This window comes from Rissa tridactyla, chromosome 3, assembly GCF_028500815.1.
Source record: "Rissa tridactyla isolate bRisTri1 chromosome 3, bRisTri1.patW.cur.20221130, whole genome shotgun sequence".
Taxonomy (NCBI): Eukaryota; Metazoa; Chordata; class Aves; order Charadriiformes; family Laridae; genus Rissa; species Rissa tridactyla.
The window spans coordinates 35,549,308-35,653,843 of NC_071468.1; the positions used below are offsets into that span (position 1 = coordinate 35,549,308).

The window sequence follows — 104,536 nt, forward strand, 5'->3', positions numbered from 1 at the left end:
GATGAGGTTTCTCATTTCCATCGGGCCTTGCTGCCTTGGAGCCTTCACAGTTGTGGTCTGTTCAGGTTTCCGTGGGTGCGCACTGATGGCAGCAATGATTGGAGTCCTTTGCTTTCTTTTGGTGACCTTTCAGAGTAGGATCTCCAAGCTTTTTGCAAGTCTAGGTGAAATAAGCCCTGCACAAAGGAGAGAGCTTGGTTTTCAGATGGTCTTGGCATTTACTGCTGCCATTAAACTTAACTCTTCTCAAAATCAGATCCCAAGGTCAGACAGCCAAAGGGAGACAGGAACTGATCTCGGGATGCCTGAATACCAGTCACCTGCTCTGAGCACCGAAAAACACTCTTTCCTCAGATCCCAAGGGCCTTGATCCCCAATCCCCCTCCCTCTTTCTCCACACACATCCACCCTGCCTTTTCCCGTATCCAGTATGCTTGTGAGCTGGACTCACCACTGCCCTGAGCCCAGAGATGTGACATGATGCGGAAGCATGACGTTAGGTTACATTATATTCATTTATATAACACCATTAATACCAAAGTGCTGCTCCCTGCTAGAGCCAGTTGCTTGCTAAAGCCTCTGAAGTTCAATTAACAAGCACCAGGTAATATAACACTTGACTCCCAATAATCCTTTTATTTTAAGGGGCCTCTGGCGGATGTAAAGCCCTCAGCAAACAGTCCTGGAAGTACATTTGAGATTCTCTCAAATACCAGCTGAATTTATGACCCTTAGTGAAGAGCAGGGAGGAATCTCTTCAACATACTTTCCAGCTGGCAGCACTTTATATAGACCCCTGTAACTGTATAAAAGGAACCCCTGGAGGGGCAGGTGCCACCCTGTGGAGGGACAAATCCCTCTGAAGTGCCTACAGTCTTGGCTGGTGAAGAAGTCGACAGCAGAAGTAACGTCTCCCACCAGAAGAAGGCAATGCAGGCTTGGCCCTCTCAAGTTCTGCACCAACCCAGGTCAAGCTGGGAAAATGGTGGGTGCCGGACCACCCTTTGGTGGCTGGTTCGGAGGCTATTACCTGCCTAAGAGCTGCATGAAGTCACATTTCTTCCTGTTTGGATGACGCAGTCCTGGAGGGACTCTTAGGAAACACGCACTGCCCCTGCTACTTCTCTGACTCCAGCTGCCTGAAGAGGCTGCACAGGGGATTCCCCACTAGGGGCTCAGATGGGAAACCCTCAAAGGCAGAAGGCGTTTCATGGATGGGTTGAGCTGACCAAAAACAAAAAAACCCCAAGCCATATTTTGAGCAGAGCTTGCACTCTGGGATATGCCAGTACAAGAGGAGCCCAGCACCCAAACCCAACAGCATCTTGGGAACAGTAGGAACAGCAAAGCACAGCCAGCCTCGGCCAGCCAAACAAGTCTATGGATACAGAATTGGATGGCCAAACACACCCTGCCAGTATACCTTGAGCATGCACCTATCAGAAAAATACAACCCACCAGTAAAAGAGTTGCTAACAACAGCCGTGTGTATAATTCAGTCCATTCCGCTCTATAAGAGTGAGGGTTGCAGCTCAATTTTAACATGAAGATACAACCCTCAAAAAACTCCTGGAATTTTTTCACAGGCAAACACTTCGCTGTCAGGATCCCCAGCAACAACGTCTGAAGAACAGAACTGTGCTGACCCATCCTGGGCCAAAGTGCTGTTTGTCTTATGGGACTGTCTAAAAGCACCCATCATGGTTGGGATGTAATTGTGCTGGACACTGCACAGAAAGACAAGCGGACAATCCTACCACTGAGGCTTGAATCTCTGGATCTCTTGAATCTCTCTCAAATCATCTCTGCCAACACAGGATCGAGGATGAAGGCAGAACTGGAGAATGATGACAGAAAACCACGATCACAGTACCCTGGCATTTGGTAGAGCTCAGTGGTTTCATGCCGTCATGGAGTTTGAGCAGAGAGGGATGCACAGCTCACAATGGTATTTCAAGCGTACGTAGGGGCACTTTCCCACAACTGGTATACCTGATGAATACATTGCACATCAACACTTCCCCATTACAATTGCTGTCTATGCATGTTTCGTGCATTTATAAATGCGTATGTATAAAAATAAAATAAATAAAATAGATATCAGTGACCCCTACTGGCCATTTCTAACTAGCCATAAAACAGTGCAGCAACAGCTGGCTCTCGCCTCTTGCCCTGTCCCTAGTGCAGGCGTTCATCGTGGGGCAGGGAGCACAGAGCCTGGCAGCGGTGGGTTTGTACTCTCTGCACTTGCCTTGTGCCAGTTGCATCACTCCCGGGGGCAGGCAGCAGAAATGGGGGTCTTCTGGTCTCAAGTAGTTGGTTGTGGCATCCCCCAAATCCCTCTGCTCCCTGCCAGCTCCATGCCACGTTCACACGCTGAATGAGTCCTGGCTCTTGCACTGGGCCCTGCATGGGTGGCTCTAACTTTTATCCAGGGCTCTGCAAGGGACCAGGTACTGGGCTGTGACCTTATATTCTACCAGAAAAAGCCTGTTCCCAGCCGGGACCCATGCCACGGTTACCACTGCTCCTTGGGGTGAGCTCCCCGCCAGAGGAGCTGCCCCAGCATTGCACAGTTTCTCCTCCCGCAGCCTCGCCCGAGCCCCGCCAACGCTCCCTGCAACGCCTTTGCCCCAACGGGTGCTAAATCCAGCACGGATCCATCCCCGTGCAGCAGAGGCTGAAGGGCAGTCATCCTCCCCACGCCAGCAATTCCGCCTGGTGAAGGAGTGGAGGGAAACGGCACGTGTGGGCGAGGGGCAGGATGGCTGCTCTAGTGCACGGCAAAACCCCAGGGGAAGCAAAGGCTGGAGTCACGGTGTCAGCCTCAGACCGAGACTCAACTCGAGGGGCTCTGCCTCCCTTCCCCTTTGTCAAAACTTGTTTAGCTTGTCATGCTAATAAAGTGTTTGAAATGAACCGAGTTAAAAGTATGTGGAGAGGAAGGGCGGTGGGGGAAGGAGGCGTCTCTCTCACCAGAGCGCGCGGGGAGGTGGTGGAGGGGTTAGGCGTGATGATGGCTTCTCCCCGGCCTGCACGGGCAGAGGGGGCTTCGTCCCAGCCTGGGGCTGAGCGCTTGCCTGTCTGCAAGGGGAGGTCGCTGCACGCCGGGTGTCGGGGATGGCACTTCACGAGGGTGCACAAACTGGCGGGGGAAGGAGCTGATCCCCCAAGTCCTCCCAGGGCAGAGCAGGGACTCACAGGCTCTTTCAGGCAGAGGCACATGGCTGTGTGTCGTCGCCTGAGGAGCCCTTCTGTGTGCCTAGCGTGCGTCTACAACTCACAGAGACCTTTTTTTTTTCGTTAAATCGGCAGCACTGCTCTCCCCACGCAGCTCTTGTTGTTTATAGGGACGGGTCCAGGCAGGCCGGGGAGGAATTACCTTTCCCTAGGACACGCTTGGTGCTTGGCTGAGCACACAGCTTCCCTGCTTCACGGGAGCTGCTGAAGGCCAAGGAGCCAGTCAGTCTGCAATTAGCCTCCCCCCCAACACTCGTCCACATCCCTTGGGCCTGCTAATTACGGACTCCCCTCCTCTGCACCCAGGGTTCAAGGCTTTCTAAGCATGGGCCGAAGTTTCGTGAAATGACCTTGAAATTCACTGCAACAGGCTCTCCTGCTAGGTTTTCCTGCAAATGCCAAGATATGCCAACCTCTGTAAATACCCAGGAGCAAGCTCGGAGGCAAGCACCGAGGAAGCTCAAAACATTTGCTTCAAGAGACTCCTGTTAAATGCTTGCACGCTCCTGGTGAGATTAAGAGGTTTCATTGCTAGAGCTGCCAGCTGGAAAGGGAGAGGGAGAGGGCTTGGCTGGAGGTGGGCTTCGAGGCACCCGCAGGTGTGTGCCAGCAAAGGGAAAGCCTGGCAGATATCTCCTTCATGCTCCAGTCCTTCCAGACCTCCTCCCGGCAGCGGGAGGCAGGCAGGGGGGAATGGGTACACCCCCTGAAGTCTGTGCCCTTAGGAGAGCCCTGACATTAGCTGTCACGCACACATGCAGAGGGAAGCCAGAAATCACAGGGCAAAACAAGATCCTACACCTTCTCAATGAACTCATGGGGGTTTTTTGAAGGGGGATGACTCAGTCTTCAGAGCTGTGGGTGCTCAAGATAAGACATCTTTTCTGTAGATGCCCTCCGTATAGACATCCGCCTCTTTCCCTCCCTCTTCAAGTCAAACTGCTTTTGCCGTTTTTCTTTTTTTCTTTTTTTTTTTTTTTCTGGTGGATCTATCTTGTCTTGGATAGAAGTCCTGAGGGTGGACTCGGGGAATCTGTATCTCAAAATAACGTGTGACTTAAGCTCACTTTTCCAGCTCCTTGCAGCAGGTTTGGAGGCTGCCGGGTACTGAGCTCAAGTCCATTACAATGTCACATGGGCTCTCCTAGACTCAAAAGATCTGTTTCAGAGGAGCAGCCCAGCAGACAGTCGGATATTAGCTGGTCCCAACAGAGTAGCTGCCTGGAGGCCAGCGCAGGCTTCAGATCCCCCTCAGGAAGGAGCAGCCCTTATGATGAGGGACTCCCCACAGCTGGCTCAAAGCAGAGGAGACGCGAGCTGGTGCTCAGAGGCTTGGAGGGAGGCTGACACTTTGCTCTGAATACCCAGGAATCACCTCTCCAGGACATCTCACAGGCACCACCAGAGCATCCATACAGTTCATTGCCCCTTGGCCTTGGTGATGGGAAAGGTAGGCTGGGCCACCCCTCTGTCCAGTGGATATGTATGGATAGTGCCTCCTCACGCCCAGCATCCTTCCTTTCCCAGGACCAGGTCCGCATGGCTCAGGGGAAGGTACAAGCGTTGCTCGGCACAAAATTACTGAAGAACCTGCCCTTGTGGAAAGCTGCTCCTTACTCCATGGACTAGAGGTCATCTTCAGTAAGAGGGTTTACAGCTCTTTGGAGTTCATTCCTTTTTATCCTCGCTATCTATATAAATGTTTAGTCATTTTTTAAATGAATGCCTTTTCTTGTTACCCAGTGGCAATTAGTTCCCCAGATCATCAGCATTTAGGATAAAGCCCATCCTTCCTGTCGTTCATTTTGACTGCACTTATGTCTGCTTTTGCCTTGTGTCCTGTCAGGCTGCAAAGGATGCAAATAAAAGAGGCTCATGATGAGCCTAGGCAGTGTTCCCAGGGACTCCAGGGTCACAGGGAATGTGACATTGGGCTTGGACGGCATTCCTGGAGGCTTTGGGAAATCACAAAATACATCCCAGGATAGCCCAGGGTGGCTACCCTTAATGCAGTACTGAAACGGGGGAGAGTGAATCCCAGGGCAGCTCCCATACGCTGAGGCTCCCCTTGCAGAGCCACCAGGCTAAGGGAATTAGATACTTCCCTCCCCTGTGACATTTCTGGTGGCCTCAGCCACGAGACCTAGGAAGGTTTGAAGGGCTTTTGGAGACTGAATTGCAATTTTTCCACCAGAGAGCAAAACTTAGGGCAGGGTGACACAGGACGCATTCAACAACACCACAGCTTGGCCTTTTCTCCATTGTTCCCCAGATCTGCCACCAGCCCTGCTGTTGAGTGTATGCGTCATTGTCTGTCAACAGCGGCCACGCTCTGCAGGGCAGCAGATCATCAAGATGGTGCAATTGGGAGGGAAGAGCCAGGAGGTTTTCCACCTTCGACCTTCACCCTCTCCCTGCTTCTCTTTTGCCCGCCCCCTCCACTTCCCCGCTGCAGGCACAAACACCTACTGCCCATGGAAGCTATTTCTAAGCAATCCCGAGCATCTGGGGAATGAGGCTCTGAACAAATATCGGAGCGTGCGTGTGCAGTGAGTGCACACGCACACACACACATACGCACAGCCACGGTGCTGCCGCAGAGTCAAATATAGACCTTGGGGAAGGGGGAACAATGGCCGGGGTTGGGTTACATGGCTGCAGGGCCAGCGAGCTGCTGATGTTTGTTGTGGGCTGGGGTGGAATGGGAAAAGCAAGGGGGGTGGGATGGGGGAGAACATTTGTTTTAACCCAGACACCCTGGGCTGGTGCCGTGCGTAAGGCGGAGAGGGTGACTCGGAGCGAGAGCTGCAGGAGAGGATGATCATTTGAGTTGGCAGCTCGGAGGTGTTTGCGGTCTTTCTCCAGCTGGTTTGTGCCGCTCCTCTGCCTCCCTCAAGGGATTAGAGTGGACAAGAAGGGCTGAGTTTCTCTGGGCTTCTGCACAGGGAAGAGTTTTTTTCTCTCCTTGCTCCGATAAAGGCTCCTTGGTGGAAGAGAAGAAGCGACATCACCTGTTCCCTCAGCCCAGCATCCGCTCTTCACCCCTGATGTCCGGCTGCCTCCAAGGTGCAGGTTCCAGACACCGGAAGAAAGGGAAAGAACTCCAGCTGGTTTTGACAGGTAATTCCTCCTTGTGGCTGGGAGTGGTGGTGGTGTGTTGGAAGGACGGCTGGGGAGGGAGCCTGCAGCTGCCACACATTGGTGGAGGGGAGACCATGGAGACAGGTCATTCCTGTTCTGACTCCAGGTCCCTGCTTTGTGGGATTTACTTCACCGGAGGGAAAAGCAGTGGAGGGACTCTTATGGCTAGGAAAAAATCCTTCCTAATTCTGACCCAGCAGCTGTTCCATCTGAGACGCCTCTAGGGATGGCATGGCAGGGATCAGAGCCCAGCAGAGCAGGGTCTAAGCCAAGCGCAGGAATCCCCTCCTCAGTGCCCATTTCTTGGGTTTGCAAATAGGGCTGCTCTGCTTGAATCATGCTGGGCAGCCCAGGGACTTCCAGAGCAAGGCTGGGACTAAGGAGTGTGCCCAGGGACAGGACAGGAGCCCTTCAGTGCTGAGGAAGAAGCGCACCCAAGGTCCACAGTGCTTCGGATTCCCTTCTGGTCTCTTCTCCTTCCTCTGTACACACCTTTTTTGCTCCCACCCATCCCTGCCTGCTTCTGTCTGTGATACTCGCACACAAAACCAAACCTCAAACCCCAAACCCCATTTCCTCAAATATGCCCATTTCACTCCCTGTGAAATCCCACCCTGGTTTCTGTTCCCCATTCCCCTGCCATGGCGTTCAGATCTTCTGCAACCAACTTTACCTCCTCAGCCCAGGTGGTCCTCGCTCCGCGCCACAGCTCTCACCTCCGAGAGAAGCGGCACGGGGAGAGCCATGTGTCCCGCTCCACTGACTGCAACCTAATCCCATCTCCCTCTCCCGCAGTGCTCCCGTTGTGGATGCAGATACTTACAGATATCAACATGTGCAGGGACCCCTCCACAAGCACCCTCCTACCTGCCCATTCAAATGCACATACAGCATCCAGAGGGTTTTTCTTTGGCGCGTTTAACCAAGTGAGGTTTAAAAGCGCCCAGGCACGGTTGTGCAATGGCGTTGCAGCACAGCGCGGTCAGGACTGGGGCAGATCCCAGCAGAGGAGTGCAAGAGCAGGTGAGGATGTTACGGGAGGTGGTGTTGCATCTGAGACAGTCAGTGTAGGCAGTAGGATTTCAAGGAGGAGGTGAGGGTGAGGCTGAGCAGCCTACACTCAATGTTGGAGGTGCCGCCAGTAAAAACTTGGCCTCCAACCATGACTGGCAGAGCAAAAAGTGCAAGGCAGGGTGTTGTGGGGGTCAGAGGAGAAAGGTGGATCCTCCCAGGTCCTAGAGCAGCAGTGACTGAAGGAGAGACTGGTTTTTCAGCGAGTACCAGGAGCTGTGATTTGCTCTCAGCCTCACTCTCTCCATTTTGCTGTAAGCCCCAGGTATGGCATGAACCAGGACTCAGAAGCAGGCTGAGCTGGATGGGAAGGATCAGGGGATAAGAATGGCTGGAGAACCACAGGAAGCATCTCAGAACAGAGCTGGTGCACACCCATCCCATGTATACCCGAGGAGCTGATGGAGCGGCCTGAGCAGCAGGAGGTTTGGACCTCTCTGGCCCTCGGGAACCTTGAAGCAGTTAGGTGGGGTGACAGAGACAGGAGGAGGCAGGCAAGGAAAGGAACAATGCTCCTGGCCGACAGGAGATTAGGAAAGAGACAGGAAGGATGCAGCTTCTGCAGCGGTGGGCAGGGTGGGAGGCTCCCACGTTATTGCTCAGTAGGGTTGTGCTGTCCAGACCTGCAGAGGATGGAGCAAGCAGGGGTCTGCAGTCAGAGCCGGCAGAGAGCTGGGCTTTGATGGGACTGCTGGCTGTTGGGCTGTCCCAGGGTGCTGGAGCCCGCAATGCCACCCACGGCTGCCGCAGGGTGTGTGGTGCTGCTGGGGCTGTCAGGAACTGCAGACGGCTGGGAGCACTGGAGAAGGTGAGAGCAGGGATGGGGTGAACTTTGCCTGGTGAGGTGAGGAGATGGGATGTGGAAGCATCCACCTAAGTGCCAGGAGCATGTGGTTCTTTTTCCCTCCTGCTGGGAAACAGCAAACCTCGTGCGGCGCCGGGGTAGAAGGCGGCTGGCTGAGGGGAATTTGTAATCTAATTAAGGATTGCTAGGACCTTTGAAGGTGACAGATACGATCTCGTTAAGTAGCAGAAAGGCCATGCAAGGTGAGGAGGAGAGTGGGCAGCTGTTCCTCCTGAAAACATGAGGGCCCAGCCCCTCTCCCAGGGTTGTCTTATTGTTCACCAAGGCGCTGGTATCCACGGCTTGTGAGCAGCAGCGAGCGAAGTGCTGGGGACTGCAGCTTGGCCAGATGGCTACTTTCTTGTGGGGTGACTACTCCATGCTGCACCTCTACTTTAAGGATGGGGCTTCTTAACCCTACAGTTTGCCAGTGGAGGTGTGTTAGTGGCCCCTGAAGCCGGCAGGGAGGGGCTGCAGGAGGCGTTTTCACTTATGTCGGATAATCTGAGCGAAATGAAGGCTCGGATCATCCCGCACCGATTTCTGAGAACGGGACCAGGCTGCGAGGCGGCGATGGCCGGCGGCCGCAGCCCCTACCCAAGCATGTGTGTGCAATCGGGAGGGGGGCGAGCGCTGCAGCCCCCCCCGAGCCCCGGGTGGGGTCTCCCTGGCAGAGCCGAGCCCCGGGGGGGCACCCCCAGCCCGGGGCACCCTTCCATCCTCTGCGGGTCGGTCCTGGGGTACGGGCCCGGTGACCCCTCGCAGACACAGCCGCACACACCCGCCTCGGGGCGGGCGGGCCCGCGATGTGGCCGTGCCGGGCCCCCCCCCGTCCCCGGCGGCGGGAGCAGGGCAGGGGTGAGCGGGCAGGGCGGGCCGGGCCGGGGGCTGCCTGCGGTTTGGGGCGGCGGGGAGGCGGGATGTCCCGGGGAGGGAGCGGGGATGTGCAGGCACACGCAGCCGCTGGCAGGCGGCCGGGGCTGCACGGCGGCGGCGGCTGCGGCGGCGGCGGCGGCGGGCGGGCGGGCGGAGCGGGGCGGCGCGGCGCGGCGCGGCACACGCGGCGGCAGCTCCCTCCGCAGCCCCGCGCCTCCCCAGCCCCGCCGCCGCCGCCGCCGCCGCCGCCGTGCCGGGCCGGGCATGGCCGCCCCCCGCCGCCGCGCCCCGCGGTAGCCCCACGACCCGCCGCGTCGCCGAGGTGAGCAAGGGGAAAGGGGAGAAGGAGGGAGCAGAGCGCGGCGGGGACCGGCAGACAACCCCCCCACCCCCCGCCCCGGGAGCCCCCCACCGCCACCGCCGCCCCGGCAGCTGGGGGACCGGCGGGGCCGGGGCGGTGCGGGGCTACGCGGAGCGTCCCCTCCGGCCAGCCCGGGGATGGGGGGCGAGAAGGTGGGCACCCCCGTGGCCCTGGGGATTCGGGGTGCTCCCAAAGTCGCAGCGCGGGGGGCGGGGGGACGACAGGAGGGGCGAGCCGCAGCGGCGCAGCATCCTCTGGGTTCCCCCCCGGACCACGAGCCTAGAGGGGTCCCTGATAGCCCCCAGTTTAGGGAGAAGTGCCTGCTAGCTCCCCTCCTGGGGTTGTCCTTGGTAGCCCCCAACCATTTGAAGGACCCTAATACCCCCGAGGGGCAGGTTAATAGCTCCGGGGGTGTCCCTAACAGCCCCTGGGGGGCGGGTAGACCTCAACCCAGCAGGGCTGTAGCGGACGAGTGGGACGGAGGGAGCTTCCTCCCCTGTGACCCAAAGCCGGGCCTGCCCTGGTGCTGGTCACGCCACCCTTGGGCACCGGCTGTCCCCCAGGATGCCCCCAGTGCCTTGCCGGGGTCCGGGGCAGCCCCTGGGTGGGTGCTGGGAGCAGTGCCTGTTGGGTGACTGCATAAGGAGGTCTGGGAGGCAGCACCTCAAGTGAGGAGGCTGAGGGGAGCTGGGTGGGAAACGAGCTTTGCGATGACATGTGGTCAGAGGTTGAGCTCCTCACAGCCCTGAAGGAACAGGATACCAACCATTCAGCCCTAAATTATTCTGTAAGTTCAGTAGGAATTGCTTCACCCTCCCATGAAATGCAGCAGCTGTTCGCCACTGCCCAGTATTTTGGGGCAGGAGGCAAAGGAGGGTCCTGCGAGCATGGTGACAAGGGGGCCATGGGGAGGGAGGATACATCGGTCCGTGCTGGGATTTGGCTGGGGCAGTGATGATAACATCCTGTAGCCCCTCTGAAAATGCTGCATCCTTCGTAGGTGATGGTTTCTTTGCTGGAGAGATGCTTTGAGCAACATCATTGCTTTTTGTGGGCTATTTTGTCTGGTCCAGGCAGGTGAAGCCCTTAGCAGGGTCCCCCAAACCTCTTCCTGCAATGCATGTGTACGTGTGGGGGGGTGAGAGGACTTCTACTCCCATCTGAGAAATCTTTCATGCAACTCTCAACCCAACACAACCTTCCTGAGCTAAAGAGTCGAGCTGAAAGTGGAATGGCCCCTGTCCATCACACCCACGCAGCTGGATGGAGCCTGCTCCATACCTTCACTACTCTTCTAGCAAAAATGTTTAACCCCTCCCATCTCATTATAGTAATATATTTATGATATCACCCTCGAATTTCCTGCCCTTAACAACCCCAGAAGGCTGGGAGGGAATGAAGCATTTTTGGAAAGTATTTAATGTTACTTCAAGAGGGCAGGAGGCAGTTGGAAAATAGATGAGGGCAGGAACCCTGGGCGGACAGGGCTCTCTGCAGGACAGCCGAGGAAAAGGACTGCACCTAGCGGGAGATGCATGTTTGCCTTTCCTAGCTGGGGCTGCAGCCTGGGTCTAGTGCCTCTCGCTTCACTCCCTTGCTTGGAAAATAAAACAGGGCTGTTGTTTACCCCCTGCTCATCTGCTAGATCTACTCGACTCCTTGCCCTCCTGAAGGGCTTGAAAAGCAGCTTGGGTGCTGTAAAAAGACTCAGCCATCTATTCATTTGAACGTGCACTACATGGACTTTGCATAGCATGAAGCTGAAGCCCCCCCAGATCTAGAGAGGAAAGATTAAGGTCTTCACAGCTGAGCTGGTATTTCTGGAGGCTTCTGCTCTCTTGACAGCAGCTAGAAGGGGCAGGTGCTCCAAGGTGCAAAGTAACAGCCTGAGCTATTACATGGTCAGGATTGAGTGTGTGCGCTCAGTTCTTCCATATGTGCATTTTAAAAGGCTTTTTGATTCCTAGTGCTCCAACGTTGCCTTAGAGGAAGGAGCCTGGAAGGACAGAGAGGAGTGCGGTGACAAGTCTGTACAAAACTGGATGTTTCAACTCAAAACTGCCAGGTAGCGGAGAGGAAGGGATGTGTGAAGTGAAGCTGTGGTGTCAGCCAGGGGATTTTCCTGAGCTTGCTCTTTTTCTCTCTGTAGGTGTTCATCTCGGTTGGGCCACACTGACCATGCTCAGGGGCTTCTGTCTCCAGCTCATGTCCTTGGTTTGGATCCTCTTGGCCCATCACCAGCTTGCCCAAGGTGAGTCTCTGTAGGCATGGGACCTTCTTTCTTATATCCATCTTTCCAAACCTGTCCTTGGCATTGCTGAAGTCTCCTCAGTTCTCCATGCAAAATAGAGTTGGCCTGATCTGGAAGACCAGAAAATGCTGCTCAGTCATCCAGCACCTGGGGGAAGGTGACTGGTGGCAACTGTAGAGACCTTCACTTTGGTGCCCATGGGGCTGGCAGTGGCTGAGCAGACCAGCAGTGAGAGGTCCCACTGCTCTGTTTCTCACAGTTTGGGTGAATGGGTCCCTGAAGTGATGAGCCTGCTGGGAGAGGAAGGGCAAGTGGGAAAGAAGATCCCAAAACTGAATGGCTAATCCTGCATCCCATGAGACAAAATCCCTTCCCAAAGATGAGTTTGCTCTCCCCGTGTTCTGGATAAGTGATGAATTCCCAAAGCCATCTGCCAGGAGAGATGGTTACAAATAGGAAAGGCGACAATACCCAGGCTTGGGCTGAGCATTCCCAGGATGCTGCTCCAGCTCTGTGGTGGCTTGTTTTGGGAGGCTCTTATCCTGAGCGGTGGGACCTCCCGCCTCACTGCAGCAAAAATGCGTGCATGTGGATGGGGGATTTCTCCCCCTGCTCGCTTCCTAGGCAGCACATTGTGTGGCTTGAGGAAAGCCTGAGTGTGCATCTTGGTGTGGGGGCTTTAACCTGCTCCAGTCCAGGATGGAGGGGCTCAGTCAGGTGAGGGCGTTCATCTCCTGGGCCTGACCTGGGATCATGCTGGGCTCTCCTGGAGAACCCCCTGCCTCCTGACATTTGTTCTAGCTCTACTGCCCATGGAGCCAGAGCAAGCCAGCTCCCCGTGAGCCTAAAATACACGCCGGTGATGGGGGAGAGGGGAAGGTGGAGATGAAAGGGGACACCTAGCTGGAGAAAACAGGCCAGCAGTGGATGAGAAGTGGCACAGCGAGGCCACGGCTCAGTTACAGCTTCTGTGGCCTTTAAATAAATAAACAGAACTGGATACCTGGCCCCTTGCAATGCCCAGTCCTGCCTCCCCATGACAGAGGGGGAGCGCTAGCAGCTGGGTCCCGGTGGAGGGCATGAGCCCTGAGCAGACTGCTCCGTGCCAATAGCTGTCCCTGGGGGTGAGGATGTCCTGGGAGACAAAGAGGATCCATGCGCGGTCCCTTTGTGCCCTTTACGGTACCTGGTCCTGAGCTTTCCCACCATGCTTGTCACATGACCATGGGACCAAAGTCCCAGGTGGGTCAGGCCCTATTACACAGGTTGCCTTAATGCACAGGCTACCCCAGATTTTGCCCAGGAGAGCCTGAAGTCTAAGGGAGGCAACAGAGAGAGGGTGGGGGGGATGATCAGAGACCAGGTAGTTTTGAAGCAGGGTCCCATTTCTCAGTAAAGGCAGTGTTATCGCTGCTTGGGTGACTGTAAAATCCTCATCTCTCATGTGGCATCCAGCCGTTGAAAGGAAGGTCCCCCACCTTACAGTTCTGAGAAAGTGCAGGCTGAGTACTTAGGAAAGAAAAAGAAGCTGTGAGCCAGCAGGGCCACCGGCAGATCCGGAGTCATCTGCGGTCTCTGCTTAACCTAACTCGCCCCCATCTCCTGCCTTGTAGGTGATGACTGCAGCGAGCGCTGTAATCTCGCCCATGGCTGCTGTGACCAGGATGGGAAGTGCAGGTATGGCTTGTCCTTGGCTCCCCACTCCTGCTGCCCCCGACCATAACTGCCCTCACTCCCTCCTTTGATGCTGCATCTCCGTTGCCTGCACCCCTGCCACAAGCTGAGGCACCTGGAATCAGCGGCTCTGCTATCTTTTTACCTGATGCCCTCTGGAGCGGGAGATTTTGATCCCTCATCCCCTTGCTGGTCTCCTCCAGCCTTTGCTCAGTGCTTCCAGGGTCCCCCCCACAACGCACTGATGGACATTGTTCTGCTGAGCACTTTTTGTCTAGACAGGAGCATGGGACAGCCCAGTCATGCCTGAGTGATGGGAGGGAGCCATCAGGCTCAGATATAATGAGGAAAGTCATCAGGCAGCAGTGCAGGCTTGGGGGGCAGCCAGCTTGCTTGGCCTCCTTGCTGTTTGAGTTGGGATGCTCTCCCTGGGGGCATGGAAAAGAAGAGCTGCTGGTGTGCATGTAGATGTCTGAGGGCATCAGCATCTCCTCTCTGAAGCCTGGGCTGCAGTGGGCATCTCTGGGTGTTTTCATAAAGGGCTTAGCAGCAAGTTGGAGCCACTTGTGTCCCACAGCAGAAGTGCGTGCGTGATCCCTGGTATCCTGGCTCCTGCTCCTGCCTCCTGCAGAGGCAAAGCTCAGAGCCTGACCACATACTTCAGCCCAAGAAGCAGCTGCGTGGCTGCCCTGGGCTGCCACAGCCCTGGACACTGCGTTTTGTCCCACCATAGGGCTGCCCAAGCTCCAGTCCCTCAGGGCAGCCCTGGGAGGAGCTACCTGAATGCCACAAGGGGATGAACTGCCTGTTCTCCTCCCTGGCGCACACTCAACCCCCTTTCACAGCACGGCACCCAGCGTCACACCATGCCTGGACCATTCGTTCTTGCCAGATGGAGCAGATGTGGCCCAGTGTGGCCATAACTGCACTGACTGCTGCATCAGGGAGTATCCAGCTCTGTTTTTGCTGGGTCCCCGGTTGCAGCTGCAAAGAGCTCACTCCTCCCTGAGCCCCTTCAGTGGCTGTGACTGGACGGGGAAGCTCAGTGCTGCGAAGCCCCGGCCACAGACGCTGCACTTCTCCGTGTGGCAGGCAGCCCAGCTGCAGGTTTTTCCAGTGGAGGCACGTGTGAGTTGTTGCTCCAGAGTTCAGGCCTTTATCAGCTTGGCAGCACCCCGTTGGAATCACCCCCAGCTCGGGGAGTCTTGGCTTTTTTAGGCTGGCCATCTCCCTTTTAGAGACGGGGGAGAGTTGATGGCACCTGCTGCCTTACCGCAGCCTGTGGGTACTGGGGTGTAGGGGTGCCCTCAGCCCTCTGTCTGCTCATGGCTGTCCAGGTGTGAATGCATTTCCCCAGACTCTATCAGGTACATGGTATTGACTCCATTCCCATCAAAAAGCTTCTAATTAACATATATATTTCTTTTTTTTAACCTTTTCCCTCATCTCTTTGGAACAACCTGCAGCGACAATAGCCAGTCCAGGTGTGAAAGTGCAGCCTCCGACCGGCCTGGCGAAGCTGCAGTCACAGTACCACGCGCTGAAATGAGCCCCAGCCGTGAAAATGAGCCCCCTTGCTTACTTTAGAGACCACCTTGGTTTTGTTACATTTAATTTTGTACTATTTTGAGTATAGTTTTTGGGGTGTGTGTGTGTGTGCCACCTCCACGCAGCTCTCATCTTGTTATCGCTTGCTTTCCCCCTTGGAGCTGGCAGGGCCGAGGGAAGCCACAGGAGCAACACAGCTTGGCTTTACTTAGCCATCAGCACTGACCCACTCTTCTGGGGCCAAAAGGCTCGATGTCTGCTGCGGGTTTTCCCATCGCACTGGCCATCTCAGCTGGTTGACAAGTCTACTCCATATGCCAGCCACGACAAGCAAGACTTCACAGCTGGATTATGGTGCATTTCAGGCGAAAAATGACACACATTGTAATGCAAAGGGGTGCAATGAGACACACAGGCCTCAGAGGCTTCTTGTCCCTTTCCTTAGAGAGTTCAGGGTGAGGAATGAGGCTTTTCTCTGCCCGTCGGAGTGGCTGTGTGAAGGGGAAGGCGCAGGAATTGCAGAGCTAACGCCGTGGTGTGTACAGAGCGGTTGGCTGGAGGAGGGCAGTGGGACGTGGGCAGGAAAAGTGAAGCTGCTGAGCTCTGTTTCTGACCCCCTTTACCCTCCCTGGCTGCTCCTGCTCTGTCTGCTCGCTTCCTTGGAAAGATGAGATGCCAGTACTGATCTCCTCTGGAGGCGGGAGCTGGCGTGTTCCTGGGGGGCTTTGGGAGGGTTTCACTGTGCCGCCATATCTGCGGCAAGCCTGCACAGCAAGCAGCGAGCTTTTCCGCAGCCTCTGCTTGGTCTTTATCACGCTGCCATGCCCTGTCCTCCTGCAGGTGTGATCCAGGCTGGGAGGGCGAGTACTGCGAGGAGTGCGTGCGTATGCCGGGGTGTCTCCATGGGACATGCCACCAGCCTTGGCAGTGTATCTGTCACACCGGCTGGGCCGGCAAGTTCTGTGACAAAGGTGAGTCGAGGGCTGGGACATCCCAGCGTCCGGTGCTGAGGCCAGAAGCCCAGCACACCCTGCATGGCTGGGTGAGCTGGCATACCCATAAGCCACCCAGGTGATGCCGCCTGGGCTGCTCAGGAGATGGGATGTTGCCTGGCTGCTGAAGCTGGGACCATCTCCTTCCTGCAGAAGAGGTCAGGCTGCCGGCACCCGCTCCCCGACTGCACAGCAAAAGCTGCTGTGACACTGGCTGGCCTCAGAAAATGGAGCAGATGAACTCATTGCCTTTCTCCCACCGTTCCTGGGCTCCAGGCAGCACCTCCTGCTTCCCCTGGGGCTTCCTGCCTTTGGCCGGTGGACTCCCCTCCTCTGGCCTCAGGGGTTCCTCTGTGCCATAGAGAGGTCTGCACTGGCCAGCCAGATGGCACGCACAGCATCTTCACATCATGCAGACTGGCAGAACAATTTGCTTTCTCTGCACCCCCAAAATGCCCCTCTGTGCATTTTGCAGACCATAGCTGGGAGGCACCACGTAGGCGCTGCACTTCTATTGCTGCAGGCGCCTGTTGGAGGAGATGCAGGAAAAGCTCCTGCCATTTCTCTGTCCCCCCTGGGTTTGACAGGCTGTGCTGGAACTGAATTGGCCACATCTCACCTCTTTTCTTGCTAATTCCCACCTTTTTCTTTCCCCTCAGACATCCACATCTGCGAACACCAGTCCCCATGCCAGAACGGGGCTCAGTGCATTTACGACCGAGACGGGGAATATTCCTGCCTATGTACAGAAGGCTTCCACGGGAAGGACTGTGAGATGAAGACAGGGCCATGTGAGAAGGCAGGGTGAGACACGGCAGCGGGGGCAGCGAGATTATGGACAGCATTAGCTTCAGGTCACGCACTGCCAAGCTGCGGCCCAGCTTGGCTCGTTATGTGTGGATTTCCATGTGCTAACAGAGTTATGCCAAAACCATCTTTGCCTTTGGTTTAGCTGCGTGCAGCGCACAGTCCCGCTATGTTGTGAACTGAACAGATTCCTGTCCCTCACCACTGTGGGTGTGATGAGCTGACATGTGTCGTACCTTTGGGGAGCATCAGGAGAGTATGTTTCCCCTTCAGATTGTTTGGTTGAAGACCATCCCTGGCGGGCGGTGGGCCCATGCACAGCCACAGCCTTTGGGGAGGTTCCACCACCTGTCACGTGGGGAGGCAGAAACTCCAGCCCACTTCTTGAGAGGGACTGGGAGAGCCTCAGTGCTGGGGGGCTGGCCCCCCATTGGCCACACAAGCAGCTATGTGTGTTTTCCTCCCTGGGGTGAGGAAAGCTGCTTGCTTTCCATGGCCATGACCCGTCCTTGCTCTTTCCACACAGGTCTCCATGCAAGAATGGGGGGCAGTGTCAAGACGAAAATGGCTTTGCCAGCAACTTCACCTGCCGGTGCCTCGCTGGCTTTGTGGGCGATCTTTGTGAGAACGATGTGGATGATTGCCTGATGCGTCCCTGTGCCAATGGTGCCACCTGCCATGATGGGATCAACCGCTTCTCCTGCCAGTGCCAGGTGGGCTTCGAAGGGCGTTTCTGCACCATCAACATCAACGACTGCGCCAGCCAGCCATGCAAAAATGGGGCAAAGTGCTACGACCGAATCAACGACTATGACTGCTTGTGTCCTGACCATTTCACTGGCAAAACCTGCGAGATCTCCATCCCCGAGCCCACCTGGGCTCCCCCCTACCACCCTGTGAACCATGAGAACAGCGGGGGTATGAAAAGCACAACCAGCGAGATGCCGGGGGTGACGCAGCCAGAGCCTGTCAGGACCGTGGTCACAGGGCGGCGCGTGGCCAACCACAGCGAGAAAGAGCCGGGGGGAGGGTTGTTGAAAATCTCTGTGAAGGAGGTGGTGACCCAAAGGGAGTCAGGGCTGAGCGAAGCCCAGCTGGTGACAGTGCTGGTGTTCGGGGTGCTGACGGCGGTGCTGGTCCTCGTCACCGTCCTGCTAATGCTGAGGAACTGGCAGAGGGGCCGTCAGAGGTCGAACTGGTGCCAAAGCCCTTCGCAGGCTGCAAGGAAGCTCCAAGACCAGGAGTGTCAGGTGGGCATGCTCAACACCGTCCTGATCGAGCCCAGGAAGACGACAGAGCTGTGAGCTGCGAGGACTCTGAGCCGAGCCCTGGCAGGTCATTGTGCTGGCAAACCCCTCGAACTGCACCCTGGGGAGCCGCGCCGGCACAAGCCGGGCAGCGGGGAAGGGCTCCCAGGGCAGCGAACGCGTCATGGAAACCCCTGGGCATCGAGTTCTGGTGTGATGGCCCTGCCTGGGTCTGAGCTGTCTCCCGCCCGGCCGCCGGCACCCATGAGCATCTGAAAGCAGGGCTGTGTTGGGGCAGCCCTGCAGGGGAGCGGCAACGTGCCGCTTGTGGCAGCTCACACCGGTATCATCCGACGTGAGCGCTCAGAAACAGGACGGGTAGTGCTGAGGAGGGCACAGCCTTTTTGCAAGCCCAGATTCTGCCAGGCCCTTTGTAACTCCTCTCTGTGACTACTGGAAGGGGCTTTGTCCTCGTTTGTGCTGGTGTTGGGATGTTTCTTCTGGGGCCTTCGGGACGGTCGTGGCTGCATGGGCCTCCTTGCCCCAGTACAGGATGGGGTGGCTCCTGGCTGTTTCTGTAGGCCTGTCGTTCCAGATGCCACGTCCCTAGGGAGCAAGCAAACACCCTTGCTCCCTGGCCTTGTGGTTCTGTGAGCCAGTTCAAAGAGACTCTGGAGATCATTTTGGGGTCTCCTCATGCCCTTCCTCTGCCCTGAGTGATGCCCCCTCCTCTTGCTGTCAGACTGGGGTTACAAACATGTTCTGTACTTTCCTCCTGATGATCCAGGGGTCTTCTCCCCCTGCTTACCAAGCCGTCCTTTCTGGTCTGGCCACAAACGACCAAGCTCCTTCCCCTCTCCAGCGAACACTTCTGCCTCACTATTTACTGACAAGGAGGGGCATGGCCTGTTCCCCTCTGGGCCTGAGCTGGTCCTTCTCATATGCGCTCACAGGTGAAACTGGAGATGGACAAGGCTGGCAATCTGCTGTGGCTGGTTCAGAAGCAATACAAGATCCGTATCCTCCTTTCCTCTCTCAGTCACTGCGAGGCAGGCAGCTGGCGCTAACCTCAAATCAGCCAGTGTAGCGTTTCTTGATACAACAAAGGCTAAGCTCCCCGCAGTGGATGTGAGGACAGGCTACTGAGCCTGGGATGACCACAGGAAGCAGATAACGATACTGCCTTCTCCACCATTGCTAAAGCATGGCTAAGAGGCAGTAGATCACTTAGCCTTTGTACTAGGTCTGTTCCTGCCCATGCCGGTTTGGTGTGCAGCAATCAGCATCTGTCTGCCAGGGCCAGGGTTTTCCATGCCTCCTCATGGGCATGGAGGGCTAAGCAGGGGGGTAAAAAAATCCCATAACCCAAACCCTGCTACTGGCCTGTAGGGTTGCAGAGCTGGGTTCAAGATGACGTGAAGAGAGCAGACAGAGGAGTGAGCACTCAGCCAGGAGGAAGACCTGGGAGAGGGGACTGGGGTGTCATCAGAAAGATTATTTTTTTAATACATGGATGGATGATGTACCTTTATCAAATAAAACGAATACAAGCCCAGAAACAGTGTATCAGAGAATCATAAAATAATTTAGGTTGGAAGGGACCTCTGGACACCAGCCTCCTAATCTCAGCAGATCCAGTTAGATCAGGTTGCTCAGCTACTTGTTCAGGACGAGTATCTCCATCACTTCCCTCAAGAATGCAAATCCAGGTGATGGCACAGGAGTTGTCTTGCCCCATGCCCTCACCCCATGCTGCAGGGGTGGAGATGGCTCCTGCATCCTCAGGGAAAGGAAAGGGACCTGCTGCCTCAGGACAGCATAGCAAAGGTGTGTATCAGCTAGGTGTTGCCTCAGTGCTGGGGAGGAGGGGAAAACCCAAGACTGAGTCCAAGGGTGCCCATGGGAAGAGCAAGCTGATCCTATAACTGAACACAGCTGGGGGGTTTGTGCAGCTGGGAGCAGGGCAGGAGGGATAGGGATTTTCCCTTGGAAAAGCGGTCTTGAGATAAACTAGCTTTAGAGGCCTTTAATGTAATCCCATTCTGGCCCTTCAGGGGAAGGCCTTCTCCAATGTAAGCTGGAGGGAGAGAAGCAAGGTCTCAGGGTGCAACCTTTTGGGCTGTTTGGAGAGGTCGGTGTCCCCTGAAAAAAGCAGGGAGGAGGTAGGGTTGTCTTTGTGCAGAAAGGGAACCACTCCTGTATCTCACAAAGAAGTCTGTGTCTGAGGAGAAAAGGAGATGGGGACTTGAATAACAGAGCTTCACAAGGATGTTTCCACTTTATTTTAAATTGCACATGTGAGACTAAATCTCAGACTAGGAGTCAGTGATTCTTCAGTGAGCAAAAAATCCCTCTGTAATCTCAAAGGGGAGCCTTGCAGGGGAGCAGTATCCCACCAGCCAGGCTTGCACGGCCCTAAACACCAGTTCCCGTCTTCCCTACCAAAGGAAATGCCACAGTGCCATGCTCCTGTCCCTGAGGACACACAATCACTGTCTGCAAGCAAGAATAACCCCTTCCATCACCTCAGCAGCTCCTGGCCCTGCAGGGACAGGGCCAGTGGCTGAGGCGAGAGGAAAGCCAAACACAGAGCCAAGAAGGCTGCCTGGGCTCAGGCCAGGAGGGAGGTCACTGCTGCCCACTGTGCAGGAGGCGCTGGAACAAGGAACCATCCTTCTTACTTAGGCGGGTGGGTGAATCCAGCTCTGCCACTCTCCCAGCTTGCATCACCAGCACGCGGTCACAGTCCATGATGGTGTTCAGCCTGTGGACAGCAAACACCAGGACACACACTGATGAATCTGAGGAGAAACCTTGGCTACTGCTTACCCTGCTGTTAAGGGGTGGCCCAAAACATGCCCAGCACCAGGATCTGCAGAGCTTCTCCCTGTGCACTCAGGGACACGCTGCAGTCCAGCTCCCCAGAGAGCCTCTGCATACTGCTGAAACGCATCACCTCTTAGGAGAGCACAGTGATGCCTTCCAGATACTGGGCACGGCAGGGCACCAGGAGCGCAGAGGGAAGCTCTGTGAAGGGAAAGCTCAGGGCATGCCCCATTGTGGGGTTGCACAACATGTCTCTGTCCCCCCAGGAAAGTTATTGAGTTGCTTCTGTTTGGCCCCACATTTCCTCACCTGCCACGTCCTGAGGGCAGCAGAAATGGACCTGTGCATCAGCTGCCATTCCCCAGCAGTCTGCCATCTTTGCTTATGCTGCCACCACCAGTGGATTTGTAGTTGCCAGACTACCAACCACAGCACCCGCAGCACACGTATGCGCCCAGGTCTGCCCAGATTGCTAGCAGGGCAGCAACCTCTGGCCCTGGGGAGGGAAGACAGGGCAGCAGGAATGCCTTTGCACAGTCATGCACTGTTCGGTGCCAAACTACAGCCCTACAAAGCTGCAAGTCACAGGGAAGACACTGCACAGGATTTAAGCAGGTAAAAAGCATTATGGAGTTCAGGACTCTGGTTACACATCCATCCCCAAAAGAGTGCCAGGCTGTAGCACTGGAAGTGACCCGGACAAGTACTGAGAGTCCCTTCCAGTCCTAGATTTCACCCATCCAATTAATGGTTCACCCAAAGCTGAATGGCATGGAAGAACCATGGGTACAAAACAACCCCATCACCACATTTCCCTTCTTACTGCTCGTCCCCATCTCCCTTCATCACAGTGGAAGAGGGGCTGGGGCCATCTTCAACCCAGTCTTGCTGCCTTGTCTAATGCCACTCCTTCCTCTGACGGTTCTCCTCTCTAATTACTCCTCCACCAGAGGTGGCCTCTCTCCACCCAACCCAAACACACACCTCAGCCCACAATGCCTTTACCTTTCTACTCTATTTATGCATAATATCCCTAATGTAGGAACCGCATTCCCTTCAAAACCCTCCTCCCTCCCTCTTATCTGATGTATTTAACAAGACCCACTTGATTAACTTGCCAGGCCCAGCCCACCCTGCCTGTCATCCATCACTCCCACTTCTGTGCAGCAGGACACCAGCCCCTGCCACCTGCTCATTTGATTTTTATTTTTGTGGTAACCTTTGTGTTTTGAAAACACCCTCCATACAACTGCATAATCCTCCTCCAAATTGTCCTCCAGTTGGCAAGTGTGGGAGCACTGACTAATGCTAACCCATCCCTTCTCAGTATCCACAGTATTCATGTTTTGCCCTCTTCCCTCCGCCTGAAACCATCTACTGCCCCTACTCTCACACTATATCTCCCAGCTGTGGGACAAACACTGCTGCCCTGTCCTGCCTGGGCATTGCCCTGCCTACTGGCACTGGGTACAGGCTGGAACCAAAACTCACAGGTTTGGAAAACAGAACTAGCCAGCATTCAGCCTCCCTGGCCAGGAGCTGGCTACAGCCCTTCACCACCGGCTGTCCTGCAGTGCCCTCTACTGAGCCAAAGACACCTTCTCTTCTCGGGTTTCCCATGCTGCACCTGTCTGTAGGATAGTCTTCCATTGCTCCTTGACCTAATTTGGCAGAACCACAAGGTCCGATTCACTGCCCCGGTCCCAGTAGGCAGTGCCATCTGCCATATGATGCGGCATTTTGGCCTTTGCTGTCCCCCGATTTCTGGGTACAGCATTTTCACATCCAGTTGTTCCCAGAATCCAGGTGCTAATAAAGCAGAAAAGGCAAATAGGCAAGGTGCAGCATTTTGCACTTAAAAAGCCTCATCATGGAGACCTCCCTGTTCAACTCAAGGCCCAGGCATGGCAGGTGCAGCCACCACTTCCCTGCAAGTGGGGTAGGATGAATTTAGGCACAGAGTGCTGCTTCCTCCATACCTGTGAGCAATTGTCAAAACAGTTTTGTCAGCAAAGCGCTGGCGGATGGTCTGCTGCAGCAGTTGGTCTGTCTTCTGATCCACGCTGGCTGTGGCCTCATCGATGCACAGCACCTGCCAGGGACAGAGAGTGAAGGGAGCTCCCAAGCACCACAGAGGAGACCCCAATCCCTGCCTAGGAACAGCTCAAGAAGGTAGCACAGGACATCTGTTCCCATCACACCCCCAACTCTGGAGCGCTCTGCTGTGCTGTCCTCACACAGTCATCAGCAGCTTCCCTCCCCCTCGCTCCGATGGAAGCGGGGCACTCACCTTGGCCTGCGTCAGGAGGGCTCTTGCCAGACACACCAGCTGCCTCTGTCCCACGGACAGACTCTTTCCCCTCTCTCCCACCTCGCTGTCCAGTCCGCCTGCAGGGGTCAAGCTCAGCAGTCAATCCACCAGGCTCTGTGCCAGGTCCCAGACACCTCCCCAAGTCTGGGGTTTTCCCAGTAGCACTCAAAACCCAGATCCTGCTCAGGCCCAAGCCTTGGGAACTGGAGCCTTTACGCTTGGACAGAAGCGACACCTGGTACGGAGACGCCACAGTCCCCTAGAACTAGGGGCTGGCTTATCTCTCAGATTCTTCTCTAACATCCACCAGGGCCTAGACTCATCAGCAAGATCCCACCACCCGATACATCTCCCACCAGTTCCTTGCCATTAAATCTCAGGGAATGCCACTGAGTCACACTGACCTGTTCCCATCCTGGTCCTAGCATGGCCTCACCTAATCAGTTCCCTACTGCATCCACCTGGCCCCTTTTCCTCAGCTCCCTGACTGAGCTGAGGCCTTCTCCCCTCTCCCAGTACCAGGGCTCACCAGTTGCTTCTTGCTGGGTTCAGACTCACCCATCTGAGTAATGGCATCCCGCAGGTGACACTGCTCTAGCACCTCGTGGAGCTCAGCATCTGTCCGTTTTCCTTGAGGGTCCAGGTTCTCTCGGATTGAGCCACTGAACAAAAACGGATCCTGGGGGATGATGGCCAGCCTAGATCTGCAAGCAAACGAGAGCTGAGGGCTCATGGGATGGCTTCTGCAGAAAAGCAAAGGCCTCTCATTTTTTTTTTTTTTCTTTCCTGGGGTGGGCTGTCTTGGCTTGCTGCATATCTTAGAGGCGCAGAGACATGGGTCACATATTCAGCCTGGTTTCCTTAGCACAGCTGTTCATAAACAACAGAGCAACTCATAAGAATCTGCCACAATCAGACAAGAGGATGCCATGAGAGGACGCCCTTTACTCCTTACTCTTCCCTTTGGCATCCAACCACTGACAGCTCTCAGCCTCTGGGTTCCCCCGGCTGCCCTCCACTCCGCTCAGCCTTCCGTACCTCAGCTCCTCCAAGCCCACCAGCTGGCTGTCAACACCATCCAGGAGAATCCGGCCTGATTTCGGTTCCAGCATGCGAAAAAGGGCCAAGAAAAGGGTGGATTTTCCAGATCCTGTGCGACCCACAATCCCCACCTTCTCTCCAGGGTAAACTGTGAAGCTCACACCATCAAGTGCATTGGGCAAGCCTGCTCGGTAGGCCAGGACCACTTGCTGGAACTCCACAAGCCCCTGGCTTGGCCAGTCAGCAGCAACCTAAGAGGGGTACACAGGTGAGACAGGGTATGACTGTGACTTGCTGTCATCTTCAGCCCCACGTCCTCACAGGCCAAGCCCCATTCATCCCTTTGGATATTTGCTTGGCTTCTGACCAGACCTAAACACACAGACCAACTCCAACTTCAGCCCCCTCCTAGACTTTTCTCTCTAGCTTGGACCTATCACCCATTCTGCTCTCCTACCCCTTCCCATCATTCCAGCCTTCAACAACTCCTGCCAGAGATTCATTCAGGGAATGAACAGGTAAAGGATGAACAATCAAGGTGGTTTCTGTGAGTTCGGGCCTTCCACCCATTCACTGGAACCCTGTGATCTCCCCAGGAGGCAAGCGCAGGCCACAGAGCCAGAAGATGGGCCGGTTCCTGAGAACATATTTGAGCTTTTACCTGGACAAGTTTATCCTGGGGCTCCATGGGGATGTCTGTGGTGTATTCCTCTGTCCGCTCCACACTCACCATCATGGTCTCTGTCAGAGTGAAGCTGGAAATGAGGCCTGAGAGCAGGTTTGTGACAGACAGGGCGTATGAGAGCGCCAGGCCCACAAGTCCTGCGAGGACAAAAGCATAAGCAAGAACATTACTGGCAGGGAAGGAGCTGGAATCTTGGTAACACAACAAAGAAACAAGGGAGTCTGGGATCCCACTCGAGGATGGGGACACATGGGAGGAGGGACAGAAACTGAAGCACTACACTGTGGGTGTCTTGTAGAGAGACATGGAGTATGAGCTCTGGGTCTTACTCCAGTGTAAGAAGATGTGCACCTCTGGGCTAGGAGAGGAGGAATCCCTAGGCCACAGCCTAGGGGTGGGCACAGAACAATCCCTGGCAGCCTACCTGGATTTCCCAGTTGCTTCTGGTGCTGGATGATGGCAATTCCTGCAATAGCGGTAACCACAGTGACCCCAATCATCTGCAGGCGGATGTCCAGCCACTGCATCGCAGTGTTGCTGGCAAAGAGGCAGCGCTGGTTCTCCTCCAGGCGCAGCTGATTCTCCAACTCAAACCTGGCAGGCGCACAACAGAGGATCGCACCACTCAACCTCCATTCCTTCTGCCCTAGACCAGGGGCATTCCTGCCATCCTATAACCAGCCCCACATCAGGAAGGCCCTAGTCTATAAAGCCAGAGCTCTGGCTCTCTGGGTGTTCTTTCTTTCCACTCACCTCTGGGTTGCCCGCATGGCTCTGATGCTGCTCAGTCCTGAGAGGGTCTCTGAGAAGTGAGTGTAAATAGGAGACAGGGTGACACTGTAAAGACGCTTGAGCTCCCGGGATGTGCGCCGGTAATAGCGCTGGATGGAGAAGTAGAGGGCAGCCAGGGGGAGTAAGACCAGACCAATCCAAGGGAGGCCATAGGTGATTATCACCAGCATGCCCAGGAGCCCGTACATGTTGGCCAGGAAGATGTTGAGAATAAATGGCAGGCTATCATCCACGCAGTACAAGTCTGAGGAGAAGCGGTTCAGGATCCGTCCAGTTGGTGTGGTGTCAAAGAAGGTGACTGTGGCCTGGCAACAAGGGAACCAGAAAGTAAGTCAGTCAGCTGCAGCAAGATCCAGCCACAGAACAGCACCCAGGAGAGCTGCACCAAGGGAAGGAGATAAGGCCACAAAGGGCTGGCCACCACAGCCCCCTTCCTTTCCTCAGCTGGAGAAGAAATCCAGCATCTACCCACAGCCAAACAACTCATGCTGTTCACGTGGAAAAAGGAAAGAGCCCTTCTGTGGCAAATGGCGCTACCAAGATCGCAGTCACTCAGCTCCTATACTGGCCCACCAGTAGCCAGTGAGACAATCCTCTAATCCTAGCCTCTAATCCTATCTTCCAATCCTCTAATCCTAATTCTAGCCTGAGGAATCAAGGAAGCCCATATTCTAAAGAAAGTTAACCGGCACACGCCAGCATCAGCCCTAAATCTTGCTTAATGACTCCTTCCAATCTCATCTGAATCTGAGCTCATGATCCTGCAAAAGCTACTTTGATTCAATTGGCCCTCATCTGGGCTATACATCTAAGGCTAATGAGTGAATAGATGCATGTGGCAGACATAAAACACCCCTCCATGGAATGGAATGAGCTTTACAAGACTCATTCTGCAATCCAGCTCATTGGTCCCTTGTGCTGGCTGTGGTGCAGCCCTTTTTGGATATAGTCCTTACAGGGAGCTCATCAGCTAGTACAAGTAAAAACCCTAATCCACCCCCCAAACCCTTACTCCCAACTATGAAAAGAACATCATGGCAGAGTGACTTGCAGGAGCCCCAGCCTGTCCTGGGCTTTCTGACTATTACCTTTAGAGCCCTCTGGAGCAGTCGGTTGTGAATGACAGTGGCAGCACGGATAGTGCCATAAGCGAAGAGGAAGGCCCGAAGAATGGTGAAGAGGGAGTTGGCCCCTGCAATACTTCCATAAACTATCAGGTAGAAATTCACATCCAGCGAACCATTGGAAGGGACTGAGGTGGTGTCCAGAGCTTGAATGGGGGAGCTGGAACACAAAAGGATGAAGATTATGAATCTGCCAAGGTCTCCATGACAGTAAACTCACAGACAGGGTATGAGAGCCCAGGGGCATACTCAAGGGGAAACCAGGATACTTCAACCTGATACTCCTGTGAGAGACCACCCCTTTGGCATGCTGGGACAAACACTCCAATTACTATGCAGCTAGAGGTCATCCATCAGCCCCAGGAATAAGCCCTTTGAGCACCTCATCAGGTCAGAGATCTTGATTCTCTTTCTTTGTCAAAGCAGACACACAGATCCTTTGCAGTGGGGTGGTCAGTTTATCCCTGCTATCAACAAGGATCTTCAGAGGAAATGCACTTAAGGGCAAAATGGGAGTGCGTTTCCAGTTTCCTTTGGCATCTCCTGACCAGCATTCACTTACACAAGCCCAACAATGGAGAAGAGAAGCAGCTCTGGAGAAGGTGGGGAAGCTGAGCAGACCATCACAGAGGTATTTGCTGTCTGGGATATGCTGGAAATCCAGTGTGACAGCCACCAATCTGAGATATTTCTGGATGCTACAGAGAAAGACAGACAGCATAAAGAGGGATCCAACCTTCAAATATGCAAAAATGAAGCAGAAAAGCTGGAGGGGAAGCTGCTGGACAACTTTTGTTATTGTCTCACTGCCAAGTCTAGTCCTCCCCTGCCTTCATTCTACACCGGGAACAGCCTTGAGCTGCAGCAGCGACAGGACAGTGCTAGAGGAGCAGACATGCAACTGCAGCAGTGAGACTGTCAGATCCTGTTCCCACATGTGCCCCCTCCCAACTGTGCTACTTGTTTGGCGAAAAGGGGTCTTCCTGCTGCAGGGAGACTGATTAAACCCCTGGCCTCTTTTCTTCCCTAGACTCCACACAACCAGGGAACGAGGGGAATGTCTAAACAGAGACGTGCTGGTGAGCCACTGCCTCACCTTGCATCAGGAGCAGTGAGAAGAGGATGGACAATGCCAAGCAGCTGCCCACTGCCAGCCAATATGCCTTGTACACCTGAAAAGCCACTGCCCCTTCTTTCTTCTCTTCCTCCTTGTGGATGAGATGATTGTTTTGGGTTGATTCTTCTGCCTTTGTCTCTACAGTCTCTTCTTGGCTCTGTTCCTCAGGGGCTGTGGGAATGGAGGCAAAAGCAAAGGTCAGTGCAACATAAGTTCCTCCCACAGCTGCTCCTGGCTGTGAACAGAGCAAGTCTAGGCTATGAGGGAGACTTTTCTTCCCTCCTCTCTCCCCTTTCAAGACAGGTGCCCCAATCCTGGCAGACCTTCATCCAAACCTGGACCACAAGTGGAACAACAGATTCAAATATTACTCCAGACCAATCCCCAACAATATGTGGGCCTCTTCTCCCTCTATGTACACACTACCCCACAGATCAGCACTGCCACAGCAGAGCAAGGTGGTGGGAGCTCTGCTCTAAGGCCAGCAGCCATCAGGTACAGGTTCTGTCTGAGTGCTTAGCTGAGCTGTGCTGCCCCAGCCACCCTCAAGCTCACCAGGTACAGACCTTTATCCTTCTGCCTCTTGTCCGTATCCTTGAACTTGGGGAAGGCTTCCACAAGTGGCAGGATATCAGCTGGTGTGCCTGAGAAGAGAGATGCGCAAATGCTTCAGAGTCTCTGAGGAACAGATGCCAGCTACTCACTGCCTCTTGCTATGAAATGGCCCAGTTTTGTTCTCTCATAACTTTCCCTATTTTCTCTCACAGAACCTGCACCCTTGAAGGCCCCGCTCCATGGAACTTGCTGTGGCCTTCTGCCTTATCAGCTCCCCACCTCTAGGATTGTCCCGTTTATTTGTGCATCTGCACGTTTCCTTCCATCCCGTCTTTCCTCACATGCACTGTCCTCAAGCTCCTTATCATTGTGTTCCACGCTAGTTAATCCTACTCCTTTATGTCTGTCTTTGCTCAAGCCATTCCAAGACTAGCACAGAGGCACAAAAGAATGCCTAAGAAGACAGCCAGTGTACCTGTCTTAACTATCCTGCCGTTGTCTATCAACAACAAGGCATCGGCCTTCTCCAAAAACTCCGTCCTGTGAGTGCAAAGGATCCTGGTCTTGTGTTTGAGTACTCCAAGAATGCATTTCCACATAAGATGGTTGGCTACGTCTGCATCAACAGCAGCCAGGGGATCATCAAGGAGGTAAATCTCTTTATCCTGAGAGGGAGACAAAACACAAGGATACAGCTGCTGGCCCTGATGGAGCAGGCAGTGCTGTAGAGAAAAGTGCAAGTGCCTGTGTGGCACACTGCCAGCACCTTTAGGCCAGCACAATGCAGTTTAAGATGTGCTGCCAGAGCACATTGTACAGCTGGGTGCTTCCAGCTTCTTTACATCTGACTTGGCACTGGGCACAGTCTGCCACAGCATGACTGCTTTGCCATTTACCTGGTAAACAGCTCTGGCAAGGGCTATTCGAGCCTTCTGTCCCCCACTGAGTGTCACACCATTTTCACCAACCTCTGTCTGGTCACCGGCTGGTAAAGTCTGAAACATTCCAGAAAAAACATTTAGAAGGGACAGAAAACTACTGGGAACTCAAAACCAGAACACTGGGATCCCTCTCCTGCCTCTGGCAGTAATTCCTTAGGGTGACACTTTACCAGAAATTATACAATGCAACAGTCTATACTGCAGACAAGTGGCAAACTTGGCATTTATGCAATTAAACTCTCTTATACTCCAGAAGAGGGTATCCAGAATGTGCATCTGAACCGCACATTGAGAGCAACTTTTGGTCTGAGATAACCCTGAAATTGCGCCTGGGAATTTTCTGGGAAAGCAAGAGCTGTGCCTGCACCAAAATCATGCCAGGACCCATCCAAATAGTTTAGCAGTAAAAACTACAGAGTTTCAGTAGCTGGAAACAGTTTCCTCTTGATTTTGTAGCATATGCATAGTCTATTACCTCTCAAATAAAAACCTTGCTTTACAGAGTATTCACAGCTCCTGCCAAAGCAAACAGGAGCTCCTAATGCTTGGCACTTCAGAAAATCAGGCATCAGGTTATAAACTGGGAGGAGAAGGCTAGCTTTCTACCATATACAACAACCAAGTTTACTGGATAATATAGCCATAAGCCTCAAACCTAGAATATCTGTATTACTGACGGACCACAGAGTCAGCCCTTCCAGTTCCATGGGAAGTTTCCTCTGATCAAAAAAAGCATCAGCTACTTATATGTTCTGCCTGAAAAACCCAGCAGTCATCAGCTCTGCAAGAACATCTCTTTTTCCCAGGATCAAGAGCTTTTGTCTCAGCAGCAGAAACCATACAAAGTGCTACCAGAGTGACTTCACGAGAAAAAGAAAAAGGGACCAAGTATGGCCTGGGATTGGTAATGAGAGTAACCCTGTGTGACTGGGACATTGGAAAAGCAGTCTATTAGCTGAAAAAGTGAGAACTGCTCCCAGTGAGACTCAGGCTGGATGCAAAAGCTGGCCAAGAACCCCCAGACAGGTTTACAATTTAGGTACTCACATTCAGGTCCTCAGAGAGGGCACAGGCCTCCACCACTTCCTCATACAGCCTGGCATCATATTCCCGCCCAAAAAGAATGTTCTCACGGACAGTGGTAAACTGTATCCAAGGCTCCTGCGTGGCCAGACCAAATCCTTGCTCCAGGTCACAAACATACACTCGTCCACCTTGTCTGCAAGCACAGAAGTGGGTGGAAAGGGCAACAAAGGAGAACTGCTGGCAGATCAAAATGTCCAACAAATAGGGATAGCACTGGATCGTCCCTGCCTGCCGTGGCATGGAGGGACCAGACAAGGAAGAGTCTTTAGGCTACTTACTTAATGAGCTCTCCAGTGATGGCTGCAAGCAGAGAGCTTTTGCCAGCGCCGACCTTCCCAACAACCCCCAGGAGCATTCCCTGCAAAGGGAAATGAAAAGGAACAACCTGATGCGCTAATACAGGGTGGTTTGTCCAGATTCTTGAGCCACAAGTAGCCTGTAAGAAAGCTGACTGTTGTCTTAAACTAGGATTATCTCACAGGTTCAGCAGCAGAGCTGGGTACAGTTGCTGGGTTAACCAGACTGCTGATATGGCAGGACACAAGTCTGCAAGGAGAGTTAACTGTGGAGCCTAGCTGTGTTCCCTGCCTAGTCCTCTTCTGCAGCAGTGGTGGAAAGCAGAGGGAGCTGGTTCATCTCTTGTCTGTAAGCCATGCCTGGATCTCCTTCAGTACCCTTCGGCTCTGAGAGATGTGACATGTGTCCTGTGCCTCTTGACCAAGAGAAGAGGCACACATATATACATGGCTCATAAGACCACAAAAACATGAAAACATGTCACCCCTGCTCCATTATTTGGCTTCTCTAGTGCCATTCTTCTCCATTACCCCGTGCATCCTTGCTCACCTTTCTCACTGACAGGTTCTCAATGTGCAGTTGCAGAGTGCCTGTGGATAAGGGCTCTCTGGTGCTCTCCTCCTCAACTGGTGCCCATGAGAAGGCTGCACATCGCATCTCCACTGCAGTAGCAGTACCTGAAGGGCTATCTGCAAGAGAAAAGCAGAACAGCATTGCACTACTATGAGAAGGCCAGAAAATTAAAGGCACCTGGTGTAAAAAATACTATCAGCTTTGTTCCCAAATGGATGAGACCACAGACAGGGCACCGCCATGATCCCCTTGACCCAGCCACAAAATTAGACACTTGCCTACTGACTTGCCCTTAAACCCTTCCTCCAGCCCTCCCGTCTCCAGCTCCTGCTAGACACACATGGTGACCTGCTGGCTGCCAGAGAGACCCTGTAAGGATAACCCGATTTTATTATTCATAGAATCATAGAATTGCCTAGGTTGGAAGGGACCTTTCAGATCATCTAGTCCAACCATCAACATAACTCTGACAAAAAAAACATCACTAAACCATAACTCTATGCACTATGTCTACCCATCTTTTAAATACCTCCAGGGATGGTGCCTCAACCACTTCCCTGGGCAGTCTGTTCCAATGTTTAATAACCCTTTCTGTGTAAAAATTTTTCCTAATATCCAGTCTAAACCTCCCCTGGCGCAACTTGAGGCCGTTTCCTCTTGTCCTATCACCTGTTACTTGGGAGAAGAGATTAATCCTCACCTTGCTACAACCTCCTCTCAGGTAGTTATAGAGAGCAAGAAGGTCTCCCCTCAGGCTCCTTTTCTCTAGGACAAACAATCCCAGCTCCCTCAGCTGCTCCTCATAAGACTCGTGCTCCAGACCCCTCACCAGCTTCGATGCCCTTCTCTGGACATGCTCCAGCACCTCAATGTCCCTCCTGTAGTGAGGGGCCCAAAACTGAACACAGCACTCAAGGCGCAGCCCCACCAGTGCTGAGTACAGAGGTACAATCACTTCCCTAGTCCTACAGTCCACACTACTCCTGATACAAGCCAGGATGCTGTTGGCCACCTGGGCACACTGCTGGCTCATATTCAGCCTGCCGTCGACCAACACGTCCAGGTCCTTTTCCACCAGGCAGCTTTCCAGCCACTCTTCCCCAAGTCTGTAGCACTGCATGGGGTGGTTGTGACCCAAGTGCAGGACCTGGCACTTGGCCTTGTTGAACCTCATACCATTGGTCTCGGCTCATTGATCCAGCCTGTCCAGATCCCTCTGCAAAGCCATCCTACCCTCAAGCAGGTTGAAACTCCCACCTAACTTGGTGTTGTCTGCAAACTTACTGAGGGTGCACTCCATCCCCTTATCCAGTTCACTGATAAAGATATTGAAGAGAACTGGCCCCAATACCGAGCCCTGGGGAACACCACTCATGAGTGGCCACCAACTCCATTTAAATCCATTCACCACCACTCTCTGGGCCCGGCCCTCCAGCCAGTTTTTAACCCAGTGAAGAGTACTCCCATCCAAGCCATGTGCAGCCAGTTTCTCCAGGAGGATGCTGTGGGAAACCGTATCAAAGGCCTTACTAAAGTCCAGGTAAACAACATCCACAGCCTTTCCCTCATCCACCAAGCAGGTCACTTTGTCATAGAAGGAGATCAGGTTTGTCAAGCAGGACCTGCCTTTCATGAACCCATGCTGACTGGGCCTGATTGCCTGGTTGTTGAAGGCAAAAGAATGGCAGGGACCTCGCCAAAGGCAAGGAAGGAGAGGAAGAGAGCTAAGATGGCTCAGGAGAGGAGCACCCACTCAAGCCTTTCTGACAGGCAAAGCCAAGGTTGTTGATGACTTCAATGTCAGAGGAGCTTTGGACAGAGGAGAGAGCAGCAGCTTCTAAAGGGACACTAAGCAGGGCTCCATGGGGACAAGCAATGACCTACAGTTGGTAAAGGTGAATGTTATAGTCTTGTCTCCCATTTTCTACAGAAATTAAGTGCCTTCACTCTGCCTTTGACAATAGAACATCTTGAATCATGGAGTGACAGACAGTTGCCCTCCAGTACTGCCCCTGGGCCTCACATCTCAGCTCTCTACTCCGAATGCTCCCTGCCCAGGGTCCCAAGCCCAGGAGCATCCTTCACCATTACCTAGGGCATAATAAGCTTCCAGGTCCTGGTCCACGAGTTCAAGGAAACGCTGGATTCGATCTAGAGAAACTTTGGCTTCCAAGGTCCCATTCAACACCCACGGGAAGCTGTTGAGGGGCAGAATGAGCATCCCAACGAGGGCCAATGCTGTGAACACCTGCATGGGTAAGGAAACAGCCATGAGTTGGAGGCAGCACCTCCCTTGCTTCTTGTATTCTCCAAACAGCTTCACCAGCAAGAGCCTGAAGAGCTGTGGGGAGACACAGGCTGGGTTTATTTCCCAAAAAAGATGCCTCAGGACTGCAGCCCCACTGTAGACTGTCCTCTGCACAAGACAAGGTTGAAGTTCTTCCTACTACTTTCTCACCTTTGTGGCAGTGAGCTGGTGACCCAACAGGACATAGGTGATGAAGATGGCAATGGAGACAACAACAGGCAGTGCTGCCCACAGATACACGCACACAGCATCCAAGTACTTGATGGCTCGTAACTTCTGCAGCTCTTTAGCCCGGCAGGCATTTATCCTGGTGCGGAAGTGCTTCTCCCAGGTGTAAAACTTGATCACACGAATGCCACATAGGAACTCTGCCATTAGCTGCAGGTAAAAAGGAAAAGCACATAGAGCAACCAGTGCCTGCCTAATGCACCAAATGCCAGCTAGGCACCTGGACTGGGGCCAGTTTTGCAGTTGCCTCCTGCGAAGTGCCAGGCTAGAGATACCGGGAACCATTTATTGTTAACAAAGTCATAAACTCAAGTGGAAGCTACTGGGAACTTTGCTCTCACTCATTTCACCAGCTTCCTCAGCTACCTGTGCTGTGTACGGCTCAGGAAAAGGTAAAATATTACACTAATTCCCAACTGAACGATGTGCAACACAGGTGAAGGGATGAGCGGAATCACTAGCTCCAGCCTGGATGCCATTTACCTACTTTGGCCTGACAGCACCCTGAGATCACAACACCTGACTCTCAGGCCTGGTGCTGCCATGACACAGCTAGTCTGTACCCAGAGCCTGACTGGCCTACATCCAGGAGCTCGGGTGTCCCTGTGGCATGCTGTCCTCTCATTCCTGCTCTGAGCTCAGCACGTGCAGAGCAAGCTGAGATGTGTCTTTTTACCTGGCATTAAAGAAAGCTAGAAAGCGAGAGTTCACTCAGCAAACCAATCTTAGAATAGTTGGAAAAGGTCCAGCATACCCCATACAACTAGATGCACCTTCTGTTGGGAAAAGAAATATTTTTAAAGCTCTGACATGGAGCTGATTTGCTTCATGCTTCCAAAGCATGATGGAAATGGTGAGTGAAAGTGCTGCTCCCTCACTTTAGAGATACAAGGCTAAAAGGTGGGAATCGAATGTTTGACATGTGGCAAGAAGAAAGATGGCACTGCAAACATACAGAACAGTGGAAAAGATGACAGAGGGTGCTAAACTGCAGTGATATAAAACCACTACGTCCGTTATCATTGCCTTTGTCCAGACTGCAAGCCACCTCACCACCGATAGCATTACTGGAGTAGTAGGATGGAAGCATCTCTAGAGGAAGCAATCAGGAGTCCTATCTTAACTTTTACACACAGAAAAGAAACCTGCAAGGGAATCTGAATTAGCCCAGGGGGCAAGAAAAGCATTAGAGGTTTGCTATCTTGTGGCTGGCAAAACTGCATCACCTTGAAACACTTTTGAACCAAGTGTGTGTGTGGGCGCATGCCCCCTTTAGCATTTTTCCCAGCAGTTGTGATTCAATTAATCTGCTTGGGATCATGGCAGGTGGCCAAAAAGCCAATGTTCCAGAGACAAACAGGAAGAAAACATAGTAACAAACTCAGAGAGCCACCGGCTGCTCCTCACCTTGACCCGCATGTCTTTGTGTTTCAACATCCCCTTGTTGTTCATCATGATGCGGTTGGCTATGACCTTGTTAATGGGCACGAGCAGCAGTGCCAAGGCCAGGCCTGTCAGAAAGGCGACTCCCACTTGCTGGTAGAGGAGGTAGAGGGTAATGGAAAACTGGACAGGGAGGCTCCACACCTCGTGGAAGCTGAGGCAGAAGTTGACCAACCTACTGGTGTCCGTGCTCATGAAGTTGACAATTTCACCCACGGTGAAGAGGGTAAGGCTAGTGCTGCCAACACGCAGGGCTTTGCGATAGATGGCAGAGATGATGGCAGCCCGCACCATCAGCATCAGTTTGTTCACCTCATAGCTGAACTGGTTCCGCAAAAGAGCACCCAGGAAGGAGCCGGCAAAGAGCCCGAGGGCATAGAGCACCCCATGGCTCAGGGGCTCCTGCCGTGACTCCATGAAGTTCACTAGCAGGTTCAGAAGCAGAGGACCTGAGAAACCCAGCAGACCACTGGCCAGCTTGAGAAGTCCAAGGGAGTAGAAACGAAGCCCAAAGGCTGCATGAAGAACTGAGAGGAGTCGCACAGCTTCCTGGGCATGGTGAGAGTCATCTGGGGCATTGCTACTCCCATCATTTCCAGCAATGATTGGGCTAGTAAGAGACACCGTCTCCGCCTCTACTTGGTGCAGAGCTGCCTTCTTCTGCCAGCAGGAGTAGAACCGATCACAGACCCTAGCAGCCTGGAGCTGGTGAGGAAGCACATAGACATCCTGTGGCTGGTTCAGCTTCCACTGATAGCCACGTTTCATAAGAGGGTTCATCCAAACATAAAAGAAGCGTGAGAGCCAGCTCTCACCATCTTCTGCCACTCTCTGCTGATCAGGCACTGGGATCCCTGGCTCTGAGATGAGCTGCTCTTGTTGCCAGGAGCGATTGATGGAGAGGAAGTCTTGCCTGCCAGTGGTGGGTAAGAGGTAACCGATCACATACACAAGCAGAGAGGCCAGCTGCAGACAGAGAATGGCGAACCTGGAGGAGGCACCAGGGTGGGCAGGGGACCAAGCTGTCCTGCTTTGGTAGTACCACACCAGTGTGATGATGAAGGAAGGTAAGGGTAAGAGGGTGAGGAGAGCCAGGACCACAGGGCCCCTGGTAGAGCCATGAATAGACCTGCAGAGGATGAGAAGAGCAAGGCTGTGGGTGAGCCATGCAAGAGCAGCAGTGCCATTGGCCAGCACTTCCAGGTACACAGGGCCCAGCTCCTGCTGAGAAATGGTGGCTGGGACGGTATCAGCAAGGAATAGGCCAGCAAGTACGAAGGAGGCGGCAATTTTGCATCCCCAGCCTGGCCTGCAAGGCGCCCCAGAGCCAGATCTAGAGGAGGAAAGAGTAGAAAAAAAAAATTACAATTGAAATTCTATCACCTCTCAGTCAGTACTCTCCTTCCTTCCTCTCCTCTTCCTCTATTTATCAGTTCACCCTTACTTAACCTCCTGGATTCACCTCCCTAGATTTGTAACTTTTTCAGACTGCAGGCACCACTAAACTGCAACAGATCAATATAGCTCAGTATCTGATCAAAACCAGAGATTCAGATGCTACTGATACAGTAGCTGGTGATACAGTAGCCTTGAACAGCACAAAACACTGGGGTGGAAGGCCGCTCAGGCCTTACTGATACTGAGTTAAAAAGAACATATGGTTCCCTCCTTACTGGAATAACATAGCTAAGTTTGAAATGCTTTATAAGCGGATGTAAACATCTGCTAGGTTTAGTTTGACAAAAGGAAGCCTTGAGGCATTCTATCTTTGAGTAGAATAGATAGGGAGAGATGCTAGAATAAGCTAGTTTTGTGAAAACAAGTGTTGCAAACTAGGTCAAAAGATGAACTGAGTATGCACAAAGACCGAATTCAATCAGCGGACACGGTGACGAAGACTATCGACGACCACCAGAGGACCCTGAAAGACTACCAATGGACACAGATGCGCATGCATCAAGGACATTTACGTATATTAATGAGTTCTAGGTGATAATATGAATATGTTAATAATTTCTGGGCAATGTAACGAATATGTATATTCTGAGTGCTTATAATCTTTGTAGTTGATTAACTCGGCGTGCACACTAGATGGAATGATCCCCTGTACGCCCAGCGCTGCAATAAAGAATGCCTGCTTTCTAACACTCCAAAATGGAGTCTTAGAGAGTCCTTAATTGCAGGCTTATGGTATCACTACCAAAGAACAGCATTTCTCTACAGAAATTTCTTTTCAAACTATGATATTTTGTGGTCAAATCAGACTCCAGTTCTTGAGGATTAACAAAAAACAAAAAAAAAGATAGATATCTAATCTCTTTAACACAAATTCTGGATGATCAAATTCTGTGTCATCTGTGTCATGTCTCTGATCCTTGATTTTTCTTGTCTTTGTGGTATTTTCACTAGAAACATTATTTTTATCTCTGTTGTTTTCAGTGATGCTGTGTATGTCCATAATCTATTGCTCAACAAAAGATTTCATTATCACTTGATTCATTACTTGTGGCCTTTCAATATCAATGAACATTGCCATGTTTATGTATTTCAGAAGAGTATAAACAGAAAAATAATTGTTGATTTCCCGGAACGCTTTATTACCTTAAATACATCTTCCATGCAACCTTGGATTTATATCCTCTCCCAGGATTTACATCCTTTCCCAGAGAATTGGGAAAACTGGGAATTTCATCCACTGAAATTCTTTTGAACTATTTTCTGTAATTTTATGCTCACTACCCTCTCTATTCTTTCTGGATCCCTTCTGCAATGGAGGGACCAAAGCTATACACAGTACTCTGAATTAGGATGGATGCTGACACATATAATAGCACTATAATATCGTGTCCTTCTCTAATTACATATTCAGCACATTATAGGGAGATCTAATTTTCAGCCTTTCCACCCCACCTCCAGTCCTGCATCACAATCAAGAGCTAGACAAGTTAGTTGTCATACCTTGGAGTGCCAAGGAAGCAGGCACTGACCACTGCAAGGAGCACATGAGGAATCACATTTAACGTCAGCTGATTAAAGCAATGACCAACGCTGCCATGAACCCACACAGGGAGTGGATCTTCTGGGCTGGTCCCACACAAACCAGCCAGGATGTTCTCCATCCTTTGCTGGGAACCAAATGTGAGAGACCGGAGCTCCTAGGGTAGAAAAGAAAAAAACAAACAGCGAGGTACAAAATTAAGAAAGTACAGCCCCAGTCCGAGGCGGACTGTGATAAGAGATGAACATAGGACAAGAAGCAACTTCCTGGGTCACGCAGTCCAGGACCTGCTACTGCACACTTGCTATTGTATCATCTACTTTACAAAATGACCAAGCACCAGCTTAAAATAAATTATGTTGTTTGTCCCCTTAAGTCACCCTAGGACCTCAACACTGCGGGAATGCAAAGCTTTCTGTTTATTTCCAGGGCGATTTTTTTCCCATGGCCAGTTTATCCTTTGAAACTAACATCAGGAAGCATTTGCCTTTCCCTTGATCACTCTGAAAAAATATTTTCAGCTGCTTAAACAATAATCTATCAATTACATTTCCATCTTCAAAACAATTCCCATGATTCCTTAAGGCAGTGTGTAACATTAAACGCCATCCAGACGGCAGAGGAGAATGCCGGGGCCCATCCAGATTAGCAGCCGGTACCTCCAGGGTAGCCAGGGCCGAGGAACCCCCCCGGGCTTCCTCCTGGCCCGGGCAGGCCTCGGCTTTACAGCGGCCTCTGTTCCCGCCAGCCGGTCCCACCTCCAGCCTGGGGCGGCTGAGGGCCGCAGGCTCGACAGGCAGGAAGGGGGCACTGCAGCACCGTAGCCGGGGCACCGGGCCCTGTCATGGCAGACCCCCCCGCCGGCCTGCGCCGGTACAGCCCCGGCAGCGGAAAACCCCTGGCCGAGGCCCAGCCTGGCAACAGCCAACCCCTCGCCGCCCTCCCGCCGCACGACGAACTTTGACCCCCGCCCCCCGCCGTACCTCGGCTCGTCCCTTCCCCGCTCTCACCGCATGGGGAGGAGAGGGCGCAGGGACACGCCCAGCGCCCCCTGGAGGGCGGGAGGACGCGCGGCAGCGGGCGGGCGGTGCGGCTGCCCGGGGACGGAGGACACCGCAGGGCCGGGACGGGGCCGAAACGAGGGCGAGAGTCAAACCGGGCGATGTGGGCCAGGGACGCCGCTGGGAGGCGGGAACGCCAGGCCCCGGCGGCGGCCCAGGCCCGAGGCTCCGGCCGCAGGGTGCCGGGGAGGCGGCGCACAGGGGCCCTACGGTTGGGAACACTTGTCGTCCCTTCCCATGGGAGCGACTGGCATCCCTTCCCAAGCAGCTCCAGCTCAGCCGCCTTCAACGTGCCCGCCGGGAGGTAGATGGCAAAGCCAGGGAAGGTCAGGGACTCAGCCCAAAGGACGAGGCTGAGATAAGGAGAAGCAAACGGCTTAAACACACGCTGCCCCTGCTCCTCAACAAATGTGATTTTCCCCAAAATTCCTCTGGTTCCTTTCTGGAGACCTTATTTATCCCTCCCCTCTTTCTCCTATCAATTTTGGCCCACAGTGCCTGGTGCTCTGTGAGCGCTTCCGACGCGCACCCAGCGCAGGTGACAGCCTGGCAGCATGACAGTGGCAGCCGGCGCAGGAACACCGATGCACCACTGTGCTTCCAGAAGGCAGCACTGGCAGGTACTGCCCAAGCAGTACTTGTGTGGGTATAAATGCGTGTTTTATGCCTACAGCATTCTTTGCCAATGATATCTCTGTTTACCCACAGTGGCAGAGCTCTCCTAGGGCAGTAACAGCCGTGTAAAGCCAGATCATTACATCAACCTAGCACAATTATCTGAATAACACAAGCTAAATAAATCCACTCAGTTTTACCTATATTGTGCTTGGTGACTATATTTGTCCAAAGCATAAACGCACCCATGCAAGCAGCATCCCCAAAGGTGACATTCAGTCTTTACTACAAGAGCACATTGCACTGGGGGTGGTGGTGAGTAAACACTCAAACTTCCCAGCCAGGAGAAAACAAACCTGAGAGGACATCCAGCCATCATCCCCTCCAGCCTGTTCTGCAATAACAGGAGCGTGCAGCAAACGTCACCACACCATCTGGCAATTTTAGCTGATACTGGTGATTTTATAGCAGATGCTCTGGATACTTCACTTTCCTAAACCCTCCCCTCAGTACTCTCTCTCTTGCCAGGGAAAATTAGCGTATCCCTGTAAATAATTCATCACAGGTAGAAAACTTTACTTCCAACACGCAGCTCATCAGAGGTACACTAAAGCTTAGAAGCGTTACCAGTGGGGTGCTGAGGATGGAAAATACCAGTAACATTCCTGTCTGAGAAAACAGCGATCTGGCTGCAGGAGTGAGAAACAGCAGAGATAAGAGCACGAGCTCAGAGGCCACAGTACCCTCTAATCATAGTTTCCTTGAAAGGAGCACAAGGACAGCGCAGTATTCCTAAACCTCTATCTGTATCTCCTTGTTTAATTCTTGTCTCTGAGGATTCTGATTTCTCACAGCCCTGAAAGTAATCTTTGCCTGTGCGTCAGAGTTGCAAGGCTGCCTTTTCATGACCAATCTGGCTACTGATACTCTCCACTGTGTGTATTTGGCCACTCTGCTCTTTCTCTCACAGGTCATACAAAGGTTTCTAGAACAAACTTTCCTATAGAGGCCTTGATAATAAGTTTTATGTCCTCCTTGCTCAAGGAAGCTTCCCTTAAAAAAAAAGAAAAAAAAAAAAGTGCTGCGAAAGCAGCAAACTCTCAAGACAGCAAACAGGGGATGTGTGAGGCTGGAGCATGAGCTGCACACAATTGAAACTTTCAGATCTCGTGGTTCTGATGTCTTATTTATTCCCAAATGAAAAAAAAAAAATCCCCAACCAACCACTTTCCCTGACCTAATAAGATACCAGAGAAGCTCTCAGATACCAGGACAAAGACCATCCTCTCTCTCTCTCACTAATCACCCTCAGAGCTTTTCCATTTCAGCCACATTGCATTCTAGCGTTCTCCTTTCTCACGTGCTGCATTCTGCTTGCTCATCTCTCCTAACCTCTTCATGTTCAAAACCATGAACTTTTCCACTTCAGCTGAAAGACAGACAACTCTCAGATGCCAGGGATCCCTTTTTGCTTCAGACAGCATTATCGGAGATCGCTCATATGGGAAAACAACCATAAAGGGTATTAAAAAAAACAAGGAACCTTAGGAGAATACCAAACCACCCTAACTGATCTGAAAGCACTGATGCCTGTTTTGCATAAGTACATTTGAACAGGAGCACGGCAAGAATCTAAATCTTTTTGTGCTTCCTTTTGGCTATTTCCCCTCTTCCTGAATATTGCTGCCTATGACATTTACTGCTATATATTGGACAGATTTAAGATGTGCGCCACAGAGTACAGGCTTGTGGGTATATTGCTTACAAAGTACCTTGCGCACTATAAATAATCATACACCTGACATTTATCACAAAATCAGAGCATTTAAAATGGAAAAAACCTGCCAGCATCAGAGTTAATTTAATCCACCCCCACAGGCCAATGCAGGACAGATTTTATTCATTGTCTATTATCTGGAGTTTTTGAACACTCTAGACTGATACACTCAGAGTGAGGAAGAGCTATCTGGCACAGGGAGACTGCCCCCCCTTCTCTTACAAGTTTATTTTGTAACAGATTACTTAATACCTCTCCCAGGACTCGGAGTCAGGGAATGAGTGTAGGCTGCATGCCCATTCCACTTCCCAGCTAAAAGTAAATATTGAGCTGAAACAGAAGCCAGCCTAGACAAGCCTTAAATTCAGAAATATCAACCTTGCAATTATAAATCTAAAAATCTCTGAAAGCAGTTGTCTGTTTGGACGCATTTTCTGCGCTCTCAGCCAGGGCTCTGCTATCAGCTGAACCATCCTCAAATTCCATGACGTCAAGGGCAAGGAAGGCTTGATTACTTGGCTCAGTCCAGAATTTTTCATGAACAGGCTGCTTTGCTTGGACCTGAAGACGCAACACACATGTTTTCCCCTGTTTTACAGGGGAAAAGATTAATGCACAGTTCAGAAAACAGAGGAGTACCTTCCTCAGCACCTTCTCACGAGAGCACTCATTTTGTCATAAAAAACCACAACTTGTCTGTGTTCTTACTAGTAGCCCAGCCACTTAACATTAGAGGGAATGCTGCATGGTTGTCTCACACCCCTGGATCTAGTTTTGACTCAGACGTAAGAAGGTAAAAAATTTTAATCAAGGTCTTACGGCTGTCTCTGTTACTGTACTGCTTTTTAACCTAACGGTCCAGCCCAAATTAACTTCAATTCTGATTTCTGTTTACTTGCTCATACTGAGCTACTGCTTACTTTTTCGCATTCTGTTCTTTTCTTTCTCAACGTTCTTTGCTCCTGTGACTTCAGAGACACCCTATTACCCCAACATTGCCCTCAGCATCCAATTAGCTAAAAATCTCTTCAAGCAGCATGTAATTGCAAGTTCAAAGATGAGCTTTGGAATTCCAAAGAGGAGTTTGGGAGCTGAACTTGTAGCAGAGCAGACTGACTGGCACCTCCTTTGTCCAGTAAGAGTCTGGAGCACCAGGCACAGGCATATTACAAAAAACTCTGCAAAGCAAATAAGGACTTTGCCTGACATTTTCAGTCCTCCAGACAAATTGCAGTGCTTGCTCTTGCAAAGACGTGAAAACTCTCAATTTACTCTGCACCATCGGGCCCAAATTTCGGTACTCATTTTAGGAATAATTTAACTGAATCCCACTATGTCCCTTTAAAAACTTAACTCAGTAAGGCACGTGATTGAAAGACGACAGTACAACTACTACAGAATGTGCTCATAAACTGTAATTGTAAAGCCATGATCAGTAAGATGACAGGGTGCTACAAAATGCTAATGAGCACTAGTCAGTCAAGTGTTTTTCTCCAACAAATGGATTTTTTCCTCTTATGAACCCTTTCAACACCACAATACATCTACTGTTTGCTTCCTTTTTACCATTCCTGAGCAATGTACTTACTGGTGTGCACATACACATTTTAATGAACTTTCAGATTAGTTACTGATATCTGGATTCCTTTACCAGCCAAGTGCTGCTGAAATCTATCACCAGAAACCACCAGGACATCTCCTGTGGACCTCTTTTAGATACAAGGCAAAAAGAATTTAGAAAATATTTTCATGTTCTGGTATTTTGCAAAGCTTTTAGATATTATATGCACAACTTTACATAAAACTGTCAGAAAAAAAATAAAGAATTTGCTGGGTTTCTTGGGTTTGTGGCTTTTTACTCTTGACTTTTGAAACCAAACTGTGGTTTAAAACCATTTTTTAAAACTGATGTAAAGAAAACAACAGCATGGAAGAAGTGTACAAAACCTAACAAGTCCATTTTCTCCCTCTTGCTAGGCTGTTTTTACTTATTTCAGCTGGTGAAACTGAGCGCTTGACGCAGATGCCTGACACTAATAATGCATGAAAACATGTTTTTCCTTTTAATGAAGAAACAGAACACATTTGGGATAATAGTATATTCCTCTTAGCGATAAACTACTTGGACGTGATCTACAATACAAAACTAGAGAGGGAATTCCTATGTAACTAAAAACATCAGGTTTTCTTTTCAGTTATCATAAAGCACAACTCTGTGCCTCTCCGAGCATCACCAAATCTGCTGCTTTGGGTAGTTAGTTGGAACAGGTTGAGCACCCATTGCCTCCACCATCATTGTGTTTTGCTCTCACCAGAAGCAGATCACCAGTCTGCTGGGCATCTTCAAAGATGAAATTCTTATCCCAGGATACTTAAAATTGAATTAAGGTCACTGACAAACATTATCAACCTTAGGAGAGAAGGGGGAGGAGTGGACAGCGGTAACGGAAAATAAGATAGTCTTTATATAGCTCGTGCTTATTTTGATGATTGGCATAACTGAGCATATTTCCTGAGCCTGCGTAGTGGTGCACTCACTCGGAAAATGTCAAGGTGGGGCAGCTGGTTTTAATACAGAATTGGACCCAACCGCTCCCAGCAGAAATACCTTATTATAGTATCAGACAGACCCCCACCCATCAGACTGCTGCCCTTTGTTGCCACTGCTGTAAGTACTATGCTTCAAATTATGTGTTATGCTCTAGCAAGTATATTCCAAAAAAAGCCAAACACACAGGAAAAATTTCACCCAAGTCTGCAAAAATTGTCTGGGTCTTCAAATGCAGGCCCTCACATGGCATCTAGCTAATAACAAAATACAATCTAATGCACGTAACTTCTCCCAGTTTCTAAACAAGATATAAAGGTTCAGGAATTTGGGAAAGAATTTTATCAGAACCTTAATTTCTCTGCATTCATTTCTTTCTCCTGCTAGCCCTTTTCAGTTAATTGAAAACACCCTTACTCCTCCTCACCACAGAGAGCCCCCAGCATGAAATAAGAGAAGTGTTTTCATGCTTCACTTATGAGAATCAAAACCATCATACTCACTTGCCTGCAGTAAGCATGGTCGGTAGCGGGTGCTCAGGTGAGGAGGGAAGCAATTCCTCTCCTACCATGGCATCCCAGCTCCCGGCAGGCACAGCAAGGAAATTTGTTCAGAACTTTTCTGAGCAGGAGGCTCAGGCTCAGCATCCCCTCATCAAGCAGCCAAGGTTTGCTCCTGAACACACGTCTGCTTAGGGACGCCACCAGTTCCAACAAGCTCCAAGGCACAGTGTGGGGTAAAAAACCAAACACAAACCAAAAACCAAACCAAAGCCCTTTTGCTTTTGGCTTCAACCTAGAGGTTGTGGTCACCACAGGCACGCTAAGCTGTGGCAAGGCCTGGCCCAGGCCCACAGGGCCCCGCGGCATCTCCCCTCAGCCTCCGTGAGCGGGAAGCCCCCCACGGCCTCCCGGCCCTCCCCGGCGAAGCTCCCTCTCTCCCTCCCCACCACCGCCTTCAGTCCCAAACCGTGAGGGCTGAGAGGGGCAGCGCGGGGAGAATCCCCGGAGGGGAGGCAAACAGGACGGAGCAGCCGAGCGCATCCCCCTCGCGGGCCACCGGGGACCAGAAGCGGGGAGGGAGGAAAGGAAGGAAACGGCGCCTCGCTCCGCCGAGCACGGCGACAACACCCGCCTCCCGCCAGGCTGCGGCCCTGCCCCACCACACACGTGACCGGCGACGGGCGGCCGCCATTTTGTGCGGGCGTCCCCCAGCAACGCCTCCCGCCCCCCGCCCCCTCCCCGGCCCGGGCTCACCCCGCCCCCCCGCCGCCGGGCACGGGGGTGCCTGGCTCGGGAGCGCGCGCAGGGCGGCCGGCGGCGCGCACGCGCGGGGGGCGGGGGGGGGCGGCAGCCGGGGAGGGAGGGGGGGGGGGCCGGGTCAGAGGAGCTGGGGTGCCCGCGCAGGCCGCCGGGACCCCCGGGCCGCCGGCGCCATCATGTACCGCTCCAGCAGCGGCCGCTCCGGCCCCTCGTCCTCGTCTTCCTCCCACCGGCTGAAAGAGGGCAGTTCGTCGGGATCCCGCGCCTCCCGCTCCAGCACATCGGGGCCGGGGCCAGGCCGCGGCCGGCCTCCCCCGCCGCCGCCGCCCGCCGCCGCCGCCGCCTCCTCCTCCTCCTCCGCCGCCGCCGCCTCCGCCTCTCCGCCGCGCTCCGCTTCGCCCCGTCCCCCGCCGCGCCGCCACCGCTCCCCGTCGGGCCACCGCGGCGCTTCCCGCCGATCCCCGTCGCCGCACCGCAGCAGGAGGTTGCCATCGCCGCCGGGAGGACCGGGGCCCGGGGGGACCCGGGGCCGCCGGGGGAGCGAGCACGGAGACGGCAGCAGCAGCCGGGTAACTACTGCCGTGCGCTGAGGGGGTCTCGGAGCCGGGCTTGCCCCCTCCCCCAGGGGCTGTCAGGCCGCGGGGGGTCCCCGCCGCCTTGGCGGACACCGGCGATGGCGGCCGCCGTCCCCCGCGGCTTGGCGGGGGGTGTATCTCCCGGCACCGGCCTCTCCTTCGCGGTACCCCGGCCCCCCGGCTGTGTCCTGGGGTCAGCCGGTGTCGCCGCTGGCGGAAGGGCGGGAGCGGGGGGCAGCGGGGCCCCGAACTTGGCGCCGCGGGGTCCTTGCACCGGCCCCGGGCTCTCCCTGTGCGGAGGGAGAAGGGCGATTTTTTCCCCCTGTTCTTTAGAGAGCCAAATGGGGGGGGGGGGGCGAACCAATTAAAAATCATTGATTTCCATTTTAACTAATGTTTTTCGTTTAATTTCCGTTACATTTTTATTTCTCTCTTATCAGCTAGAGCCATTTTCGATAAGGCTCAAAGATGATGCTATCTTTTGCTAAGGCAAAGGATGGAACTAGTCACTTTCCTCCATTTAACACTGGTTTGTGTTGTTGTATAAATATCGTTTAATTTATGGGAAGATAACTTTTTTAGTTAGTTTGAATGAGCACTTTGTCTGAGTTCTCCTGTTGTCATGGGCATACAAAGGAGGCTCTGTTACAGATTTGGATCTTTGAGAGGTATTCTTTGATAGGTAGCGCTTTGTAGTTGGAGCTGTGCACAAGGTGTTCCAGTCTTCTCCCTCAGTCTTGGCAAAAGCTGATTTGGGCATGTGAAACTCTGGTTTGACATCTGAAGTGATATTATCTTAGATGCTGGCACCTTCGTACTAAGCCAAACTGTATAGCCGTACTTTTTTTTTGAGCCAGTGTCATTCGCTCCCTTAGGTTTTCGCTTGTTACTCCTTGGTGTAATGACTGTCTTGTCGGATAACTGTTAGCTGTGGTATGTGACAGGTTCACTGTGCGTTTGCATTGCGCTGAAAGAAGAGATTTTCATATTGGGATGTGGCTGTGGTTCCATGGTCATTCAATCCAGCACATGTACAATTAAAAAGAATGGTACACTCACTTTTTCTCCTGCTCTGTAGTATATTCTGACCCTTCCCTTGTGCTCACACTTGTATTTGTGAAGTTGCAGAGTGAGATGATTTGAGGAAATGATGTGGCTGAAAGTCAATCCAAGAAAAATATATTGACTGCTATGATTCATTGCATGATGGGACCCCAAGAGAGAACAGGGATTGCCCTTTCTGATGGTGGTACAGGTTCTTACTGAATTTTTTTGGAGCTGTAGCCATAGAAGAGATCACAGGAGCTATTGGTGCTATTTGTTATTTAAAGGGGAGCTGTCCTGAAGGTATGGGAAGATAATGTTGTATTTGACAGTTAAGCCAAGCCAGGCTGAGAAGCTTTGCCTCTGGCTGTTTGCTTTTAGGCTGTATTTCACCATTATCTCAGTCCTATAAGTCATCTGGGGGGTAGCCCTGCAAATTGCATTGCTAGTAAGACCCAGGTTGAAAATAGGTAATTTTTTAAAAGGCGATTATTTTTAATCTGATTCATGTCAGTTTGTGTTGTGGCTCCATGGACAATTGTATAGTCACAACTGAGGGGATGACAAACTGGGATACGGGAGCAGAACTTTCTTAAACTGACTTCGCCGTCACTCAGCCTGTCATTTCACTGTGTCCGTGATAGGCTGTGAACCCGTGCCGACTGTAACAAAACTTTTAATGCCCAATGTGTTGGTGGCTCAGACTTGGGAGAAATTTGACCTAGGAGTTTTTGATTGAAAGCCTCCCACTACCCCTGTAGGGGGGAAAAAAAAAGCCACGAACCCCCCTGACTTTACACAAACATTATTCTTGACAAACACTGTTCTTCCAGTGCTATTTTGCACCCTTCTGGCTCAAGTTACAGTAGTCATCTCAGCAAATTGTTGCAGAATCTTGATGTTTTTCTTGCCTATTCTAATTTCAGAGAAGAAGGATTGAAGAATTGTTAATTCTAGAAATTAGGCCTTAGCAAGTTAGCTAGCGCTGAACTGCTGAGTCAGATAGACTTTTTGTTTATTTACAAGAATATTGCTGCATTTAAGGAAAACCTTTCCCTAGCAAGCAGCTGTCATAATAAGAGGGATCTTGAGACAATTTAATACAGGTCTTTAACCTGTGCTGTCTCTTGCATATGCTAAAGCCTAGTGTAAGCAATTCTTAGAGTGTATATCGTGCACATTTTTTCCATGGAAGTTTTTGTCAACCAAAAGATGTTTGACCAACACCACTTCTCCTTTAAAAGTGATGTTATAAAGCATAAAGTACATATACAGGTTGATTTTACTTCTTAGAAGTACTGTTTACAAAATCAGCATTAATGTGAGAAAGATAAAAGCTGGGATTATGCTCATGTTTTCCAAGCAGTGGAACTAAGTGTGATCAAAACAAAGCAGACAGCAAATATGTTGGGTCAGCATGATCAGGTAAAGTTGTAATGAAGTTTTCAGTTTTATATGACTTAAAATGCCCTCTCCAGAAGTTTGAGTATACAAAGTGTGGAAATGTGGAGCATTACAAAGATGTGTTAGTAAATGGCATTTTAGAGCTGTCACTGAAAGGAAATTAATTCAGACGGGAGGCAGGGGAAGAGGAATTTAAGCTGCAACAAGGAAGGAGGGCTTGGAAGAGGGAGTATATGCATAAGGGTGGAAGATGTAGGATGTGGAATGAAGACACTGATGGGGTAAGGCCATGGAGTTGAAATGCAGAAAAGTTTTGAGTAAAAGATCTAAGTTATCGTCCCTACCCTTCATATGAATTGGAGTATGGAAGGAGCAGCCTTGGAGATTTCTTATTCCCTTTTCTTGATTCTGGGAGTTGTTCTGGTTTGGGGTTTGGGATTTTTTTTTCTTTTTTTTTGTTGGTGGTTTTTTTTTTGAGATGGAGTGCGATGCATTCCCAGGTTATCAGCATCGTTGCCCATTTTCTTTTGCATAACTAGGATGCTAATTGCCAGTGTAGCTGTATATTGGACATTGCAAGTATGGATAGTGTTAGTTTCTTAGTCGGTAGGGAAAACTTTGCGGGAATTAGAAGAGTGTGGAGTAACAGCAAAGGTTTGGGGCGAGTACTGAGTAATGGAGGAGAGGAAGGTCAGGGCTGTAGAGTGAGTGATTTTGGCGGACTTTATTTGTTCTTACAAGGCTCACACATGCTGCTTTTATTTGTCCCTGCTGACCTGCATGCTTGTTCTTTTTATAGTTTCTATTAGCTTCTTTGCTTTCTTGTAAGAAAATTGGATGAAATTAGAGGACTAGACTATGTTGGGTCAACAGAGAAAGAAGAAATGAAGAGCTGGTATGCAACCTGTGCAATAATATGGCAATGGTAACTGTGGTTTAGGCACCAGAACATGAAGGGAGGAAAATGCAGTGCAGTGCGGAGGTAGGAATGACCAGTAGTGGTGTTCAGTGCTCCAAATGAAAAAGCTGTTAAAACTGGAATTTTTCAAACTGAAAAAAAATATTTGTGAAGTTCAAATGTGTACCACTGTAACTGCTGTCTCTGGGCAATTTGTACGGCAGTCATAGGCAATCCTAACATCCCAAACTTTCTAAATGTAAACTGTTTCTTTCCTTTGCCCAGAAGTTTGTTTTGAGATGAAATCATCACTTCTCTGTCTCCAATGGTTGTCATGGATGTGCCCAACTTGCCATCAGCTTTGATGGCAAGAAGATGCCCTTCAAGATAATCACTTCCTGAGGCAGCCCTCAAAATTCAGTGTTATACTAGGCACATGGGAGCCTTCAGAGTGTGTTTGTATGAGACAGAGGCACCTTGTATATGTTGTATCTCAGCCAGGCTGTTGCAGGATCGTATTGTGCTATGCAACGCAGTTGGTCTTAAAAAGTAATTAAAATGTGTTCTGATAAATGCTGGGATTCAGCTTAATGGAGCAAAACAGAATTCACTAATATGTTACTTTAGGACGAGGTTATGTGCACAATGGATTCTAGTGCAGATTTGTACTGCAAGTAAATTTTGTTCAGGCAAATTTGTGAGGGAATTCTTTTGCTTTTTTGTTTGAAATTATGTATTGGTCTTCTTTTGGTCTCTTGGAGGATTGAGCTGAATCTGCTGCATCTTCTCAGGGTGGATGCAGACAACATAGTGCACCTGCTGCTTGCTACTGCAGTTTTCAGCGGTGAAAGCAATATGCAGTGCATGACTGGTTTGGCAGAACCAAATCTGGCTCATTGCTTCCTGTTAAGCGGAATCTAAACCATGTTGGTTTAAAAAAGTAAACCAAGTATCTCTGTCTTCAAGCAGTCTCATCTGTTTCTTATGGAACTCCCCTTACTTTGATCATTCCTATATTCTAGTGCTATATTCTAGAATGATGTGAGGCGTAACTAGTTAAGCATAACTTACCATTAATGACATTTTCTGTATTGAGTATATGTCCAAAGGAAGGTCTGTGCAGGGACAGTTAACTCAGGCCTTCTCTGCTGTAGTTTTTTCAAATGCAACTTTACTTAGCTCTGGTTTAGCTCTACCAATAACAAATAATGACAATGGGAATTCTATTATAGAAGGTGTTTCTATAGTCATAGGTGTTTTTAGTATTACGTTGTGCTAATCTGCTGAAAGCAGCATGAGGTGAGGAAAACTGTTGAAAACGTCACCGCTAGGAAAATCTTTGTTTACACTGGTTTATACTTTGGTTCATGTTGTTACTAAAGCTGGAAAGGGCCAGAAATCCAGACACTTTTATTAAGAAATTCCTGGCACCATTTTTTATGCAATGTTTGTTTATCTGCTTCTCCTCTACAAAGAAAGGACAACAGCAAATCTGGGACTTCTTGAACTTATCTGTTTTTCCACCTTCCAAAATGGTGCTTTATGAAATGTATTTTTGAGTTGAAAATTTCTCTTCTAGATAATGTAAATATAGAGCATGTTATTGGCAGCTGGGATGAGAAATGAAATGCAGAAATGAAACCCTCCCCTTTCTTTAGTAACTAAAGACAATTGAAATATTTGGAACAATTGTTCTTCTAGTTTGATTTTTTTAATTGATCCACCCACCCCAAGTCTCATACGTTAAGCAGGGCAGAGTCACTTGCCTTTCTGTAGGCTGAGATTAAAATTCCCTCATTGATGGGCTTGCACTCTTTCTTCAATTTACAGAGACGTTCACCGAGTCTCCGCTCTGAGTCTTCACTGGAACAGAGTTTGCGGATTACTGTTGGTAATGACCGGTATTGCATTGGCACACCAGAGCGAAGGAGGCTGCCTGATAGACTGGGCTCACCAATTGATAACCTGAGTGACAGGTATGGTCCTCCGCAGATGGGGATTCAAGTGTATGAAACAGTAAGAACGTGGGAATGGCTGTATGGGGTGTGAGACCAAACATCTAATTAGCCCAGTGAAAGCCTAGGAAACGAGGGTAAGAGGGCAAGCATGTAGTGATGCTTTCCTCGAATATTCCCCCAGCCTTCACCAAGCTGTGGTGCAGGGGATTCCTGAACAGAAGTCACTGCCTGTGTTCCTAATAACTCTAAACTGATATTTCTTCTCTGATCTTTGTCAACTGCTTCTAAAACGCATATAAACTAAAAGTGCCCAGAGCAGGGGGGAGCTGCTTCATTTGACATTTCACAGCTTCAGCCACCTTCTTCTGTTTCTTATGAACCTACCTAGTCCTGACTGAAAGGAAGGTTGTTTATGGATAGCATAAAGCTTCAATTTCCTAATTTATTGGGAGAAATTATATACTTTCCTGATTTTTGAGAATAGTCCAGAAGAAAGCTCTAGTGTGGCTTGAAGAAGATTTATTATTCTGACTCTAAAAACCCTGCAGAAGAGAAGTGAACATAGTCTGCCAGTCTCATACATGATAAAATAATTTTTAGACTTCTTAGGGTCCCTTGATTGGAATTGAAGAGAAACATAGCTAATGAAGAGACGTTAAAAATACTGCTGTGAACAGTGAAGTATAAGTATTAGTAGATACTGCTTGGAAATCTTTACCTTCAGTGGGAGAACAGGTATAATCTGTTAAAAGAAGTAAAATCAGAAGACTCTGTGCAAATAAAATATTTTTTTTTGTCTTGAATTGCAAAGTTGAAGGTGGCATAGTTTGTGCCCCAGAGCACAGAGTTGCAGTTTCAAGTCAGGGATAAGCATTCAGCACAAAAAAAAGCACTATAACTTCCATTTTTGATGCAAATATCCCCAACTGTTACAAAAAAAAAAAAGAGAGAGAGAGAAAGAGAGAGAGAGAGGAAGAGGGAAGTGAGCAGAATAAGTACATTTGCTGTTTTTCTCAAGCGTAAGGTTAAGTTTCAGCAGGTGCAGAAAACCAAATGAGGCTTTAGTTTTCAGTACTGTCACTTTCACACCTTCACCTCAGTTCTCCTGGGACCAGTGTTCGATTTGTAAATCCCCTGTGCAGTCAGCAGTCTTCTGAATGAAATGAGTGCATATACCCAGGGAGAGTACAGCGGTTGGAAGGGGCAGGAAATGATATGTAGGAGAACTGGCACTGCTCTGGCAAATTAAGAGCATGCAGGGTGGGGGTTATGTTTGTCCCATTGCTTCCTTTTCTCCATCGAGGTTTTATATTGAGCCTGTTTTGTGGCTGTGAAGCATGGTTAGAAGTAACATCAGTGTCCTGGTTTGAGCGACACAGGATTAATTTCTCTGTCAGTAATTTTACTTTTCAGTAAGGTCTCTTCTAATGCTAGGGAAAACTGCATTTTTAGAAGAGTCTAGTGTCTGAATTTGTGAAAATATTTACTTTATAGCAACCATGGTGTGTGGGTTTCAAGGTCTCGGTGTTTTTCAAGCTAGTGAGGTGCACGGATGAGGAGGAGCGAGACACAGGCACTTGACCCAAGCTGGCCAACAGGATTATTTCATAACATGAACATCCCATTCAATATAAACTAGAGACTTTGCTGAGGAGTTCTTCTCTCTTGTGATGGCTGCAATACTGAGAACTTCTTGCCCCGGTGCTGGACCCCTGAGCCCTTCCCTTCCTCCTGAAGCCATAGCACGCTCTCAGTGTCTGACATTTGCTGTCCACTGCTGGGAGTGCACAGCTTCCTACTGATAGACTTGGCAGAGTATAATCCTTGTGCATTTTATATTGGTATCGGGATCAATATTGGTTCTTTAGTATTATTAATGTTAATTATTTAGTCTTATTCTATCAAATCTGTTTATTTTTCAACCCTTGGGTTTCCTTGGTTTTCCCCAATTCCACTTCCCGGGTGGGGAGGGGTCATCGGGTGATAAGAATAATTGTCTAAATAACAATAAATTGTTATGGGTTTGTCAAACCATAACAATCGGGTACAGTGGGGTTTAACATAGGAGTGAAAATCACAGAGAACTTTCACTTTATCTCTATTACTGGACCCATAGATGTAAAAAAATGGTCAGAATAGACTCCTGAGAAGGTATAAAAGTGACAGATGAATCAGAATGAGAATATGAGAAAGTGAGGCTGTGTAGACATCAGTTTTTAAATGACTTCCCATATATTTGTAGTATAGGTATGCAAGAATTCCATGTGGTTACATTTACTGTGGTTTTTTTTTCCAATCCGTGCTGGCTGCACTTGTCTGAGAGGTGGCCGCTGTCCAGAAGCTTAAAGCGTGTGGTAGCCTAGTCATCCCTTAGCTTTTCCTAAACATTCTAGGTACTACTTCCGACTTCCAAATTTCTTCACCATTTATCCATTTTGGTTATTTTTAAAAGACACTTTTTATTTGGTTAAGGACATTGTTTATCTTGTATTTTTTTGTCATGTATTTTTTTTTCCCCTCTAAGAGGCTGCCCTGGTACTGGGACACTGACTTTACATCTATCACTGGGCTTTAAAGTAGCCCTTATTGTGAATCATCATTGGGTTTAATACTGGGCATATCACATTCTTTTTTTAGCATGTGGTACGTTCTGATTCTCATTTAAATAAAAAAAAAAAAGGAAAAAAATTAATGTTTTCTGAAGATGTCTCTTCAAATTTTGAAGTAACCGGAGCAAATAATTCTGAATTTAGTTATTTTCAGCTATTTTTGGTAATCACTCAGAGATTTCAAGCAATCACTTTTACAAATTATTCTCTGTAATTTGCAGGGCCTTGGGACAGTGGAGAGGTTCTCTAGCCTATAAGGAAATAAAATACAAAAGGATGGAAATCAAGGATTCTTTTGGATCCTCCTGCAGCAGTGGATTTTCAGGATGCCTCAGGAGAATTTCTCAGGGTGTATATCCATGTGCAGGTCCATCCTAAAACATCTGTAAGAACTTGCCCTGAGTTTCTAGGGCAGCTGGCCTCCTGCACATGTCTAAATAAGCATACTGAATGTTGCTGGCCTGTGACTTCAAGGTCATCTAAGCAGCTTCAGTATTCTACTTCAACAGATTAGTATTTTTTTGTCTTCCAGAATCTCAGTCTATCAAAGTGAAAAATGTATCTTATCCCTCTCCCTGTCTTCCATCTCTCCCTCTGTCAGTATTTTTAAGACAATCTGTTGCTATCTGAGCTGGCATAAACTGTACAGAGCATCCCACCAATTCTTTCATCTGAGGTTAATCCAAAAGATTAAACCATATCACTGCTGAGACTTGGTCTGTTTTAATCTCTGCTCTGAAATGGCATTTTTTGGCATAATATCAAGAGTGACAGTTGGCTTGAGTATGAGTAGCTCATCTGACATCCTATTCAAAGACTGTCTGTTAAGGTGGAGTCCTGTTGGTTGCTGACGGCATAATACCATTATTTATTTCTGTTTCTGTAAATGTGGATAAATATGTCAAAAAGGTAAACTTAACCTTACATTAGTTGCAGTTCTCTGTGGCATCATATCTATGTACTCTATGGTCTGTTCTCCTTCTCTGAAACTGTAAAGACCAGTAATTCACGGATTCTGTGTTGGTGAAGGAATTGGAATGATCACAGTGGTACCACTTTTTATCCGCTCTCAGGGATGCAATAGCCTGTAGTGGACATTGCTGACTAAAAGCACCCAAACCAGTTAAGAGGGACATACCTCTGTTGGACTGTATTTACAGAAAACGTTTCAAAGAATCACAGCTTCTGTAAGGCAAGTAATCCCGTTCCTCACACCCATATTTAATCTTTGGGTTTTAAATCGGCATCTTAGCAGTTCTGAGCATATTTGGAACATCTTTCTAGTTGTAAGTATTGTAGGTTTGCTGTTCCTTTCTTTCTGAAGTATGATTAAATATTCCTTCTGCTTTGTCACTGCAGTCAGGGCATTTTAATTGTAGGTGACACCTGGCAAGCGTGCATGCAAATTATTTGCACAAAATATCAGCTGAAGTTGTATGGTGAAATACATCTGTTACTCCACCAGGTGTGTTCATGCAGTTTGTATAGGTTTAGCAGGCTCTCAGAAAAGGTGACACTGGAATAGACATACCTTTATGTAGGCTGTGAACAGCAACGCTTATGTATGAAATTTAATTCTAGTTACTTTTTAGATATTTTGATGCTTTTGGAGGGGGTGGATGTGTGTAGTTTGCTGGAAAATGGAAAGGTGCCATCTAACACTGTTGGTACTGCCGTATGCTGTGTTTGCCTTATAAGATGTGTTGTACTGATAAAGCATCTAATAACATGAAATGCTTTGCAATGATGCAGGTTAGAGCTAAAGTGAAGTTTGTGTTGGTTTTGTTCTTAAATATACATGTGTAAACTGTGAAAATACTCAAGAAAAAGACCATGTCTCTCTATGTCTGTTCTTTAGTCTGGTGACTTTAACAACTGGGTCTATAATTTATCTGCAAATTATTTTGAAGATGTTATCTGGCATGACTTGATTTGTCCCTTCTCAGAGGGACTTCTCTCAGTAGGAGGACGTGATTTTTGAGGATTTAGGCAATCATATGTAGTTTATCTCAAGTTGATGTCTTTATCACTTGGGCAAGACATTCTCAATTTCTGTCCCACTGATTTCACTCAAGCAGCACATTTGCCTCCCATTCCTGGAGGATCTTGCTATAGTTTTGAAATTCCTGTGAGTAAAAACAGCAAGTGGATTGCTTTGTTTCTACCTGATCTAAAGAACAGTCTCAGTGAAGTTTTTAGGGATGGGGGAAAGGGCATTAGTTAAAACAGTACTCCTAATTGGAGGTGTGTGTAGGAATTGGTGCAAAAGAAGAGATGAAGCTAGCTATTCTGGTGTTGTGCCAGTTGCCCGTCCACTATGTGTAATAATGCAGAGGCTGGCACAAAGGAATGATACTACTACATTTACTACCCCTGGTTCATAGATACCAAAACCTGTGCGTCTTTTTGGGTATAGTGGTTCATGTGATAAGTGACAGTTGTGTCTACAGATCTGTTGCAACAGAAAATGTTGCTAGAATTTGTGGTCCTTGTCCACAGCTGAAGATAAAAAGAGGATCTGGTTGCATTTGCCAGTGTGAAACTGAATTATACCTTGAATAATTCATATGAAATGTGACCTTGGCATCTTCCTGGGAGAGATGAGGAAAGGGATTGTGGTCTGAAATATGATAGTAATGTTTTTTTAAAACGTGTAGTCTTTTTCCTTCACAGGAATAAATCCATCCTATCAATTTTTCAAGGCTCTCCTTCTGCAGTATGAGTTGAATTGTTCATGTCACTGTGTTTGCAGGTGACTTCCTAGGAGGGATGTATAGTACCATTAAAAATAAGTTTTCCCCTCTTCCCCCCCCTTTAAGTAAGTAAAATATTTCTGTTTAGTGATTGAGATGTTATTCCGAAACCGATTTGGGAATTTCTTACTCATGAGTAGGAGTAAGACTTAGTTTACTCTGACTCAAATACGTATGTTTATTCCATGCTTCTCTTACACAGGGATGATATGGCTGATGGTCCAATATTCACTAGAGGCCTCTCGTGTCCTCGAGGCCTTGAGAGATACCCATCGCATGAAGATCAATCTTCAAGTCCCTTCATCATAAGACATGATGAAGACTACCGCAACCGAGATGTTTTCCTCCACCGTTCAGATTATAGCCCGCATTATGGTCGTCGAGAAGAGCTGCCTCGTGGATCTGACAGAGATGGTGACAAACTCAGGAAATCCTCCTACCCGTCAAGGCCAGAAGAGAGGGGACGAGAAATAAAGCGTCCACGGTACGAAAAGGACGAGAAGATGCATGGTGTGAGTGGAGAGCATCAGAGTTTCTCATCAGGAACACGAAACTATCGCAGACGAAGCCGCAGCCGCAGTAGAAGCCCGAGCCCATCGTACTTGAATGAAGAATTCCGAGAGCTTGACCGTGCAAGGAGGAAAAGAGAAGAAGAAGAGCGTAGTAGAAACTTGAATCATGATGTTTCAGGCAGTGGTTATGTGATCCCTGGCTTGACTAACACACTACAGACTTCTGAGCCTCGATATACGTATAGGCCTGAGGAAATCCCATCCATGCCCAAAAAATCTATTTTGAAGAAACGAGTGGAGGTGGAAGTAGAGTCTCCTATTCAGGTTTGATCTGTGTCTGTCTGTGTATATGTTTCTACTTTCCAAAACAGTCACTTCATGATACAGAATGTTAGTTTGATTTCCAAAATAGAGAAGTCAAATCTTCATGTTTTCCTTTCTTTGAGAGAACAAGTATCTTTTTGCAGGCTTATACAAATTAGGATTGCAAGTTAGAAATTTTAAACAGTGAAGACATTTAATCAGGAATCATATCTATATAAAATATGAGGCAGAGTAAAATGTCCTTGTTGAAATTCAGGCCAGGATGCTGAGATCTGGGCCAGCTTTTATAGGAAAGCTGAATCTTTTGTATCACAGGCAGCCAGGACATTGATCAAAGCTCTGCCTGTCACAGTGCCTCTTTCTTGTTTTTTTTAATAGACTTAGAGAACTGCCTAATGCATCCTCAATAACTCTGGCTGAAAACATCTTTGAGTTGCCTTATTTTTTTTCCTTTGTACTGTAGGCTGGGATCAACCCTACTTAATTTGTACCCAAGCTATACCAATTGACTCTCACAATTAGAGCAATAGAAAGACAAGCAGTTGCCACCACTGTGATAAAGTGACTTTTCTCATGTTTTACTGCATCACTTTTGATCTGCCTGTTGTACTGATCAGTGTTGGTTTGACAGTGACATCTTCGTCTCAGGAGGTGTTCCAATACTGAGGATCCCATTCTATATCTATTATTGGAAATCCTATTTAAGATGGCATTAATTATGCATATCTGAAGAAGTAACTGGGAGTAACTCCAGTGCAGTTGTTTTTACCTCTCTTAAGGTGTTGAAATCCTGTTTGTCTGTGATTAAACTTGAAGCGTAGCCAAATTTATATTATGGGGTTTCAATTTAAAAGTTTAAGTTCTTATGCTTGCAAAAAATGAATGAAATGTAATTGTGATTTTGTGTATTCTCTGAGATAAGAGTTCACCGCTGAACATGATGTTCCAGAACCTTTAGGCAAGGTTTGTTTTGTGATCTTCTGTGTTCTCTTTCAATGTATATTGTCTTTTCTAACTCTCTTCTTCGGCTATGAACTCAAGGAGAAATTTAACACGTTCCTTTGTTCTGTGAGGTATGTAGACCCCTCAGAAGGTACTGTACTAAATAGTAACTTCTCTCTCTTTCAGCCTGAGGGCTTTTCAAGCAGTCTGGCTCCCAGCAAGGATCTTCCTCTTCTTTCTAGTCATTCAGCTTTGCCCCAGAGCAACGACACAGCTCCTTTTGCCTCTGAAGTGGAGAACTTTCTCAAACGGTTTAGCAAAGACTCTGTTGTGGAGTCTGCAAACAAGGAGTTGCATGATGGTTTATATGAGTGGAGTTCACTTTCTGGGGCTCCCAAAGATGCTTTCACGTTTGAAGAGAAGTTTGGAAGCTTCTTAAGTCACAAGGAAAAGGTAGAACCCAAGTCAGAGCCTGCTGATCGCCATACTGACTTCCTGCTACCTCACGAGAGGGCCAGTCAGGATGGCAGTGGTTTCTCCCGAATTCTAGGCATGATGGCTGATTCTGTCAGTGCTCAGGAGAAGAGGAGGCGTAGTTTTCCTGACATTGAAGATGAAGAGAAATTTCTTTATGGTGATGAGGATGAAGACACCAAAACTGAATCTCTCCCTGTTCAGAAGCCCCCAGCGAGTTGTGGCAATGATATAATAGGCCAGAAAATGAGCCCACCTCCTTCTCCTGCTTCAGCTGTCAAGCTGGATCCTTTAGAAGACTCTAATGCTGAGTATGCAAAGATCCATGACTTACTCAAAACCATCGGACTTGACATTGGTGTTGCTGAAATTGGAAAACTGGCGGTTCGTACCCAGGAACGCCTTCATGGCAAAAAGTTGGCATCTCGTTCTCCTGATCGTCGCTCTTCAGATCCTCGCAGACTGGACCCTTGGGACTTGCGTCGCAGCCGGAGTGACACTCGTTCTCCTGAGTCAGGCCAGCAGCGCTCAGCATCACCTCCAGTCTCTTTCCAGCAGTCTAAAGATGCGTCCGCTCTTCAGAAATCAGAATATATTAAGAACAAGCCAATAGGACAGGATATACCTCCATGTGCACCAGAACAGCCTCTTCCTTCTGTCTCTCTCATTCCCTCAGTTCCACCAGCTCCCGCTAGTTTGCCTCCTACACCTTCTTCTGTTTCCCAATACCAAATTCCCAACTATTCCCAGTTCACTGCCACTCAAATGCCCCAAAATTATCCACCTCCCACAATGGCTCCTCCAGGATACGATGCCTATGGGCACTATATGGCGTATGCAGCCCCTGGATGGACTATGTACCCCCCTGCCCAGCAGCCTAATCCTACACTGCCAGAAGCTCATGGTCTTCTTACTATGGCCATGTCAGCTAACCCCACACGTCCCAACCTCCGGGTGATTGAGACAGTGTCCATGGGAAAGGATGTCCCTGATTTAAAAAGAGATGGCTCTGTGCTTGTTCATGTCCCTACGACTCCTGCTCATTCCAAAGTGCCCCTTCGTTTGTCTTCACACCCTCTCAAAAATACCACAGAAAAGATGTCGGATGAAAAAAATCGGGCAGCTCAAAAACAGAAGGTATGTTATCTATTCTGATACATCAAAACATATTGGACTGCTTGACTGCTGGTGTAGAAGCTTTTCCACTTCAGCTGTGCCTTTTTTTTTTTTCTGAGTGGCTCCAGTTTAAAAGCAGTCTAAATTTGCTTTTGTTAAAGATTTCTAGGCATTTGTCTGTATTACTCTATGACAATTCTAAAAAATGTATTTAAAATTCCCCAAAGTTGTATGCCCTTAGGTTATAGCTGAACAAATGAAATCAAGCACAAAGTTGAAGTTCTTGGGGCCAGCCAAAATCTTATAGAAACAATAAATGGTGGCCACAACATGCTCTTATTCTGCTGAGCTTTAGATATTGAAATACCTGAAGATGTCTGGATATATAAATACTTAAAGGGTTGGTATAAAGAAGATGGAGCTGGGCTTTTTTCAGTGGTGTCCAGTGGCAGGACAAGAGGCAACGGGCACAAACTGAAACACAGGAGGCTCCACCTGGACATGGTTATATCTATATTAGACATGGTACAGTAATACCATGGTTATACCTATATTAGACATTCTTAAATACATACCAAAGGATGCTATTATTCACAGTTGCATACAATTTTCCTTCTACATTCGTATTAATTATCTCTTATAAGAATCACAAAATCAGAAGAACTTAAGGGAAACTATTCTTTACTTGGTACATCTGACACCAGTTTAGATTATGGGTGTTAGTGTTTTCTATTTACCTTGGTTTGTATGATAATTAGAGAGTAGTGGGGAAGAACATATTTTAAAATAGGAAGCTATAGTTAAATAACCGTGTAAGGACTGGAATATTCCTGAAAGTTGTTTGGGTTTTCAAACTGGTGTCCTCTCAATCTTGGTTTTTAAAATAAGGGCATAGAACTACAGAAGTATTTGGGTTGGAAGGCACCTTTAAAGATTGTCTAGTTCCAACCCCCGTGCCATGGGCAGGGACATCTTTCACTAGATCAGGTTAGTCAAAGTCCCATCCAAACTGAACTGAACAGTACCAGGGATAGGGCATCCACAGTTTCTCTGTGCAACCTGTTCCAGTGACTCACCACCCTCACTGTAAAAAAATTCTTCATTATGTCCAATTTAAATCTACCCTTGTTTATTTTAAAATCGTTGCCCCTTGTCCTGTCACTATCAGCTTGGGTAAAAAGTCTTTTTCCACCTTCCTTGTAAGCCTCCTTTATATATTGAAGGGCAGTAGTAAGGTCTACCCAGAGCCTTCTCTTCTCCAGGCTGAGCAACCCCAACTCTTTCAGCTTTTCTTCATAGGAGGGATGTCCCAACCCTCTCATCAATTCCATGGGTCCAACAGGTCCATGTCTTTCTTGTACTGGGGGCCCCAGAGCTGGATGCAGTACTCCAGGTGGGGTCTCACGAGAAGGGAATAGAGGTGGAGAATCACCTGTCTTGATCTGCTGGCCATGGTTTTTGTGCAGCCCAGGATACGATTTGCTTTCTGAGCTGCAAACACACATTGCTGACTCAGGCCTAGTTTTTCATTTATGTATGCATATCTGCATTAGAGACATTCTTTCAGTGTAGCTGTGCTAATGGTACATTGTGTTGGTAGATCTGCTAGTAGAAGAGCAGCACATGGCAGAGGCTGGAAGCTTTTTGCCTACTTAGTTATATCACACTCCTCAGAACAGATCAGGCCATGGAAAGATGGACCACTGAATCCAAGAGAGGCTCAAAAGAAGTTCCTTTAAATTTTTGGTCTGAGATGACCTCTGTGCTTTTTGTTTGAAGTGACTTAAAGAGGAGTACTTACACAAAGTGCGACATCAGCAGATAAGTGACTTTTCACTGCTTGCAGGAATAATAATTTCTTCATCTGACATGGTTGAAATTTTGTTGTTAATGAAATTTGGCACTTCTGAAAGAGCTCTGTAGGCTGAAGGTGTATCACTTTCTCCTGCCGTGACATGCCGCTGGTAGCTCATCTGTGCATCTCAGCAGAACTTCTAGGGGTTTGCCTGCACTATAGACTTCTTTGGCTTGGGATTAGTCCACCATTTTTTTGCTGGAATGGCTTGGAGTATAAAAACTTGCATGCTCCAGTTGATACCCCTATGCTGAGAGAAAACCCAGAATGAAAGAATGGTGTTTTGGTGATTAAGGAAATAAAAAAAAAACAAACAAAAAAACTTGTGGCATTTAAGACATGGCCTAACTGTGTTGGTAGAACTCCTTCCAGGGCCTATTCCAGGCAATATCTAGGGATCCTGCCAACATTTACATCGCTACAGTAGTAGTGATTTCTCTAGGGAAGACAAAGCCTTGGGTTAGTTGTTGTTTGTTCAAGGGAGAAGTCAGTAGTAATCTTTAAGAGCATTGTGGAGATAAAAAAAAAAAAGGAATTTGTCTCTTGAAAAATGCATCTGGGAAGGAAATTGAAAGAACGTTTCAGATTTCATTTTAGTTTAGTTGATTTCATTTTAGCCTGGTTTCCTTTTGTAAGAATGAATGAAAACAAGTGAAAAGTGGATTTGTGAGCTCCTCATGCCAGAGTTTACCTTATTGAGCAAGAAACAAACTTCATCCGGGTGTTTAATTTTGGACAGTTATGTCTGCAAAATGTATTTGGTGGTACAGTTATGATCAGGCTGAAGCAGAAGCCTAAATAATAGCTAAAATTGGCCAGAGTCAAAACAGGAGGCAAGGTGAAGGGCTGTGAAGTCTTTTGTCACTGATAGAGCGTGCCGACTGTGGAGATACTGCCTAAGCTTTGGAGAGCCATTTAGCATGGATCTTGCTTACCCCTGTAGAAGATAGTCAGTTGAGCCTAAATGCCTTGGGAAATGGTGCAACCAACAAAGCAGTTTTGGGGAATACACTGCCCAAAAGGAAAAAATTGCCTTCATACAGGGTTGAAGCATGGGCACGTGATATAGTTACCTGTAGATGCACAGGAAGAGATGTATTTGTTGCGTTAAAATATTCAGGTACATTTTGAGAATAGTGAGCAGTGTTCTGTGACTGGCAGACTGCGGTCTTGCTGACATTCTTGTAAGACTGATTAATCTTTGTTGGGAAGAGAAGAAAATCCAGTCCCCTTCCAATCTGTTTAGGTGATAGAAGAGAGAGAAAAATTGAAGAATGAACGAGAAGCACGGCAGAAGAAGCTTTACTATCTCAAGACTGAATTGGACAGGCTTCGTAAACAACAAGGTACAGTGCATTCCCAGTACTCCGCTTTTTTTTTTTCCCACTGGGATGTGTCACAAGTCCCAGTACCTGCTAGGAGAAGTGAAGACTAAAATAGTAATAGTCTGCAGTTTAAAAATAGTATTTTCATACTCTGGGCAATGCAGAACTCTTGAGAAAGCGGTGACCTAATTACTATATTAAAATTAATTATGTCAAAATTTGGCTGTTACACTGAAGCACACAGTTGCTCTTGCATATTCTTTGGCAGCTTGATAAGTTAAACGAATTAAATTTTTTGCATTTTAGTGCTTCTTTAGAAGAAGTGAGAAATAGCAACTGAGGACACATCAGCGTGCCTTTCAGTTTTTCACGAATCTTATTTGGAGAAGGAAAAGTCCTGCCTAGACAGAGCTAACTTTTTTATTTTTAAAACTTTTGTTTGGTCCAATTAATACTAATTTCCCTCACCTTTGGAAAATGATGCTTCAGGTTAGAATGTACAATTAACTTTCATGTTTGGTCACACAGGGGAATAGTGATTATTAAATTGATTCCCTCTCTTGAGGATTATGGTGCTGCTTCTGTTAGCGGTGTATATTAAGGCAACCTTTATAGAGGTGGATTGTACAGATTTAATGGTGCTGTACCTGAGTGTCAGTTCCATCTTTACAACTTTGCAGTCAATATATAGTGGTAATATTTTATATTAGTATTTTAATTGTTGCTGGAATAGTTGTACAGATCTTAAGACAATTTTCCTGTTGCATTTCCAACTCTTCTACTTCCTTGATTGGCTCAGGAGAGATGTTGAGAAAAAAACGTCGTGAGAAGGATGGACACAAAGACCCGTTGTTGGTTGAGGTGAACAGACTACAAGAGAATATTATGAAGGAGATTTCAGAGCTGCATAAAGAATCTGATGCTGCTGACAAGAAGCAGTCTGAGCTTGACAAAGTAGCACAAATCCTGGGGATTAACATATTTGAAAAACCTCGGAAACCATCTGTGGAAACCAAAGATTCCTCGGAAAAGAACAGCAAGTCAGAAAATGCAAAAGGTCTGGAGAAAGCATCTTCCAACAAGGTAAAGTCTTCTGGCTTATATGCTAATGATTTTCCCACTATGAGGAGAGGGCACTCGGGCGACAGCTACTCCCAAACATTTACTAGAGGATCATTTGATGTCTTTTGTTATCACATCTGACATGCTGGTTTTGATGGTGCATGCAGGTGAGAGTCAATGTATCTGCGTTTATAATTTCCCTCGGGGTTTGTGCAGTTCAGTACCATTTGCTGGTTTTGATCTTGGTTTTGCTGAGGCGTTGGTTGGATTGAACAGCATTACGAGTGTTTGTAGCTGTTTGGGTCCCAATGCCATACCAGGAAGACAGACTTTTTTCCCTACATTTCTGGCATGGCCTGTCAAGGAGGAATGTTTGTAGCAGCAAAGCTCTCTGCAACTTTGGAGCATGTTGGTCTTCTCACTGGGTGATGCTATTAACAAATCGCAAGACTTACATATGAACGTCAGCTTAACATGATTATTATGTACATGCTACATGTTCTCTCAAGAAATACCAGTGTGCATCAGTATGGTCTCTCTGTCATGGTCTATACTATTGAGAGCTGGATATACCAAAACAGGCTTATCACATCCCAGAAGATAGTTTTTACTGTGGAAGTAGTGTACGATAGTAACATCTGAAAGGTTACGCATGTATTCAGGAGATCAGTTATCCTGCTTTTCAGATGTTTATTCATATATGTAACTGAAATAGCTGATGGGAGATGGTAGATGCTTTTTGTGTAGGCCTTACTGTATATTTTTTGCAGAGAGGAAGATGTTAGTAGGGTAAGAGATACTTCCTACAAGGTCACTCAAATCTGTGTATCCTGTAAACTTTTTCCTTATGCTTCATCCTGGTCTGGGTCAGAGAATTCATTAGATGTCTCTTATTTTAAGGGGCTTGCTTTTGTGTTTTGTTTTTGTTGTTTCTTGAAGCATCGCTGAAGTTTAGTGTCCACTTACTTTTACAAATCATTTGCTTCAGTCCCCACATTGTAAAACTAAAGTAGGCAACAATGTCTGTTAAATCCTACATTGCATTAAGTTACGTGGCTTACTTTTCTTGAGATATGGCATGTGTGAATATATTTTTAATTATTTTAACTTTCATTGTTTGTGTTGTCCAAACCCATAATGACTTGATCCTCTTTTCATAGTTCCTTGTTCTAACATGGAAAATTCTGAGTTCTGGTCAGGAACATTTAATATTTTCAGCTATCTGTAGGCATACAGGACACTGCCCTTAGTCTCTATGATGCACATTCTAATTCTGATTGTTAGATTTTTTTAATTAAAAGAAAGACAGTGCAGGCTTTTTGACAGCAAGATCGGTTGACTCTGCCAACCTAAGGGCAAAACCACATGCCTTTTAGCTTATTTGCAAGCTACCTTGTGGTCCCTTGCTGCTGAACCTGTGTCTGTGTGTTGTAGTTACATTGTCAGTGCAGAGGTGAAGCTAGCCTTGTTGTACTAAATAGATAGATCATCCCTTCTGGTCTCTAAATAGCAGCAAACTATAAAGGCATCTTTGAGCTGGGGTTAAGCACAAACTGGGGTTAAAAGTTGGCTGTCACCTATCTATGTGAGAAGCTTTGTCTTTTTAAAGTTCTGAGCAAGATAGTATTTTTATAGGATATGTTGGGTGGGTGTATGTCTGTAAATAACATAAACAATGATGGTTCTCAGACATCATGAAGATCCTTCCATGCACTTCTGTGGGTCATAAGTTGATCTTCTCATTGTTTAAGAGAATGTCAGCTTTGCTATGTTCTTGCAGACAGAATATGTGCAAATATTCACTGGGTCACTTCCTACTCTGCTACCAAATCTAGATCGTATTGGGATATGGATATCTGTGGGGTGCGTAGTGGCCTGGGTGTCTTCTCAGTCTTTGATTTACAATGTATGTTGTGTGGGGTGGTGTTAATAGGAGAGAATCTACCCCTGTTTATCAAAAGGAATTCAGAGCAAGGCAGACGGTATTTAACAATTTTGAATCTGCTGTAGTAAATTTGTTCAACACCGATAGTGAATAATTTGGAACTCATGCAACCAACTTGGGTCTGCTAAATTAACATGCTATTCTTTCCAGACTGCCGTGCAGATTAGAAATGATAACATAACAGGTTTTCAGCCATGGAAAATGTAACTCAAAACTCAAAACACATCTTGTACTATCATAATCTAAATTGGCAGGGCTTATTCATGGGATTTCAGGGACTATTTGTTTTCCTACTCTCGTGGTGTTAGTGTAGTATTAATTTTTACTAGAGTCCTGAAATGTCTGTGTATCACTGTATGGCGTCTTTCTGTACAAATCAATGTAAGTGCAGATGTCACATGCTTAAATCACAAGATGCTTCACCTTATATACTTAGGTATTTAACAGAACACCATCTTTCTATTATTGCTAAGCAATGAGTCTTCTGGAGAATTTAGGAACTCTCAAATAATCTCATAAAACTGATTGAGTGAAATACTTTTAGTCAACTAATTCTTACTTCCTTTTTCATTCTGCTTTTATCCAAGTACTTTTATAGTAACTTCTGAATGCTTCTAGGGGGACAGGACCATTTTAGGTCTTCTGGGCACTGTTTGGCTAGTATGGTAAATTGGAATTATTCATATCTTTATGTGAAACCCATGAAGTGGGAAGGGTGCATGCCATAGGGAATTTTTTCATTTGGTTCCTTGATTACCTACAACCATCCAGCCATTACATCTGGGAGCCTTATTGGAAGCTCTTCACTGTGGCCACGCAGCATCCTAGTCGGCAATACCAGCTCTCTGAAACAGTGGAATTAGCCTGGGCGCTGAAAAGCAGGTGATATATTAATTTTTTTGGGGTGCGTGTGTGTGGCTTCTGCTGGAGGCAGGTTCTGAGTTCTAGAGCATTGCGTCTGTCCTGCCTTGTCTTAGAGAAGTGTTTCCTTTTGTTCAATTTAGGAATCAAAAGCTACTAATGAAAAATCCAGAGGTAGAAGCCCGAAGCCAGCAGAATCCTCTTCACAGTCCTCCAAACATCCTTTCCAGCTGGCCAATATTTATGAATATTATGATGCAGGGAACCACTGGTGCAAAGACTGCAATACCATCTGCGGGACCATGTTTGACTTTTTCACACACATGCATAATAAGAAACACAGACAGGTATGTTGCAGGCTTCCTTCACTAAGTGCATTTCATATTGTTATAAATATTAACACTAAAACATACATCACAGAACTACATTTTACAAGAGAACCTGAAATAATAACGAACCCAAGAAGTTGCTTACCAAATTCTTTTTCACTAATGTTGGACTTGAGCAGTTTGTACAGCTAACAGTGTGTTCCGACTAGTGTAAATGGGGCCTGTGTTCAGTTCGCTCAGGAACAAGCGTTTGATATTTGTGTTTCATATGTTTCCCTGTCCTTTGCTATCATTTACATTTTACCCTTCTCACAGGTTATTTTCTCATTACAAATTGCAAAATGGGAGGGGAAAGAGAGGAAAACAGTTCCTGTAAATACTTGCACGTTGATTTTAACGTTGTGTTCTGAAAGGATGTTAAAAAGGAAAGGGATGTTAAAAAGGACAGACAAGTGTACTTGCCTTGCTAGTGTAATATATGAGCCTGTATACCTCTGTCACTGTGCAAATAGACCCTGGATCCTTACAACAGACCTTGGGCTTCGAAGACCCAGAGTGAGACCAAACAAGACTCCATAAAACGCATCGATAAGATAACTGTTCCTGCCAAAGGTACGTTCATTTTTTTTAACTTGGGTATCATCTCCCTTTGCCATCCAGCAGGTTCCAGTTGCTCAGACAAAAGAATTTCAAAACTTTACCGTGTTATAGGAGCTCATATAGATACTGTATTACTAGGTAAAAGGCAAATCATTTAATTTCATGGTTGTTCTTGTGGAAAAAGTCATGAAGCAAGAGTGTAGGAAAACATAGCATGGTTCCTTCTCTTCTTTTTTAGAGTTTTTTTGTTTTGTTTTGAATACCAGGTGACTTTTTCTTTCTCCAGTGTAGTTACGAAGTAATTTTTGCTAACGTATTAGAATTTAGAACATGACCACAAGAGCTTGCTGTGTTTGGGCAGATCTTGTGCAGTACTCCACACAGTCTTGCAACAGATTGTTCCATTCAATACGTTTTTAGTGGAGGTGTCCCTGAAAAATCACAGATGAGTACTTGGTAGAGCGTGGATACAGGGAATCTGAGGAAGCCATATGGAAGGGGCAGCAAGGCATTTGAAAATTAATGTAAGATTTGAAATCTGAATGTCTAAATAGGACTGCCGGTGATTAGTCTCAGTTTATTAATTTGTTACATACTTCCAGTAGCACCTGCTAAAGGAGGATCTGCAGTGTGTTAGATAATTGCAGCTGGTTCTGTAGGCACAAGGATGCAGTCTTGCTGGACTTCAATGAAAATACTTGAGTTCTTAGTATTTGAGCAGACTATACCACAAAGATGGAAAATAGGTTAACATTTCCTACAGTCTTAATCTACTTGAATAGGGGATAGCCTTAATGTGACAGAGAGCACTAAAATAATTTTTTGAATCCTGGTAATCAAGCTCCTTCACTTCACATGTTTGCTCTTGGTAGTGGTGTTTCCCATACGGTAAGCGTAAGGAGAGCAGCATTAACTGTTCCAAGAGGAACACTGCTGGAGGTTTTGCTGTTGTTATGTGGTATATTTATCTGGCTTTGTTAAGAGCTTGGCATTTATTAAGTTTTATTTCTCTGATCGTTTTCTTCGGCCTTTTCAGGCTCTGAGTTTCTGATTCCCATCACTGGATATTATTGCCAGCTCTGTCATGAATTTTTTGGAGATCAAATCTCAGCAGAGCAGCATGTGAAAAGTCATCCCCACAATGAGAAATACAAGGTTGGTAACTGGTGTACCAGGAACGAGTCATTCCTTGTGTTACCTTCTACTTGTTCTGTCTTCCTTTCCTGAAGAATGACATTTGACTCCTCAGAGTATATGTATTTGGTTATCTTCACTACATTCTATTGAACTAAATAAGCAGAACTTCACACTGCATAGAGATTAGTCTTTCATCTGCATGAGGTTGAAGCAGTGTTTAAGTCCCAGTGTTGATTTTCAGACTCCTCTGTAGAGTGACAGAACTGCTGCAAGCCACCACTAAATACACATTAAATTACAGAATGTGGAGTTTGTAGCATCTCCATTTCCTGGTAGGAAGAAATTCTCTGCTCTCTTAGTGTTGAGATGGCACTTAGCAACAAGTCAAAACTGTTACAGAGTTGAATTTATTTACTTATTTTTCATGGAAAAACAGTGGCTAAAATTGTGCCATTTATTTCCACAGAAATACATAGATGAAAACCCACTCTATGAAGAGAGGAGAAATCTAGACCGTCAAGCTGGATTGGCTGTAGTTCTGGAAACAGAGCGCAGGCGGCAGAGTGAGCTGAAACGGAAACTAGTTGAGAAACAGAAAGAAGAGAAGGATGAGAAGAAACCAAAAATAATAAAGAAAGAGGAAGCAAAGAGCATCCCGGAGCTTGGAGAAGGGACTAGTGAAACCCAAGGCAAAATAGATTCTGCTGGGCGAAAAATGGGTATCAAGCTTAAGCTGAAGAAGGAAGAGAAGGAGGAGAAAAAAGAAGAAAAAAAGGAGGAAACTAAAAAGGAATCACCAAGCCAGACTTCCTTTGGGAAATTCAGCTGGAAAAAGACGGAGAGAGAGGATAAAACCCCAGGAGGAGCTATTCCAAAGGAGGAGAGTACAGAAGGAAACAAAGAGGAGAACAAGTGTCAGTCTGGGAAACCCCATGTCAAGCCCATTGAAATCAAGCTGTCTGGGAAAACTGTTATTCCACACACTAGCCCATGGACACCAGTTGTTTCTACATCAACACCAGCAAAAATTCTACCCAATCTACCAGTCCCCACCATGATTTTTAGGAAGTCTACTACTGCAACAGTTAGCAAACCAGCACCTTTGAACACCTTTCTATCCATAAAATCCTCTGGAGCTACCACGAAACCTCTGCCCGTGGTAAAAGAAACCAATGCGGATCTTCTGCTGCCTCCGGATATCATCTCAAAAGCTTTTGGAGGAGAAGAAGTAATTTTAAAAGGGGCAGAGGAAGAATTGAAAGCAACAGAGAAAAGTGAGTCTTCTCAGACTTCTGATATACCACCTCCACCCCCACCTCCACCAGCAGTCCAGCCGGCAGCTGTCATCCCTGCAGATGAAGTAGCTCCAGGTGTGTCTGAAAGTGAACAGACAATGTTGGCAATGCCTGTGAGACCCCCTCCACCACCACGACCTTCAACTGCTTTCAGTGAACAGGCAAAAAAGGTAGAGAAACGAAACTCTTGCTTGGCCACAGCCAATGCTAAAGATCTCTATGATATTTTCTACAGTAGTGGTGGAAAGGGTTCGGCTGACAGCAAGCTTGCAAGTTCTGCACTTGCAAATGGAGAAAACTCTAACCTAACAAAACCTGCAGACTTATCTCCAAACCCTAGAACAAATAACAGCTCATCTTCCTTGAAAGAGGATTCTCAGAATATGGCTACTGATGTTAGCCAAGTCCACTCAGCTGAGAGAAGCTTAGAACTGGAGAAAACTGATATTCAGGAGACTTCAGTACTTCATACTGACATAAGCCCTGACATTGAAAATGGTATTCGGAAAGATGTAGGTCAAAAATTTCAGACTCCTCTTTCAACAGATGTTCGGACTAAACTGAAAGAAGATTCCTCACAGTGTAATAATCAAGTAATGGGGAGTTGGGTTCTTGGTGAGAATCAGGCTGCCATGAACAAGAAACCACTTCAGCCTCAGCTACCAGAAATGTCGGTCACAGAACTGCCAGAAACAAAAACTGCTTCTGGTATCCAGATGCCTGCAGAAATTGGACTTGTGGATATAGGAGGTAGAGAGCAGGTAGGCAGTCAGGAATTCTGTAATCTACAGAAAGCAGAGATTCAAGAGAAAGTTGGACAGGAAGATGCAAATAAAACTGCGGTTACTAACACAAATGTTCCTGGTACCTTGGAGAAAGATGCAGAGATGAAAGACTGGAAAGTAAAAACAGTAAACCCTGAGCTTAGCCTACACCCAAAGACTTTGTTACCCGAAACACAGAATGAAATTCAAAATTTGGGAAATTCCCATTTGGTAGAGGGTAAGTTAAGTGATAACTGTAGAACTCACTCAGAAGCTGATAGTCCAAACTTGGTCTGTGAATCTCAAAACACTTCAAAAGGAAAAGCTTTGGTAGCAGTAATGACAGAGCAGAGTTCTATTGACGCCTCCTTAAAAGACGTAAAACTGAAAAGTGTAGCTTTGGAAATATCTCAGCCAGGAGTCCTTGGCAAAGCTCCCCGAACTTTAGAAACCCAAAATAAGATTTCAGAATTGACAAGAAGTCCTGGTGAATGGGCCACTTCCAGAACTAGTAATGGAGAAGAACAGATCATCACAGCCCGTTCTTGTTCTGAAAGAGGTTGGGATCTATCAGGTACTCCAAATGTAGAAATAAAAGCTGATTCTAATGAAGTTAGTTCTTCAGAATTGGTAGAGATACAGCCAGACGCATGTCTTGCCAATACACAAACTAGAAGTAGCACATTAGAAGCTCAAGAAAAAGTTCGACCTGAACCTTCAGGCCATACAGTATTAGATAACCAAACCCAAAGGCAGGAAGTTGCATGGTTAGTCAATGCCTGCTCTGCGAACATCGTTGAAGTCAGATCCAGTGTAGAATTAGTAGTTGAAGTTGGAAAAAAATCATTAGGACACACTGGATCTGATGCAACATTAGATAATGTTTTTGTCAAGAGAGATGCAAAAGAAGTAGGGACTGGAGGCTTTTCTAGAGCTCGCTCTGATATTTTCCAAGAGTCAGTAGTTGCTTTATCAGCAAATTTCTGTAGGGAGCATCTTTCAGAAGAAGCTGTTCACCCCCCAGAAACAAAGCATGAGGTTGTAAGAACCTCAGCAGCCAATGACTTTCATCTGAATACCGTTCACTCGGGATTGAACTCTGAGCAATCCAAAAATTTCTCTGCAAATGTTCGTGTGGATAACAAGAAAGTCTCTTTGACATCAGAAGATGCGAAGCACAATGAGATTCCCTCCCAGAAAGCAGAGCTTGAGTTCAAAAGCACTGATTTCAGTTTGGGAGATACCAAGGTAAAACATGAATGCTTCAGCATCCTTACAGCGGGACTTTTAAATGAGAATACGGAAGAAGTCTCAAAACTAGAAACTGTTGCATCCATTAGGTTGGAGTCCAGTAAATTTAGGAAGCTGAGCATTGAAAAAACGGTGGATGAAAGAGAGATTACTGATTTTGCTGCATTGACTTCTGGTAGTCAGGAAGATAAATTTTGCACACGGATTTCTCAAACGGCTGTGCCGCAGCTTGGATTGCAGTCCTCAAATAGTGATACTACAGAAGTGGTCATGCCAGTTCTAGAAATGCAGGACATTTCTCCTGTGTCTGAGATCCTTCTGCAAGTGGAGGAGAGCAAAGGTGGCGCTGTTGAAATGCCGTCGCTGAGTTGTGATGGAGACAGCACAGAAAGTCAGGCTTCTGGGTGCGTGGAAACTTTCCTTCCTGGGCCCAAAGAAGCAAGTGGAAAGGAGGGTGGCTCAGGAGGCAAGGGAGTATGCATCATCCAGAGCAAGAAGACTGAGCAAACAGAAACTGCTGACAGTAGTTTGGAAGCTACAACAAATTCAGGAATCGCTGAAAGCTTAGCAGAAAGCCCAGTGGGTTGAAGTGAACCCAGCCAGTCCCAATATTTGAGGAGCCAGAGCTGGGATTATGTATATGGTTTTTGTTTGGGTTTTTTTTTTTTTTTTGTTCCACTTGAGGGTTTTGGGTGTATTTTGCATCCTGTGGTAGGACTTTACTAAAGTGAAACTTACATCATCGGAAACCAGACACATATTTTATTCTGTACATAATTAATTGTGTAAAATGTTTTTTCATGTGAATTTTTTTGCCAATTTCTTTTCTACACTCTGCTATTAAAATGGAATCTCTCGTTTATAATGCGTGCGTCTTTGTTGTTTATTTTGGGGGCTTTTATTCTTTGACCATTTTTGGATGATTTCCAGCTCACCCTGTTTGTGTCAGTAGCACCGTGAGTAGCCCAGCCGCTGGGACAAGCTCAAGAAGAGCAGTTTAGAACTTGAGAAAATGGAGACTTGCAGAAGAGCTAAAACTGAAAATTTCTTTAAACTGTAATGCATGGTTTTGTTTACTTTCATTGTTTGAAATGCAAGAATGTGATTAGAGTTGATTTTTTTTTGTTTGTTTGTTTATCTGTCTCTGTGATTTGTAATTACTGTTGTATTACATCTGTACTTAAGCTGTTTCATTGTATTGTATAAGCACATGTATGGATGCCACATCACTAAGCAAGGGGAGAAAATCTGTCCGACTGGATTTTGGAGAAGAAGACTAACCGGTAAGGCTCTGTGGCCTGACACCTGGACCAGACATATTGAGGTCACTTACATGATTTGAAATGGGCTTTCTTTCGTTGTATTGTGATCCAGTAACTATTTGTGTTAAATCATTTAGCAGCTGACCAGCTCTGAAGAAGCAGAAGATCAGAACCCTGGTGTCAGGAATTGGACTCGCTTCATGTGATACAGACACATGCATGCCTACCCTGAATGGTCCTTGAGCTATCAAAAGCTCTAGTGTGATGGTTCTTTCTCATTTGTATAGCTTGTTAAAGACTAAAGTATTAAATGTGTTTGCTTGGATAAATATAACATTTTTATTTGTAAATTGTTTAAAAAATAAACATATGGTGGTCAACAAGACTTTCTTCTTGATTTTGTTTTTTTGTTTTTGTAACTCAAGGAAAGTGTTTTACTTCAATTCGTTTCTAACTCCTGTGGTAGCTGATAAAGTTGAGAAACTGTAGATGATGAAGACATTCAACAGTTAGCCTGCGCAGTAAAAAACTGATTCATTCCCAGCTGAACTCAATGGAAGAACTACAGTCAGCATCATCGTGGAAGTTTGTTTGACGTCCTGAGCCCTACGTAAAGCTTGAGGCGGGGGGTTGGGGGCAGAATCCAAGCAGAGTTCATATTTCTGTAATCCCTACCAGCACACGGACCTCCAGAAGGGGAAAAAAAAATCACCATTTTTCTTCCATTTCCATGACTGTGCATGAAGAAGGTATGAAACATTTTTCAGAGTCATTATGGTGTTTCCATATTAGAAATGTAAGAACTATCTAAGATGAATTTTGAAATTTAGTATAAATGGTCAAGTCGCCAAAAAAAGCTAATTAAGAAGGGAAGAGGGCTTTGAGAAAGGCTCTTTGAGCTGTTTTTATGATGTTAAGCAGTTACTGCATTGAATATAAGAAGTCTCTGTTAGTATCATTGCCCTACTTTCTTCAAATAACCATTTGCTGTCAAAATCAAAGAAAGAAAGGTTTGACATGCTTTGATACTTTTAAAATGGAGTTGGGTAATGAGCAGAGATTGCTTAAATCCTGGTTTATAAAAAACTCCTTTGTAGTTGTTTCTCAGTTTTCTTTTGTATATGTTTTTTTTATTGTTATATGTATGAGTTTATTTGTTTACATTTGACAGCTAAATTTTTTCCCCCCATTTTCTTTCCAATTTCTTTAACGAAGTGCTTGGTTCCTTATAAATCCACAGAGAAAGAGTGGACTGATTTTCTTGCCTGCCTTGTATTGAGGGATATTAGTGCAGGGAAGGAAGATATTAAAGGGAAGGTTGAATTTTTGCACAGTTCTGCATTTTAGATGGTGCTGGTTTGGAATGCAGACATGCTTTCTGGTTAGTTTCCTTCTGCAGATTGATTTTCATGAAGGTCTCGGTGCATGCAATGGCAAACAATCATTTGGACGATCATCTTCAGACAACTTTATTCAATGCTGCGTTACCTGTGCGGGACATACTCTTGATTAACTTTATTTTGGGGGAAAGGACATCAACGTAAATCAAATACTCTTGTTATCTGCTCTCCTGCAGTTGCTTCTACAAGTAGTGGTTGTGTTCAGTGCAAAACCTGGCTGGCCGGGAGTGGAGAGAAGCAGGCACCAAGGGAAGGCAAGAACTTTGCAAACGAGAAACGGAGAATTGTTACCCCATATTTGTCTTCAGCTTTCCAGAAGCTGAACCTTCCTGTAGTACAAATTACTTCATGCCCTTTCATCAAATAATCGGTCTTCTGTCTCTGAGGGGAGTAGGGCTCTCTCTTCCACACTGGAAGAAAGGTTAATTTGATCTTTTTTGAAGTAGGAGTAAAAGGTACTCCTGGAACTGCTGGAATGGACAAGAACAAAACGGATGGTGTAGATGATGACATCTAGGCAGACTGGCAGACAGAGGCTTTAACACTGTCTTGCAATTTCATGAAATGGCATATATTTTTATTTATGTATTCTTTTTTTTTCTTTTTTTCTTTTTTTTTTTTTTTTCTGCTGTGGTTTCCAGAGGCATGCAGTAAATGATTTATCCACTGTACTGGTCCCCTGTGCTGGCAGAGCTGTAGCATAGTGCACTGACTGGAAAGCCTTAAGTTCTAGGCTGGCCTTGGACTCTTGACTCCAGATCCTCAGGAGGAGGGGTGAGTTAATGGAGGGGATTTACTTGTGTGTTTGAATGGTGCAATACAGCATTACCTCTCCTTCCCGACCTAGTTCTCTAAAAGCTGCATAAGGCATAAGAAGTTACCTTTCTCCGGATTTTTAGAAGGCTGCCGATAGGAAGGGAATAAGCCTAGTTTTAATGTTTCTTTCTTTACGCTACTTCAAACCAGGCACAAATACCTAGTAAATTCAAAGGACAATCGATTACGCCTTCATTTAATGCTGCAACCTTTGGTTTGCCATGATGGAGGCTGGCAGAAAGGCCTTTCTCCTGGATGAAGTTTGTTGCAAAACCAAGCTTTATTAAGAGACAGTGGAAAAGAGCCGTGGAAAAGCTGTTGGGTGTTCTGCCAGTATATTTTAAGTCCAGGTGTTTTTTTAATACTTCTTCCAGTTTCTTTTAACGTCTGTGGCTGCATTTGGAAAGGAGAAGCAGCCTTCAAATGTTTGCAATTGGCAGAAAACTTTAAAAGCAAAAGTAATGTTTTAGGCAAAATACAGTAATTTATTTTTTTTTCCCCTGGAGTCTCTCTGGGCAGGTAAATCTTTCTTCTAGCTTGCTGGAATCTTGTCTCTGACTAAGTTTTAACTAAGTAGCAGATAGACTTGGGGGGGGGGTCGGGCGCGGGGGAGGAGGAATTGTTTCTTTGTTTGTTTTAGACTTTTAAATGGCATGTGAGCAGGGAAGAAATGTATCAACCGGTGTCCTGTTATTAATTTTTTCCAACTGCATTTGTGTCTTAGTGGTTAAAAAGTACAAGTAGTAGATCAAGATATAAGGTCTCTGCCATTTAATTCTTGACAAAGGTGGAAGTAACTGCCTAATTCTTAGCTAAGGGAAGCTGCACAAAGATCTTAAATTTTGCCCGTGGAAACAGATAGTAGGAAAGTGGGCAAAGACAGATTATATTTTTAGCCTGGTAAACTCCAAACGGGTTTCAGAAATAGCAAGTGAAATAAGTGATGATAGCAGAAGTCTCTTTAAAAAAACAAACCCACAACCATCCACCAAATTAGCGCATCCCAAAGCACGATAAAACTGTATTTCTTTAATGCAAAGGGCAATAGAAATCATAGGCAGGTTTTTATGTGGCACTTGATGAAATACTGTTGGTTTATTGCTCTCTCAGCATTATAGAAAGGTAAAGGGAGTAAAATAATTCTCTGAGATAGAATTCAGTTCTCTTCTGCCTGCTGTAGGGATTAAGTGCGAACAGCCTACGTGCCACCACTGTGGGAGTATAAGAGCAGCCATAAAACTGATTTCACTTGACTCCTCTGCCTTTATCTAGCATGAAGGAGAGATGCAGGTTATGATTGCTAGACCGTCCTTTCTGTTAGCTATTTTCAGCCAATATGGATGTATTCCTGGCTATAACCAACTTGAGCAAAATAAAACAGCTGCAGGCTGTTATATTCTGCCTTAGAGCAGAAAACCAAGGCTCCATATTTAGTCTTAGTTTCTGGGTTTTGTTTTGCGATCCCACTCCTCGGGCTGTCTTGCTGCTTGCAGTGAGAAGGCCGATTACTGTATGTTAGCGGTTCTAGGCTCTGGTAAAATGAGTCAAGCTGCTGTAATAATTCCCACGAAGCTGTACAGCAACTGGGGCTGCAGAGAGCAGAGCCATTAGCATTGCTCCAGTGGGTGGTGGAGAACAGTTGAATTCCTGCAGGAAATAAAACCTGTATCGGAGCTGCTTCGAGGGAAATAGTGTTCCCTTTTCCAGTAGGATGACTGAAGAACCTTCAGTTTACCGACAGGAAAGCACACGCACAAGGTAATGTTTTCAATTCTTAATCAAATACAATTTTTCTTCAAGAAACTGCTTTTGTGGGGGAGCTCTAGCCAGAACCTAAGCAATTAGTACCAATTACTCGGAATACCACCCTGTCTAATTTGTTTACAAACTTTAGATGAATGTAGAAACAAAATAACACTTCAGAAGAATATGGTAGCTGTGAAGAATATGAGAAGCCCTGTGACAGCCATCTGGTAAAGAAAAGGTAAAGATTATCATCAGTACTCAAATTAGGGTGTATTCATTTCCTCTCAGATATGAAAAAAACAGAAATTAAAGGTAAATGCCAAATAATTAGATGAGAGAAAGACTCATGTAGCTGTGCACCTGAAAGATGGGTATTTATAAATGCTTGATTAGTGTGGAAAAAAAGGACTAAAGGCCATTAGCAAAGGAGTATCTGTCACTGTTTTTTTCTCATGACAACTGAAGGCTTAATGCAATTAAACCCATTTAATATGGTGCTTTCCATGTACTGTTTAAGCTTTACGCCCTTTGCCAGTTAGTTTCACAGATCATATTGCTTTACCAAGTGTACGAGAGAGGTTCAAACTCAGTGCATCTTGATTGTGTCTCTAGCCATATCATCCAAGATAGGATTACAAAAGTAATTCTTACTTGTAGTTCCTGCATTCAGTGCAATGAATTAATGCAAAAGATGCAGTTTGGCCAGGGGGGAAAAATTCCCTATTCTGCATTTGCTACAGTACTTTATAATTCCCATTTGATCTATCTGGCATTTGATACAAGATACAGGTGTGGACAGCTTGCTTCACGCAAGGGTCTACAGAAGAGAGATCATCCAAGATACTAAATGACCTGTAATTATTCCTCTGAGAGTTGAATTTGTGTTTCAGAACCCAAGAAAGGATTACAGGTTGAAAGTTTATTTCAGGTTTGTAAGATTAATCCCTCTGCTTTATAAGGTTAGCATCCTAGACCAAAGCATCGAGTACATAGCTTTTAGTTATCCTAGTTCTTGCAAATCTCTTCTCCTAGTTCACTGCCTACATTCACAGTATGTTCAACTACAGCTGTTTTAATTCTGTAGTAAGCACAGTGTACGTCTTCCAGACTGCATCAAAAACTTTTGGGGTTGAAAGCTTTTGAGCAGAGGGGAAAACAATTAAAAGGGCCTCAGATTTGGGAATGTAACAGTCAGACCCACCAGAAGCTCAGCAAGCAAGGTTTTAAGATGAGCATCAAGTTTGCTGTAACAAGCGCATTCTCTTTGCTGGCTTTTGGTTAATTTCCACAGGAGCTAAGAAAATCTTATCTGGAACTGCTGGACTTCTGGAACCCTATTCTGAGAAGGTGGGTGCAGATTTGCATGACTGGAATGGTATCTTCCTCTTGTCTTTGGTATGAGGGCACATTCTTTTCATTATTATTAATGTGATTAATCAGTGAGGCTTTTTCTATATTCTTAATAATTAAACATGCTGTTCATGGGCATGTCTGTGATGTAAGTTGTATTGCCAGCATCCAAGAAGACTGTGTATGTGTGGATGCTTCCTTTCTTTTGATTAAATAGTATTATTTTAAAAACGAACATTAAACTTTTCTGAAATAACTCTGGATCCTGAGTGCTGTTTGTTTAAAAATTATTTTCTAAAGAGGATTAAAAAAGTGCAGGCTATTTCAAAGTATTAATAGTGGCAAGAGAGAGCGATAGATTTTGAAGTTTCTTTATTCATAGGGTCTTTATGGCCCTACAGTAACACCATTTCTGTATCTCTTGGAAGAGCTGCTTAAAGTGGAGGAAAAGGCTTTTTAAAACTCCTGTCTCTATACTTAATCTGGAATCTTCCAGCTATTTTTAAACTCGGATACCATGTTAAATTATTCATGCAAACTTTTTTGTCATACATTCACAGAAGTCCCTCGGTAGCTCTTTTTGCAATTATTTCACCTGAGGGAGATGGTGCTGTGTTTCACCAACAAAAAAGTCCTGACAGCAGCTACCAAGCATGTAAAAGAATAAAGACAAACATCAGACAGGCTGCTTTTTTGCATAGATTTATCATAGCTGTTGATTATTGTACAAAATAATGTGTAAGAGTTTGCTTTACAGTATGTAGGTAGGCTCATCCTGCTTTATATGTGATGAAAAAAACCAAATGAGTTTGTTGCTGCTGCTCAGGAAAGGAGAGCATTTTAGAAATATTTATTTTCCACACACAAGCTCTGCACAATGATGACGTGTTTCCTAGCAGCACTGCCTGCTAAGTCTTACCCATCTGTATAATCTTAAGTATTGAATTGTCAGCTCTCAGCCTGCTCTTGTGTTATAGATCCACTTTCCCTTTCTCCTTCCTTAATTTGCTACTGCAGAGGCTGACTGGTAAACTAATTACCGTAGCACTTGACATCCTTCGGCTAATAGAGGTGTAATACAGGGATGGATTCGAACACCCTGTCTTGAAGAGACTGCCTATACTTTCATCCCTTTCTTCAGTAACCAAACAAGCAGAATAGTATCGATCCAGCTACTCTAGAAAATAAAATAAGCCTGTATTTCTGCTGATAAGGTATTCAGGAAGATGGTACAGTGTAGCTAGTGAAAAAATTAACTGGCACACAAAGGCTGCATTTTAACCTCGTTCTCTAGCAAAAATTACCTCCTGCCTGCAGTAGGAGAGAAGTGTTGGTTGGAGCTGCTAAAACTGGTAGTCTGATAGAGGTGAAGCTGCCTGCAGCTCTGTATCCCCAGCTCTGGCCAGGAGCAAGGCTGAGTGTGTATTCATAGTAGGCACACAAGCATGCATATGTGTATGCATTTGGCCAGCCACAGATAAACACAGAGAAAGTCAGAAAACAGCACTTGTGCAAATGGAAACAGGACCAACAGCATTGTCCTGTTCCCCTCTCTGGGATTTAAGGTCTTTAATGGAACATAAATGTACATACAACATGGGTCCCTCCAGTAACAGGCCTTAGATAATTTATCCAGCAGCTGGCCCCAGACCCTTATTCTCTCCAGCTCCATACCCTGGTCATACAATCCCCCTAAGGCACACTGACCCACTCAGGTTGCTGGTACTCAGACCCCCTTGCACCACAAACACAGGCGCACACAAACTATGGATTCCTTCAGTAACTGGCTTTAGGCAGTCCACCCAGTACCTGGCCCTTGGTGCCCTCTCATCTCTAATCTTCTCTGGCAGAACCTGACGGCACAGCAGTAAGGACTGAAGAAAGTCCCGAGAGCTGTATGTGTGGCAGCCAGTGGGCTTTTATCTGCAACACAAGGCTGGATTCTCTCCCGTATCTGGGCACTCTGGAAAAGCTGCAGCATCCTCAGAGAAACTAGTAAAAAAATGTATTTTGATACAAAGCGATTAGCAGCACTTTTAACATGCACGCTCTGCACCTTGTAACACTCGCGTGTGTTTTATGCTTTTCCAGAGTGCGGATTTCAAGATGCCTCTGTCATGGGGATTTTTGACAACCACCGAGCAAACAGGCAAAACCTGGGCTGGGGTGGTGGAAATGCGGTGAAAATAATTTGGCTGTAAATGAAATAATGTCCACCTTAAGGCTGTCATCTTTGGCCATGTTTGCTATGGAAGTGAGGTTTAAACCATCAGGGTGTGTATCTTCAACTTCAGTGACCCATTCCAGGCAAGTTCAACAAGCCTCGTCTGCACTGGAGGGAGGTCCTTTTGGTGCAAAGCTGACGGCGGGGCTGCAACATCAGATCATGCTTTATTAGGTGTGAGAGAATCCACCCTGGAGGAAGTCCTTTATCTTCAGTCAGAGCTTACACCATCCTGGACATCAAAACCAATCAATCACAAAAGACAAATACACAGGAAACCAATTGTCTTTGTTAAGTGACAACTGGCACGAGAGCAGTGAAGCACCTCACACCTCTCAGAGTAAATATTTCTAGCCACTGCACAGCCTCACGCCATGCAAAGGCTGCCAACTTTCTGTGTATGTCACATCCTGAGAACACCTGACCAAGACCCATCATACACATCCACATTCCTCCATGACTAATGGGGGCAGGAAGGGTTTACAGGGGTCCAATGGACAGGACAGCAGCAGCCTGGGCTGGTTTGGTTCTTCCTGTGTGAGAAAGTGGTATTACACGTCTTCTCCAGTGCTGGCACAGCGTAGGTAGTCATGCATGGCTCCAGCCAGGGCACTGCAGTGAAGCTGCCTGAGGACCACGTGGAATTCCAGAGCTACAGCTCCCTGTGAGTGAGGGTGAGAGGGAAGTAACAAACCCATCCAGGGAGAGAAGAAACACAAGGAGAGCTGAGCTCACTTCTACAGCTTGACAAGTCTTCTGCAGAGCCTTTGGTAGCCCATGGCAATCAGCTACGCCAGTTAAAGCCCTGGTTTGAGCTGACAGCCTGAGTGGCTGCTACTTCCAGAAGGAACCGTTCTGCAAAGCCATGGATCTCGCTGCGTCATAGCAAACAAGATTAGTTTGTTCAAGAAGCACTTGCACGCGAAACAAAAAGTAGCTGTACAATGTCTAAGTGAATTTCTTCTAGAGGAGACAGGATGTTGCACAGTTGCCATTCGCACCTCCCATGCCTCCAAAATTTGGGTGGTGAAAAACCCTATGTAGCTAGGGGAAAAAAAAACAAACAACACAGAACTGCTAGGACACAGAATGACAAAGCAATGCTGTCTTCCCTGTCCTCAGGGGAAATTTTATCTGCCTGCTCTGTTAGCATCATACCTCTGACAGTTCTTCTCCCCAGCCACAAGATCCATAAGATTTTCAAGAAACTGCTGGTTCCCACAGCACAGAAAGGAAAGTAAGGCAGTTGTGGAACTGGGCGATACAGACTGGAGAAGGTAATTCCCATCTTGTCCCTACCCTGCAGTATTACCACAACTGAATCAAAGAGAGAAATAAATAAAAGGCAAATGGAGAAAAAAAAATAAAGTTCACAAATCAGGGCTAAACATTATGCCCAGAAGCAGCAGCAAATGAGGAGCAGGGGCAGACTATGGACTATGTACAATTCCAGCTGTGCAAGCAAGCTGAACACAACCATTACATCAAAAAAGCATCACAAGCCTTCAGATTCAGTCTTGAGTTTGGGAGGAAGAAATCCAATCTCCCAAACCTCCAGCTTCGCTTAACCACCCAGGCAAGGCTCCCAGACAGAACATCTGAGATGCTGTGAGTAAATCTAAAGTGAATGGACTGAACTCAAAGCAGGAAATTCCTATAGCCAAGTTTAGCCCAGCAGTGATAAGGCAGCGTGTCAGGAGCTTTAGTTTGTTTTTCAAAAAACGGAAATGGCCTATGGCTAGTCTTTACCAACAACTATAAGCAAATATACAAAGAAAGAGAAATGCCCGTACTATTCCTTTCATGTTAAGTTTTTAGTCTTCAAGAGGATAATTTCTCCCTAAATTAGTAGATTGACCTGTCTTTAATAGCAGAACCAGTGACTGAGCTGTCTGTCAGTGAAGAATTACTTCTTTCTAGCCCTTTGAGGTACCGTTTCTTTCTCCTCCTACCTATCTTGAGGCTACGAGACCCCTCCTTATTTGACCGCAGCTTTTCTTCTTTATGCCTGCCAAGGGCAATTTCATGAAGTACAGGCAGCCAGGACCTGGAGCATCCACTCACTGCTGCTGTAGGGGCTGGGATTATTTTTGGCACGAGCGCTTTTGGCTGTTTGGCATGGCGCAGCCGTTACGACACACTCCGCTCTCTCACCAATGCTTCCTTTTTAGTCCTGACCCTTCCTTTTTTGTACTGCTGTGGCTTCTGCGTATCGCTCTGCGATATGGCAACGCTGCCTAAGAAATTGCCTAGAAAGCGCAAGCAGAATGATCCCCAGTAACCCCGTAATTGAGTTTTCCATTATTAATGACACATCTTTTATTCACACGGGACGGCTTTCCTTCCCGAAGATGCTGGCAACGGAACAACCGAGAGAGAGGTGAACGGTATTAACACCGTCCCCTGCCCCTGAAGCTTAAAAGAATTTTTAACAAGCTGCCAGCGCAGAGCCTTGAAGGAGTCTGACGGCCAGGGCAGGGTCGGGCAGGCCCTGGTACAGGTCAGCGTTGCCCCAGCACCCTCCAGAGCCACACCACCCCCGGCAGGACACCGACCCACCGCCGCAACGGGACACAGGCCTTAGCGGCTCCGGCCCCTACGGCGGCCGCGAGGGGCGGCCTCGGCCGCAGGGCATGCTGGGATTTGCGGTCCCGGCAGCGGCGGCGCGGCGCGGGGCCCGCCCGGCTGAGGAAGCACGCGGTTACTGACGCATTTTGACCCTCCTGCCGCCCCGTCCCCCTCCGCCTGTTGCTGCGACACCGCTCGCCGCAGCACATTCCAGCGTGGGTTCCGTGGCGGGGAGGGAAGGGTCCTTCCTCCGGGCCTGCCCGACGCGCCGCCTGAACAGAAAGGTGGGATCTTTGGCTCGTCCCGGGATCCCTTCCCGCAGAAAACACCCCGGCGCCTGTCCTCCCACCCGCGTCTCCGTTTAGCAACGCCGCCTGGCGCGGCGGGTAGGAGGGTAGCGCCGCGGAAGGCGGTGGTGCCGATCAGGCACGGCGGCGAGGCGGCCGGGGAGAAGCCGGGTGAGGGGTCAGGCCGGGGACCTGCTCCTCCCTCCTTGCCTCCCCACCCTGACATGCCAACCCGGCAGTCGGCGGCGTAGCAGCGTGCGAGCAGCGTACGTGGGGCTGCCGGGGGACGGGACGGGACGGGACGGGACGGGACGGGTGGGGGGCGCTCCCCGCTCCCCCCACGCCGCGGGGCGGGGGGGACGGACCGTTGAGTTCCCCCGCCCGCGGGGCCGGGTTGGGCTTGGCGGGGGGGGCGGGCAGCGGCGGGTGGCGGGGCTGCGGGTACTGGGGGCGCTGAGTCCCGCTGTCGCGCAGGTTCCCTCTCCGTGCCCCGCCGCAGGATGGAGTTCGAGCTCATGGAGAATGACGTGTTGGAGTCGCTGGAGGATCTGGGGTAGGTGCCCGGGGCCGGGCGGGGGGAGGGCGGTCCCGCTGTGGGGCCCCGGGCAGGCGGGGCCGGTGCCGCCCCGGAGGGCCGCGGCCCAGGGCAGCAGCTGGAGCGGTGCCTTTTCATCATGTGCCTCCCCCACAGCGGGGCCGGTGGTGGTGGCGGCGGTTGGGCTGGAGAAAAGCAGCGAGCCAGGCTGGCAGGGTTTGAGCTGTGCGGCCTTTGCCAGCGTTTTGCCTCTTCTTCCTTTGCTGATCTCCTCGATTCCCGACATGCCATCTCATCGGTAACCCCTCCCTTCAACGGAGCGGTCCTGGCTGGGAAGGGAGAAAGAAACCTTTTTAGAGAATTCAGGGGAGAGGGAAACTTTTAGGCTTCATGTTTAGTGAAATATAATAGACAGCAAAAAAAAATAAAAAAAATTGTAAATGACAGTATTTTTTCCTTTACTTTTTAAAAAATACAATATAGTACAGGAAACGTGTTGTTTAAATCTGTTACTCTGTCAGAGTCAGTAAAGGTTATATAAATATGAAAAGGAGAGCAAAGAGAATGTGCCCTACTGTAAGCTTGCATGTCTGTAAGCTGTTGAGAGTTCAGACAAGAGGCAGTTACAATTTTACTGCTGCTGGTTCTATGCAAACATCTGTATTTACTCACATTGGCCATGCTCCCATAAATCACTTTGTGGTCGGAGTCGTTATGCTCCAACAAAGATTGCATTTCCAGGCTAAGTTGGTGATAATAGTTCTGAAGCTGGACAAATTAAGCTTCTGTTTTGGCAGATATTTATCTGACTGAAATGTGAAAAGATCTCTGCCATGATGCACTTAGTGTGATTGGCTCCTTTTTTCTGCCATTTATTTAAAAGGATATTACTGGCTTGAAGGAGTTGTCAGATGTTCTCCTTATCTGTGTAATTATAGATAGAAGGTGTTGCTCTCGATTTTTGACATTCTCAAATAAAGCGAACGATGAAAGCAGATTAAAAAATAAAATCATATCAACCCAGATTGGCAACAGTGATTGAGAAGAAAAAGACATAGGGCTTCCACAGTGTTGGTAGCAGCTGGGAAAACTGCTGCATGTGACTGAATGACTTCTGCTTCCTTGTGTCTGGAAAGACTGGGGTGTTTGAGGTTTTAAGCTTTGACAGTAACTCCATGATCCTTCACAGTTCAACTTATTTCTTCTAACCAGGTACTGAAGACATTTCTAATATATTGTTTGATTATTTTCTTTTTAATAGCATCGCACATCAGAGTTGTTTGTTTCTTTTTGGATTTGTACTTGAGGCACTCAAATAGCCGCCTCTTCCCTTTTAAGTCAGTTTATTGAACTATTGAAAAAGTAAATGAACCAGATGGCATAATGCTACCAAAAGAGGAGCATAGCTCTAGAACATGTACCATTGGCAGGAATAGAAGGAAAAGACTGCTTGTAGCCAGGAATCTGCAAGGTGGATTACTGGCCAAATAGATGTGTAGCTGAAGTCATAGTTATCAGAAGTAACATAGTCAAGATGTCAGATCTGTCAAAAATTCTAGAAAAGGGGCCTCTGACGTGACCAGTAATTTAAATCCGGATCCTGCCAAAGCAAAAGGCTTGTCATCGCTTCCGTTCTACTTTGATCTATAACTGGATGTTTCTATTCCAAGTCCCATATGTTCCTATACATATGTAGGTCTGAAACGTCTGGGGGATGGGACTTAAACTTTCTCTAATTAGCCTGTTGGAATTGTGTCTGGCCCCCTCTGTTAATGTAGTAGGGATGCACTGCATCAGATTACAGCTTCCTATCAACTGCTAGCAGATTAACTCTGTGTCACTAATCAAGCTGCTCTGTGAGGTAAAAGTTATTTTTGAGCGTGCCTTCTTCATTTTGGTTAGATGAAATAATAGGCTGTTACAGTGAAGACAAAATCCTTTATATGTGATATTAAGAACAAAACAAAGTGTGAAGGAGAACACTTTAATTTGCTTTTTAAAAGACTTTTTTTTTTTTTTCCCCACCACTTCTGCGTATTGCCAGGAGTTGACTGGACTCACTGGGTTGCTCTGACATAGTGAGTGACTTTACCTGGAAGTTCACAAGAGGGTTTTCAATTTATTATGCTCACTCTTAGATGTCTGGGTTTGGGTGCAAGTATGTCAAAATAATATTGTGCAGTTTTTCCTTAACTACTCTGGTAAGCTCTGACTTGGTGCTTCTACTTGGATAATAAGTCAGTCTTATCCCTACTCTTCCTCCTCCCTCTGACAGGGTATCAGTACACAGCTGTCCTGAAAATGACATCTTCTAAAACCTGATCTGTAGACTTGTGCCTTCTTACTCTAGGCCTGATTTTGGCTTATTTTGTTTATGCAAAGAACTAACTCTATTTATTTTTCTTGTGCCCATTTAAGAAGGTAACTTTTCAAAGGAGGATATTATTTTGCAGATCGGTTCTGTAACATTAGTATCAAAGGCTTTGTTTTGCCTGGCAACCCTTTAATACGTGATAGGAAACAACAGAAAAGATGCACTAGTTCAGCAGTAATTGTTCAACATACTGTAAAGCAGTGTTCAAGAATGATACTTTGGAACTGCAGTTGCCCTAGGTAGTTGTATTGTAAGTAACATCTTCAAGTGATATTTTGTGACAGTCTGTTTGGCAGCAAGTTAATGTGCATGGAAATGCTGGGTTTACTCAGGTGTTTTCAGTATGCTTTTTCTTACAGTTTAGTGCAAGAATCTTACCGGTTTAGATGTTGAGCATTGCAGATGTGATGAGGGTGTAGCTCTCAATATGTATACAGCATAAAATAACTCTACCACAGGACACTAGTCATCGCAAATGTTGATAAGTTGTGCTTTTGTTTTACTTGTCAGTTACAAAGGTCCATTGTTAGATGACGGCGCGCTGGCTCAGGCAGTCTCTCATGGAGCCAGTTCCCCTGAATTCACCAAACTCTGTGCTTGGTTGGTGTCTGAGCTACGGCTATTCTGTAAACTAGAGGAAAATGTGCAGGCAACTAACAGTAAGTAGCCATGACTCTAGCACAAATGTGCAGTTAATGTGTGTTCTTGCATGCCATAAAGATTTGGGATGACAGTTGTTAAATCTGTTGTAGCAGGGAGTATCATCTGTATGCTGTTAGATTTTGGATGTTTTCCACCTCAAACTTGCCCAATGAACCTAGTAGAGGTTGAAATAATAGTGACGATCAAACAATCTTTCTTCTGAAATTAGCTTTTTCTTTTAGTTGTTCAACCATAGGGTTTTTTTTAAAGTTCTCGTGTGGATTTAAGGAAACATTAGTGGCTTTCTTTTAATGAGATCATGAGAATACTTTTATTTTAACAATTCTGTTTGTAATTTAGATGTAAGAAATACCTACTGTTCAAGGAAACATTCTCATGACTACAGTAACCATATTTTCTTTTTATTGTTGGTTACCTTAACTGTGTGCTTGCTATGTATTTTTCCCTCTTTATGAAACACTCTGTGAGAAGGAGCCTGAAAATGTTTGTTTGTTTGTTTATCATTTTGGTGGAGGAAGCCAACCTTAGTTTTCCAAAAATGCTATTTTCGGTCAACTAGTCATGACATTCTACAGATTAAACTGTTCAATTGCTATGATAACCTGTACTTCTGAATATCTAGTATATTAACTCATAATGTCATTATTACCTTAACTTTAATCTCAGTGGCCAAAAATTGCCGCCTTTCACCTCAAAATCTGTTCTTTTAATTTTTATCTCTGTTTTTGACATGTCCATCCTTTCTTCTTTGAGTGTATTTGACCCTCTTTCTCTGTAACGATATAGCATTTCACCTCTTCTAGTAGTATAAAGTTCCTACTATACCTTTTGTGTAAAAATACAATCCAGAAGTATTCTAACACGTATTTCAAATTCTCTAAACAGTGACATTTTAACTGTAATACCACCAAGTCCTACCTTCATTTTGTGTGACTTGAGTTTGTAAATAAAAATTTTTGGAAAGGGACTTCAACCCAAAGAAGAAAAACTGTTATCTCTCATTTATCATTATTTTTTGCATAACTTGGCTTAACGAATTCAGATTAGTTTCACCAATTTCTGACACAAATACCAGTCTAAGCTTTGGTTTAGATGGCAATTATTTTTAAAGAATGTTGGAATGAAATAAGATCAGCTGACAAATCTGAGCTTATAAGGAAAAGTAGTAAAACATGAGAGCTCATAAACCATATTATTCATGACTTTATCAGAACTACCTAATACTTTGTAGTAGGAACAGTTAGTTGACACTTCAAATGCTCCTGTAAGATTTGTGATGCTTTTAATGTCACTTTTCATTATAGAAGTTGCTAGTGACTGGCTGTTGTAGCTGGTAAAAGCTGTTGGTGAAACATAACTTTACAATAATGGGGAATATCGTGGCTCCAAATAGGTTTTGCTGTGCCTTTGAGAAACCCAAGGAATGCATTTAGCTTCCATTAAAAGCAGGGTTTTAATGCTAAATAGCAACTAGAGCAAAGCGATATTTTTTTTTTTTAAAGAGCTAATTAATTCTAATCATAGCCAGAGGTACATATATTATCTGTAAACAGCTTATTATTCTTTTCCTCCTAAGGTCCAAATGAAGCAGAAGAATTTCAACTTGAAATGAGTGGGTTGCTGGCTGAAATGAACTGTCCATATGTGTCACTAACATCAGGAGATGTGACAAAACGCCTTCATAATCAAAAGAACTGTCTCTTGCTGCTTAGTAAGTTAAAAGGGTACTTGCAAGCAAATCTGATTTTGTGCAAGAATCAGTATTGTTTGTTACGCTTAATGAGATACTGTTTTGTTTACCACTATGCATTAAAACAGTGACCTAAATGTGTCAGATACTTTTGGGTCTCATTAAACTTAACCAGTCACTTTGTAGCCAGTGCATGATACACAATATTCTGAGCATTAACCTTTTTCACATTCACTAGCAAAAAGTCTGTCCTGTTCCTTCTCAAAAGGTACTCCAAAGAGGGAATAATTTGAAGACTTCTGCCAGGATTTAGCCACTGAACTTTGTTTAGAAGGGTTGTAACAATGACCACTAACATCCGATGCATCATCATTTTGGAGCCCCCACCATGAGGACTAGCAAGGTGCAATAAGACTTGCATTTTCCCTACACTCTGACAACAATTGGAATAGTGAAAAAGAGAAAATGTTTTATGCCAACTTCCAGTTGTTTTGGTCATTTCCCTTAGTAAATAGCTTCAATGTTACTTTCTGCTGATTGAAAAGAAATTAGCAGTAGTAACAGTGATGTCTTCTCTTTGTTTTTTGACCCAGCAGGTCTCACTACCTAAGTTGATTTTATTCCTGCTTATAAGTGTCAGAGTTAAAAATTATAATAGTAATTTTAACCTGACCTTAAATTCAACATAAATTAATGTTTTATTTGCTTCCTTAGTTGCTGCTGGTTCTTTAACTTTTCAAAACAGAAATTTAGTTCTGCTCTCAGCTGAGATGTAAGAAATGAATTGCACAGCAGGTTCCTGTATTTCAACAGTAGGAGAAAGATGAGTAGTAAGACTTAATCTGAATTTGTTTTGATAGTATGTTCAAAAATGTCAGATGGAGTGAGATAATTACTGCATTTAAAATATTTTGTAGCTCAAAAAATCTGCCCTTCAGCTTATTCTTTATAAGCCAATTTCGCTCAGTTCAATAAATTTCACTTGTTTGTGACACGCAGTTTATCCCAGAGGTCCTCTGGGATGTACGTTTTGGTAATATAAGGCCATGCTCAGAAGCCAATCTCTGGTATCCCATCTGGCAGGAATACTGTGTTTACTGTCAAATGTGGAATTGAATTAGATGCCAAATGCCTTTTGTGTGTACCATGATAGCAATACCTAAAACTTTCGCATAGCTTTCTTTACCTACATTAAGATAACTTAGTAGGTATCCTGTTGTATGTGAGCCATAAAACCAGATTTTTTTTCGTGAAAAACAGAATAACCCTCTTTAATGGAATGCCAGGGTATTTTACATTTTAACGAAATGCAGCACAGTTTATGTCAATTGGAAGATGCAGCAGTATTGCTGGGACAGGAAAGCACCAAATAAACTGAAGTAGTTAGGATTGCCTTGATTTATAGCATCACTAGAATACAATATTAATAACTGGCATCTGCAAAAGTAAAAAGTACGAGAGTTTCAGGTTGGTTCAGAACAGGTCTGCAAAAAAGAATCACTATCTGGAGAATGTTTGTGTCTTACAATGATAGACATAAAAATTTCAGTCTGCGTCAGAGGAAGTTGAAGGCAGCTTGAATATGACCTCTGAATTCTTGGAACAAAATTCTGCTGCTAGTTTCTTTTTTCAGGAGGTCCTAACGGTGTAAATAATTGAAAGTTGAATATATGAAAAATCTATGTAAAGTACTATTGAAAGAACTTACAAAGGATTCTTCACTGCTTTACATATTTTAAGAACTTTATAATTTATACGGTGTTCTGTATCTTTAGCAGAAGGCATTCTAGAGATCTGTAAGAAATTCAAGAGATCATTAAAATGTTTTGTTCTTTTATTTTAATCTTTTGATCTGTGCCAATTTTATAGGTAGTAAGCTGCTTTTGTATAGCCATGGATTTACATCCTTGTTCACAAATCTGTCTTCCAGTGCAGTATCTATTTTTCAATCCTTATTTTTTATAAATAATTATTTATAATTAGTTATTTAGGAGTTCCACTGTGGTGGTAGGCTCTTGCAGTTCTGATATTGAAGAGCACTGCAGGCATTCTGTCTTCTATTTCATCAGTTACTGCCTTCCTTTCTGGAATTATAAACCTGAATTCTCAATAGTACTTTTAAAAGTGGGATTATTTTTTTTCCACTCTGTGTCTTGCCTGGGGAAGTAGAGGAGATTTTTACAATGTTTCACTTATCTCTACTATTTTTTCTTGCTTTGTTTCCTAGAGCCTCAAGGAGTGATTGCTTGTCTAGCTTAAAGTGCATGTCCTAGTCCCTCATCCCGCTTATTTCCATGTTCCTAGTCTCCTGTCTTTGCTGGGCAAAGCCTGAAGGAAAAGAGCTGTGCTCTCTGTCGAACTCTGTGATTAATACCTGTTGGAATCATAGGGATTTTTTCCAGGCTTTAATTGGTTGTACTAAACCTTTCCCCTGTTTGTTGTGTTTCTAGCATTGGGCTTAGTGACTATTAGAAATATGAGTGTTCTGTGGATACCAAAATTATAGCCCTAACTCTTTCTAAAACAGTCCATTTGCACATTTGTTGGTTGTAAGCACTTGAGTTCTCACTGGTTCTGAAGTCATTTAACTCGGCTATATCTGATGCTGAAATCTAATTTTTCTTACCCCAGCATACCTCATCTCAGAACTGGAAGCTGCCAGAATGCTGTGTGTGAACGCCCCTCCTAAAAAAGCACAGGAAGGAGGTGGCAGTGAAGTCTTTCAGGAGCTAAAAGGCATATGTATTGCTTTAGGCATGTCCAAGCCTCCAGCCAACATAACGATGTTCCAGTTCTTCAGTGGAATTGAAAAAAAAGTAAGATCCAAAGGAACAAAACTAGAATATTTATGATGTTACTGTTTTGATGGAAAATAGTTCTGCTACCAGGGAGATATTTGCCTCTTGTGAAACTCCAGTGTTTGAAGTGTGAAGGGAAGTTAACGTGGTTTACATGCCAAGAGTCAGGATTTTGAAAATGAGTTTGAAGGCTTTTTCCATGCCAAGGCACGAGGTCAGGGACTATGCTATCATTGTCTTATGGGGTGAGGTATTTCTAACTCTGCTCTAGGTTTTAATGTAATCACCGGTTGCAGAAGACATGGAAAATGCTGAGCTTAGGCCTCAGGAAGAACACTAAGGAGAAACGTATTTCAAGAAACACACCTGAACAGATTTTTACAGGAACCTACTGCTTTAAAAATGTTTAGGTTAAAAGGTGTTGTAACTAATGTCAAGTTTACACCTTTTCCCTAATGCTTCATCAGTTCTTGTGGTTCCATTTATTTTTGTTCCTTTACATGTATGTGTTCTCTAGTTGTTGTGGGTTTTTTTTTTTTTTGAAGAAATTTACTTTTGTTTCAGTAATTTTTGTAAAGCAGTGAAACAGAGTGGACTGTCCAGTGCACAGACCAAAGGTGGGGGACAAAGTTTTTAAGTTATGTTAAGTAACTTAACTTGCAGGATAGGGGAGAGCAGAACAGCAGAAGAGAACCTTTGTGAACTTTAAAGAACGGATATGATTATGAAGCTCCCCAAAATACTTCAAGAAGCTTTTTGGCTAACCTTTAAGTTGCATTGTACTTAAACAAAACCCAGCACCTGAAAATAGTGCTTCATTTCTTTGCAAGAAATCAGTTTGGATTAACCTGTTTAAGAAGAGGAGGATGGCTTTCCAGCAGAAGTCCAAGGTGTAGAATGGAAGCAGTTTGTTTGTTGGTTTTGGCATTGTCATGGGCATTAAATAGTTAGATATATAAGAAAACTGTGCTTCCATTTTCTATAAAAGGTAGAAAATATTCCTAACAAGGAACAAGGCTAGCAAGCTTTGCTGGTGAAAGAGCAAAGCAATTGTCACGGGCATTAAAGTTAGATACATAAGAAATCTGTGCTTCTGATTTCTATAAAAGTTAGAAAATACTCGTAACAATGAATAAGGCTAGCAAGCTTTGCTGGTGAAAGAGACTGTAAAAATACAGAATGCAAAGTAGATCAAAATCTTTTTAATCTGGGAATTCTGTTATGTTTTACTAATTGACTTTTCTTTTAGATTGTCTCGCAAGGTTAAATGAATGTTATCTCATTGATTTATATCCACAGGCGGCTATACTAAAAAGACCTGAATAGTCCTTAAAGCATAATAAAATATATCAGGAATTTTTAACCTACCGAGTTTTTTTTAGAAATTGTATATAGCTGTGGTGCTTAACACCTGAACACCTCAGGTGTTGATAATATTTCAGAAGGAGAAAGTAAAACTGACTAATAACTGAAAAACTTATTTCACTTTGTAAATGAAAATACATCACAAAGTGGAGGAAAATGTGAAAACTTAAATAACATAGAGTGAAAATTTTACTCTGAACTGTAAGAACATAGTTATAACAAGAGATCACCCCAAAGTTTTCTCGTTTTTAACAAGTGAGTCTTAAAATGGCAGTATTCTGATCTAGTATATGAAAATCAACCTCCCTTTTTCTTCGCACATACATAGTACAGTTTGGAGTAGGATCTTTGATAATTGACTCTCTTTGTTAATGATCTACCACATTAAAAAAAGAAACTGCCGATACTTGAATGAACTACCTCTGCTATTCTGAAAGCACATGGTTTTAAAATCTTCAAGTTAAACAAATTGGGCACAGTACCTTTTGAAAACCAGGTCACTGAATGTGTTAAATGAACTGCTGTAATCAGCAGCCAAGGAAGTTGAAAAATGTGGTTTGCAGCAGTGGAAAAGTGAAGTTTTGTAACTCTAGCCTGCTTTGATCCAAGTTTTTGTTGCTGCTACTCCATTTCTTCCCTCTGAAGTCCTCATAAATTTTGAGAAGGGAAAGATAACCTAAGTTTTGCCCAAACATCTAAAATGCAAGTTAAATTTCAATTTTCTCCTTTTGATTGTAAAGAGGGGTCCTTTAGGTTGTGTTACATAGTCTAAATACAACCTTTTTGATGCAAGTGTAGATTTTCTTCTGAATTAAAGAGATGATGTGTGGAATAATCACTCTGTCTTCAGGAGGAGCCGTACCTCACAGAATCCTTCTGGTTTAACTGTAGATCTACTCTATAGCCCTTCATAATTTTTAAATAATTATAGCCAAGACTACCAGAAATATAAAACCAGTTGCTTTCTGAAAGAAGTGTGCTTGGTTCTTTGTCCTAGAGAAAACAACTTAATATTGAAGGTTGCTCTGCCATGCCAATGACTGTCCAAGAATCCTCTCCTGTAATTTGAATGTTGAAAAGATGATTTTTTTTTTTCTTTTTTTTAGCCAATGCTTATATTTTTATATGTCTCCTAACAGCTGAAGGAAACCCTAGCAAAGGTTCCACCTAATCATGTTGGAAAACCTTTATTGAAGAAACAACTGGGACCAGCTCACTGGGTAAGTAGTTCAGGTATTAAAGTCCATTTCCCTTTTTCAGGTATATAAAGTATTAAACTTGATTTTGTGTGTAATGCTGCAAAATGATTTTTCTTATCTCTTTCTGAAGATGAGAAGACAGTTTCTGGCAGTATTTTACGCACATTGGTACAATAAGTGTTCGGCAACCGATAAGATCTTAGGCTCGTGAATCTGTATGTCTGGATGCAGGCAAAAGTTTTCCAAAATAAAGGAGATTTACGGTGGTGGTGCTGACCTGCATGCTTGTGCAGTAGCTTTAGCCTTCCTCTCTTGCCCCTTGCCATCACTGTCTGTGTGACCTAGCCTTGCTGTGATGGTGTCGCATCCCCTCCTGTGGCTTCTTTCCGGCTAACCTGTGGGTCTTCCCATCATTTTGTCCTCTCGATTTCTGTCCTGCTGGAGTAGTCTGCTTCCTTCATAGCCTCTTCTCCAAGAAGCTGTGAGTGTGCAGGTGGAAGATGGGAGAGGCTGTACTCCCAGGTGGCAGAGCTGCAATCATCTCCAGAAGGATTGTGCCTGGGTTAGGTACTGCTCCTGCACCACCACAAAGCTATACTACAAGACTCAGTGTCACTTGGTTAAGGCTGAAGCTCATCATCCCAACAGTCTGCTTCCTTCAATGCTTGTATTGTTGAGGCTGAAAGTGGGCCCCAACGCCCCCCTCCAGCCAGGCTTCAGTCAATACATAAATTATTTCCCTAATGGTGTGTATCTTAACTCTTGCTCTGACTAGACCACTGTCTGCTGCCAGGTGTGTTTCTAGTGGTGGCTTTTGCCTGTGGGGCAGTTTGTTGACTTATCCGTATGCAGATTGTGCTTTAATCAAGATCCTCTTACAGTACTTTACTTGCTTTTAGTCGTCTATCTTTGTCCTTAAGCTTACTACTTTTTAAGAAGGCAAGGACACCCTCGTCCATTGGACTTACCTCTGTCCTTGCATCTCCTTCAGATTGTTGCATGTAGCATTTTCTCACTTTTGCTTCTCTGTCCTGGTGGGTGTTGAGAAATGCCTCAGGAGTGCGTGCAGTTTTTGTCTCCCTTCTGAAAAACAGACAGCTATGCTGTTAGAAATGGTAGAAGGCTGAATGTGAGGATAACAGAGCCTTTGAAACCTTCAGGAAAATAGTGTCAGCAAGCATAGCTTGCTGTGGGGGCCCGTTTGGCAAGGTAGATAATTGTGGGCTTAAGCCCTGCTTAATATCTCTGTGTGTCTTACTCTCTTCCATCCACACAATTTATTATGTTAAGTAGAAACATTTTATCTATAACCTATAGGTTATGTTTGCAAATTTTTGTTTCAGGAAAAAATTGAAGCAATCAATCAAGCCATAGTCAACGAATACGAAGTCCGACGAAAACTGCTAGTCAAACGTTTGGATGTTACTGTGCAGTCCTTTGGCTGGTCAGATAGAGCAAAGGTACAAACAACTTGCTGTGAGGTCCTGATTGATGGTAACCCTTTTTAACAAGTATCTCTGGAAAACTGCTTCATTGTTTCATCCTTCATGAGTAAGAGAGAACCACAGGAGTTGTCTGGTTTTGATTTGAGTTTCTGAAGAAGTTTATGACAATGTAAGATGACTAAAAAATTTTTACTTAAAACTGATTTGCTGGATTTTAAAATAGTATGTAAAATGAGAACATGGACCGTGTGTAACTATACACCAAAGCCAAAACATACAGTTAAATAGGTCACTAAAAAAACATAGTAAGAAGAGATTACTGATCCAGCCATTTGCGTTCAGAGTTCCATAATGTGAATCATTAAGTGCTGTGTCTGTGTGATGGTAGAAAAGCATTTTCCTGTTGACCATTCCTTAACTTCGTGCTGTCCACAGTGATCAGATTTCCTTATCTCAAAGTTTTGTTTGCAAGCACAACACCACAGATGCACATGAGAAAAGCTGCTAAGGCACTACTTGTTCTTACCTCATAGACAGGGTAATATTTTATGTGCTTCTTTTGTCTTTGAACCATGCAAGTGGCTGTGACATGACATCTGTTCTCTCTGAGTATGTGATACATATTCTGCTTTTAAAAATAATTACATGGTTTCCCTTATTTCCTGTATTTCACAGTGAAAAAGGAATTACAATTTAAAAAATAGTACATATAATTTATTTTCTAGGACTAAACCAGATCTGCGAACATGCTGTTAATTATGCTGCTGGCAGTGTTCGAGGCTGAGTTATTAGTGATAAACCGTGACACATGAATCATCAAGTGTTTTTTCTTGATAAATTATTAATTCAAAAAGCAACTGTATCTTAATAATAGACCGTTACCTCTCCCCTTTTCTGTTTCATCACCTGAGCAGGACTTCTACCGGTGTCCTGTCTCTTAAACCTTGTATTCTTCACATTTTTGAGTAGATGATTGAAGAACAATCTGGTTGTTGAATATTTTAATAGTGAATGAAAATGGGCAAAAATACGGATTAAGTTAAAAACCAGGGACTTCTGTGTTACAGCTTTGATATCCAAATCCATGTTTGGGTTTTTTTTCTAGGAGAATTCTCAGATGTTTTTGAACTTGACTACCTACATGAAATCCTTTCACAAGACCCGCAAATTATATAGCTGCGTTTATGTCCATTGAAACGCAAATCTACATTTTTTAGGACCATAACTATAAAGTTGGAGAACGTGGCCATAGTGTTTCAGAGTTGCAATACAGTTTCTTTTAACAGTAACTTTTAGCAATGCTTTGATGCACAATGGTATTTTTTTATTTTATTTTAAAATTTGAAAAGTAACAGAATACAGTAGTATAACTAAATAGTTACTTCTCCAGGTAGTAGAAACACCAGTAAAAACTTTATTATTGGGGGGGTTAAGTTCAAAAATTTCAAATTTCACCCAAAAGAATAATATCATAGCACGAAAATACTGCCCTCAGAGCGCAGTCAAAATTGCCAGGGAAAAACATACTACTGCTCTGGTGAATACTGCTGCTTTTCGTGTCTTTAGCCAGTGTCAGGTAAATGACGTGCATGTTTTTCTTCACTTTGAATAAACACTGTTCAACTTGTAATATAAAAGTAGAAGCTTTTGGTTCTAAAAATTTATCACTGGGTCACTTGAAAATACATACTCTCAATTCTTCCCTGTTCCGGTTTTCTGCTTTTAGGTGGAAAATAGGATGTTAGGATTTTAAAATTTGCTCCTAAGTTCTTGCCGTGTCAAGAGATTTGTTGGAAAACCTGGTTTGCCTGTTGCCCTGCTGTCATCTGGGGGCTCAGACAAAAAGCAGCCCTTTTGTCTGTCTGCAGATTGCGATCTGGTTTATCCTAACTGCATTACACATTGTACTCTGTTGATAACTGTCAATAGATGTAACTCATGGCTGGTGTCACAGATTTCTGTTGTGCCTGTTGGTTGAAAAGCTGCTGGCATGCTTTTAAGGTGTTCAAAAAAGCCAGTATGGTTAATGCCAAAAGGCAGTAGAAGAAGAGATTGCATACAGGGCTAAGTTGAAGTGTAGGATCTCATTTCTGGCTTAGGCCTACATATGTGAGACAAAGGACTGAATTAGAACAAGCACTTGAGAGCTTTGCTTCTTGTAAAGTACCTCTTGCCAGTGCCTCTTGATGGCTTGGCTTTGTGAAGAAGCTGACTGGAATGAAGAGCGTGAAAGAGTTAACACAGCCTTTTTCTGCTGATACAGTGCTGGAGATAAGGTGATACTAGCCCGACTGGAATGGGTGTGGGTCAGGGTGCAGGCACAGAAAGAGGGCTGGGGGCTGGACACAGATGTGGTTCACTTTCACTATCTCTTAGACATTAGCAGTAGTTTGTGTAATTATGTGACACGCTGCTATTCTGAGTTTGACTGCCTGAGTAGTAAAGTCTGCATGTATATATTGTTAATCTTAAAATTGTCAGATCAGTGTCAGTTCAGTCAGAATAGTTTCCTATACTAAAATTAATTTGACAAATGCTAGCTTTGTTGTACTGATTGTTAGTTACAAAGTGGTTCTCACTCGTTTTGTGTCGATTTTTGTTCTATTTGCAGCAGTGTCTTGTTCTTCAGTGTTGATTTGATTCTTTTGGTGAGGTGCCCCATTGCTTTCCTATTACTTTAGCTGACTGGGTTTTGTTTTTCTTCTCTCCCACAGAGTCAAACAGAAAAACTAGCTAAAGTCTACCAGCCAAAACGTGCCCTCTTATCTACTAAGTGCACTATTTCCATTGCAAATCTCTTGGCAGCTCGGCAGGATCTGTCAAAGATTATGAGAACAAGCAGTGGCTCCATCCGAGAGAAGACTGCGTGTGCCATTAATAAGGTACCTTTGGTGACAAATGGCTTGTTCCGTTATGAATATTTAAGTAATTTGAATGTAGTAATAAATCCTACTTTTTTTAGGATTGTAAACGGAATTCAAAAATAAAGGATAAGAAACTTGGTGTTTATGTACTCCAGATATGCATCAGTGCGTTATGGGAGCTGCAGTTTCACCTGTTTAGGTTCAGACTGTCCCTTCTTAGAGGCAGTAAAAAATTGCTGAAATATCTTTGATTACTTCCAGTGGGAGTCTTATCAAAATCACTGGTGTCATTACACTGCTGCTACCTAATCTATGATTCTAATTCTGTCACCGTGTCTGAAATAATACCTACATAGTAACTGTGTTTCTGGTCTACATACATAGAATGTTTTAAGATCACAAAGCAAGGATCTCACAGGTTAGATTAATGTGTAGTTTTAACGATGACATAGCAGGAATAGAATTTAGACTAAGCAATTTCCCTTGTTTCAAAAATTACGATTTTACAGGAGTAGGATGCTCACAAAATTACATGTGCTGAACTTGAAGCTCAGTAGCTCTACAGAGCGGTGTACTTGGTACTTTAAAAGTTGTGGGTGTACATGTGTGCTTTTCTCCATTTTGGGTACCAGTTATATTTTAAGTAATATTTTAATTCATTTGGGATGGAATGGTGGTGTGCTGATTTGACCACCCCCCTCTACCCCAAATAATTTTTACACCTTTTTAGTGTAGTTGGAGTATGGAATATAAAAGAAATTAAGTGGCAAGACAGGTGTGACTGTCATAAGACCGTATGTGTGTTTTAGTAGGAATAAAATACTGCCCTGCTGCTGAATGTATCCTGTTAACTTATCTCCATTATCAGTATTACATGTTTTCCAGGACAGTGACAAAATAAAAAAGTAACCATATTCTGTTTAAGTTTTTGCTGTTACATCACTCTAAAACTTGTCATGTCCCATTTTAAGTCTTGCTAAATTCTTAATGTCACAGCACCCTTGGACAGCTAAAGACCTTTTAGAGTCTTGCTCAACTCTGGTCAGCACTGTCTGACACCTGTTTGTTGGTCTGTCAATACCAAGTTTATCTCTGTGTGTCCTTACTGAAACATAAAAATCTTTCCACTTGTTTTACAAAAGATATCATCTTAGCCAATGGCTTTTACAGCAATTCAGGGCACTATTTAGGAGAGAGACAGTGTTCCACTGTACTTGTAGTTGTTTGAGATTAGCAGTCTGCATTTGTAAACAGTTTAATGAAAGATGGTATTTGGTGCTGCCTTTACTGATGTGTCTGCTGTTTGAACAAAAAAAACCCCAGGTCTCCAGACTTGTCTTGTTAGCAGTGATTAGAGTAGTAGATAATCCCTTATTTAGAGTAGTAGATAATCCCTTATTTAGAGTAGTAGATAATCCCTTATTTAGAGTAGTAGATAATCCCTTATTAATTGGAGACAAGGGTCTGTCACATTCAAACATAGAAAAGTTTGCCTTGATGAAATCCTCTGTATGCAAGAACCCTTGAGCGGCTGCTGTTTGTGGTGTGTATCAGTACGTGTGGCTCTTCTGTGAGGTGTTACAACTCCTACGGCAGTTTTCCCTTTCCCTTTGCAGGTGCTAATGGGTAGAGTGCCTGACAGAGGAGGAAGACCCAATGAAATTGAACCACCACCTCCTGAGATGCCACCGTGGCAGAAAAGACCAGAGGCTGGTCCGCAACAAGGTGGCAGCAGAGGAGGAAGAGGTGGCTACGAATCCTCATATGGAGGGCGAGGAGGTTATGACCATGGGGGTCACGACCGAGGAGGAAGAGGAGGCTATGACTCATATGGAGGGCGAGGAGGTCACGAACAAGGAAGCCATGATCGGGGGGGACGAGGAGGACGTGGTGGTTATGATCATGGCGGCAGAGGAGGTGGAAGAGGAAACAAGCTTCAAGGAGGCTGGACAGATGGTGGAGGTGGTGGCTACCAGGATGGCAGCTACAGGGAGAGCAACTACAGAGATGCAGGTTTTCAAACGGGTGGCTACCACAGTGGTGGTGGTGGTGGTGGCTACCAAGGAGGAGGCTATGGTGGCTACCAGTCGTCTTCGTATTCAGGAAGTGGCTACCAAGGGGGTGGTGGTGGCTACCAGCAAGACAACAGATACCAAGATGGTGGGTCCCACAGTGACCGAGGGGGTGGGCGTGGAGGTGGGAGGGGTGGCCGTGGTGGTCGTGGTGGCCGGGGAGGTCAAGGAGGAGGCTGGGGGGGCAGAGGTGGCCAGAACTTTAATCAAGGGGGGCAGTTTGAGCAGCACTTCCAGCATGGAGGCTATCAGTATAATCAGTCTGGCTTTGGACAAGGAAGACACTTCACGAGCTGAGGCTGCTAAAAACTTTTGCTTCAGCGGAGCTCATGTTATAGAAACCTGGTTTCAGAGGCCTGGCTTAATCGCTGCTTGAATTAGTGCAGGTTTGTACATGGCAGGTAGAATCTCTTTGGGTAGGATGTTTTGCATTGCGCAAAGTACTACTTTCTGTCGATCTCTCTTCCCCACTCCCCAACCTATCTGAATTAAATGCGTCATCACTGCACCCCAAAAGTCAACTAATAGCCATGCTTTTTTAGATGTTGGACTGGTTCCCTCTGCTCAATACACTTTTGTTCTGAAACTACCTGCTGTGTTTGCCTTCTGCTTTGATTTAGAGATATATCAAGGCCTGTCTGGTCAAATTTGTCTAATATAATACACACTAGAATTTATGCATTTTTCCCCCCCTAATCATTGTTCAATTACATGTTCTAAAACCAGTTCTGAGTGTTGCTTTTTGGCTTGCTGGCCTCTCGTTTTAGTCACAAAGGTGTTACACACACATGTGCGCGCACAGTGAACTCCCTCTGACAAACAGGTTTTTTGTCTATTGTATGAGCTCTACTGTGGATGCCATGTTCGGTAGCCTTATCTCCTGCTAAACAAAGTTTTCCCACCTGCTCAACTCTGAAGACTGACCGCCGCCAAAATCTGCAAAGATCATTTAAAACTAAGCTAAATTGTGAACCGATAGTGTGTGTAGGCCTGTAGTTAGGTGTAGCAATTCAAACTGACCTGCATCCATCCAAAACAAGTTGCTCCTCCAAACCGAATTTTTACTTGAAAACAGCTAGAAGAAATGACAAACTGAAATTTATTTTATTTGCAAGTTAATACCACTGGCTCAGCATATCTAGGGCAATTTGTTTTGGGGGTTGTCTTTTTAAAGAAATGCACTACGGCCTGGGAAGATTAGTTCCTGCCTGGAGGAAGCCCTTTTATTATTGCTGCAGAAAACGAAGCCTGGCTGAGTTTGACGTTCTAATGTTGTTTTGTTGGTTTGGGTTTTTTTCTTTACTGAAAGCCACATAATGCTTCTTGCTGGTTTTTTTTTGTGTACATAAATATTGTCAAGCTGTGAAAGAAAATGGCTGAAGGTGTGCTGTTGTATAAAAGGTGAGCAATAAAAGTATCTGTATGTTCTCTTTGCTTTAGTTTCTTTTCCTTCTTGGTATTAAAAAGCAGTTGCTACAGTAGGTGGGAATTCATGGGGAATTCTGTCTGCATCTATTTTACATTTTAATCTGTTTTAGATGTTCTAGGCGTCTCAGCCAAGCTGTGCATTCTGCCCCCTGAGAAGCTGTCAGAACAGGAGCAGACAGGAGGAACTGATCTTCAATTGCTCTGAGTTTTCTATTCCTGCCTCTGAACCGGTGTAGTAGCATGGTCTCTCTCTTGGAGGTCGCTGTGTAAAGTTGTTCTTAAGCTATGTGAGCAGCCATCTCCCGGGATGTACTCCTGCATGCCATGTGGACGCGGTATGTTGCTTCTGGGAAGTCTCCTGATGCTCTCCAGCCTTGTAGGTTCCTGCTACTGTGCTGGGATCGCTGTAGCAGAGGCTGTGCTGATGGCAGAGTCTCTGGCTACCTAAGTGCCCTTGGGGCTGAATCCAGGTTGATGCAGGTGGAGTTCCTTGGATTACAGAAATAATACGAGCATTTGAGAGAATCTGTGTAACACTGGTGTTGCTGTAATTCAAGCTAATCATGTAAATGAGTTGATAAACATTGTTTAGAACTGTTTCCCCTGTATTTCATTCTATGATCAATCTAAACATCTCTTGTTTAATTTATTGTGGCCACTAGGTGCTGCTAGTGATTCACAGGCTGGAAGGGAAGGTCTCTCTGAAAGGCTGTTGGGAATCTCCTGTTTTTTAATGTTTCAAAGAAATTTAAGAAGCCTGATGAGGGAAGAGCTTTCCATATTAAATCCAGGTCTTCTGGCGTCACTGATGTAGATCTATCTTGGCATAATACAGTTCAAATTATGGACATCTAAAAATGAATGTTGCTGCTTCACAAAGATATTGATGGTTTCTTACAGTGGGGTGCTCCAGAGAAGGTATCTCCCTTGTGGGAGAGTAATACCTTGTCATGAGCACTAGGTGGTGACTAGCGTCATTCATGCAAAAATCAAGCGGGTTTTTTAAGAATTAAGATTGCTACAACTGGGTCAGTCCTGGATTGGTAAAGGTAGAGAGACTGACAGAGTTAAGGCCTTTTGCTGGGAACGTATTCTCTTTAAGTTGACAGCTTCTGCTTTTCTTCACACCACTCCTCACTGTAAAGAATCTGGTGTCTTCTGTCAGTGCATTCGAGTTGTTGCAAACTTGTTCCTAGTAAGAGGGAACCCAGGAGGCTCCTCAGAGAGCCTCTGGTTGAGTTGCATCAGCAGCTTCAGAGACTTTGTTCTGTGCTAGAGCTGCCAATTTCTCTGCAAGGCTGTGACTGTTGCTGCAGTGGATGGTCTCACTTTTGCACACTGTGACATGGTGATATGATGCTGGGGTGGGGTAGGAGCACAGAGCTTCCACTTCCCCCTTATTCCAGACAGATTTTTCTCCTCAAAATATGTTTCTTCTTCTCCTCCCTCTTCCAGCATTTAGGGTAAACTGAGTCCCACTTTATTGCTGTTTGGGGGGGAAAGTTTAAAAAAAAAAAATAAAAAAAATTCATAAGAATGCAAAACAGGAGGCTTTACTCTTCCAACAGGAAAGAAAACACTTTGCTTCTGCCAGCTGTTGTTGTTTTTCCTTACTCTATTGTTTCCTCCTAGTATGCTGTGACTTCTTTGTTCTCTAGAGAAAACAAGCTTTGTATATGTGGAGAGAGCAGCTTTGATTAATGAAAGCAAACAGCCACTGCTTTGTTATTGTCTGCACGATGCTCTGATATTTACTGTTTTCCAAACATGATTCCCG

At 46.2% G+C, this 104,536-nt stretch overlaps 4 protein-coding genes across 13 annotated transcripts; 3 read left to right on the forward strand and 1 right to left on the reverse strand.

The window, feature by feature from the left end:
- Positions 1-6,287: 6,287 nt before the first annotated feature.
- On the forward strand, positions 6,288-18,615 carry DLK2 (delta like non-canonical Notch ligand 2). The gene is made up of 6 exons (XM_054196008.1): positions 6,288-6,360; positions 11,683-11,784; positions 13,398-13,461; positions 15,847-15,977; positions 16,658-16,802; positions 17,332-18,615. The coding sequence occupies exons 1-6, from the start codon at positions 6,288-6,290 to the stop codon at positions 18,107-18,109; spliced, it is 1,293 nt and encodes a 430-aa protein (XP_054051983.1). The 3' UTR covers positions 18,110-18,615.
- Positions 18,616-20,315: 1,700 nt separating this feature from the next.
- On the reverse strand, positions 20,316-45,942 carry ABCC10 (ATP binding cassette subfamily C member 10). Of its 7 annotated transcripts, none has more exons than XM_054194320.1 (23): positions 45,823-45,942; positions 38,338-38,534; positions 35,344-36,712; positions 33,859-34,086; positions 33,492-33,648; positions 31,377-31,516; positions 30,809-30,888; positions 30,492-30,663; positions 29,400-29,498; positions 28,979-29,168; positions 28,515-28,592; positions 27,928-28,119; positions 27,394-27,529; positions 26,796-26,991; positions 25,669-26,012; positions 25,340-25,509; positions 24,892-25,052; positions 24,228-24,481; positions 23,748-23,893; positions 23,169-23,266; positions 22,858-22,970; positions 21,188-21,374; positions 20,316-20,816 (listed from the first exon to the last, which is right to left on the reverse strand). In XM_054194320.1, the coding sequence occupies exons 2-23, from the start codon at positions 38,496-38,498 to the stop codon at positions 20,793-20,795; spliced, it is 4,695 nt and encodes a 1,564-aa protein (XP_054050295.1). In that variant the 5' UTR covers positions 38,499-38,534; positions 45,823-45,942; the 3' UTR covers positions 20,316-20,792. The 7 variants fall into 7 exon arrangements, with proteins under 7 accessions (XP_054050295.1, XP_054050297.1, XP_054050298.1 ...); XM_054194322.1 differs by lacking the exon at positions 45,823-45,942 and adding an exon at positions 39,361-39,450; XM_054194323.1 differs by lacking the exon at positions 45,823-45,942 and adding an exon at positions 39,037-39,309.
- On the forward strand, positions 45,735-74,320 carry ZNF318 (zinc finger protein 318). Of its 2 annotated transcripts, XR_008465286.1 has the most exons (11): positions 45,735-46,209; positions 51,392-51,537; positions 57,084-57,717; positions 58,846-60,270; positions 63,351-63,450; positions 64,229-64,512; positions 67,441-67,644; positions 68,139-68,238; positions 69,263-69,381; positions 69,830-73,956; positions 74,073-74,320. XR_008465286.1 is itself a non-coding variant. In XM_054194317.1 (10 exons), exons 1-10 carry the CDS (start codon positions 45,817-45,819, stop codon positions 73,259-73,261), a joined length of 6,837 nt encoding a protein of 2,278 aa, XP_054050292.1. In that variant the 5' UTR covers positions 45,735-45,816; the 3' UTR covers positions 73,262-74,320. The 2 variants fall into 2 exon arrangements, 1 of the variants encoding a protein (XP_054050292.1); XM_054194317.1 differs by having other exon boundaries at positions 69,830-74,320.
- Positions 74,321-84,133: 9,813 nt separating this feature from the next.
- Positions 84,134-102,759, forward strand: FAM98A (family with sequence similarity 98 member A). Of its 3 annotated transcripts, none has more exons than XM_054196715.1 (9): positions 84,134-84,323; positions 84,801-84,879; positions 87,746-87,894; positions 89,475-89,609; positions 92,220-92,404; positions 94,891-94,971; positions 96,294-96,410; positions 99,110-99,277; positions 100,876-102,759. In XM_054196715.1, exons 2-9 carry the CDS (start codon positions 84,827-84,829, stop codon positions 101,626-101,628), a joined length of 1,641 nt encoding a protein of 546 aa, XP_054052690.1. In that variant the 5' UTR covers positions 84,134-84,323; positions 84,801-84,826; the 3' UTR covers positions 101,629-102,759. The 3 variants fall into 3 exon arrangements, with proteins under 3 accessions (XP_054052690.1, XP_054052689.1, XP_054052691.1); XM_054196714.1 differs by lacking the exon at positions 84,134-84,323 and adding an exon at positions 84,330-84,592; XM_054196716.1 differs by lacking the exons at positions 84,134-84,323; positions 84,801-84,879 and adding an exon at positions 85,044-86,073.
- Positions 102,760-104,536: the final 1,777 nt, after the last annotated feature.

Coding starts and splice junctions, on each gene's coding strand:
- FAM98A (XM_054196715.1), top strand. CDS start 84,827: ATGGAGTTCGAGCTCATGGAGAATGACGTGTTGGAGTCGCTGGAGGAT. Junction 89,610..92,219: donor GAACTGTCTCTTGCTGCTTA/GTAAGTTAAAAG, acceptor TTCTTACCCCAG/CATACCTCATCTCAGAACTG. Junction 99,278..100,875: donor CTGCGTGTGCCATTAATAAG/GTACCTTTGGTG, acceptor TTCCCTTTGCAG/GTGCTAATGGGTAGAGTGCC.
- ZNF318 (XM_054194317.1), top strand. CDS start 45,817: ATGTACCGCTCCAGCAGCGGCCGCTCCGGCCCCTCGTCCTCGTCTTCC. Junction 51,538..57,083: donor ATTGATAACCTGAGTGACAG/GTATGGTCCTCC, acceptor TCTCTTACACAG/GGATGATATGGCTGATGGTC. Junction 57,718..58,845: donor AAGTAGAGTCTCCTATTCAG/GTTTGATCTGTG, acceptor TCTCTCTTTCAG/CCTGAGGGCTTTTCAAGCAG.
- ABCC10 (XM_054194318.1), bottom strand. CDS start 38,976: ATGTTACACACTGCCTTAAGGAATCATGGGAATTGTTTTGAAGATGGA. Junction 26,013..26,795: donor TGCTCCAGAGGGCTCTAAAG/GTAATAGTCAGA, acceptor CCTTGTTGCCAG/GCCACAGTCACCTTCTTTGA. Junction 21,375..22,857: donor GTTTTGACAATTGCTCACAG/GTATGGAGGAAG, acceptor TTCCCTCCCCAG/GGCCAGAGGTTGCTGCCCTG.
- DLK2 (XM_054196008.1), top strand. CDS start 6,288: ATGTCCGGCTGCCTCCAAGGTGCAGGTTCCAGACACCGGAAGAAAGGG. Junction 6,361..11,682: donor ACTCCAGCTGGTTTTGACAG/GTAATTCCTCCT, acceptor TTCTCTCTGTAG/GTGTTCATCTCGGTTGGGCC. Junction 15,978..16,657: donor CGGCAAGTTCTGTGACAAAG/GTGAGTCGAGGG, acceptor CTTTCCCCTCAG/ACATCCACATCTGCGAACAC.